Raw genomic sequence first — 122544 nt, forward strand, 5'->3', positions numbered from 1 at the left:
AGCTAGCTCATAGCCATCGGGGTTCATGGAGGCTAGCATATGGATGCGAGTGGTGTTGATGATGGTCTGAATTCTTTGGTTTCCCAGGATATATTCCGAACACAGGTACTGGGCCAAATAGATGAGCAGCTGGCGGCCCAGCACTTCGTTGCCATGCATGTTGCCCACCAACTTGATCTCTGGCTCTACTACAGTTCATGGACAGAAGTGCAAATCATTAAATCTGCATTCTCTTATTTATTTTTTTTAAACTTTTGCCATTTTGAGCAGAACAAGTAATAAACACAAATCAAATTATGTATTTAGGTAGTTGTTCTGATGAATTTAATAACTGTGTTTAAACAACCTAGGAGGGGAGGGGGTCAAAATAACCTTTCAGGTATGTTTGTGTCAATTATCCACTTTTAAAGAAAGCACCTGGCGTGTTAGCTGACACTATATTGAGAATATATATTTAGTGTAGAAAATCTAAAGCTAAAAACAATTTTAAGAGGGCTAATATAAAGCCAAACGAATAAAGATGAGTAAGGGATCTTGCATTTAAGACATCAAGCTAAATAATGGTAAAACCCTGCAGAGCTGATAGGAGGTGCTATTCGCTGATAAGATCACAAATAGCAATGCTGTATGTAAAATATCTGACCATTTGTTTTCCCCAAGTCTTAGAGAGGTAAAACATTTTTTTTAAATAACATCATAAATTTGCATTAACCTTCCTTACTCACATAGCTCATGGTGTCCTGGGTTGTTGGTGAACTCAATCACCAGTAGATCCCTGCCCTCAGTGCTCCGTCCGATGCTGTAGACGTGGGATATATGAGAGCACTTGGCTGCTGTTCTCTTCAGGATGCTGTACATCTGTGCATTGGAGGTGTAGGTGAACTGAATGATAGTACTGGGCTCCTGAGGAGAGAGACTGGACAGTGCTTGCTCCTGTCTGGCTGGAGGAGGGACACCAAGATTTAGGGGAAGCCAAGAAGAGGGCTTCAAAAGAGCGTCAGACTTACTCAGGCAGTATACAGAGCATTAACATGACCTTTACCTTTCAGCCCTGCCAGCGGATCAAAGCAGCCTTCTTGGTCACTGGCAAAGAAGCGGTCACAATCCAGGAAATAAGGCCAGGCCATCTCAATGGCCTCAAAGGCATGTATGCAGTCCTTACTCAGTGCCTCACATGTGCTCCGGCAGGGTTTGACCATCTTGTCATCTCGGCAGGGTGAGGCCAGTACTGAGCAACCTACAAGACGAATCTCAGGGGAGCACTCCCCATTCAAAAGGCCATGGATGACACTTAGGAGGAGGTACTCTGCCCCTGACTCTGCCTCCAAACGAGTCCGATGACCAAGGATATTAGGGAATATGGTTCTGGATATAATGTATACATGATTTTTAACAGCATGATTTACATCAACATGTAAAACAATAAAAAAAAAACAGCACCTTATGAGACCGTTGTGTAGTTACGGTTTTTGTTGGCACAGATTTCTTGGCCAAGCCCTGTAACTTACCTAGAGTATTCCAAATCATTACAATAGCCCAGGTTCAGCTCTGTGCATTTAGCTGTTGGAACAGAGTAGATGTAAAGAAAGATAAGGAGTCAAAAAGAGGACACACATGATTCGATTAAATCATTATTTTTAAGTATTCTTTACATGGTTTTTTTTTGGGTTTTTTTGCTAGTGCTCAAATATAAAGACTATACTGTAAGTCACATATTTACAAGTAGTTTGAAGATAATGCATTATCTCTTTGGATACAGTTCATATGGATTACATGGTTTGAGTTTTTCACATTCCTTCAGAGCTCTGATTTTGTATGATTATGTGCCATTAGCCCTGACTTGTTATGACTTGTTCACTGTCTCTTGGATGAGAATCAATGAGATAAGTTTTTTTGGGGGAAAGCACCATTTGCTACGAGCTTTTATAAGATTTTGTGGGAAAACTGCTAATTTGTCTGATATAGCACCTCATCACAGAATAGACAAGCACAAATCCTCCCACACAGGCTGAGCCTTGGTACTGCTTTTTTTTTTTTCTTTATGTCAGAGATTACAGATCTATCTCATCTATCTGGAGCAGATGCATGCTGCATCTTGTAGGTACAGCTCTTCTGTTTAGCCTGACTCAAAGGTCAGGTCATGGGCTCAAAATTCAACTAAGGGCATGCTCCACAGCTAGGTTTACCCAATCGTGTCAAACGTTATTCAATCCATACAGTTAAAAATTTGTCCAGTAAAAAAAAAAAATGCACATACGTTTTTCTTCATATGCACTGTTGCTGCATCTTCCTGTGAAAATAATAATAATAATAATAATACAAACTCAAAAATTTATAAACATCGCTGATTGAACGCTAGATGGAGACATCGTAACAACAATCCAAAGAAGAAACTCCATTTAAAATCACAGTTTATTCAGAAACAAACAGCAGCTGGCCATGAGTCTGTCACACACATTTATTCTTAAATCTCCCTTACACGTCTCTGCACAGTCTAATTTGGCTATTATGTAATAAAACTGAGAAATATGCAGACTAAAAAGCGCCTATTAGCTGTCTCGAAGCAGAGAATTAAAATTAATAGGTAGGCCTTAAAATTATTTGAATTAGTATCCGGGTAACTTAACATCGGAAGTCGAAAGCAGTCTATCAGCTAAACCGTGTGGACGTTAAGTTCTGTTTTAACTCCCACGGACTCTAAGTCATGCATCACAGGTTTGGGTTTGCACGGTACGCGTATTTGTTTGGACCAGATGACCTTACCTAAATACTCGTCTCCTGGATGGCAATTCTGCTGCGGGACGCACAACGAAGTTTTCGCCCAGAAAAGAAACATTACCAAAAGTCCTAGCTGCATGTTGGAGTGCTTTGCGCTGCCAGAAAACTCGGTGTGTGATGTGGCAGTGTGTGTTTGAAGCTGCCACTTTTCGTTTTCTATGCTGGATGATAATTACCACCCACAGGACGGAAACCTCCTTCCTTTGTTTTATCGGTGCATCCCTGACCTGAAAAAACTGAGGCGAACCAGGAGCGCGGCTGTGCCGATCATATTTCACTGCACAGAGTGCTGTGCGCGTATATGTGTGTATGTGGGGTGTGGGCACGAGGAAGAAACGTGGCTTGTGGGGGTGGGAGTAAGAAAAGTTTGTGTCTCTGCCTATTATTTGACATAATAGCGCTGCAGAGGCTGTTCACACACCAGTGTATGGATAGATATGCACCATTAGGGTGTCTGAGAATCTTCATCGACCTTCGTATTCCCGGCTTTTGTAAGAATAATAAGCCATTACCAAGCTGTGACAGGGATTTAAAGTGCTTAGCAGCAGTTTCCATGGGCTTAAGAGGAAGCAGCAAAAGATTCAAAAATAACTATGATAGCTTCACAAGATTCTAGATCACAGGTTTCTAATTTTTTCTTTTAACCATTCAATATTGGATACTTCTTCATTTTTATGCATGAACAGAGACACGTGGAAATATAAGTTTAAAATATGTTCAGGTCATATTAGTTAATAAAAGATCACGATCATAATATTTGACTCACTAGTCTAGACTGATGCAGTATTGCAGTATACACTCACTTTAAGTACTCAAATAGAAGACTCGATTTTCATCTGTGGCAGTGCAGTTTATTTTTGAAAGTGCTCTGATATAACAATTTCACACATCTTCTTTGTATCTATTTTTGCACTCTATTTCAGTCATTAACACAAACAAAATGTAAGCATAAAACAATAATAAATGAGCAAATGGACAAATCCAGTGTTATCACACTTTATAAATACATTTCCACAGTACTAAACATGTTGCAGTTTTCATGTGGTGCATCCTTGGTTGTGCATCTCCAGGCAAACTAATGAGCCCTATGGAAACAGCAATCTGTAGAGGCTGAAAAGGCTTCGGCACACATCGGAGGTGAGAGGTGCCGTTGAGTATGAATTGTTATGTGTCCTTCACAGTTCTCCCAGTGGAAAATAATGTTCCTTTAACAGTCACATGGCACAGTTCTTTGTTAAAAAGTCCTTGAGCACTTCTTTCAATCTGCTGACCTTTTTGACTTTAAAGACCGTGACCTTTTGCAAAAAAGATCAAAGCATTAAATCATTTAAAAATGACCACATCAAGCTCAAGTAATCCTGGCAAGACAGGTGTCATCTGTGGTGTCAAATGTGCTGCTTGCACTGGTCACAGACAGTAAGTAGTGATCTTTTCCTACAACCCGGCTGATAATACTAACCAGGACCTTCCTGTACTGCTGCCGCAGAAGACAGTAGACGAATGGGTCACTGGAAGCCTTGGCATAGAACAAGCATTTGGTGGCAATGCCCCAGTAACGAGGGATGCGTACAGAGGGCAACAACTCCACCAACCTGTGGGAGTAAGACAGAAAAAGTAAATTCCACTTCCCCGGATGTGTATTTATAGCATGGAAAGTTATGGAAACAACAAAAGGCATCTGTTGCCTTCATGGGGGTTCTTCCTCTGTTATACTGGTTTAGAGGCATTTTTTTACTGTTCAAATAAAGGGTCTAGTGCAATCCACTGCAACATTCATACAATGAATGGAACCTTATTAGGGCTAATTATGATGATGCTGTGTTATAGAAGTAATGACTCAACTTTATGGAAGATGTATACATACTTAATATTATAAAATACAGAAGACATTCACATTTTAAAACAAAGTTCAGTCAAATGCCACAACGGACTTGGTGCCATGCTACCATTCCACTTAACTACACTGGAAGGGTTACCTGGTGATAACATATGGTGAAAAGCAGAGGATGAAGGAGCCAATGAAGACGCAGATCTTTTTAGTGGCGCGCTGCTTTCTCTTCTTCCGTTGCGCTAGGCACCTCTCCTTCACACTGATTAAAAAAAATAACCACATTAATTTCTGACATTAATAATTAATAAACTGATTAACATGTTACCTAATATTACGCAACCGTTTTTTCAGTATGGCGTAACTAGTCGAGATTTTTTTTTTTATCCAATTAAGCTGTATTGAAAACAGAGGCATGTCAAACTTTTTTTTTTTTTTTTTAAAGAAAACACTCTACCTGGGATGGATATCAACCAGCAGAAGCAAAGTCTGCACTGTAATTACATCTATCCTCTTGCAGTGCGACTTAGCGACTCTCAAAACTTTCAGGTAAGCGAAGCACAAGACGAGGAGGCAGAGCGCAAAGCTGCTACCGTGGAACAGCGCTGTGAAGGTGGCGTAGATTCCCAGCTGAGACACCTGCTCTGAGTCCAGGTGAACTGTGCATGAGGCGTAAGTGTAGCTGTAGCCTCCCCAGTCCATCATCAGCTGAGTGAGAGAAAAGATGAGAGAGTGAAGCCAGGAGTAGGCCACGATCAGAAAAGCGTCCCTGTAGCGCATCTTGCTGGAGTATCTCAGAGGAAATACCACCGCTATCCACCTGTCCATGCTCAGCGCCGCCATGCTCAGCATGGCATTACTGGTGATAAAAGTCTCGGCAAAGCTGACGACGTGGCAGAACAAGTCCCCCAAGGGGTTTGCGCCACTGACCACCCCCAGAAAAGTGGCAGGCATGTTGATAATACTGAGGAGGATGTTAGATAAAGAGAGATTTATCATAAAGATTCCTGGTACATGGGCTCTTAAATCGCTGCTCTGAACGAAACATAGCAGTACCGACAAGTTGGTCAGCAGAGAGACAACAGCTATTATCACAATGGACACTTCCAGAAGGAACTCCGGTATGCTCATATCTCGTGGTTCGTGTTAGCAGCAGCTGTGGGGAGGATGTTATGGAGAGTCCGCCATGCTCTCTCCTTTTGCCCCCCACCAGCTATGACGGATAGTCATTGCCACATGCCAGACGCGCACTTGTGAGCCAAGCAGAGAGAAAGCGCTGTCCGGTGCTGAAATGCCTCAACAAAACCTTCCCATCAGCGTTGAGTTATTAACTTAAAAGTTGCTTAAGATTTCTAGGAACTCAAATACTACTGATCGCGCCGATTTCTCCACTAATGACAGTAGTTTAGTCCAAATTGAAGAGCTGAGCAAATGATAACACGAGATTGCCGGGTGGTCTCAGCGCTTACTCTCGATCATGCGCACTACCCGGCGCCTCCTCTCTCACTGGCAATGCCGTGCGCCCTGCACGTGCAGTTGGTGACTGGCTCATGTGACGCTTGAACAATATCCATGCGAGCAAGAGTTAATGTGAGAGATGGGGATGCTGTGTTTGCATCCAGCTTTAAGTTTTTATCCCAAAAGACAAGCTCAGCTGTGCTGTCTGTAACTATGGAAGGAGAGCAGAGCTGTTTGTGTGTGTGTGTGAAAAGCTTGACTCATCCTAACCACAGCTGCTTCATGCCTTACTCTAACCTTTTATTCTAGATATGAAACACATACTCACCTTATAATCGAATGACCTGCCTCAGCAAACAGCCCTTTGTCACCATGATGTAACTGTGAAAGCAGATTTGGGTCCCTATAACATGAGTAATATCGGGACCACACACACACACGCACACACACACACACACACACACACACACACACACACACACACACACACACACACACACACACACACACACACACACACACACACACACACACACATCTCCATAGCAACAGGAGATCTCTGGTGTCTTCATCACTCTTTGAACTTCATCTTACTTAGCACTGATTTGTTTTGATTTGCCCTCAAATACCTTCAAGAAGTCATTTGCCACCACATGTTCATTTAAATACACTTCTTGAAAGCATCAGACGCTGTGTTACGGATCATATGGATTACAAAGGCAGGCTGAAAGGACAGAAGAGCTGGCAAATTAAGAGAAGACGGATGGAACCTGAAAAGCTGAAGGGAAACTGGATTGAGGGGGAGGAGGAACACGTGTGGGAGAAATGAAGAAAAAAAGATGCTGGTTGTTGTTTTACATACACAGTGCAGTTTCATATTGCCTTTACGGGCAGTGTATTTCCATTTGAACTCTTTGATAGATTTTAATCATCAATAAAAACAGAATAATATTACCACTTTAACGAGTTGGTGGAAACAAGCTTGATGTTACATTACTGTGCCTAAAAAAACAATTCAAATCAAGAAGAAAAGTGAAAATAGTACACATTATTTTATTTTAGATTTACATTTTATGTATGCATTTTTTGTTTATCACTGTGATATTAACTTTTCAGTGTTACATATTCCTACTCAGAGGCTGTAACTGGGGCTTAGTTTGTTCTCATTTTGGCAATAATGACATGTCTCCATCTTGACATAGAAAAAAACCCTTTTTTCACTTCAGTGAAAACCAATAACAGTGCTTTAAGTGCAGTATTGACAGGTCTGTTGCACTGAACTGCAGTATTCTGTTTTCTGTGCTAACATTGATTTAAGGTTACATGGATAATTCCTGTCACATGTAAAATCTAATGCCTGCACAGTTAGTTCAAACACAGTTCAAACACGATGTGTTTGAAGCCTAAAAACATGTGCGGGCTTGTGAGTGTGACTGATGGACATCTTTTTCCTCATTATACACACATTATTCAGTTTATGTTATCTTAGGGCATGCGAGTGGGCTGTGTTTTCTTTCCTATTTTCTTCATGTGTTTCATCCTCTGTGTCCCCAAAGGCTACATTTATATTCAATTATTAACAGGTTCCTAGAAGATCATATTTACAGTATGTGCTGCAATAGCCCCAGTGATGTACTTTTTCTTCTTTTGGTGTTTTGTCATGCTGCTTTCCTCAGTGGGATTATTGTTATTGAGTGTGTGTAATCAAATGGCTAAACTGCTGTGAAGAAAAACCAGCAACTCTCAGTTGCTAAAAAGAAGGAAGAAATATCGGGAGAAATAGCAGAAGAGAAAGAAGGAGAAATTACCTTCGGAAACAACCCTCTAAGTCAGGGGTGTCGGACTCCAGGCCTCGAGGGCCGGTGTCCTGCAGGTTTTAGATCTCACCCTGGGTCAACACACCTGAATAAAATGATTAGCTCATTACCAGGCCTCTGCAGAACTTCAAGACATGTTGAGGAGGTCATTTAGCCATTTAAATCAGCTATGTTGGATCAAGGACACATCTAAAACCTGCAGGACACCGGCCCTCGAGGCCTGGAGTTCGACACATGTGCTCTAAGTGATCTCATATTCTCACTGGGCTTCTGTGGATGGCGAAGCTGTTATGCCAGTATCAGAATAGTGATGGGGAAAGCACTTAAGAAGTCCCACTGACAGGCATCCCACTCAACCTTGAGCCCCTGCCTCTGGCTGTTAGACTATATATATATATATATATATATATATATATATATATATATATATATATATATATAAATATATATATATAGGGAGGGAGAGAGAGAGAGAGAGAGAGAGAGAGAGAGAGAGAGAGACAGACAGAGAGAGAGAGAGAGAGAGAGAGAGATAGATGCTGTGAGTATCTGTGCCATTACGTAACATCACAGTTCCCACAGTCAACAACATAATACAGAGCTCTCTCTTCACCTTAACTTCATCTTTATTAATTCCCCATAAAATATGAAAATATTTTTAGTTTCTGTCCATGCATCCATCTGTTAATGTAGCCTTCATTATTACTACTGCACACAAGTCTTTTGTATATATGAGGTATGTATTCCTTTTAATATTTTTTATTCAAGTGTTTGAGAGTTTGTATTTATATTATTTAAGAGTTTTTGCTTTTTTTGTTTGAGTATGAGTAAATTTCATTGTGATGCCTTGACAGTGGTTTAAGGACAGTCTCTTATCTCTTATGTTAGGTTCCATCATTCTGATATATGGATCCTTGTAGGTGTACTTGGCCTATTTTAAAATGAAACCCATTAGTTTTTGTACATGCTTATTCCACTATGTTTGGTGTAGTACTAAAGGCTGCTAGTGATAGAGAGAAGAAGATTGCTCCTTTTTGGCAGCTATGACCCTGATCTGTCTGCTCTATTAAAATCAGTTCTACATTAGAAAGACTTAAGAGGAAGGCGCTCTGTGGTGGTGTTGGTAGCATGCCCCTGCTTTGTGATAACTTTTCAGCAATGATGGTGATGGTCATGAGAGGAGAAAAAGAGATGGGCTGCGAAGAAGACAAAGACTGTAACCAAATGTCAGGGTGAGTGTTTCTGGAGTGTGAGATTCTGGGTGAATGAACAGGTCGTGACCCTTTGAGCTACAGAACAATCACAAACACTAACTCACTCAGACACTCACATGTCCAGATACACACAGGCCATCAGTTTCGCCAAGGTTCTCTGTCAGTCTTCCTGTTCCTTTCTTCTTCTACCTTCCTATTTATTTCACTCTGAGTCACATGTTAACAGTGACTCTATGATACTGTTAAAGGTGTCACCCTTTTTACACTTGTTAATGAAAGGAGGGGACAGGAGTGAAACTACTTCTAATGATGCGTATCCAGGTCAGAGCGTACAAACTCAGGTGAAATCTATGATCTATTTATTCATACATAAGTGTAAAAATGATGCAGATATTTATTTATTTGTTGTTTTTGGATTTCACCCAACAGATAGATAATAGGCAGATAGATACTTTATTGATCCTACAAGGAAAACTGTTGTGTTGTAGCATCATAATAAAGAGCAAGAAATATTAGAGTCTACAATAAACAACAAGTAAGTAACACAGTTAAATAAATGTGCAATCTGGCAACCCATCAGCTAATATAGTGATGTAGCCTCAGGGGGCCAAAGGCAATTTTAAAGGCTTCTGGTGCAGCAAGCATTTATTCAAGCCAAGCATCCCTGTTCAATCCGAAAGCCATTGTTTACAAATAGAGATAAATGAAATAAAACTAATAACAGGCTAAATTTTCATATGACTCTGTATATCATTACAGTAAATAAAAAATAAAGTTGTGAGGTGATTGCAATGCAAGCTTTCAGCTTTAATTCAGAAGGTTTTAAAAAACTATTGAATTGCAGTCCTTCTATATATGGTTCCCCATGTTCAGGGGCTCAAAAGTAATGACAAATGACCAACATGATCAATCATCATTGTATTGTATTGTAAAAAAAAATTAAAGAGATTAAAGATCAATCTGGAGTCGATTTTGAGTGTTGAATTAGCATTTTAGAGCGGTTCACTAGAAATATCAATATGAGGTGCAAAAAGAAGTGAAAGGGGCCATCATGTCACAGTACTGGGTCTGGGACTCAGTGTTTTTTGATTAATTTATATTCTTGGATTTGTTGTTTCTCATGGTTTTGATTCTCACTATTGTTTTCTGCTTATGTTATTTATAATTCAATTCAATTTGATTTGTATAGCGCCAAATAACAACAACAGTCACCTCAAGGCGCTTTATATTGTAAGGTAGTCCCTACAATAATACATACAGAGAAAAACCCGACAATCAAATAACCCCCTATGAGTAAGCACTTTGGCGACAGTGAGAAGGAAAAACTCCCTTTTAACAGGAAGAAACATCCGGCAGAACCAGGCTCAGGGAGGGGCGGCCATCTGCTGCGACCGGTTGCGACTGGTCTTTAGGTTTCTGTCTCTGTGCCTCCCGTGTGTTATTTGTGTCACGTCTAGTCAAGTTATGTTTTCATGTCTGTGCTTCTCCTTGTTTCAGCGTCAAGTCCGTGTCTCTGTGCCTGTCTACTGTTTCCTGTTTTACTTTGACGGTCTCATGTCCTACGTTAGTGTTTTCAGTTTTGCTTCCTACCGGTGTCGTTGTGTGTGATTGCTCCCAGCTGTGCTCTCCTCCTGTGTCTCATTCCCTCATTATCCCTCTGTGTATTTAAGCCCTTTGTCTTCCTCTGTTTGTTGTTGAATCATCTGTGTATCATTCGCTGCATTCCCCACATCTCAGGTTTCTGCTTTCTTTTTACTTGTTTCTAGTTTTTCTCCCAGTTCAGTCATTGCCTTCCTGCATTTTTGTTTATGTTTTGCTCTACCATAATTAAGTTTAAGTCCATTGTATATTCCTTACTGCTGGGGTGAAGGGAGCGCCAAGCATTGCAAAGACCAAAGTCGCTCATATACTGCTTGAATATATTTATGGACTGCCAATTGCGCTGTGTTCCTGCTGCATTGAGCCTATCAATTTTTCCATTTAGCCCCAGGTTGAAGTCACCCCCAAGAACGATTGTGCAATCTAGGTGTTCAGAGAGTGTACTAAAAAATCTGTGAAAGAATGAGGGGTCATCAACATTTGGACCATATATACTTACAATACATAGCTTTTTGTTAAGTATAGATAGTTTAACGATTAGGAATCTGCCCTCTGGATCTATAACTGTCGAGTATTGTGAAATTAATATTTTTTATGTATTAAAATTGCTACTCCTCTTTGTCTAGAATTATAACAGGCTGAAACACATTAGGAAACTCAAGTGTTTTGAGTTCATTCAAACCTGTTACAGGCCTGTGAGTCTCTTGTAATAACACAAAGTCTGCCTGTAGGTTTTTAAGTTGGTTAAGTATTTTTAACCTTTTTTCTCTGGAGCCAGCTCCATGCACATTCCATGTGACAAACCTTAGTGTGCCCATAGTTGTGTGTGTATGGCAAATGATGTACGCTGTGTGTCTCGCTTAGACGGGTGAGGAAACACATCATTTGTTTGTAAATAAAGAAAAGAAAAATGCGTGGCGAGAAGCTCCATAGGTCTGACTATGTGTGTGCATATTATCTAACATGAGCAAGTGTGTGCACGTCTGAGTGTGTGTGTCCTATATCTGTGTGCGCTGTGAGGCTGCTGTAAATGTGTTGCCTTTGAACGCATGTGTGTGCGTGATCGTGCAGAGTGAGCGTGTAGAAATAGAGGGTGTTGTTTGTGAATGGGTAGGGAAACAGGTGATCAATGCAGTGATAGAAAAGAGAAGCAAAGAAACCAAAGAGCAAGGTGAGCAACAAGAGAGAGAGGAAAAAAGGAATAAAAACGGAAACATTCCAATTAAGGCATTGACGGAGAGTGACGGTGATGTTATACTGAATTAGCAAACTGATATTGCTAAGTCAAACAGATGTTAATGCAAGAGAGTGTGAGTGAAGAGAATAGTGTAGCGGATTCTTATCTGGTGTGCGGTCAATACAGCCATGGAGTGGTACCGGGGTCGCGGTAGAGCTGTCCGTCCACGTCCATTGTCCGTGTCTGCATTTGGGTCCACACTACATTCCATGCATCTGCCACAGCTGACATGACGCATCATTAGAACGAAAACCCAAATAAAAGGCCCAGTCAGCAAGATAACTGTCACAGAAAAGGAACGGACTCAGGTGCAGACCAGCTCGTTCAGATTAAAAAAGTCAATCGTTTATTTATACAGAAACACCAGGTGAAGACATATACAGTGCGAGGGGTCGGGAAGTCCAGTGAAGGAAAGGAAAGGAGTACACAAAACACACTCCACTCCCACACTCTCCACACTTCGTTCCGAACTCTTCTTCGGGCACTTACACTCCAATAAACTCCACGCCACACTGCCAGACTCGGGAACAGGACAGGAAACAGGGATAGGTCTGGGAATCTATTCACAAATAGAGCACAATCAGAAACCACTGTAGGGTTGCAGAAACAAAGATTACTGAGGTTACTCAATGATCCAGCTAAGAAGCGCACTGAGCCACTATCTTAAATAGTGGCTCGGCAATCACACAGGTCAGCAGCAGGTTGATTATGCCAGGTGCGTGGGCCAAGGGCCGGAGCCCAACATGAGCTCCACTCAGGCAGACAGAGGAGAGGAAGGAGAGAGAGAGAGAGAAAACAATAACAAAGCAAACATATGGCCCAAAACTAGGTGAGCCAGGAAGACACGGGGACCAGGACAATAACAAAAACTTTAGGAGTGGTCAAAACAACAATATGTTACTTTCTTAAAAAGAAGGAATGCACTGATAAATTCAGTAATACCAAAAGGTCTGAAAGACCACAGAAGACAGCTACAGTAGCTGATTAGTGAATTCTTTCCAGGATTAAGAAAAACAGCTTCACAACATCTTGACAAGTCAAAAACACCCTCAAGGAGAAAAGCATATCGCTGTCACAGTCAAGAACGTGCGCTGCAGATTCACAACACGGTGGATACGTCTGGTTACACTCAAGAAAAGACCAGATTAGTCATTGCTAGAAAACATTTAAAAGAACCTGCCCAGTTCTGGAAAAATCTCTTTCTATTCTGTTCTGTTACTAGCAGAAAGACATACAAATAAGAAGCAATGGAAGGCGGCTGCAGTAAATGCCTGGGTAAGCACCTCAAGAGAGGAAATGCAGCATTTGGTGAAGTCCATGTATTCCAGACTTCAGGCAGTCATTGACTGCAAAGGACTTTCATTCAAGTATTACAATTACTTATGAAAAATTCTTAAAATGTCTGTAATTACTAAATGGTCAATGTGTTAAACCACCCCAATTTAAGCTGGCTGCACTCCAATCACACTTTGCTTATTTCCTTTAAAATCTATTGTGGTGGTTTAGAGAGGCAAAACAAAAGTTGTGCCATTTTTCAAAGCCCTGTGGACCTAATTGTATATATTTTCTGTCTACTGGCACTTTGACTTACTGCCTTTATGTCATTAAAATATTTTCGGGGTATCTTGAGACATCCCAAGTCATATTAGAATTCTATATAATTTTAATGTGTGTACAAAAATTGTTTGTATGCTTATATTTACAGACTTAGTTCCTCAAAAGTGTCATTGAGGAAAGATTTTAATTGCATTCAATCACTGCCATCTGCACAGTGTTTGCATTTCTTGCCAGGCACCAAAAAACTCTGACAGGAAAACTGATAACTTGATGGGTCTTTCGACTTGGCATCACCCTGTAGGTTTAGGTTGTGATAAAGTCAGACAGTGCTGTTTTGGCTTCCAGAAAACTAAACGTGTCAGGCCCATGGCAGAGATAAAGTCAATTTGTGTCATCTTGTTTAGTGTACACTGAGCACATTTTCTGATTTCTCTCTGCTAACCCTCTGCCAAGGGTTAGCTATGAAAACTCTATTTGAATCCCAGACCATTAGAGAGCATATGTTTCTCTTCTTTCCAGTTATGCAAGATTATAGTTCCTGTTTTCCCTGGCTGACTAGTAGTTTGTTTTCACAAAGATACACTCCAGATGTTTCTTATTTGGAAATATTAAAGGGGATTTCTAGATGCTGTATCCAAAAATTTACTTCATTACTGTGCATCTTGTCAACAACATCGATGATGCTTCCCAGATGATAAACACCTATAACAGAATGATCATGCTAAAAGCGAAACATTCAGTTTAGAGGATTTTTTTCAAACAGCAGTAAAATGTTGCCTTAGGTATGTACACCAACTTTACCCACTGAACTCTGCGCCCAAACACAGCAGGCATTACTCTCATTAAGAGATTTAACCAACTATCCAGCTACAGCATGACGCAGGAACACAACGACTGATTACACACATAAAGATACCACATGACATTAACCACCACATACATTGCCAGTGTGAAAGCGCACACTCACACCCACACAGAGGATGCAAGATGTGGAAATGTAGCTGAATTATTCAAAATCCAGAGAAATGCTTGTGCAAGAGGAGACAAGGGAAAAGTCCACCGACTAGATTTACAAAGAAACAAAGAAAGACAGATAAACACACAAAAAGAGAAAGAGAGGGAGAGAGCAGGATGCATGAGTCAGCAGTCTGCCAGAAAACAGGAGTTGAGAGACATAAAAAGAGCTCACAGGATTTAGCTCTCACTGGAGTCCTGACAAAACGCTCACTTTACTGTGGCTGTTTTGTTTATGCGTACTTGTATTGCTTATGTTGTGGGGACCTCAGTGTGCTACACAGTCACATTTTGGAGATCATCCTTCATACAGGAACAAATTTCTTTGATTTTAGGATGAACTTTTGGTTTCAATTAGGGTACAATGAGACAAAGTCAAGTAATAGTATGGTTGGGTTACAAATGAGCTTAACTCGGTGTTTGTGTATGAGGCAGTGTGCTTGTGAGGATATTCTATAAAACCAAAGCAAATATTTCCTTCTATATTTCTTTTTAAATAATTTTTCTTACAAGCATGACGTGCAATTATAACCTTGTAGTAGCGTTAAAGAGACAATTCAATATTGTAGGAAAAACGCATCGTAGTCACAAATATTCAGCCACACCCAGAAAGCGGGTTAGCCTAGCATAGCATGAAAATGAAGCGTAAAAAGCACAACGTGTAGCTTTTAATACATTCATGTGTGGACATATAGATATTTTAAAAGAGGCAGCTTCACAGTAATGGCAACACTAAAGTGTCTATGTTATTTTTCTTTCTTTAAAAAAAAAAAAAAACCCATGGAATTATAAAGTGAAAACAGTGTAACAGTGTAATAAGTGTTGGTTTTAATAATAATTATCACCTAAACCTGAACGCTACATGGAAAAAGGCACTGAGTCACACCTCTTTGTCAGGTGTTTTCAGTCCCATTGTTACATGTTTATAAAATCAAGCAACTACCAACACAGTCTGCTTTTACTGTCGGGAGTAACAGAATACATGTACCGGTGTTATGTATTTAAAATACAAAATATGAGTAACTGTATTCTGTTACAGTTACTGGTTAAATAGGAACACAGTTACTTTGTTGAAATAAATAGATTAGACGGCAGCGTTTTCCTGTTTCATATGTTAGGCTATCCCCTCTCTATCCCCTCTCTAATTTTGGTAATTCCACACTGGTGGAAACCCAAACAAAACACACAATGAGAGGCTCTAATGTTAGTGTCCTGTTAATGTTGGTGGTGTCAGTTACACAATGGACCCGGAGCCAGGACAACAAAGCCAGCAGTGCACGGGCAGGAATGCATTTCCTACTTGGAAATTCCGACACCACTTTATATTTAAAGAAGAAAGGGATGGGCGAAATCTGACAGTGCAATGCAAACTCTGTTTGCCAGCAACCAAGCTGCTCTCAGCATCAAAAGACTCCAACTCCAACAACTGGAAGTAAGTTCTTTTTAAAAAAAAAAAAAAAAAATAATAATAATAATATTAGCCTGCTGCAACTACCTTGTTTTAGTCGTTGTAGCTACCTGGTTTATGTGCCACTTCACACAGTATCTTTGATGTACGATTTGTGATTTATTACTATTACTGAAGGCTACACGGCACTGAGCTAACATTGTTAGCTGGCGTTAGCTGAAGTTAGTTCATATATGTGCAAACTGTTAGACTTGATGGATAGCTTTAACAACCTGCTAGCAAATAATCATGTGCAGTCCTGAAAGCAGACAGAAAGAAACATATTACTGATACAGAAATAGTTTACTATACAAGATCACTGCAAAAAGTGCAGCCTTATGTCCACCCTACTGTTACTCATTTTATATTAAGATTTAAAAATCTAGTTGGTATTGGTATGGCAAGTAGCCTTCAGTAATAGTAATAAATCACACAGCAATAGTACATTCATGTAGTTGTAAAAAGCTTGATAATATATTAAGTAATCCAAAGTATTCAGAATACGTTACTCACATTGAGTAACTTAACAGAATACATTACAAACTACGTTTGGGGGCATGTAATCTGTAGTTGAATACATTTTAAAAGTAACCTTCCCAACACTGAACATGTGTGGGTAACTGATGACAGAGGATAAAGCAAACTAAAAATAGTGGCTGCAGACTGAAAAACCAGAACAATGAGCAGGAAAGACCATAAAATTTTATAGAGCTGATAAGACGCTGCATACTTGGTTCTTTTACTGTCCATATGTAACTCCTTACTACAAGCTAACCTTTCACATACCAGTTTTGGGAGCTGTTGATAACTTGAAATGTTAATAGTGGGAGTTCAAAATACAGACAATATCAGATCCGCTATCACGAGTGTCTGATATTAAAACAATTCTTGCATAGGTTTTAAGCTTAGTGAATATTTATAAATACTGCAATATCAAACAGTAGGATTTAATGCCAAGCACATTCACAACAGAAATATTAAATGAGAGGTCTTCCAGAAAAGGGCACCGTGTCTCCTACACAGTTTCCAAGTGTTTTATAAGCTCTGCAGTTAGTGCCTAAGGGCTAGACATCTGAAAAATAGACACTGGTGACTAATTTTCCTTCTGAAAAACAAACTAGAAGTCAAAGAAAGAAGAGTTAGACAGGGAGGGCATCAGCAGCTCTGGCATATGTGCATATGTTAAATGCATGAAATAATGAAAGTAAATGTGTATTCACTCTTTCCCCTTTAGTATAATCAAAAGCAGTACATCTGTCATTTACTAAACCCATGTGGAACCACTGTGAAAATGGGTTGATAGGACGTATGTGTAGCAAGACAAAGAGAATAACAAGTGAGAACTCATCTCCTGTCACTCTGAAAAAGCCAATTCTGAAGTGACTGTGGACTATTTCCAAAAAAGATTTCAATAAAAACAGGCCATACTTTGAGAGGAATGCTTGGAATTCAAGCTCTCGTTAAATTTTAGAAAACCGACCTCTGGGAAATATAATCTGAAGTGTCCTGAAGTGCATGTCATTCCAAGTAAAGCTTTGCACTTCACTGTGTGATAAACCAACTTATTATGTTTGCAGAAGAGGAAACAAGAAGTCTATTTTCAGCAAACTGCTCAACACAACAGCACATGGGTGTATTTAACTTTTTTCTAACACTAATTGTCCAGTTGTGGAGCATCACTGTGTGAAAAATGTGGTTTATTGCTGTGTTATCATCCATGCTGAGGATGTTTGTGTGCCTGTGTGGGAGGTAGGTTGAAAGACTAACATATTCACCCTGTAAAAGTCTGGTAGCTTTGTCTTTTTGTCTTTTTAGAGTAAATTGCCCACGTTAGTAGTGATCAGTAAGCCATGAGTCATAGAGAGTAGGATTTGAGACAGATGGGTGTAGTTAGGGCCTGTACTTCTGTAACACCACAGTTTAACAGGGTTTCTTTTTTTTAAGCCAGTGCAAGCTGTCTATGCCAAATGCTCCAATCTGTGGTCTTGACCCTTAAACCTCCTCTAAATATAAAAGTTTACTATAAACACAGTCTCTTGCTAGAGGTTGCCAGACACACAGGTCAAACCTAATACTGTCAAGTGTTTACTGTTACGGACATCTCCAGTTCACTTCCTCGATTAGACGAAAAACCACAGATATGCACAAATCCAAAATCAGAAGGGTTTTCTTTTCTTTTTTATTATTAGATCATTAATTAAACAGTTACATTCCCTACAAACAGATAAATTCATCCCTGGATATTCCGAGTGGCACATAAAGGTCCTGTGTGTGTTTTCAAGCATTGAGGAGATGATGTTGCTCAGCTTCCATTAAGTGCTGCTGATGGGACTCAAAATGCCATCAGGTTCTGAGGTCACTGATGACTCACAGTTTGACATTATAAGGGACGTTGTGATTAAACCCTGATATGAATATCTGTTAGCCCTTAACTCACAAAGCATCATAAGCATCATCACTATTTTTCTGTGAACATGTAATTGAGCTGACGGTCCATTCTTCCCCATGGCTGCCTCTCCTGGATGTCTAAGGTCTCTGTCTCTGGGCCTTTACCCTGGAAATTGAACACTGACAGATGGGAGCTAAAGTGTGGGTGGCTTTGAATGAAACCCTGGTGTGGAATGAGCGGAAGGAGAGTAAAAGAGGCAAGGATGAAGATCCCTGAAAAAGTCCTTGAAAATTTAAGAATTTCTCCAAGATGTGAAATATCCCGTGTTAAATGTGCAGCAGTGAGATGGCTGGAAAAAAAAGACTGGTTGTTATTTATTTCACTTCAACACCAAGATATCAGATTAGATTGACAGCACCTTGGTAACATTACATCACAAGTGTCATCAGACTGTGATTCAAATGCTGATGACAGCTGAGTCATAGAAAACAGAAGACCACAGACAAAAGCACAAATATGGAAATCCATCTATCCTTTGTAAATATCAACACTTCACCGAGTTCTTTTGATTCCTCAGAGGCATCCGATGGAAGACAAAACACTGCTCAGTAGACCATTTAACACTTTATTACTTCTAGAAGGGAGATGCGTCCTTCATGACACGTTGCCGCGGATCTCAAAATGGTGGTGTGGCCCTAACAGTTTTATTACAGAAGCTCTCATTCTAGTCTAAACAACAGTGTCTCAGTAACTTTCCACTAGAGATGGTCCCGTCTTATCTAAATTTTCCCAAGCAAGCGTGAGCGAGAGTCTACAGCTTTCTACTCCCCAAGGACACATGGTCTCATGCCTTTATTTTTCAGGGCTGTGTCCACTTAATACTACACTATATAACTTTATAACACTTATTAATAAAAAAGCATAGCATTATTGAAGCACTGTAAATTATTTAATCCCAACACCTTCCATTTTCTTAAATGTGTCACAGGGCGAGAGGTAGCATACAACCTAGAGATATCCAGGTTGTATATTATGAAAACCTTATATATAAAAAAATCAATAAATAAAATAGTTCCATCTGTGTACAATTGATCTTATTAAGAAAGTGGTTGAGAAATTATGTACCAACAAATAAAAGTAAAAAGATACAGCAACAGTACAGATCAATACATGAAAGTCTGAGGTTTAAGATACAAGGCTTTATTAAGAATATCAAAATCTGGAATAATGCAAGAGTGTTGTGTTTAAAAATCTTCAACATCAACTATTTTTTCCACATCTTAAAAGCACAATCTTTGGATTGGATAGAGGAAAAATGGGATGTTTTACGCCTATGTGATGTCTCAGAGTTAATAAAGAATTCTTTTTGTTTATAGAAAATGAGACATTATCCCTATATTGTTTTTAGCACTATGATTAGCACTTGGAATCCATCTATCCTTCCATTTTCTTATTTTCTTATCCCTAGCCTATGCCAAGTGTCACAGGGCGAGAGGTAATATACACCTAGAGATATCCAGGTTGTATATTATGAAAACCTTATATATAAAAAATCAATAAATAAAATAGTTCCATCTGTGTAGTTCCACCTGCACGACTGTCTCTCTGACAGTCTTACATGCTGCTGAAATGTTTAACTGTCTCTTCTGCTTTAAGTGCAAAAGGATGCAATCAGAAACCAGAGCTATATATAGACTTCTATAGTGCAGCAGTCCTTTAAGCTGAGCGTTTGAGCAATTGCCACGTTGGGAGGAAATTTTTTATTCTCAACCTGCCATCTAGTGGACTGTTTGGGAATCATAAATTGTGTTTATTTCAAACTAAACTATATTTGGCCTCTAGATGGCAACACATTGACTGGGTTGCATAGGGAATGCACTAATCTAAAGTACAAACAGTGTACAGAAGAGTATATGTTGTGCTTTAGATGCATGCAGAGATATCTGTAAGACTCTGACTTTACTGTAAAAACAGATGGCCTTTGTTGTTGAGTGAAAGTTTATATTTAGTGTGGGCTTAGATATACTGTTTTAGTGTGGACACAGCTGTGTCCTCTGTCTGCCTTACTGAAGTAGTCTGGCGCTCTGCTATAACAATCTGTCTTGGCAAGACTAGAAAACACCACCCACACTCCAACAACTGCTCCATCAAGTCACACACTGAGTGCAGCACAGAGAACCATATTAAAATCAGTCTGCGAGGACCGGCTGAAATGGTAGTTATTTGTTCACAGCAGGAGTCACTTATTAGCTACATTTCCTCCCTGTTTTTCCCATTTGTGAGCCCAGCAGCCTGTCTTTCCTTTTTGTTCTTCCAGTTTGTCTTTGCTTCCTTGGCCTCTTTGCTTGTTCCAGCCAACGGTAACCGGACAGAGTCTATGTTTAAATAAACAGGAAGGGTTTTCTGTCTGGGCTCAGTTTATGATGTGTGGACTTACAGGGAGTTCAAGTGGGTTACAAGGTCATTTCTGAGGTCATTTCAACATGGAGGAAGGCTTCTAGAATGATAAACCAAAACAACACTATTCAAAAGTATAAGCATATATGTAGTATGTGCAAAATGTCAAGCATTTTTCATTTTTCTGCCATCTTAATTTAATTTGGCTTTTGCATAAGTACTTTCAGGCTACTTCAGGGTATGCGACTTTAAGATTCAGGTTATGTTATGACTGAAGAGTTTCATTTCCAAAACAGGAAAGAATACAACCAGCTCTTCCCTGTAACAGGATTTTACTCATAGTGCCTGTGTTCCGTATGTGGAGGTGTTGACTTAGGTTTGTTTAAATTAGGAGAAAGTCTTTCCAAGAGAGAGGATGGAGGAGGGATGAGAAGACATAAACAAAGGAATGGAACCTGCCTTCTGGAAAGCAGCTGCTGAACAGACTAGACAGAAAAACACACAACTGCACAGATCCTTCTTGGAAGCTTTTATTCTAAAGCGCCTTAAATATACAGTGCAATGGATTCTACTGAGCTGTATTTTGAAGTCTGTGTTAAACTACAGTATTTCAAACTCTACCAAAGTATACATCATCAGGCTAGTTGGGAAAGGAACTGCTCTTTTCCGTTCTCTTGTTTTAATAAGAAATCAGTACTGGACATATTGAGTCCTGCCTGTTCACAACTAAAAGATATCAATTCTCCCAGTTTTCAGTGTACCAAAAGCTGTGGGTGGATATTGAAGAGTAAGTCATCATTCCCTCTGCGAATCTCAAGTAGGAGTGGCTGGTCACTCTGCAACACCTCATGGATGTCTTCAGTGGTCCTGACTGGCTTTGCATTCAACTTCACTATAACGTCACCTTCCCTAATCCCTCCTCTAAGACATGGAAAAGAAGAGAAACTCGAGTCAACCGTTTACTACAAGCGTGCCAGAACGAGAAAAAGAAGATTCAGTAACGACTTATAATGACATCATTGTCCATAAATCTGTAATCACTTTCTGGAAGTATGAAACAGGGAGATATCATTTGAAATGTGTGTGTGTGTGTGTGTGTGTACTTTTTGCAGGTGTGTGTGAGCATACTTTTCTGCTGGAGTGTTAGGTATGACCTGCCGCACCAAAACTCCACTACTGATGTCGGGGAAGTCTGGGTTATGAAGTCGCAACTCTTCTACAAGACTGTGGCACACATAGGACACAATATTAATGCTAATAACACATTTTTACACATTATCATTTCAATTATGTAAAAAAGGAAGTGCACCACATAAAAATAATTCCCTTATTGGTCATACTCAGACATGCAAACATTTGATTTTCTTTGAAACAGCTCCTGCTGACAAATCAAAGGTAAAGTTGTATGGCTACAGAAAACGTAGACAAGCAGCAATACCGACTCCTGAAGCCAACTTATGTTTCCCATAGAATAACACAGAATTTGTCAGTTTGTTTGTTAAATGATTTATTCACAAAACAAATGTTCCTTTTAGTATTATTTGGGTATGCCACCTTTATCTGTAGTAGGAAGTGTATTAAAGAACATTAGTGCAAAATTTATTTTCTCCTTAGAGTCTAATATGTGTGTGAATGTGTAACAACTTACGCTTTGGTGATGGTGACCATCCAGATGCCTAAAAAATATCTCTTAACTTGGGACGCGTCTGAAAACACAACAATATAACCATAATTTAAACACGGCCTCATGCAAAGGTTAAGTTGGGCTGATGGGGAAAGATGAGCTGAGGAGACAGTTAATAACTATTTTATTAAACACATTTTAAAGTATAAATGTAACCATTAAAATTATAGTCCAAATCCTGAGGATTTCATTTGTTATTAAAGATCTATTCACTTTGAGTCTACACTCTTAACTGCATGTTTTGCCATATTTTGATATATATGAAAATAGTTATAATATTTGCATCACAAAAACTCCTTGTCTCTCACCTGCATCAGACTGTGGTTTGTCCATTTTTCTTTTCTGCTGTCTCTTTTCTGTCACAACAAAAGCCAGGCAGAGTAGTAGGTAATGAAAATTAGAGACATATACTGGGGGAAAATAGTCATTTAAAGATATTAGATATTTTAGATAATAAGATGATAAACTTCACAAAAAAAGTCACCATCTTTCTTGTGTTTAATCTGTGACTCTGAGAGAAAGCGGCTGATGCGGTCTGCCGGTATAGCGAAAGAAATTCCTGCTGTCACTTTAAGAGTGTTGATTCCAATCACCTCGCCATCCTGAAGCAAACACAAACACATGTAGAAAGACAAACACAACATGATGGCTGCCAAAAAGGACTTGATGCTGACATGAATATCAGCCAGTAAGAACTGAGAAAAATACGTCAAGATTTCCAGAAAAAAAACTGCATCAGCTGGTATGTAGAGCCGAGCATATGGCACGACTACAGTTGCTATGATATATTGATAAAAACACAATGCATGTGCCTTTTTAAATGTGCACTCATTTATGGCGTTATAAATGTGTCATTACACAGAACACTTTAAAGCATGTGACACATGATGTGTCACGATTGTGTCCCAGTGTTACTGCAGTCAATAAAAATAAACTGCACGTTTATACTTTGAGATTTTTTATAATTAATATTAGTAGAACTCCAGAATTGGAGTAACAGCTATAGCTGCTATAGCTAGAAAAAGCAGAAATAGTGGTACTGATCAGTGTATTATTTGGTGACTGTAATATTTTAATCACTGGCCACAAGAAAATATGCTTGAATAAATCTGTAAATCAATTTTGAGCCATTTTGAGTTCATAGTTCATGGGACACAAGAGGGTTTATAAAACAAGCAAAGACTGTATCATATCGCAGGTTTTTGTGCTTTGTTTCTGCATTCTGGTTTCTTAGTATTTTTGAGTCTTAGTCATGTTTTATTTTTCTAATGTTTGAAGTTTAGATTTTTTTTTCAACCATATATATTTAATATGTGTAATATACTGCTTTATATTTATGATTGGAGCCATTTCTATTTCTTTTGCTATATTTTTCAGCCTTGCAATACACTGTATTATTTCATTTAGTTAAGTTTAGATAGTTACTATTTTTGTTATTTTGGAGCAACTGTGACCACATAATTTTCTTAGGGATTAATAAAGTATTTTGATTCTGATTTTGTGTTTGTTGAACATCTGGATTTCCTGTTTTCATTTCTTGTTCTCGTAGAGCGTGAGTTTTATTTTTTTATGATATCTTGTGTTTTGATATTAGCAAGAGTTTCCATGTGTGTTCGTTTGTTAATTGTTAGTGTTTTACTTTGAAGGTTTGCTTTCTTTCGTGTCTTGCGTCAGTTTTGCTTCCTGTGCTCCTCTCCCTACTGTTTTCATCAATAATAATTTTTCCGAGTAATTATAATCCTGTCGTCCCTTTTTACTGTTGATCTTTGGAATTTCCTGTGTGTGCTCCTCCACTTCCCTTTCATGCTGTCCAGTTTATTTTCTTTGGAATTAACCTGGTTCTTTGTTCTTCTTTCTAGATTCTCTGGGTTTTCGTGACTCTTAACTTTGTACTTCTTGGAGTACTGTTCAGCTGGTAAAGCTCATATTTTGTTTGCATTCTGTGCCTTGTTATGCACACATCTACAAAGCTATTTGTGACAGTTAGTAGTTTCTTTAAATGTGCTACAATACATACAACAAAATCAGGTATAATGTCTGTAGTGTATATCACACTTAAGCTCCCTCTGTGCTTTGGGGAATAATATGTTTGTGATATTTCAGGCTCATATGACAATTTGGTGCCTCATAACTGTTTATGCTGCGTTAGTGAAAACTCCATTCTTTGTTTGAGGCCAAACTGAAAACACTCCAAAATCAAATGGATCATCTACTGTACCTTAAAGAACACCACTTACCAAGTTAACAAGAGGTCCTCCCGAATTGCCGTACTTGACACAAGTATGGAAGATATAAAATAAAAACAAGCACAACAGTAATTCTTACACATATGGGAATATTAAAAGACAATTATGTAGTTCAATAATGCAATCAATGTGTATAGATGCAGATATTTAAAAATGTTTCACATTAATAATAGCATCAGTTTGGATGTAGTCCATGTCTGAGTCCTTTATGCCCAGCTCTTTGCCATCTCTTTGTGCTGTGCTGACAATGCCGGTGGTGACGGTGTTCTGCAGGGCAAAAGGGCTGCCAATGGCAACCACAAACTCTCCTGGCCTCAGATCAGCCGAACTGCCCAGAGACAGCACGCGAAGTTTCTTCTGCTACAACAAGCACAAAAAAAAACCACTCAAAAAATACCAGCACACAGGCGAAAACACGAGTATGTCAGAGCAATACAGATGAAAAGAAGAAAAGACATTTAGAGGAAGAGGAATAGTTGAAAGCTTACAAAACTCTCCAGGTATTTCAGACAGGGGTGTGAGATTACACACATCAGCGCTCTGTCTGTGACTCACGGAGCTAGTGTTTATGAAAGTCTTATGGATGTCTAGCAGAAAACTGTCGGATGTTGACAAAGAAATGTGTCAGGATGTGGGCTGTGTGGTTTATGTGGGCTCATTTAAGATTTATGGATGTAAGAAAAATCTAAAGATTCATGTGTTTATATTTGAAAAGGAGAAGAGGGTAGAGAAGCTTATGATGATAGCATGTCAGGGCTTGTGCCCTTACCTGTGGATTGACCTTGATTGTAGCAATGTCTGCCTTCCTGTCTATGTCTTTCACCACAGCTTCATATGCATCTCCGTCGTGGAGCTGAACACGCAGCTGTGGCCTGCCTGTCACCAAGGCAGCTGTGGTCACCACATGAGCGTTGGTCACAATCACACCTGAGTGGGACACGATGAACCCAGAGCCACTGGAGAGTCGCATGTGGCGACCTAACAGAGGATGCCTGGAAACAGAGGGCAAATGAAAAATTATTAAAGTGAACATGATTAATAATAACAATAATAATTAAAATGTGCTTTTCTTGCATATATTTCACATTCTGGTTGCCCTATATAGAAGTAATTTTGGCAGCTTGGAGTGTTTTATGCCTTAATGTGATGTGCTTTGGACTAAATTGTATGCTTAATTTTATGCATGATTTGAATTTTATTTTAATTTTAAGCTTAAATTTGAATGTAATTTTATGCTACTTATAATAGCAGGCAAACAGCACTTGATTTGGCCCAATATCACTAAAACAAGAAACAGGTTGCACTCGTTTTTTCTTACTTGAGATCAAAGCAGACAAATCAAGCCATTATGCTATAAAACAATATAAATAAGCAATTTTTGTATAGCTTTTTATGTTAAATTTTAATATACACATACACAATCCAAACCTTAAGAACAGCTCAATGTGGACGACAGCAGGGGCTATTTTCTCCACGACATCAGCAATGAAGTTGAACTTGTATCGAGGGCTGCTGAGACGAATCAGGGTACGACCTATACTGACAAGAAAACCCCACCAAAACATTAATACAGACAGCAATCAATCTATCTATAGCTACAGTTAGGTCCATAAATATTTGGACAGAGACAACTTTTGAAACAACTCAGACTTTCAGCTTTAATTTAGTGGGTTGAACAAAAGAGATGCATAAAAATGTGAGAAACTAAAGCATTTTTGTAACACAATCCCTTCATCCCAGGGGACTCAAAAGTAATTGGACAAATTAAATTACTGAAAATAAAATGTTAATTTCCCATACTTGGTTGAAAATCCTTTGCTAGCAATGACAGCCTGAAGTCTTGAACTCATGGACATTACCAGATGCTGGGTTTCCTCCTTTTTAATGCTCTGCCAGGCCTTTACTGCAGCAGCTTTCAGTTACTGTTGTGGACCTTTCTGTCCAAAGTTTAATCTTGAACAAGTGAAATGCATGCTCAGTTGGGTTAAGATCAGGTGACTGATTTGGCAGCACAAGGATACTGCACTTCTTTGCTTTAATAAACTCCTGGTTTGCTTTGGCTGTATGTTTTGGTTCATTGTTTATTTTTATTATGAAACACAGGTCAATCAATATGACTCCGTTTAGCTGGATTTGAGCAGATACATCTTCAATAAACATTAGTGTCCCAGTCCGCCACTGGCAGCCATGCATGCTCAAGCCATCACACTGCCTCCGCCATGTTTTACAGATAATGTGGTTTGCTTCGCCATACTTTTTTCTTGCCATCTTTCTGGTAGAGGTTGATCTTGGTTTGAAAGAATGTTCTTCCAGACCTTTGCTTGCTTTTTTAGATTTTTTTTTGTTTGGCTTGTCCAATCTAACCTTTCTATTCTTGAGGTTTATGATTACGACTACCTCCTGGAGAGTCTTGCTCACTCAGCTGGCTGTTGTGAAGGGGTTTCTCTTCACCATGAAAATGATTCTGCGACCATCCACCACTGCTGTCTTCTCTGGACATCCAGGTCTTTTTGCATTGCTGAGTTCAGCAGTGCTTTCTTTCCAAACTGTAGGTTTTGCCACTTTTAATATTGTAGCAATTTCTCTGATGTTTTTTTTCTGTTTTCACAGCTTACAGATGGCTTGTCTCACCTGCATGGAGCGCTCCTTTGATCGCATGTTGTCTGTTCAAAGCAAAATCTTCCCAATGCAAGCACCACACCTCAAATCAATTCCAGGACTTTTATCTGCTTAACTGATAATGAGATAATGAAGGAATTGCCCACACCTTCCTTTGAGTCAATTTTCCAATTATTTTTGTCCCGTTAAAAAGAGGGTGGCACATGTTAAGGAGCCGAAACTCCTAAACCCCTCATCCAACCTGAATGTGATATCCTCAAACGAAAGCTGAGAGTCTACACATTATGTCCATTATATAACTATAATTGGAATATGTTTCAGTAAACAAAAATTAAAAAAGCAACCTTGCCTCAGTGCCACTAATCTATTTTATACACACACACACACACACACACACACACACACACATATATATATTTGGCACAAGTTTCATCCTCAACATCGCCAGTGGTGTGTTTACAGTAATCGTTTTTAGTGTGACTTTGTATAGTAATCTTGCGTTACCCAAATCCCAAAACAATTTAGTCCACCCTGTACATTCTAGGTTTCTGGCGACCTCAAAGCAACCCTACCTGCTCCTAAAGGCGAACAGGGTCCTTTGTGCGCTTGGCTGACCGCGGGTCTCCCCTTGAGTAGAGTTTTCCGACTGGCTGCTCTCATCTTACACACATTTCCATACGTTTTCCCGTCGCTCCCACACACTTCATGGTCCATCTTACACCGACAGACCCCTTTGGAGCCTCGCCGCTTCCCCGCAGCGAATAACTTGCACTCCAATCCATCCCCGCAGGGCAGGTCGTCTTTGCGGCCGCAGGGGTCTCCTTCACGCGGGGAACACACCAGGCAGCAGTTACATCTGTCCGGAACGTAGCCACCGGGACAGCTGGGGCTCGGGCACGAGCTCACATCGCACCGGGAGGTGCACTTGTCAGAGGGAACGGCTTCGGTGATTTCGGGCGCAAAGAGAAACGCAGCCACAAATATAAAGAGCTGCATCATATCAATAGTGCCAGAAAGCTTAAATAAATATGATATATATATATGCCCTCAGAAAATCATATTAAATTACTACATTGAAAACATTGTGGTTGCTTCTTTAAGAACTAAAAATTAATCTAAGTACAGTCTCCCGTGGCTCTTCTGGCTAAAAAGGACTACAAGCCAAGCCGTCTGTGTCTGCATATTTTTACAGCCTTGTGACTTTACATCACTTACTTTTGTGAACGAATAAACTCATCGCCTTGAAGTGCACTTCCGACGGCAGGCAACTAAAATAAAACAGATACTGCGCGCCATCTAGTGGAAACAAAAGCTCATAACAGACATAACTGCAGGGAAGCTTGTACAGGTCAGAAATTTACATACACTCATCATGGGCATGAATGTCCTGGTAGTTTGGGCTTCTGATTCCTTTGAAACGGTCTTTAGCTTTAAAAAACCAAGAACTGAGTGCACTTTTTTTTTAATTTTGCATTTTCTCCAGTTCTTACAAAGTCACAAAGTGTAGATACAGCCTCAGATATAGACGTACATTTATTTAAATATTTTAATAAGCAGTGCTGAAGGTTCTACATTGTGTTTTTAATTGACAAATGCAAGTCCTGTTAAATTTTCATTAGTGTTCATGATTGATTACTTGGTAGTTTTTCCTTTGCCAGTACTCACTGGATTGAGTAATACTTAAACGGGAAAGCCCAAGAAATTCAGTGACGATTTAAGAAGCGGAATTGTAGATTTACACAACTTAGGAAGGTCTTTCAGGGCCATTACGAAAAGACTGCAGATTACAAAACGATTAGTTCAAGTTACTGTATCTATGTATGAGTTATTGAGATGTGTCACCGCATTGCCAGGATTTGGAAGAAGATCCAAACTGTCACCCTCAGATGAGAATAAACTGGTTAGGATGTTCTGGAACAGCCCAGGAACCGTCAAGGCTAAAGCGTGAACTGGAAACTGTTGAAACTCCAACATCACTGTCCACAGTAAAGCAAGTTTTACATCCCCATGGACTGAGAGACTGCCAACCCAGAAAAAAAGCCCCTGCTTCAAAATCGACACGTCATCACTGAAATTTTCACTTTCTCATCACAGGCATGAGCTTAATGCCTTCTAGAGGAAAGTTTTATGTTCAGATGAAACAAAGATTGGGCTGTTTGGTCACTATGACAAGAGACATGTTTGTAGGGGTAAAGGTGGGGCTTACAAACCTAAGACACTGTACCAACCCTCAAACATGATGGTGGCAGCATCGTGCTCTGGGGGAATTCTTCAAATTCTTCAGCTTCACCTCAAATCAACAGTTAGAGAAATGGAACTTGGACAGAGTTGAGTGTTCCAGCAGAAAAATAACCCTGAACAGACATCAAACTAGTTTTAGAATGGATAAAACAGGCAAACATCAAGCTTCTGGGATGGCCCTCCCAAAGCTTCAACTTAAACCCAATTGAAAATGTATGGATTATGCTTAAACACCAAGTCTATTCCAGGAAACCGACCAAATATCCAGCCAAAATTATGTCAGAAGCTTGTTGATGGCAACCAAGAGCGACTTGCTAAGGAACATTTAACCAAATATTAGTGGGTTGTGTGTATATATTTGACCCAGTATGGATCAGAGAAAATAAAAAATAAACTCAAACTTGACTTTTGAAGTCAGTAAAGGTGTATGCTGTACAATCATTCCACCGTGGATAAAGAGCAGTTTAAAAAAAGCCCCAAATTACCAGGACATTCATGCCCATGAAGAGTGTATGTAAACCTTTGACCACAGCTATATATATACACAAGCAGAGTACAGAATCATACGTTTGGTTATTATAGTGTTTTAAAAGGCCTGGTACTCTATTTTAGAAGACTGCCTATTTTTTTTGTGGTGACTTGAACCCATTAACCTGAGGTTATAAAGAAAACTTTCCACATGAGGGCACTGTTGTGCAAGGCTCCGTGTCACACTACTGCTAAGATGACGAGACATTCTGGTAGTATTGCAACATCTCTTTTCACATTTTACTTCCTCTCCAGATGTGTGTCGCTTCTTAGCGAGAATGTGTGGTGACCCTATTCAGCTGTGCTTCACATCTACCACCACCTTGGTGTATATTGGTTTAAAAACCTCTGCTATACAAAGAACACACGCCACAATTTCAAGGCACACCTGTAGGAAATATTCTGTTTCTCGTCTTGAATGACATCACTGACATTCTCGAATGGTCAGATGAACCTGGGCACCTTTTTGCTTTTTTGCTTTACAAAAGGCCCCATTAGCTTGTAATCTTAAACCGCTCCCTTTGTCACTTTCACACTATTAAACATTTTCTATGGCTCTGGTTTAGATCTTGCACCTTTGCAATCGGCAAAGTTCCTCTCAGAAAATCTTTAATTGCTGATAACCTTTTTAATAATTTCTCAAGCTAAAAGTTCACTGATTTCAATATTTCGCGTGTGAAGATCTGTTGTTTTTGTTTTCATCATTATTACCTGGATATCTTTGGGCTTTAGCAGGTTGGGTGGGAATTACTGTTGACATCTTTAATCTTAAAGTCAATAGGCATTAATCAGGTGCATGAGAACTGTCATCCTGCAGATAGAGCTCTGCTGAACATACCTTTGTCACTGCTGAACTCCAGCTTGGTGCACTTCATTCTTTATGCCTTCAAATTAGCCTTTTCCTATAAACTAGAACATGTACTAGTGACAACTACAAAATACTTGATTTTGCCAAATTTTATTGTTTTTTTAATCTGTTAAATATACAACTTATCCCATATAGTCACTGAGTTGGAATAAAAACTTCAAGATGCATACATAAGAAAACAGAATGGCATCAAGCAAGTCTCCTCAATTTAGTTTTTCCTCTTCACAGAGTACAATATAAAAAGCAAGGAGAGTTGCGACCCCCCCATGCCACAAGATTCAAGAGAAAGCTGCTTACCAGCAATTAAATACAAGTCAAACAACAAATACATTCATAGTAATGAGAAGTCTATTTCTTACAGAATTCTCTTGTACTGAAATGTTTAGGAGCAAAATTCTGTGTATAAACGGTAAACAGATTACATTCAAGCAAAGTGTTTATTTGCAGTCCTCCACTTCCTCCAAATTCAAGTTTCAACAATTTTCTTGTCTTGAAGCTCTTCAATATTCCTTCAACAAAGATTTTGGCAGCACTGAGAATTGAAGACACTGTCGTTGTTTAACACGTGGTTTTGAAGCTGGGTTAAGTGTGTTTTGGCCCAGCTGGGTGGAACTGGTCAAACACTTCCAGCAGTGTAAGTGCACATCTATATTTCACTAAGTAATCCTATAAGGCAAAGCAAATGTTTTGTACTTTATCCCAGATGAGGAACAATGTCGACCAAGAGAAACTTCTTTAAGATTCCCAAACACTACCAGGACCACTGTGCTGTTAGTTTGTGGTATTTAGGTGCTTGCTCTTTGGCCATCAACGCACTACATTATTGAGAGACCTTCAGTAGGTAGCTTGGTTTGAAAAACAAAACAAAAAAAAAAACAACTTTCAGCTTCCTAACAATAAACAAAGCCCACCTCTGTGAAAAAGCTGATTATCTAATCAAGTTGCCATAGTAACCACAAACAGCCCTAAGGTCTCTCTAGGAGACGGTGGTATGCTAATCTCTCCAGCTCCCACGGTTCCCTGCACTCTCCTCAAATGAGGAATTGGCCTCAAGTCAATTTCCTCACAAAATATTTCTCATCTTATTTTCCATCATTACCGTATCCTTCTTCATTTCCTTCCTGCCGAGGACAAATATGAACAGTTTCCAGTTTAAGTTTCTCTCACTTTCTTTACTTCAGGAGCGATGTGTGGACAAAAAGCAGACGCTTCTCCTCTGCTCCCCTCGTCATCCTTCTCCGACTACCAGGAGGAAAAGAATGGCCGCTTGCAGTGGAAGGTTTGTGTAAACGCATTCCCCAAAGTGACCACACGACCTTGGCCACCTGAGCGGCTGCGCTCCACTACCACCCGAGGCATCTGCACCAGTTGGAGGGGGCTCTTCCCGTCCTTCAACGCCTGGGTCAGGTTCAACACCTGGGAAAAGACGGTGCATTACAGTTGTGCAAAAGCAACTCGAAGTTTTTAGAGAATATGCAAACAACTTATTGGAAATATGAAACCGTCTGTGCTTACATATTATGCATGTGACATGGCTTTGATAAAGGACAGTAATACATAAAAACTGCAGTTATTATTAGCTACTTTCTCCACAGCCAGGTCATTTTAATATCTGACAAAGTTAAATAATTAACTAAAAGTTAAAAAAATAAAATAAATTACAAAACAACCACACTACAGGACAAAGTCTTGAGCCATCCCTCATTTTGTTATATTTTGCTTGGAAAATGGGAAATAAGTGCAGTGATCAGTGAAACGTGCAAACATGTGTGGAAATAGCACATGAAGCAAACACAGAAATGGTGAAATTCTGACAAGCTTGCAAATTTAGTACGAGCACCTTTATTCTTCAAAACAGGTTCTATTTTAGTAGTTTTCAGGAATAATTCTCCAGGCTTCTTAACATTGAAGCTCTAATCTGGATGTTACCTGATTTTGATCCATTTGTTCCCTGCCTCTGTCTCACACTACTTCAATAATATTGAGGTCCAGGCTCTGAGGATACCAATCCATAACTGATAGCATTCTATTATGCGTTTTCTACCCAGGTGTGCTTTCACTGCACTGGCAGTGTGTTTGAGATCAATGTCATGCTGCAAATAAGCTACTGCCAATCAAGACGCTTTCCAGATGGTACTGCACGGAGAATCAAAATCTGGCAGTACTTTTCTGCGTTTATAATTCCATCAATTTTGACAAGATCCCCCACACCACTGACTGAAATTCAGCACCAAACTATGACAGAGCCTCTACCACATTTAACAGATGCTGCTCACATTCACTGTTGTACCTCTCTACTGATGTCCTCCATAACACGCCAATGACACTGACTAGAACTTAAAATTTCAAATTTAGATTCAAAATTCACAAGATCTGTTGTTCACAACAGGTTGTTGCACAAAAGTCCAGTTCTTGTGTAACTTGGCATAACTCTGCCTTTTCACCTTCTTTCCCTTCTTTAAGAAAGAAAGAAAGTGTACTTTATTGATCCCCATGGGGAAATTCCTCTCTGCATTTAACCCATTCACTCAGTGAAGCAGTGGGCAGCCATTGGGCGCCCGGGGAGCAGTGTGCAGGGACGGTACCTTGCTCAGGGGTACCTCAGGGTAGCTGTTCAGGGGAATTGAACCCCTGACCTTCCGATCATGGGGCCACCACTCTACCTACTGAGCTATCCCTGCCCCTTAAGATGCCCCTTAAGAAGGGCATCTTTACAACAGTAGATGGATCAACTGAAGGGTCGGATGTTTTTCTCAGGTCCTTGGGTCCTGTGTTATGCCTTTGTTGGATTTATTCCTTTTTCATAAGAACAAAAATACAAAGAATTGAGAATGACTCAAATCCTGCACAGTATTGTTCACTAATGTAACATGTTTTTATTATTAAACTGCTTGCTGAGAGAAGAATAGAAAGACTGAAAGGTGAGACGGGACAGTGGCTGCAGATGCAAAATTAGGGTAAAATGTGTGGTGATGACGTTACAGAGCATACAAAGTGACAGAAAGTAGGCCATGAGAGGAGAAAGGAGAACGAGGTAGGATATAAAAGGAACAGGCAGGAAAAAATAAATAGAGGACAGAACAGTACAAAGTTAAAAAAAATGACTAGAGGAACATTAAAGTACTCATTAAAAAAAAAAAAATTACAAAAGCTCACCTGTCCTCTCATGACGGACATCTGTCTCTCAAACATGGCTTTGTCAAAGCCTTTATCTGTCTGAAAACAGAAAACGACTGATATTAGCTGATATCCTGCAATTAAGAATTCAACCCTGTTTAAAAATCTAGAAACAGATTAAAAAGGAAAGCTTATGAGAACATCTCATACCTTGAACATCTCATAGAGGTCCTCACAGAGATCCTGAACAAAGTTCATGTCAGAGAGGCGGGACAGCACAAGGTCTCTGGTCTCCTGGGAGAAGGGTACCTTGGCCTGAGGAAGCCATGCCCAGTGGAATGGATCTGTTAGGAGGACAACACAAATGTTTGCGTCTGTATAGCCTTTCACTGTCATTGTCATATAACTATCATTGTATTTGATAATAAGGCCACATGTAGGATTGTTTAGTGGCCTAATTTTTCTTTACAGTTTATTTTTTTTATTGTAAAAAATTCTTTAATTCTTGCCAGAACACAGATGACAAGATTCTACCATAAGAAGAAAAGGACTGAAATCATCCAATAGCAATGAGATTATCAGAAAATTAAAGGAACTGTCGGTGGCAGTGTCCAAAGGTAAAAATCATATCATCACATCTACAACTTACTAATTGCAACACTTTATCAAGTTCAGGTTAGTACAATTTTACAAGCTCTTACATCAGTTTTACATCTGGAAAAAGCCAAGCTAGTAATTTCCTCCTATTCACAACCTTGGTACTAAGATAAGCTAATTGTATTGTCTAATCTGGACAGCGGGTCTAAAAGTAGTATACACCTCAACAAGTATGCAAATAAATCCCCTTTCAGACATGCAATCTCCTCCAGTAATTTCATGGTATCTCAATGTTTTGTCTTCAGGTACGATGAAACTTGTGGTGCAACATAAATGCATTCGTGCATCACTCAGGACACAGCACAAGTCTAAACTGCATGCAGTCGCAGAGACTGGTTCTGATTTGTAATGAGAGTAAGACTTTTAGCTGTGACACATTTTGCAAGAGAGATCTCCTAAAGCCCATGTGAACAAAGAGCCGGGTCAACCATCAATCACTGTGGCACAGAAAAAGACTTTAAACACTAAAATAAAAGTGCCTTTTCACTTTGTGTTTTTCGGAAGGTGATGTTGACAGTACCCTTTCCTACAAGTGCAATGAGTCTTTTTAAGCATCACACAAATCACACATGTAAAGGGGCCCTCTCATTACTGTCACTGACAGAGATGGTAAGCAAAAGTGAAATAAGTGATAAACATACAGGCTCTCCATTCATCCGGGTGTTTAAAGGGGAAGGCCAGGCCGTTGTCAATTGCTGCGATCTTGATGCAGGAGTCCTGAATGTTCTCTGTCCATTCTGCATCCTGCAGCATAAAGGAGAAGATTAAAGACCTCGAATTCATTAAGTGAGTAAATTATTAATGACTGATGACCAAGTTAGTTATTGATTGAGGGGTGATTACTGCCACACATAAATGACAACTTTTGTCATTTATCAGCACATCGAAAATAATGATTGATGATAGGTAACAAAGATGTACATCATGTTTGTTCCACACGTGTTTTTATCTATGCATTTGTGAGTCTAGTTTGCACATACACAGAAGCAAAAACAACATAAGGTGTGCTCTGGTTTAAAAATATATCAGTGTTCATGTGTTTCAACAGAGTTAAGCGAGGTGAATGCGTGCTTGGTGAACAGTCTGAACACACCTCTGTCATGTGCTAAATTACCTCACCTTTTGTTCTTCTCCCTCTCCTTCTCCTGGTGTCTCGTACTTGATCAACCAGTTGTCATTCCCTCGATCTAACAAGGAAAACAAACAGAAACAAGTTTTGATACGCAGAAATGAGAGGGAAGACAGAACGATGTCAAAGATAGCAAACAGCTGTTGTGCGCAAGCATAAACTAACTTAAAATAAATATGAAGATCAAAGGAATTTTTATCATAACCAGTGTATAACTAAATCAAAATAAAGCTGCCAACACTGTAATGAGACTACAATGACTAATAACTTCAATTTAAACGATTTATCGAAATGTTAACACATGCACGCCTACCTGTGTTTCTGATAACATAGTCTAGCACCACCAGCCGCTCAAACTGCGACTGCAGCTGCTTCCTGATATTCTCTGGCAGTGGTTCTGCCTCAAAGCGTCGCAGCCAGTAGTCGGCTTCACGATAACCCTCCACAAACAGCTGAAATGAGCCCACCTGGAAACACACAGAGGCGCATATGGCATGAATGCAACTAACATATCCATTAAAACAAAACACTGTATAGCAATGTTCACTGCTCTGAGAACAGTATGTAGGCAGTTTAAACGGAAATTATGTGGTGTGCAGTGATAATACACGTGAAGCTGTAATGTCGAAAGGCTGAAATGTCAGCTGTGCCTGACAGTTGAAAATATGCAGTCAGTTTCCTCATATTTACTTCCTCGAAGACACTTCAGCTATGTTTTCACATCATCTTAACATCCACATATCTTTAGATCACCCACAAGGCTGTCTCACGTAATAAACAGCCAGGAATACAATACCCTGTTATACATGTTTTTGATTAAAAGACAAAACTGATATACGATTACAGTTCACGATACAAGAGATAAATATATCCAGTAAGTATTTACAGCTCCTGAAAAAGAACATGGCTTAAAGCAGAAATAACATTTATGGTTCTGCTGGCCTTTTATCTAAACACATTTTTCTTCTTCAACACAAAAATAGTGTGGCATGATTCCTTTTACCGTTCTCTACCATCAGTGGCTATTCTCAGCCCTCCACTCACTGATGCAACAACTCTTGTATTTTATAGAGAAGCAGTCAGCGTACATATGAATAGAACAAATTTGACAAAGAACCTCTTAACAAATGTTGAAACAAGAAGATTAGAATTTGTTTTAACCAGTATCAGTATAGGTTTTCCTGCATGTGGCTGCTAAGTGTTTTTGCACAAATACAAAGAGAAAGCAAGGAAGCAAAAGGACGACACGACACAGGAATGAACAAGAGAAAGGTCAAGATTCCAAGCTCCTCATGAATTGCTTATAGTAAACAAATGGTGACGTTAGACTGTGAAGGTTTAAAAGTGTTTGGTACCTTGGGTGGGAGGCCCACTCTGTGGAAGCGTCGCCCCACTTTGGGGACTTTCTCTAGGGCGTACTTCTTCCCCCTGGACTTTGCTCTGTCTATGGCGTTGTAGTGGAATGTCTCACTGGCCAAATACACCACCTGATAAAATTTAGATAACACTGGTTAACTTTGAAACTGTGACCACTGCTGAACAGTAGGAAGAGTACAGAGACCCTAATCAAATCCAGATTAATTCAAGTGTTTACTTATACTGGGTTTTGGAGATTACATGTTATTAATTCAAAAACTCTACAGAGAAAAAAAACAAACAAACAAACAAAAAAAAAACCCCACACACCTTGGTTTTTGGCACCACACCAAGACCGAGTTTGGTGTCAACCAGTGAAGCAGCAGCCTCTGACAGATAACCCTGGTTAGGTAACAAGCACCCTCGGCCAAAACAACATGGACAGCAAAGCTAACAACAGAGACAGACATGGGGAAAGTTTTGGAGATGAGGTGTTAATTTTACCCTACTTTTTTATTATCTTACTCACTGTGTGCAGCCATTAAAGTTAAATGAATGACAATATATATCTTAATAACTTTTCAGATGTTTAAAAAAAAAGGTGATACATGTGACAGAAAGTACCTTGTGAAAGTATTTGGTCCATTTTGGATTCAGATGACCATAAGGTTCCTCTGACTTTGGTTTAAAAACACCAATGATTTTCTGTAAATAAAAAACAAATAAATAAAAAACAAAAAAACAAAACAGAGTGATACATTTGTTTTTTTTTTCTAAACTTGCAATCTGACATACAGCCCAGGTCAGGAAACAGAAAGAGTGAGAACTAATTAACTAACGCATATTAGTGTTGCTTCAAGTTCCTTACAAAAACACAATTAAAAAGCCAAAGACTAATAGTGTATAACTATAAGCAACAAATGTAAAGCGTGAGGAATGCGGCTGACATCTTGGGCTCACCATCTTCCCAGTAATTACCTGTAGATGCTAGTGATCTGCTGTTATCAGCTAAACCATTGCTTTTTGAATAATTAAACAAGAATTATAATCCTGTGCATTTCCATATTCCTTCTTCCTAATTTACAAACTATTATGATTAAAGCGATTAATGTTTTGAAAAAAGAAAAGATAAATGTTTGGAAATGTTGCTAAGCTACTGATTTATATTCTTCCTCTAAGTTTAGCCCATGAACCTTCCTTCGCTTGTCATGAATCGGTGTCATTTGTACCAAACTTACCCCTTTTGGGTCTTTGACAAAGTAACTCCCACTTGAGCCCTGGGAAATCCTCTCTGGAAAGACGCCACTCTCAATGGCTTGCTCTGCCCTTTGGATAATATCTGCAAACTCGGGGTCATCAGGGAAATGGTTGAAATCTCCACTGTTGGTACCTAGAAGGGGAATAACTCAAGATTACTTGGATTTATTTTTACATCGTATACAACCAGAACTTGCTACAATTAAACAAATGTATTTTCTTAAGAACTAGAACAATAAGATTGCATTTACAATTATATGTCCATTACAAAATATGGCATTAAGTAAACATCAAGAGGTTTCTCTGCATTGGTGTTATGTTTTGGTATTTAGGACCATCAGATACCTTTGAAATGATCATGAATGAGTTATTTACATTATACATGCTGAAAAATCAGTGGTAAAAAAATAATAATAGCAATCTCCCTTACAGAGACTACTGTAAACTGTCCATTACCTCACCCATCTCACCTCTTGATTATTGTGTTCTAGGCAGTGGGAAACTGGAAGTGTTCCCATTACACACTGTGCAAAGGGTGGGATAAAACAGGTGGCCAAGTCTATCACAGGAATCACCCACAAAGGAATACACAAACACACATTTAAGAGGAATTCCAAATCACATGCCCGTATTTTGACTGTGTGTACACTATCACAGAGAATTTACCAACTAAACTAAAAAAAAAATTGGTCTAAACGACTGATTCCGCCACTTGTTAAAATCTGGCATTTTCTACTGCCTTGTAGATCAAACGTCATTCTCTTGAAATCACTGCTCTCTGGTGAATAGTGCCAATTATTATTTTGATAAAGGTCCAAACACATGACATGGCAGATTATAAGTTCTCCTCCTTGCACAGGGCAGACTGATCAGCTGACAGAGACACATGCTCTGTATCAGTCACACTAAAGTCACAGTGGGATGCAAGGAGAGATAAAGTCACAGACATGTGGTAGGTGCTATAAAAACAGGGACAGGACAGTCAACATGCCAAGGGTGACCGATAAGGAGTAACAAAGATAGCTTCAAAGCTAGTTTAACTGCAGGGCCCAAGAGAAGCTAATTAACACGAGGAAGAAAAGAAAGAGTGATAAGCAAACGTTACATAATTAATCTGGATTATTTAAAACAGTGGATACTTGTCAAACCTAGTCTGACCTAGTATGGCCCAATTACTCCTGAACAAATACATGAAAAGTACCCAGAATCATATGTTAAAAGTCAAACTCAATTTAACTTAACGGGGAGGTTCAGAAAGTAAAGTGACTAACCAAGACCTCCTCATTACAGCACAGTACTCTCACCCTGCAGCCAATTATCTGTTAATGTCCCGGTAGCATACTATGCATTACTTTGATGCGTCAAAGGTATTTTGGTGATACAGTGGGGAGCTATACAACATTAAGATGAAGACAATGTTGGATAATTCCTCCCACCCACTCCATGACATGCTGGTCAGTCACAGGAGCACGTTCAGTGAGAGAGTGAGATTACCAAAAAGCATTACCAATAAAGTATTCTGATTCTGATTAGGTAGGTGTTTATTATGTTGTAGCTGTGAGATAACTCAATAATAAGAAGAATTTAGACAGACTGATCTTTTCCTTGTATCTTCTCAATAAATGCTGCAAAGTTTCACTCTGCGTTTATATACCACTCTGCGGGTCATCGGATTCTTGAGGTTTCCTCCGCATTACTGTAGTCTTTACCTTGCAAAATAAAACAACTTGAGACAACTGTTGTTGTGATTTGGTGCTATATAACTAAAACTGAATTATTTGAAACAGAGGTTTAAGCTAGGCTGCACCTGTGTTTCATGCTCCATTTGGTACCTGCAAAGCAAACATCCTACTTTAAAAAGAATTTAAACTGTGCTACAAATATTAAGCAATTTTATTGGGTAGATACTCCCATAAATTTCTGATCATGCTGTACGTGCACAATCTCTGAAGGCTAAACTCTGAGTGGTTTTTGTGGATGTGGACCACACTGGGACAAGATGTCTGGCCATAAAGGTAACTCTGATCTCCATTTTGACTTTAGTATGAAAATCTTAACATAGTTTTAGATTGTGCTCTAAAACAGTAAATCTCTGATTTACTGTAAGGAGTTTGCAATCCAGTTCTGTGTGATGCAATATTTTATCTTCATTTAATTCCCAACAACAGGTCAAAGTGTGCTCAATCTATCATCTTGTATGATGACAGATCTACGCTTCCTGTGCACAACCCTGGTGCTTATAGTCTGTGATAAGATCACTGTGGTGTATTGCTGCAGATGGCAGTAATGGGCCTTGTATGTCTTCCACCTCCCATTAGCTTCAACCTGTAGAAAGCCAAAGTAATAGTATATGCGCATATAGTACTTCCTTTCTCTCAATTTCCCTCTTTATCATCTTCAAACACTGTACTGGACTACAAAGTGTGTCTGCTAGCACAGGGGCATTATGCATATTTAATATCAGCCTCTCAGATGTCCTGGTCAGCTAATGGGGCACACACAGCAGGAGTGTACCTCACTTATAACTTCAGAGACCTCCAATAGACCTGCAGAGCACAAAGTGTGTGACATGCCACAACACTGGACTGTGAAAAGTGTTCTATAACTATATATTTAGGTCACAGCAAGCGCATAAAATTGATACAATTTGTCTTAAACGCTAAAACTGTTTCCCTCGTGTTTTGACAGTTACATGATAAAATGCTTCAACTTACTCAAGCTTATGAAAATGAACTTTACATAAAGACTATAACTATAAATAAACCCTGCGTGCCGTTTCTAGGCTCTTTGGACTGGTGACAAAGAAGGCAGCAAAAGATGGCATAAGTGATGAAAAACAGAATGCATCTATGGACGCATGCAAATTTTTACCAATTACTTTGTTAAAAAACAAAAAAGCACTATTGCTATTTGGTGCTATTTGGTTAATATTTCCCATGACACGTAAAGCAGAATTTAAGAGCCACAATTCACAATTAATTTACATGATATTTTTAAATGGCACAAAGTGCAAGAGAAACGGCTCTTAGTCAGTATTCTAATAATAATCTGTAAAACAGTTTTGTAATTTTAGAGGAGAAGGTTATTGTTCTACAAAGGCCACAAGTAATGGGATGCCAACACTTGCCATTTAAGGCTCAGACTCTCTACCTGTGGCCTAGATTTCTGGCCATAATAGAACATGGATCTGAACAATAGATCTCTGTTGGGAGAGGCTGAATAACAGAAATGAATACAAATGCTCAAAATTTGTTTTGCAGGGGGAAAAAAAGGAAAAAACAAAGGGTGGGCGGTATGAGGGGGAGTGTTGTTAAATCCAGTGAGCATTTAAGTGAGATTATGCCGCTTCCATGGCCACTAGGTCACCTTTTCTTGGTCTTTCCCTGCATTCCCCCCTCCCCCCTCCTCATCATCCAAAACAAATCTGACAGAAACTTTAGTTGTTCCTGCTGGAAAATCTAGTTCGTAGCATAGCCTCAAATCATTTTATCACAACAAACATCTTACAACAGACCAGAATGTTCAAAAACCTCCTAGCTTGAGGAACAAAGATAATTTAGATGAAGGATGCAATGATGTCAACCAGGTGGCAAGAGTTCAATGGATGAGGCAGTCTTATTTATTATCCTGGAAGTATTAAAAACTGTTTGTTTGTTTTTGGGTTTTTTGTTTTTTTTACTTTTTTGTCATCATATTTGTAGCCTTGATTCTGTCTTGATTGTCAGATAGACTAAAATATGGGTGATGACAAATTGAGCAGAAAATACAGACACAATACAGAATGCACACCAAGCCTTCAGTACACCAAGTGCTGTGGAGAAACCGGGTACTTTTTTATGTAATGTGACACCGAGTTTGTGCTTTTTTAAAATTCTAATAATAACCAAAGTGTTGGTTCTCCAACAGCCTCAACAGACCTTAAGAGAGACCCAAACATTAAAAAGCCAGCGTGAAATGCTCACTTCAGAGAGCTTACATAACATATCTATTTGACCACGTTGCATTACCTGTTATCACAACCGTAATCAGCCTGAGTAGGCAGAATTTTCCCAGAGCCATATGCATCAAATAACAAAATGTCAGAAAAGACATACCCCCTATGAGTGTCTGAGTGTGGCTGTCTATTTATTAGTTTTATATACAACCATTTCAAAGGCCGTGATTTGAAACACTTACCCGGGGAGGCTAATGCATCTTTATCCGAAGACGAGCTGTGCCTGTACCGCCTGCTCCGCTTTTCTTTTACACCTCTCGGAGACGACGAGCTTCCTGCTAAGCACGGTAACAGCAGCGCCTCTTCGCCGGAGCCCTCTGTCTCTAGTTCGGTCAACACGCTTTCACAAGAGTCCGAAATACGTATGGCGCCACCGGGGTTCGCCCCAGTTGTCAGACCTATCCGGTTCCTGTCAAATAACACCTTTGGAGGGTCTATGGAGTGAAAGTTAGACTCCAGCACTGGCACCGCTGTTTCCCCCGTGTCCAGCACTGGCTCGCCGGTCTCTGTCTCTGTCAGGTCGCATTCTGACATCATTCTGACTCAGGCCCTAATACATACAGTTAAATATATATCGTATTAACTCAACTTCGTTTCGAGCTGTCAGCTTTTCATTGTAAGAACACGGCATGTATCCAAATCAATCAGCTACTGCTTTCGCTCAACGATATGTCCACATAATCCGTGGAGACCGTCTCCTCTGCTTCCTAGTTAGCTAGATGCGCATGCTCCACACAAAACGACGCTGTTGGCTATGAGTTGCCTTCAAGTACAGCTTGGAAAAGCCGAAGAAATTCAAAGACGTGAGCGAGCCCCGGTGTTTCAAATTCCCGGTTGACAAGTACACTCAAGAGCTTTACATCATTACTTCTGTTATTACCTTGTGACTAACGTAGTTGTCAGTTTGCAAAGTCAGAAACAGGAACAAAAAATACAAATTAGGCTGTAGAACATGTCGGTCTCTAATGCAGTCTATAAACACGTACCTTCCTACGCTATTTATTAGAGATTAGCTATGTTAAGTAGGCCTGCTATCAAGATATCCGTTTCTGACCTGGAATTTATTTATTTATTTATTTATTTGCAAAACAAATATAGTCATAGTTTTGTCTTTTCTGTCTTCTTCTCCGGTGCTTGAAGAATTTCAAGTTCATGAACTGAGTAAGAATTATTGGCACATGATAGGGCTACGTTAGTATTTCTTTTGTTTTATTAAAATGCATTTTCTAAGCTATTAATACAAAAATACTGTGGTGGTTACTGTACAGGCTTTTCAACTGACTCGACCGACGCAGTCCAGCAGTTTTATTCACGGCCACTAGATGTCAACAATATTACATAAATGAAAATGGTTGCAACGCATCGCCTCACAAGCAAAAATTGTCTAGTCTTTATACATTTTTTAAAATTTGCTGTAAAATACTTAAATACTATTTTCAAGTTGTCGGTTCGTCGTCAAGTGCCATTGTTTGAAGTGTGGCAAGCATAGTTACTGGTTTAGAATGCCTCTGAAGTTAATATTGGATCCACACATGGGCCTTTCCCGCTGCCACCTCATGGTAAGATAATGACATTTTTTATTTAGCTCAATTTTCCAGTTTCGACCCAAGGTGAATTAATGCAAATTGAATAACCTCTGCATTAACTTAGCAAGGCTTAATATGGTAATTTTTCATCCCTCTGTTTTACTTTCCCCTCTCTCTTCCTGTCTCGCCTATAAATTCAAGCTCCCTCTCTTTACTTTCAGTTCTGTCAGTGCCCCTCAATCACCCAGTGGTCTGCACAGCACCCACTCATCCCTCAGCCCCCCTTCCACCTATAATTCTGCCCTTCCACCACCACCCGTCTCTCTAATAAGGGAGTGTAGCTGAAACACTTGCAAATGAACAGTCAGCCAGCTGGTAACACAGCAGTCATGTGATCTATCAAGGTAGGGGGTTAGAGGGTGAAGGAGACATGGAAGGTGAGAGAGACTTGGTGTGGTTGGGATAGGATATGGATATGGAAAAAGGAGAAGGACAGTTTTAAAGACACACTGAAGGCTAGACAGGTATATCTCTGCTTACTCTTTGCTAGATGTCATAATAAACCTTCTCTCCCTTTGTCCATCTCCTCTCTCGATACTATTTCTTTTTCAGCCTCTTCACCCTTTATTTCAATATCCATCTCACCTTCAAGAGCAAACACCTGAAATGTCACTGGAGTGACACATGACACTCAACAGGAAAACGCATCAAGCACATCTCTGTTTTTTTTTTTTTTCATATGCGTGCCGGTGTGTGTTTGAAAAAAAGAGAGCGAGAGCGTGTGCATCGTAACTGTGCACTTCACCCACCACTGGGTGACAAGCTCCTGCAGCAGTGAAGGCACACTGCAGACACACTGCTTGCACGTGCACGTGTGCGCGCGCGTGTGTGTGTGTGTTTGACAGAGAGAGCCCCATGTTTGCCTCACTGTAGCACCCATTCCAGTAGATTCTGCTGGCAGAAGATCTAGTTTACCCTGCCAACAGCAACCACTCTTATCCATTCCTGCTCCTTTCCCCTGGCGGCTTGATGGGGGAGAGAGGGAGAACCCTCTAGCCCAACTAATTTTTTACATGCATCTGTATTGTTGGTGATTAGAGTTTTTATTAGTTTGTGAGGGAACACAATCATGCCGCATGCCCAGAAATCTAAAAGTGTAAGCCCCTGATTGCAAAGTCTTAAAAACTTAGACATCTACCAGAATTTGATGCTGCAACATTCAAAAAATGTATTTATTTGCACTGACTCACACTTTTCTACATCCAAATTAATTTACATTACAAAAGTGAACAGTCACATATACATAGCATTGCCTAGTTCTACCACATTTATAAATATTTTAATTCGTCAAAAGGGAACAAAGAGAGCTCACTCTGTCCTATAAGGTTTACAGTATATTCCGGTCCTTCATTATTATTTATTCACTCCTTTATCTTTTGCCTTATATAAACCGGATCTTTTAAATGTCAGCATTTGTTCATTTTGCCTCATCCTGGCTTTTGTTGAGGGGATATACTGTGCCACACCGACGTCAGTTACCTGTTACCTGTTGAGAAAGATTTACACAGAGAAAAGGCATTCAGAAATAGCGTGTGGTTGGTCAGTGTGCGTGTTTGTGTTTTCATATTGAGATGGCAGTATACCTCTCGGTCCAAACATCTTCAAATAGCAGTGTGTACAGTATGGCTTCTCATCATACTGAAACACAATGAGTAGCACATATTTATAGCATCATCCTACTCATTCAGTAAACTGCATTCATATTACTTTCCTTGAATACTTAATTGACTCAGTTGTTGTCCTTATATACCTCAGCATGTTGTCCAGGGGTGAGCTGTCTGTTACACTTCTGACACTTCAGACACAGAGGATGGTAGTCTCTCCCTAAGGACCTCTTCTTCTCACCTGCACCAAAGGAAGAGATGGACTAGCTTAATGAGAGGCAGGATCGGATATTTTTTTATTAATATTTAATTAAAAAGTCAAAAGGATTTTGCATCTCATACAATTTCTGATAACACAATGTCTGGATTTCATGTGTCTGGTTCAGAAGTTACAGACTATTAGCCTCATCAGTGCAAGTAGGCCAGAGACTGTGATGTTGAACTAAAAGTAGGGCAGGTCACATCAGAGAATTTGAACTTAGCTGGTGCATGAACAGGCGAGAAAAACTAACAGCAAAAATAACAACCAAACAGGAATCTAACTGGTGGTTTGAGTCCTTTTGTGGATCTAATGGCTAGGCCTGAATGTGGAAAAGGACTTGTTTAAAAGAGAGAGGAGGTAGGGAGGAAACCCAAAGAGCAGTGCATGCTCGTTTGGCTAGACCCACATCCTGTTGTTATCATGGATACGAGTGTGTGCATTTGTGTGCATGTGTGGTTCAAATAAAGCCAAAAGCCTTAAAAAGAAAGAGTGAAATGTCTTTTTTTTGTCCTCTAAAAAGAAAATAGATAACAATTTTGCATTTAAGGAACATATTGATATCATTGCACTTTGTCTAATGTAGATAATAAGACTTTGCAGAAAGAAAACAAAACACAAGGTGAACCTCAATCTTATGTTAACTCCAACAAATGCCCTTTATTAATTTTATTACACCTGGTTTCACCTGTTCATTATTTGTGCTTTATTCCAGATTTCAAGTTTTATGACAATGCCAAACTGATCTGCCACAGAGATGATAGACAGATAAAGAGCGTGTAAAGCAAGTGCCAGACAGAAAGAGGAAGACAATTGCATCGAGTTTAAAAATTAAACAGGTCAGACTTACCAAAGTAGACAGGCTTCCCGCAAATTGGACAGTAGCCTACCATGATAGTATCTAATTATTTATCAGTATATGCGTTTATGTGTGCACCTTTTTAGTCCACAGTGTCCTATGAGCGAAATCGCGTGAATACGGGTGTGAACTGAAAAGTGACAGGAAAACCGTTAAACCGTAGACATCTCAGCATCTTGTGCAGTCAAAACCAGGATGTGGTGAGACATCACAGGAAGAGAGTAAACTTTGAGATTTGAGCAGTAAATGGTGTCATCAGTGGAAAAACTAGAGAGAGGTAGTTTCTCTCTCTGTCTCTTTCATATATGTGTGTGTGTGTGTATAATTTTATCATTTTACATAATTTAAATCACATTATTTTACAGTGAACTTTTCATATCTTTTCATAATGTTTTGCGCACTCATCTATAACACTGTAAAGAGAGAAAGAAAGAAGGAACAAAAAACATCTGTCACCAGCTCAAATTCCCAGCTACCTTCTCCCTTTTCGTGCTCTTTTCACCCTCTTTTCTAGATTAAAAACAAGGAGTTGAGCTCCTGAACTGAAAAGGGAAACTTGACACTTGTGCCTTTCTTTTCTTCTTTCTGTCTGTCTTCTTTCTCTCTCTCTCGCTCCCTCTGTGTGTGTGTCAAATACTCACACACACCTCCTGCTCACTGACTCACACAGGCACCATACACCCATTTACACACACACATGCACTCACCAAAAAGGCCATCCTTCTGCTCAGTGACATCACATAAAGAGGCTGCAGCCAAAGAGCGGAGGGAGAGTCAGGGTGAGGCTGGCCTAGTGGAGGGACAGATGGGGCTGGGCAGCAGAGGCAGTTATCCCCTAGGGATAGGTGATGGAAGCAGACCTCGGGAGGGACAGGGGTGAGGAGAGATGAGCGAGACAAGGTTGGAGACAGTAGCCAACTACAGCTCAGCGGGGACAAAGACGATGAACTGTGATGAACTTTGATGAGTGCAGAACAAGGCCACTGAAGTCACTGTGGAAGACAGGCAAATGTCTGTGTGGTTCGATTGCTATCACTGTCTGGGCTTATACATGACTGAAATAGATGTTTAACAGCATCAAGGACCAAAGACCAGACACTGCAAGAGCTTCTTCCCCCAAGCAGTCACTACCACCAAAGGACTGATATACACATACACCTCTACAAACACCTTACAATACTCACCAAAAGACTCAAAAACAACAAAAACTTCCGCAAATCCACTACAAACTGGACCTGGGAACAATATGCTTATTTTCACACTCAGTCTCATAGTTACTGAACACACATCTAAATTATATTATATTTGCACATTTTGCATCTTGCACATGTCTTCGTCCTGTCTCATCTACAATATCCTGACAATAACTTGAACCTAGTATTCAATACCTACTGTACAATCCACTTTGTATTGTTTCTGTCCTGTCTTTGTTTATTGTACAGTTAGTATTGTATAGTTATCATTATAGTATTGTATAGTTAGTAATTAGTACCTTTTTATCCCTTAATTTTACCAAAATTTAGCATGTTATTTATTTGTAATTCCTAGTTATGTATCTTTTATATACTTATAAATGCACCATGAGAGGCTTGGGGTGAAACAGCATTTCGGTACACTGTATACTGTGTATACTGTTGTATTGACAATAAAGCTCTTGAATCTTGAATCTTGAATTGAATCAAGGAGTATCCAGGAAACTATGGTGATGGAAGATTTATTCAGATGGTTTAGTTAATTAAGAGTATTTCAGGGCAAAATAACTCCAGCATGTACTTTTTACTTAAGTAAAAGTTAATTAGGAGTAAGTAAAAGCTAAATGTTTCAGACACAGGGAGCATTATGCCATAAAACTGACTAGTTGTTTCTAATCCTTAAGTGGAATTCCACCAGCAGCGCACTCCTACTCCCTGTTCAATAATACATACATGTGCAGCTGCTAAAAGGGCCAAATATCACATTCAACTTAACAGTCAACAACTGTTGACTGTTAAGTTGCATTGTAAGATATGTTTGCGGTTGTTCTTCTGCAATATTTCTGACAAAAACACATCGTTTCTACCCTACATTTACAATTTAGATGATAGAAAAATGTTGTGGATTTAAAAAGTCCTATATTTGTTTAAGGAATATAATGCAAGAGTAAATAGTATATAGACACATGCATTCATCATGTATTTTCAACATAGTCAGTGTTTTACAGTTAGTGTTTCTTTTTCAGCCTTTAGATGTGCCGAAAACATCTGCAAATCATTACTGCAGCTGATGAACTTCTGAAAACCATGGAATATATGAAATATTTCATCATTTGCATATTTACCGGCATCCCTCTCCTGTGTGTCATGCTTTGCAGAGGGATGGAATACCAAGTAGGTATTTCATCTGACCAGCTTTCCCTACAGGATAACCTATCATGTCTCTCCATCAGCATTCATTGTGTGTGGACAGCGCTAGGAGAGCTACATCCTGAATTAGAGGCCTATATGCATGCAGTGTTTTTTGATGCAAATGATGATGCGTGTTTAATAGAGAGCAGATTTTGAATATGCAGAAAGAAAGAGAGACCGGTGTCATTAAAGCAAGAAGAAGCAAAAGATTTCCACAGGTTGAAATTGCAGAAAATTGAATACTGAAGGAAAGGGGATAGAATTAGGAAGAAAACAGAAGTGGAGCACAGAGAAACAGAAGTAATGTAATTGTGAACTAAGGAAAAGAAAGGAAATAAGTGGAAAGAAGAGAGGAGGCGTTAAAACCACATTTCCCAGTGGATCTCTTGGTGAGGCTATGCTGAGAAAACTGCCAAAACTCTTAACAGACACATTCCCGTACTGGCAATCACATATGCATGGTTCACTTCTGCCAAGTCATATGAGATACACCAACACACTGGATGGAGAGATGTGGGAATATGGTGTGTATGAAGTGAAGGATTTACAGTAACATTTAGTGAGTGGTGGAAAGAGACAGCGCTTGGGAAGACAGAGAGAGAGGTAGAGAAACACTGGCTTCTCTCCTCTGTGTCCTCTGGTGGGTTGGATCTTGTATAGGCCAAACCCTCCGACGCCAGCTTTGAGAATTGTATGCAGAGGGGTGGAGGGGACACAGGAAGAGGCTCAGGAAAGAAAACGGCTGGAAGGATTCCTTCTTCCCACACATAAATGCACTCTTGATCACATGTGCGTACACATGAACGTACAGTCACACATACACACAGCCAAAAAGAGCCTTTGGAAGGATTCCTTTTCCCCCACTCACACACCCACTAGTCATCACGTTTCAGCTCTTGGCATCCTCCTTTCTCCTCCAAGCCCAGAATATGACATGGCTTTAGGGTTGCATCTCAACTGCATACACATAGTCAGCCTCACAGTACAAGACATATGGCAAAGAAAATCATACAGCATTTCAAACATTTGACAAATGAAGATAACCAAAGGACCACATGGTGATTTACTTGGTGGTAACTCTTTGAGGTGCAGAGAATGCCTTTTTGTTTTTGAACTTGCCTCTTTTCATTGTTGATGTATAAATATCAGTTTTCAAGATGAATTTTCTTTGCCTCTTTGATAATCACTAGATTGTTAAAGAAAGGGAAACAGCTCACGCCTTTGTAACCAAGCCAAAACTAAGTCTCTCACCCTTTGCTGTTACAAGCCTTTCTGGTGTGCATTTGGAACAGTCAGATGGATATTTTGGTTGCTTGCACTGTGGTGTGGTAAGCCATTCCTGGGATGTGTTTTTCACAAATATCCCCCTCTGTGACAGTCTTCATGGAGTCAAACAATCTAAAGGCTATAATCCTCTACTAAGGGTATCAGTGGATGGAAAAGTCCGAAAAATAAGTCCTTGTTTTTCACTCATAATCTGGCAAAGCCCATAAGTCCCTTCATGCCTCTATGCAGTGATATGATTATGGAATGGCAACTATTACTACATGATTAGTAGATGTGAGTGGCTGGGTCAGTCAGTTTGCATTAAGGGACATTCTGTTGTTTTTCTTTTTTGTATATGAGTCTTTGTGTGTGTGTACATCAGCTACTGATTCATATTATGGTACCATAATGGGTGCATGTTTAAAATCTCCATAGTGTAGTTTTAAGGTGAGTATAAAGTGAGTTGAGGATAGGAAAGTAGTAGTTGTGGTTAAGGTTAAAGAAAGTCATTATAATGTCCTCTGAATTCATGGGTTCATGACACACACACTGTGTGTGTGTGTGTGTGTGTGTGTGTGTGTGTGTGTGTGTGTGTGTGTGTGTGTGTGTGTGTGTGTGTGTGTGTGTGTGTGTGTGTGTGTGAACAGTAAATTAAACAGATGCCAGTATTGCTTAGGCTTTCAATTCTCCATAGGGTTTATAAACAATACCAGTCCCCCAAATGTCTAATGTCGCTTCCAAAATGCCATCCCCGCATATGCAACAGACTGGCTACTAACACACACACACTCATCAAAAACTGAACATGATGCACAAGACAGCAAAAACTGTTGTGATAGCAAACTTCAAGAGCTGTTTAACAAACTAGAGTGAACAGATTTTTATGATGTTCTTCTTTGTAAGCGACAAGTTGGTCAGTCAGTTGATTGATCCTCCTCGTTTTGTTTAAATAAACCTAAGATATCCCAATAAATGTTGAATGGTTTATGATTTTGTTTGTGATTACATGTACAACTACAATTTTGTTGTACACATACAATGACAATAAAGGGCTATTCTATTCTATTTTTCTTTACATATCTTTGCTGACTTTTTCTGTAGTCCCATCATAGTCTAGCTAAAATGATACAACTGGTGGATGGATTTAGACAAATTTTGGTGCAGATACTAAATACCCCCCCCCCCCCCCCCCCCCCCCACTCTGTGTTTAGAATGTTTTCCACTAACATAAAACATGACATTTACCCAGCAAACATACCCATGTCGGCCCACAGTGAGTAGCTGTGGGTGAACTGTAGGGCTTTGTGGACAGGGCAAACCCACACTTATCCCACACAGGCCCAAACTGAGTGTGCCCACATGGGGCCCGTGGCAGTTTTGCCCTTTGGGACATCAGTATTGGTTTTCTATGGGCAAGCCTACTGTGGACTTCCACAATAAAGACCGGTGTGGGGCCACAGAAGTTTTTACCTTTTAGGTCCCCATAAAGGTTTTCTGTGGGTAACCTACTGTAGGCTTGCTCACAAAAATTCCTCACTGGCCCCTCCATGCCAATGAGCCACATACAGGCACCCACTGTGGGCCATTTAGGTCTGCCCTCAGGGGCCCACACAGGCCTGGAGGGAGCATGTTTGCTGGGTAGTGTCAGCTTAACAGAACTTTTAGCATGCCTAAACTCCTAGTCTTGTATTGTTACAACAACATGACAGTTTGATGAATCATCCAGCATTTGAAACTTTTGTAGTAGCGGTAGTAAAAAAACAAAACAAAAAAACCCACTGTGTCCAACTTCTGAGCCAGCACTGTGAAACCAAGCTTTGTTCACGATTACAGAATTCAGTTTAAATTATAGTAGAAACTGGACGCTTTTCAAAGTTACAAAATAGGCCAGATTTCATTTAGGAAAATGTCTTCTACAATGATGCAGAAGATATTTTAGATATTTCTGGTCGATTTAATGTTGGAACCATGACAAACATGTCCATCTTTGCTTTAAACATTTCACTTAAAAATATCACCTGGCTGACAAATAAAGACTGTGGATACAGTCAGAGCAGGTGGCCTAAGATGACTGGCTACCTATTAGCACACAAAAGAGGAAAACTGTTAGAAATAGATAGAATAGAGTACCTATATACCCCAAAGGGAAAAGCTGCCATGAGCTCTCAGTCACTAAGTAGGGTTCTGACTGCACAGTGCTTGGTTCTCAAGGCTGGTCCCACCTATTGTTTAGATCTGCTTTAGGAAACAGTAAGGCAGGCAGAAGGAAAGAACCTAATGTGTTGCTTCTTGCCTGTGCATTCTTGGCATAGCTTGTTGCCCTTTTCATTTTTTGACTGTGATTTTTTTCCCTCTTGCTTTAATAGTGAAGCCAAGGGTCCACAGCCAGCCAAGTCCCACCGCTCCAGTCTGGCTAAGCCACAGAAAGCCTGCCCTCCTCTACTCTGCTCTCTCTGTCTCCCATTCTCATCATATGTACTACAATATGTACCCCTCTCTCTTTCTATTTGTATGTCAATATACCTCCTCTCTTACGTCTCTTTCCTTCATGTTTGTCTATACTGGTCAGTCTGTCTTTTTGTCTCATTTTCTCCCCTCTTTCTTGTCTTGTTCTCTTCGAACACACGCACACAGACGTGCGCGCGCACACACACACACACACCACCCTCTCTCCCTGCCTGACAGTCTGTCACAGCCAGCGGACTGGTTTAGCAGGCGGGGTTCAGCTGGGCTCCACAAACACATGGCACTCAATCTGCCTTCTTGTGTGTGCTGGAATGGTATTTCTTTCTCCGTGCTGTTGAAAGCTTTCTGTTTAATCTTCTTTTCATTTTATGGACATGTTTAAAAACAGTCAAGTATCTTTATGTTACACTGTAGACGGGCAAATGCGTACTTTTGTAGTGAAGTTTATGTTTAAGGTTAGGGAGTTTCTCATACACAGGTCGTTTTAAATATCGTCGTTGTCACGTCTAACCTTCAAAAGCTGATTGCATAATGCTTAGGTAACACTGATATAATAAATGCAATGACGCGTCATCTAAAATTTAGTTGCTCTACAGAAGACATTTGGTCTTTTTTCAACATGACTACAAGAGAGTTTGGATGTATCCAAAAGAGGCAGTGTAGGCAATTTGCTCCTCTCTGCGTCTCAATTATAGATCAAGAGCCCCTTGTGTGTACAAAAAACAGAATTCGCCAACTCAAATAAAGCCTGCTTCCTCTTCTGCTCTGCTCTGTTCCTATATGATCAGCACCATTCATTCCGCCACTCAGACAGGAATCTAATTAGACCAGAATATCAACATTAAAACCTATCTGCCCCCCTCCATCCTTCTCTCGCTCTCTCTCTTTGTTTTCTCTGCTCTTCCCTACAGCTGGTGAGAGTATGGTTTGTGGCTGCCCCTCCCCCAGGTTTTGAACAAGCCAATAAGAGAGCACGTCAGCAAAATACCCCCCCCCCCCCCCCCCCCCCATACACACACAGACACACACACCATCCCTCGGTTTCCCTTACCACCCTATCCATTTCCAATCCCATCCCCCAGAGCCCTCTCTACACCCCATCCCCCTTTCATACCACCCCTAACCCACTTACTCATCCTGCCTCCACCCTCCCACACACCCATGAGACTTCCCCACCCTCTCCACTTTCTCACCCGTTCTCACCCTCCGTAGTACCTCCATGGTCCTCGTCTTCTCCATTCCTTTCACTTTTCTTCTCACTCACCCTTATTCCTGGACACCCTTCCTTTCTTCTATACTCCCTCCCCTTCATTACACCCACTCGCCATTTTCGTTATCCCCATCTCTGCTGTTTCCCTTCTTTCCCCCACCTTTCTCCCTCCCTCTCCCTCTCTTTCTCTTCTCTATCTACTGTGGCCTTATCTTATGAATATCGGTAGCACACTGGGTGAAAAATTGATCCTCCCCGCCTGTCTGTGGACGCTGCCACAGCGCATTAGCCTGCGTGTGATGTGTGTGTGTGTGTGTGTGGAAGCTTGCTGCTTGTGGGAGACACAGAGGGAGGAAGGGAGGAGTGAGAGGAAGGAGGGTAGGAGGGATATTTGCATATCATCAAAGTAGGAAAAGGGAGTGTAATGAGGAGAGAATATGTGTGTGTCTGTTGGGCGTATGTGTGTATTAGGCCTGTTGTTGATGGGTTGGGCTTCAGTATGTGTGAAATGAGAGAACAAGACCAAGGGAATAGGGTATAGGAGGCAAGATCGACTCAGATGGCGTTAGATGTGTGTGTGTATGTGTGTCTGAGAAAGAGAGGACAATCAGAAACCACGTTCAGTTTTCCTCTCACATGCCATTCTTCTTGCTCCCATACCCCCCCCCCCCCCCCCCCCCCCCCCCCCCCCAACACACACACACACAGTAACAGTAGTTTTCATAAATATTTCAAACAGGGCATGTTCTTGACCTTTGACACGGCACCATTGAACGTTTTCCAAAAAAAGGTATAATGGTCTCAAGCTTCTGCAGCTGTTTCTTTGTTTGTTTGTTTGTTTTAACATTCAATCACATTTTTCTCCAGCTTATGAGAAAACATGCAAAACCCCTTTTTAAACGTGAAAACTTTGGCCGAGATCTGATAAACACAGGCACTTCATTTATCCTAGTGGCCTAATTTATTTTAGATTACGGCTGAATAATCTGCCCTCCTCCCCCATTTTTCTATGTTTGTCACTATTTAATAACGTTCTAGTTATTTTTTTTCTCGCTACTGTAATTTTGTAGCTCAAGTAACTTCTGCAAACACAGCAAATACTTATTTTTAAAGCGAACTTTCGACTCCAAAGGAAACAGCTGCAATGGGTAGGCTTGGTATTTGTAAATAAATAATTTAAAGCCCCTTTTAGTCTGCCTCTCTGCTATCCACGGCTTCTGATTTAACAGCCCTACTAATAGATTGCCGAGCTTAAACCGGTTCGTTTCACCGGTAAAGTCCGGATTTTAAAATTGTATTTATAAAAACAAACTAACATTAACAGTTTTAGTCATTTGTCTGTGTTTTTTTGCCATCGGTGACTTAACCAGCATTGTGTCTGGGGGAAGCAACTACAAATGCACTCTGTTTTCTGTCGTCGATTGATCCGGTCTGGTGAAATCCGACTTGAGCGTTGACGGTCTGTCACATTTCACGCTGACACCGAGCGAACACTGGGCTCACACACTCGCGTTCATACACTCTCACAGACAGGGCTCGCAATATTATCGACAGATCCGAGTTGGGAGTACAGTCGGGGAGAGCGCGTTGAAGGTAAGTTGTTAAAAAAATACTCAGAGCAGGGGAAATAGACCCGGTTTCAGCGTTAGACACAGAGGCGGGGTCATTCCTTAAGATCCTGTTAATTTTAGCCGTGGTTCTTTCTTTGTAATTTTAGACCGGCCACTTTTAATCTTTCTCTCTGCGCTTTGCTGTTTGCTTCCATACAACCGGGAAAGCCCTACCGGCTCATCCCAGCGCACCGAAATCACCCGAATAAGTTTATACACAACACCGTTTTGTTTTCTTACTATTAACCAAATATTTTAAAGCGCTTCGAGGCGTGGGTGGCTAGCTATGGGATTTTTCTCTGTGTTGGTCGGTAGAGGAGGAGGGGTTGGTATGGCTTGCCAAGCTAGCGAACGACATTACGCAGACTGGCTAAACAAGTTTAAATGGGGGTTAAAGTGGCGAAAGTTGTTTTAAAGTCGGTTCGAGGATAATTGGGATTCCGAGAAAGCGAGCTGGTGTGGTAACACTGTAGTTATATAGTTAGAAGAAGCATCATAACGCCTTTACCACAGCGTGCTATGCGCACTAATGTTAGCATCGCCCCCAAACGCTAGCTTCCCGTCAGCTAGCGAGCCGTGGTCGTTGCTGTTGTGAAGTTAAAGCTGCTGGTGAGCCGGGAGAGGAATCGTATCCCTGTCACGTTCATGTAGATTAATTTTTTTAAATTCCCAAACAGTCTAATTGAGTGAAAACGTAAATATTCACAATGTAAGCTGATGAACCAGTTTATGAAATAGCAAAGTTTTAGTACCAAACTACCAGTTAACTCAAAATTACAACACACGTGCATGTCAAAAGAAACTGATGGCTTTGACTTGTTTGTGTAGGTAGTCCAGCTTGGTGAATGTTGTGATGTACAGTGTTAACAGAGTACCTCACAACTCGGTTTAACTCTTCGTAACTCATTTAATTTGTCATTTTAACAGTGTGTAAAAGCTGCCTCGGTGAGGGGAACGAGAGGAAAACGCAGGGAACAAAAAAGGAAAAGAAACGAAGGAAATTCCCCGAAAGGAAATGCCAATCGCAGCCGCTGGACAGCCAACGACTCAGGAGCCTCGAGTTTGCCCCCGGCTGCCCTCCACCCCGGAGCCTGTCCCTAAAGGGGCTGATTTATTCGACGAGGCGGGGGCGACAGAGTCTGCGGAGCGAATAGAGTACGGGGGCGCGGAGGGGGGCAGAGGACTCGGGGGCTATAGTTACAGCCAGAGCGGCGCGAGGGGCTTTGTACAGCCCGGATCTACCAACGGCTCTCCGCCGCAGTCCCCAGAAGCGTCCTCCTCTTTTCTTTTCCACCCCCACCAAATGACCATGGAACCTCCAAGGACTCGATCTCGCTCACGGTCTGGATATTATCAGTCGTGCGGTGTTGGAAATGGCAATGGAATGACCGGCAGCGCAGTTATGGTATCTAACCACCACCACCATCTCCACCACCACCACCATCAGCAGCAGCAGCAGCAACTACATCCACAGCAGCAGAACGGTGCCGCTTGCGCACCACTTGGAACTCACAGTATCCACTCGGAGAACCAGCAGCGAGCCCCAGGAAGTAACGCCTCTCCCGGCATTCAGAGGCTGTCTTCTGTTCCCGGAACGCACCGCATCCCAGCAGCAGGTAAACGTCTCCACTTGTCATCGTCACTGGACGTGTATGTGGTTGTGTAGGTTTAGAACAAGAAGGAAAGGCGAGTCACACCTCCACTCAGAGTTTTAATTTCACACTGTATGCGAGTTGAAGGGACATAAGCGGAGGTGTTCTAATACCTTTCTTTAGAAGCTAACAGAGAGAGGGAGGGGACTGCCCTGGGGTTGGCATGACTGTAGTGTCTGTGCATGTGTGAACACATTTGATGTATTTTAATTAGATGGGGTGTTTTATGTTCTTGCCACTTAGCTATAGTGTGGATGTGATACACAGTTAGCACACACAGTAGGCAAATGAAAAACAGCAGCCTGTGCTGTGGACTGGGGTAGCCTCAAGCCAGTTGAACTGCTGTGCATAGTTAGTTAACCAGACTGCATTTCTTTAGGCACTGTGGCATGTCTACTTTTAGTCAATTACACAAATATTGATGTAACTAGGTAACAAGCCTTATAATGTGTACAGGCAAAATCTTTGACTAAACTAGGTATGGTCTGTTCTTTTTCAAAGCTTCTTGGAGCGAAAATTGTAGCTAGATAACCCAACTTGTTGGACTGTAGTGTGAAGTTGTGAACAAGAGTTAAAATATCCTCATATATTACTGTATTGGTTCTCATTCATTTCATGTATGATATTGAATAGATCAACATTTAGTCAGCATTTACTGTTATGAATGCACATACACATACAAAAAAAAGTGCTTATGACAGAGAATCAGCTGACCAAAGTGGTAAACAATCTTAGCCATGGCCTCTGTTTTAACAGATATTTGGTTTCCGTCTGAGGTTGTATTCTGTTTCAAATGTTCTTTTCTTTTTAATTTTTTTTCTATTCACAGCTACCTGGGTAACCTCTGCTGTGACGTTTTTGCTCCATTGCAAAGCAAACTTGGTTAGAGTATGTGTGGACTGGTGTTGGGTGTTAAATACATGTGAGGGCACTCTCACACAACACAGTGAGTGCAGTGTTGTGAACTTCATAACATAGAAGCAGCACAGCTAGAGTTTCACATTCATTGAGGCTATGGGAAAGTTTTCCTTTCACTAAAGCTGATAGCACACCTAACTGGCTTCACAGGTTTGAAAATGCTTCTGCAGTTGGTAGCATCCACGGGTGTTGTGGAAACATTTTACTAGTTATTATTATTAATTTTTTTTTTTTTGTAAAGAAACATTGTAACATTCTAAAACAAAATCCCCTTTTTATACAGTGACATTATGTAGTGGAACTTTTGTTTTATAAATTTTTTATTTTGCAAATTAATTTGAGTCATTGACATTAAAATGTAAGGACTCTGGGAAAAGCAGGGTTTAGGTTTGGTCTCATTACAGCAGACAAATTACTCATACCGATTCTACCTCTTGGGATATGTCTAAGACCGCAGTCATTTCTCTCACTAAGCAACTCATATATGACAGACGGCCTAGTTTTTTTTTTTGTTTTTTTTTCTGTGGAGGTACTTACTTCTGCTCACCTCTTCGAAATATGTCCTCACTTGGGTACACCATCAAGATACACAGTGAAATGAAACAAGTCCATGGCTTGAGTTGCATATATAGGAGTAATAATGATAAAGATGATGATGATTTAAAAAAAACAAAACAAAAAACTGTCACATTTTAAACAGTAGGTGTTTGCATATCTGTGTACACAAAAAACTGAGCAGCTCTTTAGAGAGACTGGATTTACCTGTTTGGAAGACTGAGAGCAAGAACACAGCTGAACCCACATAAACAAAGAGAGGCCTCTTTTGAACACTCAGTCATTAGGTTGTCGAAGCAATGTGTGTGTGTTACTTGTATACCTTTGTGTTGTGTTCCAAGGAAATAAAGTTGTCTCTGTATGTTGTTCTTAGGAAGGAACGAAGAACCAAGACAAATAAATAGGAATAAGAATAAAAATATAGACTAGTTTGCCAAGTCACAGTGTCTCACCAAACTGCTTCTAGTTATCTTCAGAGTTTATCGACCCACTGAGACTTGCTGCCTGTACTCTATCATAGTAGCTCCGCTGTGAAATGGATAGCTCAAATCAATGGATGGAATGACTTTATTGTATTTCCATCCAAATTGATTTTGATTTAGAGGAGGAGGACCTGGGTAGAAATTCTATAAATTTACCAACTTGTTGTTCAGACAAATTTCAACACAACCTGACACCCACAAAAGAACAGATACTCAGAAAGGCTACAGGTGGATGTACACATTTGTGTTTGTACTTTACTCTCTCCTGCATTTGTGTAGGTAGATGATGAGTCTAACAGTAGAAAAAATGCACACATATAAAAGTTTCTTTCATTTAGTAGATATTGTAGTTTAAATACAATGTAAGTTATTGTTTTATTTCTATGTATTTTTAATTGAGTGCTGTTTACATTGTTAACTGCAGGAAGCAGGGGGTGGGGTGGGGGTGTACTTTTATAGTTAAACGTACTCCTACAAGAGTAAAGCAGCTGGCTAGCTGGACCTTTCCCACCACTACACACCTCTTATTAAACCCTCTTTCCATTCTCAGAATGGGATTTGCTTGCTGGGAGAGAGGAGGGATACTTAATCTATTCTTCCACTGCTAGTCACCTGCGTTGGACATGAAAGATAATGATATCCTGTACTCTTCAGTCCCCTCCCTACTCTCCTCTCCTTTCCCCTCTTCTCCACTCATCTCCTCTACTCTCCTAGTCCCCCGTTGTAATTATTTTGCTCCCATTTTCCTCTTTGTGCGTTGTTCTTTCATACTTGTTTCATATTGTACATAGTGCAAAGGGTATTTTCCTCTTTTTTTATCTGTCATAAAGTTCACATGACTTTTTAGGAAATCATTATGTTTTCAGACTTAAGAGAGCTGATGTCTGCAAAACTAAGACTTGAGGTTGCAAAAGAGAAGCACAGAAAAGCTCTCAAAATGCTTAAGACTGCTGCCAATTGGTCCGAGTTGATAAAAACATCCTTTGTAGCAGCTGATATCTTACCCTGATTGCGACCCACCTCTGTCACAGTCTGTCCTGTTACTCACATTCACTTCTCCCTCCCGTCTGAATCAGTCAACCCTTTCTGTACCCCTCCGGTCCATTTTCTTTGGCTTCCTCCTTCACATTTGTCTAATGGAGGGATCGTTTTAATGGATTGCCCAAAGCAGCAGAGAGGCGGACAATCCTGCCACTCTACCTCTACCCCTCCACTCCACTCCTGTCCTCTCCATCCTTCTGTCTGTAACAGAAGTGGAAACATGCACTCTGTTTTTTTGCTTTCCTTTGTCTTGTCGCCCAGGCAACCCCCTCTAGTTTGAAGAGAAACTCTTTCACTTGGATTGACCAAGTAGCAGGGGTTCCCTGCTACTCTGTCCAAATAAACAACAAAGCAGTAACTTTGGTCAGCAAGAGAGGATCCTTGGAGTAGGGGAAAGTGACCTTAAATTAGCTCAGAATCTAAGGGAAAGGGCTCTGATCTGGTTTGGAAAAAAGGTGCTTCTGAGACTAAGTGTAAGAGAGAATGCCAAAGGGTCACTTAACTCCTGAAGAAAGGTCAGTATGAGGAGAGAAGAAGGAAGCCAATGAGTGAGCAAAAACTGCAATAGCTGGTTAAAAAACAAGTCAGTAATGGGAATTTGTAGTCATAGGACTGCATTAAGCAAGTACAGTGAACGAGTTTTAGGAAGGTCAGGTGCAGGCAGGGGATGAGGAACGGGAAGATGATTAGGCTGAGACCAGGCAGTGATAACAAAAGGAAGATGTGAACAAATATAAGGAAGAGGGCTGTTGAAGAAACGTAGCATGTCACGGGTGCGGCCATAAGCAAAGCATAGACAGGAAGCATGTCTTTCTTGCACAAAGCAGTTGAGTGTGCAACCTGAGAGGAGGTGTGGATACTGAAAAAGTGTTGGAGGCATGAAGAGGCCAGAACAGTTGACTGAAGTCAAGACAAGCACTAACTTTGGGAATGTGGGTAAAGGTATGTGTCAGAAAGGAATGAATGGTGAGTGAATTAAGGAGGAGGATGGGAGGGAGGCATACTTTGCTCCTGGTGTTTGCATGTTGGCCTTCTGTTACTTTCAGTTTAATTGCATATGTCCACTGGATGTACCTTTTTGTTATATCATGGCTGCAAGCCTGTGTTTCCCCTTTTGTTGCGAGAAATATCCTCTTTTGTAAAATTCTTTTCTTGCTCATGTAACCCTTTCTCAGTAAGCTGTTGGGAAATGGCATATTATGTCAAGTTGTACTTTTTAAGTACTATGATAGGGCCACCATTAACCCTTAGCACAAGTATAAACCCAACCAACTTCATACAGAATAGAATAGAATAATCCTTTAATTGTCCCACAAGGGGAAATTTGGGTGTAATACAACTTCATGTATACAACTTCATGATTTATATTTTCTTATTCTCGCCTTTGGAAATTTCTTTTTAATCTCAAATAGCTTCTGTTGCAATTCTGTGCCTCAACAGTTGAGTATCCTTATCTTTGTTGATCATTTCAACACTACCCCTCAATGTGTCCTTCTCCTTTTCCACCTCTGTCTTTGTTTTCACTGCTTTAACCAAGACTGCTCATTTACATGAACTGAATATTTTAATCTGCATAGTTGTAGATTGAAGTAGTAAGTTTGTTTTGGATGTTTTGTAAAGTGTAACTGTAAGAAAACCCTTCCCACCCCCAAACCTCATGTGCAGGATAATCCACTTCTCTGCTGTCCACACATTTGCTGAGTGTTTTCCAAACATTCATCATTTTGCCAACATATGGCTAAAAGGCTACATCCATTGAAAATTCAGTGCTTCATGGAGCTGTATTTTGGCAAACAGGAACTGTTTAAACATACTGTGCATACAGATGGGCAGCAGAGAGGTGGAACACGCTGTAGGGATGGTAGAGAAGAGTCATTAAGATATTTCAGTGAACTATAAGCTTCTGTCTGTGTTTGTTTTGATACCCTTTCCTGCCACCTCTCAAGCTCTCAGGGGTGAAAAAAAAACCCCCCAAAAAAACCTGGGAAATTGGGTTTTGTTTTGGATATATATATATATATATATATATATATATATATATATATATATATATATATATATATATATATATATATATATATATATATATATATATATAATTTTTTTTTTTTTTTTTTTTTTAATTGCACTTAGGGTGTTTTATTGGTCAGAATGCGAAGATAATTTCATTTACTTATTTATTTACTCAATAACTAGTTGGAGGTTTTTTGGGGGCTGTGAGATTTATACCTTCCAGCTTATGAAATAATATTACACTTTTTTCTTTTCATTTGAGATAAAAGATGTCCAGGAGGCTTAGTTTCACTTAAGTTAGGGATTGGAGCAGATCCCAGCTCTAATAGGTAGAGAGCCAGGGTACACTCTTGATCCTGGCTTATAAATGATGTGTTAGTTGCCCCAAAGACAGAGAGCAAGCGCATTTTATTAGTAGCTATTTCCAATGGGCTCCTCAGAATGTAGTTCAAATAGTTGAGAGCTCACTTTGTGGCACTAGTGTCAAAATTTATGATGGAAAGTAGAGAATTAAGACAGTTATCACTCTCCTTTTCTGCCCATTACTTTCCCTGTCCTAATGCTGTTGCTCAGATGGCTTCTGTCTTTCACTGAGGGGAATGTGGAGAGGAAGACTGAAGACAGAAAGTAGAGTGAGAAAAGAAAACGAGTGTGAAAGAGCGGTTCGCTGTGTGCATTCTGTATTTTTATGAACTTGACTGACTTGGTGCGTCAGTGCACACGCCTTATTTACTTGCTGCCTGGGTGGGCTGGGAGCAGGAATGGGACTGTTAGAAACATGTGCATACAGACAGGATGACGTCACAATCGAGCTAGAGACCAGCTTCATATCAGCCGCAACGCTATTGAGTTCTTAGACCACTATTTCTAACAGATGCGCTTTCTTAAATCAATTATGAAATAAAACTCCTCTGCAAATATTTTAATTTTGAATTTTTTTTTTTGTCACAAATACATAATAGAAGAGCAGCATACTGGAGCGGTGTGACCAGGTTAATTTCCAGTGAGTCTCGTACCCTGCGAATGGACTCTCAACTCCACTGGATTGGACCTGCTGGTGGTAGTACTGTCCTCTGTTCTGTAGATTCGGTTATATCGACATTATGGCTCCTGAACCAGTACTGAGTCGTGTGGGCTCTGTTTAGAAGAACAAGGGACACGGGGCCAGCTGGTATGAGTACAGGGAGTATTGGGGCTAGTTGGTTAGCAGCATAAACTTTACAAGCAAAGCAAGGCAAAAGAAAATTAATGGATGTAATAGTTCAGGGAGACGGATTTAACAAAAAAAAGAAAGAAAGAAAAAAAGAAGTGTAGTAGTGGAGCACCACTTTAGCTCAGTAGGTGAGCAGGCGACCACATGCTGCATGGAGTACAGTGGCTCGGGTTTGAGTCTGACCTGTATTGTAGTATAATGAAATGAAAGTCAGTTGCAAAGTATACTTCGGTGGGTGTTAAGATACCCAAATGGCATAGCACAGTAAAGTTTCTGTGTGTCTGCAGATCCACATTTTGCCATTATGATGTTGAAAGATGCAAAAGGTCAAAACAATACCAGCCTCGTCATAAAGAATGTACTTTATACATTTACACATCCAGTTTTAAACATTTTGTCATGTCAGAAGAAGCCATAGGCCATTTCTTGGACTGTGCTCATGTTTAAACTTAGCCTGTATTTGAGCTCACGTAGACAGTACTGGGACAGGCATACTCACAAAAATACCAGACTTGCCTTTGACAGGAACTATGTTTACTAGCAATGTACTGGTTTAGAAAGTAGCTGCCATGAAATCAGTCACTTATTATTTAAGGTGAGCATGGAGAAACTTTCCCTTTAATTAAACAATGCAAAAAAAATCTCTGTGTTAACCTGTACATCTGTATGTAATAAATATGAATAAACAATGTTGATTTTTGAATGGATTACATTAATATTTGAGCTCAGTGACTCTTAATTTGAAAGAAACATGCTTCTAAACTTTTCTGTTTTTTTGGCTACTTGGGACTTTTGGTAAAACAAATATACACACACACACACACACACACAAAGACATGCAAACTTCACCATGGCAAAAGTTTAAATCCAAAAACATTGAAAGATGCTTCAGCAAACACTATTTATTATACATACACGACATAATATTCTGATGTAGGCATGCAGAGATGAGGTTTCAGAAAAGAACATAGACGTGTGACTTACTCACTGTTGCCCATATTCACAACAACTTCGCACTCAAGTATGTTCTGTGCAACCACCTGCACACGCTTGCAGACTGTGGGATGTAAATTTTCAGGCTTGAGAAGAAATGCAGGATGGAGGAGCAACCTCAAGGACTGCAGCAGAACACACAAAAAAAGATAATGAGAAAGATAATGAGGAAGGAAATGTAGGAGGACAATGAAGTGGGAGAACGGTAGAATCAGTCCCATTTCTATACATGCACACACTCTTTTGCCATGAAGCGCGTGTGAAGCAGGTAATGGTTGGGCAAGCGTTACATGCCCGCCTATTTTAAGCTTGGATATCAGCTTGTTACTTGACTGCTTTGCGCTAGGGTGTGAAGTGTGCTCTGACATGTGTTCAGGAGGCGGGGTGATGTGAGAGGTGTGTATATGCGTGTGTGTGTGTGTGTGTGATATACATATTTTCAGTTTTGCTTACTTTCTGTGAATGCTATGTAAATGGATACAAGTTCAGCAGCAGACAACAAGCCTTCTGTGGCTGGTTGTTACTGTTGAGCTGGTGATTTGTTAAGTAAACCTTTTGCTTATCTATCATCTATCCTTTCATCTATCATTTCTGTTCACCCACTCTCTCCTGTGTTTTTCCATTTGGACATGAAACGGGAAGATGTAGTTGAATAAAGATAGACGGTAAGAGAGAGGCTGATGGAGATCATGGATAGAGATGGTGCGATAGGGCAAGAAAAGGAAATGTGGGTGCCGTGCGATAAAGCTTCAGGAATATATGGGAGGGAGACAGGCCGGCAGATAGGGAAATAGATCGGTGGCTGGGAGGGATGGTGATGAAGTGATGGAGAGTGTGAGGAGGAGGAGGATGTGTAAGGAGGGTGTCTGAGCTGAGTGCAGGGGGGAGGGAGGGATGAGAAGGGGAGGGAGAGGTGAAGGAAATGGATAGAAATAGCTGATGCACTCTGAGGCTTACAGAAAATCAATAGCAGTCAAGAGGGGAAGCCACAACCCCCACCCTGTTCCCTCTCTCTGGCTCTTCTCTCTTTCTCTCTCTCCCTCCACTCGTTTTTCTTCCACTCCGTGTCTGTTCCTGTCTCCCTTTCCTCCTCAGTGGTCTCACCTTTTCATGCATGTTTCCAGCCCTGTCCTCTTCTTCTGCACCTCCCTTTTGCCCTCTTCTTGTCACCCACACTTCTCTCTCTCTCTCGTTCTCTCTCCTCCTTCACCCTCTCCTGCCAACATTGTTGTGCTGGTTTTGTGAAACAAACAACTAAAGTCGATGGCAATTTTCTGCAGCCACGGGGAAGGTGGGGCCTGCAAACTATTCATTCTCCACATAGTTACTTAAGCTGGCATTGCTTGCAATCATTTTTCCTTCATTTAGATAAGACCTTTTTAAATTTCACACAGCAGGAAATGGTTACTGCACACTCAATTCATTTTTTAAAAGTTTTTTCAAAAGTTTGTTTTGTGACTTTCAAAGAGAGAAGAGATGAATTGTGGTGCTCTAAAGCTACTTTGTGTCTTTAGTATTATAAGTCATAGTTTTTCATATCATCTGCTTCACACGGCAGACATTTAATTGTCAAAAAAACCATCCTCCATCATGATGCAGTCTGTTGACCTTATTATTCTAGCAACAAAATATCTTACTGTGTTCGACTTCCTCTTGTTCAGATAGCTATGCAAAATTCAGTTTTAAACACAAAATCACCTGAAAGTTAAGTTTAGAAAACTTTGCAGCCTATTGCTGTTTTCCCACATGTATGTAAATTTTACTTCACAAATACTGGTTCATTATGCTTTTAACCAGGTTAGCTGTTTTTCCAGCTAACCCTAGCCCTTCCCATCTTGTATTTGTACACTGACTGCTTCACTGGCCAGACTGCTTTTGTTTTAGTCCATGATATTATTATTCTCCAAAGATGCTCATTGTCACCAACTGACTACCAACTCTGCTATCTTGGACTGGTGCTGTTTTACCCTGGAAAATTGCTGTGAGCTGGGAGGGCCACTCAAACCAGGTGAAGAACTGGTTCATGTGCTGCTGCAACAATCTCATTGAAGTCTCCACAGCAGAATAAGACTAACCATCACCAACTGTAGTCCAAAACAGTAAAATTGGACTTTATCTGTCTTTATTTATAATGGGAAACTTACTTGAGTAGCAGCTGATTATATTACTCATTTCTTTGTCATAGACTTTTTACTTGGTGGGATAAAGACAGTTTAACGTTCGACCCCACTGCTTCCTCACATGTCAAGAAAAGTTGAGGACTGCATTGGATTTGCAAAAATGACTGAAGACACGGAAAAGGTGATTCAAGAAGGTCACATCATTTGCAGAGTCCGTGGCTTGCCAATGAAGGTTCATGTGACAAAGCCCTTCGTACAGTAGTTCAGTGTCCATGAAATCCATTTTGTACTGTCTAAAACTTCCTAGATATTGTCGAAGAATTTGCCATTTCCTCGCACATTGTAATTCATACTGCAAATCCCACCATTCGGCTTTTCTCGGTGCCCTAACAGCAGAACCAAGATTGTGCACAGTCTGTTAGTCCAACAGTGAACACGATGTTACTGCAACATTTTAAACCTGCTCTGTAGCTTCTGTGTTGTGCTCTATAGAGTGACTCTAACTGAATGACTCGTTTCTGAGTCAATTTACAGGATTCTGACAATGTGCAAGTGAGACCACATTCAGGGAGGGAGCTGGATTTTTGCCTATTGTGATCAGTGAATGAGTGTTGCAGAGACGAGCCGCTATGCAGCCGGCGAGCTCCCTGAATACTTCACCAGTATTCCGTCCCAAATCATCTCAGTGGAAATAGCCTTTTAGCCTGGTTTTCACTACACTAATATAAGCTTTACTTACTTCAACCTTTTCAATCCATTTATTTGTCCTGCTCTAGGGATTGAAGTATGAAAGGAAATGCTTTTTTAAGGACTGAGGAATTCAGTTGTGAAAACCTCACTCTGCCTCTTTCTGTCTCTTCCCCCCCTTTGTTGTCAGTCATAGCTTCTCTTCAAAGAGGCCGGCTGTAAGCAGGAAAAATCCCACAAACAAACAGCCGATAGGTGAAAAATTCTCTTTTTAAACACCTTTTTAAAAAATGTTTTATTTATTTTTTATTTTTTTGTGCATCTATTTCTTTTTACTTTTGATTCGTTCATTTTTATTGAAAAGGTAGTCTTGTCTGGAGTGCCCTTGGGAGTGCTTACCCTTGGTGTGTATACCACTGCCACCATCTGTGGTGAGGACGTCTCAGAACGAGAGACGTCCCCATGACAAAGGAAAAATAAAAGCCAGAATAAATAGGAAAGACAATAAAAAGATGAAAGGATTGTTGAAAAACAAAAGAGTAAAAGTCTTAGCTGTGATGGAAGCGGCGGTATCATCAGAAAGCTTCTCTAATCCAGGATTACTGTGTTTATTTTGTGTGTGTGTGTTTTTGCATGTGTGCCTACATCTACTGCCTCTGATGTGAGACAAGAGTATGCCATATGTGTTTCAGTCACTTTTTTGCCGTACACACGGTCAGCAAGTGTTCTCACAAACAAACATGTTGTCATTGTTTTTGCTGCTGTGTATAAAGTCTTAAGTTGGGTTAGAATAATAACAACAAAGGGATTAAATGGAGATAATACAGAGGTCTCCAAACAATGATGGCTATAATGTCAATAACGCCAAAAGGTATTCCTTTTATGTTGTAGTTTATATTGTAAAATGATACACAGTACACTGCAGAAAAAAAATAACTTTCATGGCCGTGTACATAAGAAAAACTGATGCCTATTTGCGTTGTATTTTTAGGGAAATGAGCTGCTTCTGTATTTTTGGATGAGAAATACATAGAGAAACTTTTTAGCCTGGCATGATAATGGTTGTCCAAATACAATTTTGTTTAGTTAAACTTATCAAGCGCAGATGATGGCGATTTCTGGGCAATTTAAGACTTTTTGCTGTAGTTTTTTTGCATCCAAGAGGGTCTGAGTGGGGAAAAAGAGTCGTAGGAGTGTAGAGATGGCTTAGTAAGGATGTCTGAGTGCCCTCCATTTGTTGTGACCATGCAGGGGCATCAATTGTGACCTTCAAATGGACTTGAAAGTGGTATAATAAGGAAAAACTACTCATTTCGAAAGGTTTGTAGCAAGCCTTACATGTTCTTTCCTTCTTTGTACAGGAGCCTCTGGCGGGTCCTACCACTGCCACCCAGACCATGCGTATGGAGAGGAGAGCGATAAGGTAAGAAAGACATTTATTAAAGTTTTCACAGAATTTCTGCAAAATGGAAAAACTTTTAAAATGTATTGGTTTAATGACCCCTCTCCCAGAGATGAAGCTTTAGCTCTGAGAAGTGCTTGATGGTGTTTAGTATTCAGCAGCAGGCAATGAGGCTTCTTGTGTAGACATTTGCCTCCAATTGCCTCCTTGAGAAACTCAAACAGCAGTGCCTCTGCTTTACATTTCATAAATGCCAAAGTATGTTAAGAGGTGGTACATAACTGTATGCACATTATACATCTGTGAGAGAGGACTGCAGATTGTTGTTTAAGTTTATGCTTTACAAATAGTTAGGCTGTCATTGTTTCATGTATTTGTTGTTTACTTTTGTGTAATGAAGCATACCATACCATGCTTTTGAATAAACAGCTGATGGCCAGTTGTTTACAGCAGATTAATCTGATTACTGGATATTGCATTTAGCCGCATTCCGTTATTTGCAGTGTTTTCACTAAAAACAGTTTCCCTTTTCTGTTAAGGGTGCGTATCCTTTTTGTTTCAGAAACTATATGTTTGCGTCACCAGTTTAAAAAACAAAACAAAAACCTTGTGTGTTTGTGTGTGTGCTACTGATAATATTTCAGTATACAAGTGTACTTCAGTAAATGATAGTCATCATCACAAGTGAAGTTGTGTGTTAAAAGCTAACAGATGAAGTGGAAAACGGGTAAAAAAAAGGAGGAGAGGCGAGACAGGATGCTGAGGAAGGTGTTGCAGAAAGCTTGGAGGAAAAGAGGGGAGGGAGAGAGGCGAGGCCAAAAACAGGGAGGGGGTATTGCTAATGATTTCACCTCCAGCTGTGGAACTTGGTTGGAGTGAGAGAAGCGAAAGGAGGGGAAGGAAGGGAGGAACAGTGGCAGAGGAAACAAAATGGGCTTTGAAATCTTGTTGATGGAAAGAAAATAAGTGGGGGAGGGAGAAGTGTTTGAGTGCTAGTGGGAGCATGTCTGCAAAATATTAATGAATCTGTAAAAGCAAATGACCATATTTGCTCAGTGTGCAAATTCGTGAACAGATTCTCATGCCAGGAAAGAGAAACCCGGTCTCTATTGTATTTTTTTTAGGTTTGTATTTTCATGCAGTCTCTGGGCCTCTCTTTTATTTTGGTTCTCAGCAAAGACAGTGAAGCCATAACAGCTGTTGGCCAGAGTTGCTATGTGTATGTGGGTGAGAGTGGATACATGCATACCCCAAATGTAGACATGGTGAAAGAGAATGTGGAAGGGTGTGTCTGCACTTCTGCTTCAGGATGTCTGTCCACTCTGGTCTGTGAACATGCTGTGGATGCTGTGAGAAGGAATAGGAGGATGTGTGAGCCATAGATGGATTCACAGTTTTTCCAGACATGCTGTAGTCAGTGTGTCAGTTCGTTTGTTTGTGTCAGAATGTTTTCTTCTCATATTTTCTAGCTTTTGTTTTTGGACCAGATGTGTGTGTCTGTGTATAAGTTCACAAGTTCGGGCACTCAATTAGAACATGAGGGCACATTATAACACATTGCTTTAGGACACACACACACACACACACACACACACACACACACACACACACACACACACACACACACACACTCCTTTGTCTGGCAGTGCTCCCCTCCCTCTAACGTGGGTAGACAGGCCCATCAAACTTTCATAGTAATGGGCAATAGTCTGCATTTGTTAAGATGTGTTTGTCCTGTCTAAGAACCTTTTTTGGCCTCATATTTTAAGCAAGGGTCTTGGACAGGGCAGGCAGACAGGGAAAAAGCAGGGGGCACATGAAGAGGCGATCATAGATGGGTTTAGATTATCTGATGGAAGGAAAGGGGGGATGGTAGGAGGTTATTCAGAAGGGTGGGGAGAGTGAGTAGAGGAGACTGGCTTAGATATGAAAATGGGCACAGTAGATGTCCCTAGGGTTTTGGGGTTGGGGCGAGGCTGGTAGAGAGGTTGTGGGGTGTTGGGTTGGAAGAGAGAAGCTTAGTGTCTCAGAGTGGGGTGGGGGTGGACCACTAGTGCCCTCCATCCAATGCCGTAATGGGCGTATTGTAGTATCTTCTGCTGGTTTTGATAAAATGAAATGGAGAAAAGCTTATTTTTTATTTCTTATATAACAAATAACCTATTTTCACTGTTTCACTCCGATTCCAACTTGAACTTCAACATATGTTGTGTTGTGTTCAAGTCTCCCGAAAGAATCAGTGTTTCAAAAGCAAAGCAGTGGGAATAAGTTTAATTTGTTGATGTGTACTTCATATATGCCAAGTGTCCATCCTAAAAAAGAAAAAAGAATTTAAAAACACAGATTTTAGTTTCAAAAACAGTCTGGGATTATGTTTTAGTCTGGACAGCAGGCAGAAAAGACTTAAGTTTCTGTTTGAGCCATGTTTGCTAACTAAATTGGGTCAAAACATTATAGCTAGGCATTTCATCCTTCTTGTGTGGGCATTTTTTCCCCCATTGCCATTTCTTCCTGTAGCGATTGATGATGCTTATGGTACTGCTTTAATAGATTGTCATATTTGCTTTGCAACTCCTCATCTTTGGTCCAGGTCCTTTCTTTTTGTACCTTTGCTTTTCGTTCATTGTAGTTTTTTCTATAAGCCAAAATCCCTTTTGTCTTGTTTACAGTGTCACAAGCATGCCCAGCATGCATGTGTGTCGTCATTTTAATATGCCTTCATAGCCATGTTAGTACAGAATAGAGATTATTTGTAAAACTCTAAAACACTGCTAGTATGTACAGAGATTTGTTTTAAAATGAAAACATATTTGTGTGACTGAAGTCTTAGTCCTCTCTTCATGTCAAGGCTCATATTTTTATTTGTTTAGTTTGTTTCGAGTTCGCCTGTTTGACGAAAGAAAATTTCATACTTTGAAGATAAACTGAATTCATTACAGCACCGAATACGAGATGTGTTCTAGAAAACGGCTTACAGAGTAGTAAGAATACAAAAACAAGAAGATGCATTCACACACACATTTGTGCAGCACCTTAAGTGTCTAAACTGTCACACACACACACACTCAAACATAATGGATACATGGAGGAGAGCGATGGCGTGTTCAATATCTTGTGAAAGCACACTTTGACATGCAGACTAGGGCTGCCACAACGATTATTTTAATAGTCGGCTAGTCACCGATTGTTTTTGCGATTAGTCGACTAATCAGATCATGCGTCCATTGGACGTAAAACGTACAGCTTATTGCACCAGCATGCATCTGCTCTTATATAACTATCATTAGCTTACAGCTTTAAGTGTTTCAGGTATGTGCTAACTAAAAATAAAGACAAGATGATAGTTTATTAAATTTTAATGAAATTTGCAGATTGTTTCGGTGGAGTTTAATAAACTCAGCCTTCTGCTTCTTGCTATCTAAAATATAGCAGGACACCGGAGTACATTCTCGAGCATCTCACACTAATCAGTTGTCTGCTTGACGTTTATTCAGCTGTGTAAAAACTATAACTTTAATCTCAGCCAAACCGATTTACTCAGGAACAAATACAATACTGAAAAAAGCCAAACAATAACATTTTTAAGTTATCTAAGTGACTTATATATCATGTTTAACCTGAGTAGCAAAAGACGGCGGTGGGTTTGAAAACGATTTGCCGGGAGTCCGGTGTTCTCACCGGCTCTAGTGAGCCTTGAACCCCGGCTAGCTATCGTAACAGACGTCTCCGAAAACGTCGGAGCGCTTTTGAAAATATGCAGTGTCTTGATAAACTGAGCAGATATTTGAGGTTTACACAGCTACATTCTCGCCTGAAAATATGTTAAATGTTTATTTTGTGACCCAGAAAGTATAATAAGAGTAATATTAAAACTAACTAGCTGCCGCCATTGTTGGAAACTGAGCTGGGCCGCTCTATGAATTCTGGGATAGGTTGGGCCACGAAGTATACACCGGGACCCATCCTTCAAATCTGGGGAAATGAAGGGCTCATTTGTCGGAGTCTTCAAATTTGGACAGTCTTCGTCGTGTCGCTGTAACGTAATTGACCTACAAATGCGGGCACAAGAGGATGCGGTTCCTGAATTTGGACACAGCTACGATACCGGACACTGCTTCTTCTTCTTCGGGGTTTAACGGCAGCTGGCATCCTTGTACATGCAGTGCTGCCATCTTCTGTTTCAGTCCGTTATTACACTCTAAAATCCTACTACTTATTCCTGCGTCTTTTGGGATCTTACAAAGCTTCAAACAACGCGTCGACTATTAAATTAGTCGTCGACGATTTTGATAGTCGACATAATCGTGACTAGTCTACTAATCGTGGCAGGCCTAATGCAGACTAGGAATCGAATCACCAGCATTCTGATTAATGAAAGGGAGCTGCCCAATAAACTGTTGTTTTTTTAAAGGTATTTCATATCAAATCAAATCAAATCACTTTTATTGTCACATCACATGTGCAGGTACACTGGTACAGTACATGTGAGTGAAATTCTTGTATGCGAGCTTCACAAGCAACAGAGTTGTGCAAAATACAATAATGTAAAACAAGCAAAATATAAAAATGGCTAATCTAAAAAGTAATAAATATATGTACAATATGTAAAGGTATATACATTACTGAATGTGTATACTAAATATGTTTTTCTACGTGTGTGTGTTTGAGTGTGTATATACTATATATATACATGTTTTACAAATGAAATAAAGTAAACAATAAAATAAGATATATAAAATATACAGAGGTTGGTATGTGCAAAACAGTGGTATTTATATACAGTATGGAGTGCATAATGTTGAAGTTCCAGTAGTGAGGGTGAGGTGTCTATGAAGTGTTCAGCAGTCTGATGGCCTGGTGGAAAAAGCTGTCTCTCAGTCTGCTGGTACGGGACCGGATGCTGCAGAACCTCCTTCCTGATGGTAGTAGTCTGAACAGTTTATGGCTGGGGTGACTGGAGTCCTTGATGATCCTCCCCGCTTTCCTCAGGCACCGCTTCCTGTAGATGTCTTGGAGGGAGGGAAGCTCACCTCCAATTATCCGTTCAGCACACCGCACTACTCTCTGGAGAGCTTTGCGGTTGTGAGCGGTGCTGTTGCCGTACCAGGTGGTGATGCATCCAGTGAGGATGCTCTCAATGGCACAGCGATAGAAGGTCCTGAGGATGCGGGGGCTCATGCCGAATCTTTTCAGTCTCCTGAGAAAGAAGAGGCGCTGCTGCGCCTTCTTCACTGTTTTGTTTATGTGTACTGACCACGTAAGATCCTCAGCCAGATGTACACCAAGGAAGCGGAAGCTGCTCACTCTCTCCACAGCGGCGCCGTTGACGGTGATGGGGGTGTGTACTCCTCTGCACCTCCGGAAGTCCACTATCAACTCCTTTGTCTTTGCGACGTTGAGGGTGAGATGGTTGTCTTGACACCAGTGGGTCAGGGCGCTGACCTCCTCCCTGTAGGCCGTCTCATCACCGTTGGTAATAAGACCCACCACTGTAGTGTCGTCCGCAAACTTCACAATGATGTTGGAGTTTCTAGTGGCCGTGCAGTCGTAGGTGTAGAGTGAGTACAGGAGAGGGCTCAGTACACACCCCTGTGGAGCACCAGTGTTCAGTGTGATGGGGGATGAGGTGGTGCTGCCCAGTCTGACCACTTGGCGTCTGTCAGACAGGAAGTTAAGGATCCAGCTGCCGAGGGAGCTGCTCAGTCCTAGATCCTGCAGTTTGCTGTCCAGCTTCGAGGGAACGATGGTGTTGAATGCTGAGCTGTAATCTACAAACAGCATTCTCACATACGTGTCTCTCTTCTCCAGGTGTGACAGGGCAGCATGGAGTGTCAGGGCTATGGCATCATCAGTGGACCTGTTGTGGCGGTATGCGAACTGTAGAGGGTCCAGTGAGTCGGGTAGTGCAGAGCAGATGAAGTCCCTGACCAGCTTCTCGAAGCATTTGCTCACGATGGGGGTCAGGGCTACGGGTCGCCAGTCGTTCAATGAGGAGATGGTGGAGGATTTGGGTACAGGGACGATGGTGGCCATTTTGAAGCAGGCTGGGACTACAGACAGAGAGAGGGAAAGGTTGAAGATGTGTGTAAACACTCCAGCCAGCTGAGCCGCGCATGACTTGAGGACGCGGCCGGGAATCCCGTCCGGACCAGTAGCTTTGCGTGCGTTCACCCTCCTGAAGCACTTCCGCACATCCTCCTCAGACACAGTGTGCGCACTGACGTCATCCGCGGTGCGCACACTGTCCGGTCTCGTGGTGTTCGCTGTGTCGAATCTAGCGTAGAATACGTTTAGATCCTCACACAGAGAGGCCGTGGTCGACCTCTCTGTATTTGTATTTATGGTCAAACTATTTAAGTTCAAAACTGCAGCCTGCATCACCATTTCTGTTAAACATATGGAGATGTATGGAGATGACTTTTTTGTTATCCTTGTTGCCTGGTAGTAGTTATTGTTTGCCTTTCCCATAAACTTGTCAAGCCCGGGTCACATTCAATATTATGGGCAAGCCATTAGTGTATACTCTGTTTGGGCCTGCAGTCAGAATACATTTTGTACATTTTTTTTCTTTCTCGAACAGCAGAGTTTGCCTCTAAAGAACTTCAGAAGCTATTGTTCTTTATAGGCTGTAGAACTCAAACGGTGGCAGCTGCCCATGTGTGAATGTGAATTTGCGCATGTCTGCAGGCGTTTCCATAACTGTGTGTGTGTGTGAGTTTCTGCAGTCTGCTCTCCAGCTGTTTCCTGTTAGCTATCACACTGCTCTCAAGGTTGCTGAGCTGTGTATGTGTGTGTCTGTGTGTATGTGTGCTAAAAAGTCACAGCCGCTGAGTCATTTTTATCACACTTTAACAACGTGTCTCTCCCACGAAGAGGGGAGCTGGAAGAAGGGATCAAATAAGTAGAAAGGGGGGGGGGGGGAGCATTGAGAGGGTAACTGTGGGGAAGTGTGTGTGTGTGTGTGTGTGTGTGTGTGTGTGTGTGTGTGTGTGTGTGTGTGTGTGTGTGTGTGTGTGGTGTTTCTTAAAGAATCCATGTGTTCTTGAGAGCACAGCAAAGGTCCTCATAAAAGAGTGACTAAGAACTGACACATGGATATGTGTGTGTTCTTGCCTCACCAAGTGCTAAGCGTGCGAGTCACTGTTTGACAGTAAGTGAAGTGACTCACGGATGAGTTGGTAGGATCGAAGCGGTGTATAACTTATTAGTCAGTCTAAACCTGGATGACTAATAAACTGAGCTATGTCTCTGTTTTTGTGTATGTATCGTTGACTTTTTTTGACTTCACAAGAAAGAATTTGTCAAGCTATCCAATTTAGGGAGTGTTCTCGTAATTCGCACATGGGCTTGTGAGTGCTTGTTTTGTTTGCATTTCCTCGCGCCAAGAGGAAGTGACTTTCAACCCTCAGGGCCTTCGAGAGCTGGTGGTGTAATATGCTTTCTTTCACAGATGCACGCATGCAAAGTATGTAAACTCGCATGGAATATACAGGAAGTACCGTTAGTCACAAAGGAACATAATGTCTAATGTGATGGTATGGATTGTAGGCTAGAGGGACTGAAAAGCATGGTGAAATTGATTTATTTGATATGAGTTCTATGGGTCACTGACCACAATATCCATTCCCTCTCTCCTCTTCTCCCCTTTCCTCCTCCGTGTTTCACCCCTCCCTCTACAGAGTGAGGAAAGCCCCAGTCCAAAGCGCCAGAGGCTGTCCAGTCAGTCCGTCTTGGAACAGCTAACCTCATCTGCACCCCCACCATCCACCCCTTCTCCTCCCATCCGCCCCTGGGAATCAGGACCCCAAAGTCGGAGACAGTCTCATCCTCACTCACACTACCACCAGGAGAGATGCCTCACTCCTGCCCGGCACAGACGCAGGTAAGGTGGCAGTTTCCAGATTTTTATTTATTTATTTTTTTACAGTTCCACTATTACAACTTGCCTCAGGTTCTGTGATATAAAACTGTTATTCTTCCCTTTTTTAGTCCACCAGCAAGGCGTCAGCGTGGCCGTCTCTCCAGACCCTCTCGCCACCTGCCTCCTCATCACCACCACCCCACCCAAGGCCCCATATCTCGTCTGTCACCATCCGAGCTCCAGGATGAAAACTACCACCACAACCCCCATCCATCCACTCCGCAGACATACCCAACACACACTCCCAGCGCCTACGGTCAGCCTCCCACGTCTGGGGGTGGAGGGGTAGGTTCAGAGGAACCCCGAGCTTTCCATCCCCCCAGCCTATCATCGCGACTACTGCACCCGGCCACTCACCACCATCACCACCACCATCATCAGCAACAGCATCATGCAACGCAACAGCAACAAGGAGCCATGGTTATGGATTTGCATGAACAGGTCAGTCTGTAAATATTTTATTTTCTGTGGAAAATGATAGAAATCTGTGTGTGTGTGTGTGTGAGTGAGAGAGAGAGAGAGAGAGAGGGAGAGAGAGAGAGAGAGAGAGAAAGGCTGTACTTCAACTTTGGTGTGATTTCTCATCAGCTGCAGCAGGGCACTGTACCTGTCTCCTACACGGTGACCCCAGTCCCTACTCACGGTCTCACAGCACCTTTGTGTAGCAGTCAGCATCTTCCACCTACCTGCTCCTCACAACAACAGGTCCCTGCCTGCAGCGTGGTCTTCAGCACTGGACAACACTACCACCCGGTGAGAGGCATAAAACAGTGTAAAAGTTAGTAGGAGTGTGTGGGTTTCTTTGTTGATTTGAAAAATAAAACACTTTGTACTGTGCAGTTTCTTTAAAAGAAAACTAAAGTGAACAACAAAAGTGTGCCAAAACCTTTCCTGTTTGAGGAAACTAGTTAGTTTTCTCAGTTGTGGCTGCCACCTTGTGGTGAGACTACATATTACAGTGACCCTCATTTTATTTCTCTCTTCTCTTCCACTCTCTTCCAGATGATACAGGCATGTTCAGTGCAACATTTGCCGGTGCCCTATGCCTTTCCCTCACTGCTATCCAGTGATCCTCAGTTCCTGCTTCACCCTCCACCTCACATGTCTCACCACCCGCCCCACCTCCCCACACCCGGACAGTTCCTGCCTTTCCAGACACAACAGCCGCGTTCGGTACGTGATCAGCTTTACTGGCAATGACCTATATCGCTGTGTGCAATAAATGCAGTGACTTATATCCGGTTTCATAAAGACTTTAAACAGTGTCAGTGCTAGTCAAACACAGGTGTGTTATTTGCCCAAAGTTGCTGTTGCTGATTGTTATACTAAAGGTAGAATACAAGAAATGTTGCTAAAAGTAGACTAGTATATTTGTTTAATTTGTCCAAGTGTTTTATTTAGCTACAGATGAGAAGTTATAGAGTAAATTGGTGTTCTTTTCTGTTTGTTATTCCACATTACAAGACGTGTACATTTTATTTTTTTTCTTCAAGTTACAAATATTAAGATTTTACTTGTTACATGTCTTAATGTGTCTCTTTAAGAGTAGTTGCATTATTGGAGTTACAACTTTTAATATTAATTAAACTGTCAAGCCATCAGTTATAAATTGTGTTATTAAAATATGCTGTTTTGTGATTTTGCTGAAATCTCCAAAGAGAGAGGAAACAAATAGGACAGCAAACATGTCTAACCCACCATAACGCCTGGCATGCTTTCATCATTTAATCACAGCCCTTACAGAGGATTGAAAATGAGGTTGAGCTTCTGGGAGAGCAGCTTTCAGTGGGTGGAGGTTTCAGCTATGCCCACCATCACCATCACCACCATCACCACCAGCCGCCCTCTGCTCTGGCGCCTTCAACACCGCTCCAGTTCCTTTCACACCACGACCCCCTGTCACAGGAGCTTTTTACAGTGGTGAGTAGATTTGTCAAATCAAATGTTCATTTACGTTACAATGTAGGATTTTTGTAACATGAAATTTTTAACCATAGTGTAATACATTTTTTCCATCTCTTTTGCTGTGTCTTAGCCCTATCCTCACTTTATGCCTCGGCGATTCACAAGCCGGCGTTACCGTTCTCAACAGGCAGTACCCCCGTCTCCCTACCACCCCAGCTTCCTGCCTTACTTCTTGTAAGTTCCTTCTTTAAAAAAATTCTGTTGGAACTACGTGGCTGAATTTGCGAGAGATCTGAGTGTACCTCAGGATGGTGATAAATGCAGTGTATTAAACTTCTTCATGCTCTTCATCCACCACAGGTCCGTGCTTCCTATGCCTCCAAATGTGGCCCCTGCTATCAGTCTAGAACTGGATGTGGATGATGGAGAGGTGGAGAACTATGAGGTAGAACAAACTGCTGTCGAGCTGTCACATTTTTCATTTTGTTTGAAAATACTGCATCCTAGAATCAAGCGACAGTTAATATGATGACTGTTTTTGTTGGTTTTTTTGTAAACATGTCCTTTATCTTCGAAATCTTCAGGCCCTGTTGAACCTCGCAGAGCGTCTGGGAGAGGCCAAGCCCAGAGGTCTAACTAAAGCAGATATAGAACAGCTTCCATCATACAGGTTCAACCCCAACAACCATCAATCTGAGCAAACACTGTGAGTACCTTTTTGCGTGGATTTTCTTTTGTTTTGTGAGCAGTTGCAGGTGTTTGCGCAATTTAAAATGTTAGCCCAAGACCATGTGTAAAAAAGCTCCTAACATTTGTCTTTCAGGTGTGTGGTGTGCATGTGTGACTTCGAGTCACGCCAGCTTCTGAGAGTATTACCCTGTAATCATGAGTTCCACACCAAGTGTGTAGACAAGTGGCTTAAGGTGAGTGAAGACATTCTTTTATTAGGATAACGGTAATAAATTCCACTGCGGTTGTGAAGCTCAGGCAGAGCAGTCATGGCACAGCACATAACTGTGACAACTGAACTTCCAAAAAGATATTGCCTCACTCATGTTTCTATCTAGCAGCCTGCATTCTCCTGACTTGTAAATCACTTCAGTAAACAGAAAATTTACACACTTGCTGTGCTGTTTGTATTTGGTACATTAATAATTTAGGTTCTTTATTTATTTTTTTCCCAGGCTAACAGGACCTGTCCTATCTGTCGAGCCGATGCCTCTGAGGTACAACGGGACTCTGAGTGACCTCCTATAAATATCCACAATCCCTGACTCCCTTTTGGATGCACCAACCAATCAGTGAACTTCCTTACCCCTTTACCACAAGCCTTTGCTTACACATAACTGGGACCAGTGCTCTTTAATCCTTCACTCTATCCCACCAGACACTGAATGGTAATTCTCACCTGGAATCAGCATTTATAGAAGTGTGGAGACTTTTTGCTGACTTGTGCTTACTTTATCACTGGACTTCATAGGCCTTCCATTTTTGGACTATTAGACCCTGCTACCCTGCCTTCTTCTGATGGTTAACGCTCACTATAAATGGCCTTTAAAAACACACCCACGACACAGTGTCATGTGCAGGTGGACATATATGTACGTATTTTTTTTTTTTTTTTTTTTAAAGGCATTATGAACCCTTCTGAATTGTGAACTGTTAAGTTCTGGTGAAGGAGAGAAGAAAAGGCTTATTTGAAAACCACATGTATAGTTGTACTAACAAACACTGAGGGGGAAAATTGGCAGTCCAAAGATTATATTTTCGTTATTGTTCTTCTGGTTATAATTAAGCAGTCCCATTTTTGGTGTGCAGAGACTGACCTTTTTAACTAGACTCATTATAATTGTGCAGCAGAATGAGCCAGTTTAATTTCTCTGTGTGTATTCTTGCATTCCTTGGTGTCAAAGCAGTCTGTATAGGGTGAAACAAAGATACTGTACACTGTGTGACAAAGAGTGAGCTACTTTGAAACAGTGAAAAAATACACTTTATTTTCTCTATCCAAGTGTCTGTGCGCGAGTGTTTTTTTTTCAGCAGTGTGAGCCTTTTCACTTGTGGGGATGTGAGTGTTACACCTGTAGAATTTATGCAGTCCATGTGGTACAGTGCATTTACTTCCTAAATTGTTTCCACTCTACTTCAGATTGATTTAGACCCAGTGAAGGTCAAGAGTAACTTCAGATCTTCACAACCAAGGTTCTTGGGAAGCTGACAGTGCTTCTGTGTCATATTTCATCTTTCTTTTTTAAACCACACATTAGACCTTTGAATCCGGATCGGTTCCTTCTTCTCTAAAACAAGAATAGATTCAGTTTTTTCCCCTTAAAAAAAAACAGATAATATGTTTATCAATCAACATGCTCACTAAGCTCTCCTCCAAGACATATTTGATGAATATGGTTGAATTTATTAAAACTCAACATTTTCATCAATCCTCAGTATATTATAATTTTAATGGGAATATGGTATTTAAAATGTGACTATTTTTGGTACCTTTCTATAATTTTGGCAGGTATTGATTCCAGTGTTTTCCCCATCACTCACAGGGAACAAGTTTAAAGAGTCTTATAAGGTCATCGTTAAATCTACTTTGGTTCACTGGTAGATTTTTCACTTCAGCACTTTAATATGTAGATTTATGACCTATACACACTCTTTTTATTCTAAGAAAAAAACAGCATTAATGCATAAAAAAAATACAGATGTTCTTCACAACATCATATTCCAGTATTTACAACACCCCCAATATATCAGTTCTTTCAAATTCCCACTGTTTATTTCCAAAGGCATTTATTCTCTGTATCTTAATAATCATCATCAGTCATGATATAACTCGTAAACCTCAAGCACAAATCAGGCTTTCAAATGTAAGTCCCAAATGGTCAATATTTTTAAGATGACAAGCTAACATAGGCCATAAAAAGTAAAGAGGAAGTTCAGTGCGGCACCTGCAGTGTCTTCCATCTGAAATGCCTTTTTATCCAATCTGATTTTCTTCTGGTAGAACTCGTATTTCTTCACTGTTGCCACATCAGATAGAAACATTAATTCAAAGTGGATTTCTGTTTTCCAGAATCTGGGAAGAACATTGGTTTATACAAAACACTTCTTCAGTTTTATTGGATGTTTATAAAAAGACAACAACTCTTATTTAAACAATGGGAATCAATGTTTTTCTTCTTCATTTCTGTATGCATCCCTTTTGTGTCTTAGGATCATTTTGTGTTGGACAGTTTTTTGTTGCTTGGTACACTAGCAATTACCTCAGTCCCACTATTTATGTCTTTTCAGAAGATGGCACAACCAGTATGGTTAGTGTGCATCTGTTCATTTTCCATGCAATTTGCTGGGTTGTTTGATATATATTCCTTTAAACGCTATGAATTAAAGTGGTGTCATAGTAGTTTCATTATGTATTATATCTGTAACCAAAATCATTTGAAGGTCTGTTGATGATGATGATAATGAAATTTTTAACAAACGTTTGTACATTTTGTATGAGAGTTATTACTAGTAATACTTTATTAAGTAGTGCAATGATTTTTTTTTTAATCCCTTACCCTGTCTTTTGGATTTCAAAAGCTGGTTCAATAATAAATGTATAACATGCTCTTCTAAAACACTGTGGTTTCATTACTCTTTCCTCAGCATTTTGTTTCCTTCATCCTATAAATTATCATCTCCGATGAACTGTCCACATAAGTGAGGTGCTTTTTACAACAATCCTCTTGGTGGCAGTGCAGTTCTGCAATCCAGGTAATCTTCCCAGCGGAGCCACGTGACTTCTCACATTTACCATCATTCATATGTCACAATCCTTCATTTCTAACTTTGCTCATAGGCGGTGCTTTCTTGGCCTTGGAGATGTTAGAGAGTTTCTTTTTTCAGTGTCATTTACAGTACAAGAGTGGGAGCTTTTGTCAAACTAAAAGGGAACATAATTGTACAGAACCCCTTATCGTTCAGTCATATTGTGGAAAACGCTGCTCTTATATGGTCTGTCAGGGGGGTTAATTTCACAGAAGAAATGTTTTAACCCTTTTAAGTCTGACAGGTGTTTTCCTGGGTAAGTGAAAACGGTTATTTAAATACTGCAATTAGTCATATATGAGCAAAGCTAATGCTAGCTGGCTATTAATTTTCCTACAGTATGCTAAATGCCAACGTTCATAATGGGTCTTTGACTTAAGATATAAAGTATCTTGAGGTCACTTTTATACACTGGCTTTATAAAAACAAAAAATAAAGTAAAGCTGAACTGAATTTAAACATTCCGATTGAAGTTATTTTGAGAACACCAACAAAAAAACTCGTAACAGTACATTTAAATATAAGTAATAAAAGCAATTAGCAAATGAGCTAATATAATGCTAACTTTGCTACTTGTTAAAATTTTACTAAAACAAATAATATATAGCCTTAATTAAGCCCCACGCCCCCGGTACCGGGGGCAAAATGGAGGAGATCAATCGGTTATAACACGGGGTGAGAAATATAAGTCCAGACATGTGTGGTATCCACAGAAACCTCTGAATCTCAGCTAAAATGTAATATATAAACCATTTCTACAACCACCAAACACATCGAAAACAAGCCATGATTAAACGAGCAGTTATGTAAATGCGCAGAAGACCGCTAAACAAACAAAACCGAACCAGAAATTCTCCAGACTTCATGTAACCTAAAGACAGGCTGGTTAGCTTCCAGAGCTATTGCTGACTCCAAACACCAAGTTTAACAACGCTCTGACCAAAATTCACTGAAGGAGCTGCAAAAGAAGACCACAAAAACACACAGCGGCGCAAATGCACTAAGACAGAAATTGGCTCACCGTCCCGATTTCCTCCGTTATTTTCGCCGGTAGCCGGTAGCCACGTGATTATCAGTAGTTACCACGCCTACCTAGCCGCATCAGAGCCGTTTTCCGTCAACAACCTCCATTTTAGACCCACCTACAGACACGTGACTGGACAGACTCTACGTGCAGTAAATTTGGGCCCACGTGGGTTTTGGCATTGCAACGTCTGATTGGTTGAAGTGACGTGAACGTGGGATCGTTACTGTGATTCTATTGGCTAAAACGATTAAAAAGAGGTGTCAATCATGCAAATTGACCAAAAGAAACCAAAGTTACAGCCCCTCGGAGTTTAAAGGGCCAGAGACCAATTAAGCGCTCCATGCCACAAGGCCCATTGCCATGTAAATGTATGGTTAATTCTTCAAAAATATATATATATATATATATAAAAGAAGCATTTTTAGGCCTGTTAATAAAATTAATTAATTTCTGCTCTTTAATACCTAAAAAATTCAACTGGCATGGTGTCCAATTGTGTGCCATAATTGGACATTTTTGTACAACGTCTGGATATTCATGTATTGACAGGGCTGTAATTTTTCATTGTTTCACTTTAGAAACATAAATCGTTGCACAGATGATGTTTATATGTTGGTTACTGAATTTCTGGAATCAAATGTGATCTGAGGCATATTTTTAAAAGGGTTATATGCTAAAAATTAAAAAAAAAAAAAAATTAGGCGAGGATAAAATATACTTACTTTTTCTGTGTTCCAGTCTCAGTAACTTTGATACAGTAATATCTGCTTCAATTTACACCTCTGATGAAATCTCACAAGTGTTAGCTTTATTTTGATACCAAGATTGTAAGGACAGAGTTTGTAATTGCAGAGAAATAATCAATTAAATTTGGGCATTGCATTTTCGAGCAGGAAGCTCAGAAACCCCCTTGGGGCTTAAGAGGTTAACAGGAAGAAAACAGGGGGTTAAAAATATTTCAAACAGGCTTTGGGTTTTAATGCACTTTAATTTCTTTTAGAGTGGATCTTGTTTATTCTTAGATTTAAAGTTGATTTTGGAAGTTATGGGTTTTAACTGTTAACTAACAGCGAACTAAGCTAATCAAACCTCAACCCATTAAATGTGGGATGATGAACTTGGTTACCGCGTGGGGTCTTTCTATATACAGTTTGGGACTAATGCTGTGAGAATTTAAGTTTTTAATAAGAATATATAACTTTAAAAAAATTAACACAGGTGACTGTAGATGACAAATGTGGCATTTAGCATGTTAAGGGCTATTTGAGTGCAACAAACACAGCTGCTTTGTTGTAAATACTATAATAAGAGTATAAAACAAAGTTAGAATTTGTTCTTGTGCATTTATGCATTCACCTTTTCTCTCTATCTAACTTTTGAATATGGTAATAGCTGTTATTTCACCTGGTGTTATATCTTGCAATCATGGGTTCATTAAGGAGGCTTACATAAATGAAAACATTTCGTAATCAGCCTCTTCAGAAATGGTTTAAGTTGAATGGTGGTTGTAAACAACCCATTATTACGGGAAGTAATGTGGGACAAAAAGTTCGTATATGACAAATTACACAAGTACTGAATAGAAAATTAGTGACAACAGGTCATATGGTGGTATGCATCAAAATGTGAAGGTTTTGGCTCAAATTATTGACAGTATGTATAATAGACGCCAGGAGAGAGGTACAACAGTGAGTGTCTACCTGCTAGCTTTAAAGTACAGTGGAGGTTCAGACATCAAAATTGATGAAATCGTGGACTGTGTCAGATTTTTATCCATCACATGATACCAAAGAATGAAAAAGTCTGATTTGTAACACCTACACTTTTCAACATGACTTGTAACCACTGGAACCGTTGTGTTTTAAATAATAAGAACTGTATTTTCGTGTATGCTTGTACTAGATTCGAGAAATTGCTGCACTTATCTCCCACTTTCCTACCAAAACACAAAGAAATGAAGGATGGCCCAAGAATTTGGACATTTCTGTTCATTTCCCCATAGTTAAGTTAGTTCTGTGCAAAACAAACGGTGACATGATTGAAATGCAGACTTTGAGCTTTTACAAAAGCTTTACCTATTTAGGAATTACAGGCAATTTTAAAGAAAAGCTCCTATTCTCAGAGCATAAGAGGTAAAATAAAAAGTAAAAAAAACTAACATCACTCCATTCTCTCCCACTTATCCTTACCAGGGTCACAGGGGTTGGAGCCTATCCCAGCTACCATAGGGCAAAAGGCAGGGTACACCCTGGACAGGCTGCCAATCTGATGCAAGGCTAACACAGAGAGACAGACAACAATTTACACTTAGATCCACACCTATGGGCAATTTAGAATCACCACTTAACCTAACCACTAACAGCATGTCTTTTGGAAGAAACTGGGGTACCTGGAGAGGACCCACGCAAACATAGGGAGAGCATGCAAACTCCATATAGATACTGGCATCAAACTCAGGATCTTTGTGCTATAAGGCAACAGTGCTAACCACCACAACACCATGCTGTCCACAAATGAACATAACTGCAAATATAAAGACACTTTTTAATACTTGGATGATAAAACTTTGCAGCCAATGTCTCTCTGAAGTCTAGAGCTCATGGACATCATCAAAGTCTGTGTTTCCTCCCTTGAGATGCTCTGCCAGGCCTTTACTGCAGGCCCTTCAGTTGCTGCGTGTTTGTGGATCTCTCTCTCTTCAGTTTTGCCTTCAGTAATTGAATTGGTGGAGATTGGCTGACTGACTTTGCCATTGAAAAATGTCCAGTTTCTTTATCTCAAGAAACACTAGAGTTGCTCTTGATGAAGTTAATGTTCGTGAGCTCTTTCTCTCCTTCTCCACACTTTTCTCTCCATCATTTTGGTACAGGTTAATCTTGGTTGCATCTGTCCCTAGACCTCATTTCCATAACTGAAAGGTTGAGTTGCCCAGTGCATTCCTTGTGTTTTGTTGATTATGGTTTGGGCCACTTTCTAAAGTTTTTTGCTACCTATTTAATTTCATTTGGGTTATAAACCTAGTGATGACCTCCTTCACTTGTATCGGCATCTCTTTGGACCTTGTATTGAGAGTTCAAGTGAAAAAATACCAAATATAAAATAACCACTTGGAATCAACTCCAGATCTTTTATATGTTTAATTTGTCATGGGATAATGAGGGAACAGGCCTTCCTGACCATGAAACTGCTTTTCAGTCAAATATTTAATTATTTTTGAGCCTCTGAAAATGGGGGGCTATGTATAAAACTTTAAAATATAAAATTCCTAGTTAATGAATTAAAAAAAAACTTTCTAAAACCTATCAATTTAAATCCGAAACGCTAAATTTTAGTAGTTTGATTTAAAGTACAGTGTTGTGTTATACAAAGGGAAAATTACAAAAATTGTCCAATTACTTATGGATCCAACTGTATTGCTGTATCTCAAAGGTGTAGGTATGGGTGCAATTTTGAAGACCTACGCCAAGCTGACAAAGTTTCAAAGAATCTATATCGGCTTACCAGGAGAAATACTGATGCGGATGCTTCAGTTGGTCACCGTTCCTCTCATTGTGTTAAGTGTGATAATGGGTAAGCCACGAGCACTTTTCTTACCAACTATTACATTAACTTCCACATTTTCTACACCTTGATTTTAAATGACCAAAGTGATTGTTTCTCAAATGTCTAATAATAATCAATAATAAATATATCTAAGAATAATTCTCATTGCAGTTTTAAATAACTCACTTAATTTGACAATGAAAACTGACATAATGACAATCCTTTATTACATTTTTAATAAAGCTAGATTTTGACAGTTGTCTGAGATACATCACTCCACAGCTCGCTGATCAAACAAACTACAGTGGTATAAATATGGACTCAGCACAGAAAGATTTATGATCAGGAAAATGTAATATTTGTCTTATTTTAGGCATTATATGGTCTGGACAGTGTATTTTCTTTAGGTGTACTATAAAGTAATTTTACAGATTTTTTTCTTTGTACCATTTTTTATACCATGTCTTTAACAGGAGTTTGTGGCGTAAGTGTTGGCATATCCAGAAGAATCACTGCACGAGCAGTAATATACTTTGTCACAACCACTGTTCTGTCTGTAGGTGTAGGTAAGAGAAATTTTGTACATCATTTGGTTTTGATTCTGTTTTCTACATAACAAATAATTAAATGACAGCTTCAAGAATCTTTGCTTATCTTTTAAGACCGTATTTTGTTAAACATTAGACTTCCCACATTTCCAAAAATATTGTCTATATACCTAAAGTGCCTTTCATAATGTTTGGGACAGTCACACATTTTTTTTGCCTCTGTTCACCACCACAGTGGATTATAAATCAAACAATCAGTATGCGATGGAAGTGCAGACTTTTTTTACAAAGTGTAACAAGTTGTATCTGTTTTTATACATGATCCTTTATTTTCAGATGCTTAAAATTAATGGGATAAATCAATACATGTAAATATAGAATATGTTTAATACTACGATGAAATAGTATTAAAAAGAGCCTGCATGAAGTCTAGAATCTATGGACAACACTAAATGTTGTGCCCTTGAGTTGCTCCACTAGACCTTTACTCCAGCTACCTTCATTTGCTGCTTGTGTGAGTCTTTCTGCATTCAGTTTTGTACATGATATAGGAAGAGCATGGTCTTTTGGGTTGAGATAAGGCAGTTGATCACCATATTGATTATTTGATTTACAATCCACTATGATCGTCTACAGAGGCAAAACTAACAAAATTGTGTCCCAAACATTATGGAGACCTGTTTAAGCAGAGTGTGTTGTTTTTGTTGCTACAGAATATTCATTTCTCTGTTTAACATCTGATTATGTGTTGTAGGAATATTGTTGGTAGTGGTGATCAAGCCTGGGATTAGTCATGACACTGTTTTTGATGATGACGATGATAAAGCCTTCTCAACGGTTGATGTCTTATTGGATCTAATAAGGTAAGAAGAAAGTGTGTTTTCTCAGAATCCTTCCTAACTCGTACTTTTCTTCCATTTACTTAGGTTTCATTTTCCAGTTTAGCAAGATTTGAATTAACTAAGGTTGTAAATGCAGCTCGTTGTACAACCTGTTCTTTGGATCCTCTACCAGCCTGGGCTATAAAGGAACTGTGGTCAGTATTAGGACTTTACATTCTGTTTCTTTTAAATACTTCATTGACGACTGGAGTCTTCCCTGAATGTTTTAAATCAGCTGTGGTAGTGCCAATCTTGAAAAACCTGGACTGGATGTTGACATAGTTGCAAATTGTAGACCCATCTCACATCTGTCTTTCTTATCTAAGGTCTTTGAAAAAGTGGTTGTTAAGCAGCTCACTGAGCATCTGTCAACTAACAATCTGTTTGAACCATTTCAGTCTGCTTTTAGACCAAATCACTCCACAGAAACAGCCTTAATCAAAGTGGCAAACGATCTGTTGGTAAATGCAGACAATCATTGCACTTCAGTTTTAGTACTACTAGACCTAAGTGCTCCGTTTGACACTGTGGATCACTGTATTTTATTGGATAGGCTTGAACATTTTATTGGAGTTACAGGAAATGTTTTATCATGGCTGAGATCCTACCTGTCTGGGAGATCTCAGACTGTTAGTTTTAAAAATGATCTGAGACCTGTGTAGTGGGGCATGGGGTCCCTCGGGGCTCTGTACTTAGCCCATTGCTGTTTTTGCTGTATCTGCTGCCTCTTGGTCTTCTTCTTTTAATCTAACCTTTCATTGTTATGCTGATGACCTGCAGCTTTATGTTCCTTTAACCATTGGCAATTGTGCTGAAGGGTCTAAATTAGAATCGTGTCTATGTGCAATTAGGGGCTGGTTATCAGATAACTTCCTGCTTCTTAATACTGTCCCAAAATTTCATCTTGAAAACTGATGACTATATCATAAATTGCAGGGACAAGGTAAAAAACTTGGGCATGTGGTTCGACATGGTGCTGTCCTTCGAGTCTCATGTAAAAGAGACAACAAAGACTGCCTCTTAAGGAACATAGCCAAAATCAGGCAAGTTTTATCAAGCAACACTGCAGATGTTCTTCTCCATGCATTTGTGTCTTCATGTATCGATTATTGTAACACTCTCCTTTCTGGGCTACCAAAGAAAAGTTTTAGAGGGTTGCAGATGGTGCAAAATGCAGCTGCTCACATTTTAACCAAAACCGGGAAATTTGAGCACATTACCCCTGTACTGAAATCCCTTCATTGGCTACCTTGTCAGGTTCGAGCAGATTTTAAGGTCCCGCTTTAAATGGTTTGGCACCTTTATGCCTCTCTGATCTTTTGCACCCTTATGTTCCATCCTGTGCTCTCCGATCCCAGGATTCTGGCCTTTTAAAAGTTCCTAGAGCCAAAAGACTATTGGGGAGCGTGCTTTTTCTTTTCGTACCCCGTTTTTGTGGAACAACCTCCCTCAAGATATTAGGCAGGCATGCGCGGTGGAGGTTTTTAAAGCTAAGTTGAAGACCCACTCGTTCACCCTATCCTACATGTCTTAATTCTATGCCATTTAGTTTTTTAAATTTGTATCGTTTTTAACTTGTTATTATGTTTTAACTTGTATTGCTATGTATTGCTTTTATTTATTCTTCTCTTTATTTTCAAAAAGCTGTACAGCACTTTGTTTGAAAGCGTTTTATAAATAAAGTTATTATTATTATTATTATTAATAGTTATAGCTTTTATCTTCTATGATAGTTGTTTTCTTGAGTCTTTTTCAGAAATATGGTACCTAAAAACTTGGTTCTGGCAAGCTTTAAACAGGTATGTTTTATTACTTGCATCAAGCAGACAATCTGATATTTATGGTAATTTATTAATTATGTTAATTATTCTTATTTATATATTTTTTCTCTTTAGTATAAGACCCAGAAGGTGTTGGTGAACATTGAATTAGACAATAACAATTCTACCTCTGACACGGTAAATGATTTGTGAAATTACAGTGATATCTGCCGTTGGAAAGTTGTCCTCAATGAATTTCTCATTTTTCATTTCAGGAAGAGACGCAAGTACGTCTAGTGGGCAAATACAGTGATGGACTTAATACACTGGGGGTGATTAGAATGCCTTTTATTTTTGGCCTGGCCCTCCGTCACATGGGCGAAACAGGGAAACTCCTCGTGGATATCGTCAACGCCATTAACGAGGCCACCAAGGAAGTGGTTAAGATGATAATCGGGTACACTGAAATAGTCCCTACAAGGAGGCCATTCAACACCTAAAAGATAGAGTACAAAGATTTAAATGATAAAAGTCAAGACTGATTTCTTGATTGTCATACACCGTCAAAAACAAATCATTTTTTTCAGGATGTAATAGTACTCAAATAAACCCAATAATTTAATTCTATTGTTTCCTTTTCAGCTTTTTGCCTATAGGAGTAATGTTCATGACTGCAAGTTACGTCGTTGAAGTTGGGGAAAGGTGGGAGGCTGTCCTCAAACTGGGAAAGTTCATGGCAGTGGTTATTACTGGGTATGTTTAATGTAAATGCATACTTTACTAGCACCTTCTTGTTAAGTAAGTACTATTGGAATAACTCGTATTCATATTGTATTTGTATGAATACAAGTTATTGTATTTGTTTGTGAGACAAAACCCCTTTCCCCATCATAAAAGGCGTTTGTCCGGCCTTGCTGAGGACCTTGCTCATCTCACGCAGGTTAGAATTTTTGTCTTTGTATAAAAACTCTGTATAATGCAGAATCACAGAGATGACTTAAATTGATATATAGAAAACATATAGATGCTTACAGATGTTAAAGAACAAACCATACACTGTGTCTCCAAGCCATGCAGTCTCACTGACTTATACATGCTGTGAAGAAATAATCAAGGTTGACAAAAGAATCACTCGCTTCATGCTGCCTATTGGGATCAATGCCAATATGGATGGAACAGCCCTTTATGAAGTAGCTGCGGCAGTTTTCATTGCCCAGCTTAATAGCGTGAGATTAAATTGGAGCCTTACTTACTTACTCCTTACTGGAGTTTTTTACCATTGGGTAAGTGACAATAATACTCCTTTTTCCATTCTCTTTGTCTCATCTGATTAAACAGAAATGTTTCTTGTGTGTTTCAACATTGATTAGACCTTATTTAAAACAAAAATCTTTAAAAAAAAAATCTTTTTTCTGTAGCATGATTGTACCAGACATGTAGAAATCTTACATGTTTTAGCTGGATTCCTTTCAAACATATTTTTGTCCCAAATATTGGTGGATTGGGATAGTTAGAATAGTCTTGTATAATATTGGTTTTGACTAGATCGTGTGAAATGGTAGATTTATGTATAATGGCTCGGCTTTTATTTGTTTAATTAACTGTTTGGGCAACTATTTGCCTTTGAAAGACTCCAGCCAATTGCTAATAATAGATCTGTAGACCAGAAGTTATTTTTTCAAAGCCATATCAAATATGTAAGCCTAATGGAATTGCTTTGTGTACATTTTTTAAAAATGTGAATGAATTTAAAAGCCTCCATGAATCTCAGATTAAACCGCATATATACCCTACCACCTACTATCCTGCCTATTGTACCATTTTTTCATATGAAAAAAATCATATTTCCTGTGAGGGATGCTTCCCTTTTGCTGGTTATAGAATGGTTGTTGTAAGTTGAAGACATGTTTTTGATGTTATTGCTACTCTTGCATCGCCTGAGCCCTCACGTAATGAAGCAGTATGTAAAGGTGCTGATAAACCATGCTTTCTGAGCTCTCTGTACTTTGTATCTTTTAGAGATCGCTGCAATGCTACTGTTAATGTTCTGGGAGAAAAATTTTTTTTTCCATCTGGAACAACAAATGTGTGAAATTTCATACGTCAATAAATGAATATAATAATGATGAATCGGATAATAAAACATACAGGTTGTGTGTTTTTGAAACAAAATTGCAATAATTTTAAATGACTGACTAATCAAAATGATTACTTACCTGCACAAAGGCATCTAGAGACCACCTGCAAAATTATTTTTTGTCAGCCTTTAAAAAAAAAGATTGCTTACCTAGCACATCTAATCTACTGGCCCCTTAAAGTCCAGTCCATGTATGATCTCTTGTGGCATACCTGTAGAAGAAGTTGCTATCTTTCCTGTACCACAGCATAGAAAACTGGGCTGCACAGTAAAGCAGGTTAATCTTACCATGAGCCTCCATATAAATTAGTAGAGTTCTTATAAGTAGCGTTGCTGTTGTTTTGGGAACTCAGAAAGAAATGTTTATTATTTATTTATTGACTCATTCCTCACTTGATAAACATGACATGATTTCCCTTTAGACCGCAGGATTTCCATGTTACCTGTTTTTTGTAGACTCTATTGAGTCTCTATTGCCATCTAGTGGTGGCAAAAATTACAAGCGTCCAAACAGGACACTTGATCCACACTTATAAAATATTGTGTGACGTTCACTGGTTTAGATTGTGTGGCAATGCATATTAATTTATTTCAAAGAAAACAGAAGTATTGTTTTTAAGAAAAAGTTCCACATATGATGACAGGTATACAAGGCACAGGTAAAGTGGGTAAAGTCCCTGCTTTATGAAATACAGAGTTAAGTGACAAGTTTGAATCAAATTGTTTTCTGATTTCAGTGGATCAACATAGTGGAAAGTGTTGTTTACACCAAGCGCAAGCTAATCAGCATAAAGTAAACAGACAGCTTCCAGAGTGCTCAGACATGTAATCATCTTCTCTTCCAGGCCAGTAAAGAAAATAAATACATTTTAAGAATGTTCCTTTAAATTTCATCAAATACAGATGAGCTGATTACATTTTGTGGGATCAGGTTTAAGTTAAGAAGATCTTTAAAAAGGACACAAAACAAAACCAAAAGCATCTGATGTCCGTCTTTACACAAAAGCTGTGTGATATTTGTTACATATCAAGTCTGTCACTCTTGTATTTATTGTGTTCATGGGTGTGCTTGCCCATAATTTATGCCATCATATCTAAGCATGCTGTGCATTATTAGAATATTAATGCATGTATAATGCCTCTTTGGATTTTTAAAATGTTCACATAAGAAAAGAGCATTTCTCTGTTCTTATTTTATTGCTTTTTAAAAAATATTGATTCAAATTTCATGAATCTGGACACCAAGAATGCAGAAATTTAGAGACAACAGGCCAATAACAATAATATCTTCCTCACACTTATAATTGGAACAGAACTCTAAAACTACCAGTCCAGTAATATCCAGACCCAATGCTTGTGTTGGTAGACATAAAAATTACAAAACCATCAAGAAACTAATAAATCAATGGTTTTGTCTGGACAACCACACCTCAGACCTCAGTTCCAGACTGCTTTTCACTTTCGTTCGACTATTGTTATTTCAGCATGTCGCGTCTCTCAAATCTACTTTTCTCTCCCATCCAAGGCTCTCAGACGCACTTTTAAGAAAATGGATTCTTTCCTGAACACAACATTCACAGTACTACAAAATGTTCCCACAGCCACTTTATTTTAGGATCTTGAGCTACTTTTCACAAATTAGCTGATGCAGATTGTTTGGACTCAAAGTTCAGTATTGCTAATTCACGCTGTTTCCTACTTTAATCAGTTTTTCATTTAGGCTCTCCAACACCTCACAACTCCTCTTTTACTCTTTCCTTCTCAGTGTTATATACTTGGAAACACCTCTTGAGGTATTTACAGTCCCCTTTCTACTTGTTCTCTTGTTATCATAACCACAATGTAGGCTCCCTTTCATTACTGGTCCAGTTTAGAGCTTTATATGTTCTGAGTCTCCAAGGGATATTTAACGTGGGTCAGAAGGTGTCATAACATGAAAAAGGCATATTGGTTAATAAATAGTTATAAACCTATTAATCAGTGGTGAAAACTGATGGTCTGACTAGTTTCTTCACTGGCTAACTTCGCCGCCACTCAGATGTCTGTTTACAAATATGAAGATCCTTTCCCAGTGCACTCGTACAGTAACCCAGAATAAAAATGTAAAAGTAATAGTGTAACTCATTCTTTGTGTAATATTTATTTTTGCCTCTAATAAACATTGTGCTTTTACTGTAAATACATCGTTTTTTTCCCAGATATCTTATTCGCACTTTTATGAACCTAAAATCTGCCTGTGTAAGACAGAAGCAGTGATGGAGCAGCAGAGCATGTGAGGGAGGGTGTTATGAATTGCTGTAAAACGTGGCACTCTTGTGCCAGTTAACTTGACTGAAGCAGACAGTCACCTCCATTATAGCAGATTGAAATCTCCACTGGGCCGTGTAAGGGAGTAATGTGTTAGTTATATGGCCTGTGCTGTGATGGATTTATGCACATGCTAACTGCATCAATGATAGACCTTGGATAAATCTCTAAATCCGTTTTTATTTTTAACGTGAATATTCTGTCTTGTGGGAAGGACTATGCACTCAGAAAATCATATGCTTTGCATCAAACTTATGAAAAGATACAAAAAGGAAAAAAACTACCTGAATCTCCAAGACAAGTCCATGACAAGTCAATGATTAACAATCATAACATTGTTAATCACTGAATCTGCAGTGGTTTATTTATGAGACCCAAGCATACATTTCTAAAGGAGGAGCAGAATGTTAATGACTTCTTCATATGATTGTTTTCCCACCCCGGGCTTTCTTTGTTTTAAATATTGCTGCAAAGTGATTCTTCTTTTACTGTGATAGCCACATGAACAATCCATGAACAATAAAAATACATTCACGTGTACTAAACTAACATGTGAGTATTATCTGAGGTCAGACATTAAGGTGAACAACAGACATCGGCTCCCATTTGAGCAAGCACTTGTGGGAAGGAAAAACTCCCTTTTAACAGGAAGATAAGAAACCTCTGGCAAAACCTGAGTATGAGAGTACCAGAAATACCAGTCTTTATTCTTCTGATGCAGAAGTCTAAACTCAAAATGTCAGTCCAAAAGTCAACTTAAATTATAGCTGGCACATGGGGACAAAACAACAAAACTATCAACAGTAAAACAAGCAAGCAAACAAAGGAAAAAAATCAATTTGCCTGAATTGTTGATAGAATTAAATACAATTGTATTTATCTAGCAGCTTTCAATCGTAATATCACAAAGTGCTTCATAACCATAATGTTAGAATATCACTTTTTTAAAAAGAGTGGGAGGGTTCCAGAGTCTGAGAACTGCTGTTGAAAAAGGTCTGTCTCCTTTAGTTCTCAGCCTTGTATTATGCCCAGCAGATCCTGACCTCATAACCTCAGGACCTGCTGGGGACGTATCAGTGTAAAAGCTTGCTGATGTATGCTGGTGCTTGTCCATGCAGAGTGCGAAAAGTCAAATCCAGATTCTTAAAAGTAGAGCCTTAAGTTAATAGGGAGCCAGTGCAACTAAATTAGCAACAGTGTGACATGTGAGTACTTAGAAGACTTTTAAAAGCCTTGCAGGATCGTTATGAATATCTTGCAGACGCTCCAAAGAGGCTTTGTCAAGAAAAGTAAATGATGAAGCAAAAGCATGACTAATAATGTTTCTTATAAAAGCAAGATCAAATCACAAGTCTAACGTGATCATCCAACGTGAGAGCTGAGTCAAAAGTTATCTCAAGGTTCCCGACATAAGATTTAGCAAATGTGGCAAGGGGACCTAGAGTTTCCATCATCCTACCTGTCAAAACTGTCAGAGGGAACATGCTTGTTTACTCCACGTGTTTCTTTTGATCTATCATCTGAATATCACAGCAGAAATTAAGATGTGGTGTGGTCACACTGGTGTGCTGTCAGCTGGCATGGCTTATCTCCTCTTTGAGTTACAAAATCAGCTTGAATCATCAGGTTATATTACTCTTCTCATTATATCCCATATTATTTTTAAAAAATTTCACATTCATCCATCAAACAAATGATTATGGTCTGTTTAACACCAGAACATTGTAACTCACGGTAATCCCTTTTGGACAGTCAAAATTAAAGTAAAATAATGTTAACTTGGATTTATGAGTCGATAAGAAAGTCTTCACACAGCCATATGTCAAAGCTGCAGTGAGAAATAATTTGCAGCACTAATGTGTTTCTGCTGCAGACTGTACTGACACATTTTAGTAACACATTATCACGGTTATAAAACCCTAACATGTATATTATCTTAGATTAAAAGGACCTGGATCTCCATGTCTAGACTATTATATACATTACACACCACCTAAAGAGGAAGCCTAAGTGCTGGATTATCTGCAACACTAGGTTCGTTACATGTAGACTGTCTTCTTCCATCAGTCTGACCTATATCAGGTTGTGAGTTTAGTCTAAACTCTGATTGTGTGCCAGTACAAAACAATGACAGAGCTCATCTGACTTGAATCGCTGATCCTACACCATTTTTCTCATTTAAATTAACATCTTTGATTCTTTAATATGGGTCGCCAGTTTGCGGTGATTTATGGTTTTAAACGCACTCTTTAAGTTTAGTTAGTCACAGTGTTGTGAAAAGTAGGCTGTGGAAGCGCCACTGGCTGAAAAAGAGCCCATCTAGATGAGACTGGCAGTTGCACATCAGTCCACGCCGTGACGTGCGTATCTGCTCCGGTCCGAGGCGCTAGGAGCACACAGGCAGAGAGACACGCACCTCCCTCTCCGAGCCCCGACCTCCTGCTTTTTCATCGTAGCTTCTCCTCGAAGTTTGATGGAAAAAACGCTCTTGGTTTCTTTGTGGACTTTGACTGCGTGGTTTAACCCCGGGGAGCCAATGTAGCGCAAGCGTCCCGCCTGCATGCGCGCTAGTCTCATCAGCTGCGCCAATTTCAAGTTATCGGCGCTTCATCAAAAGAAACTTAAGGCAAATATTGGTGATTAAGTTAAAAAAGAAAACAAGTTTAATGTGGATTTTTTTGGACACCATCGTGGACTAGTCTACTGGATTTGGATCGAGAGTTGCTTGCTGAGGCGGCTGCGCAAAATGGGCTGCCCAACTCCCGCAGGATGCTGTGAAGTAAAGGACCATCATGTTGCCTTTGGCAAATAGACAGTTTTTACACGTGATATTTTTTTTCAACCATAACAGCCAAAGTTTCTGCGTGTTTTCCAGCAAAAGAGAAAACACCTGGAGCACCTGTGTGGAAAAAAGTAATAGGAAAAGCCGTGAGGTTGGGCTAAATCGTCACTTTTGACATTCAAGACATTTCTGGTCTTTTTTATTTGATTTAAAAATTTTTAGAGGACAGTCATTAGAAAGAAGCAACTTAGCGTAGTGAATCGGAAAGGAGATGACTGCCAGCACTGCTCTTGTGCTCCTCATTCTCTCTCTAACAAGTAAGTTATTATCTTTTAAATATCCCAAACTGGTATGAATATGAAAACATTTTCTGTGAGAAGTTTACTGCTAAGAACAGATGTCGCACGCACGCACGCACGCACACGCACGCACACACACACACACACACACACACACACACACACACACACACACACACACACACACACACACACACACACACAGTATACCCTCTTAGGTAGTGATTATGGCCTGAAAATAGGCGCAATACTCTTCCAAAGAAGTCGATTTAATCACGTTTCATTGAACTGCAGAGGAGATAACTGACCTGATTAAAGCCTCAGGTGTCCTGTAGCAAAGGGTAACATTAATGGTGCCACAAGAGAATCTTATATTAACTGTAAATCAAAACTCAGGGGTACAATCCAAATGATTGTGCTTCAAAGTGTGGAAAATCTTTTGAAAGACAAATCAAAGGAAGAGATGCCTTTCTAGTGGATACTTCTCTATTTATAATCATGTAATTAGTGCAATACCACTACTCACCTATAATAAATGTAACATTTTGGTAGTTGTGAGAGTTATCTACATTTTTTTCTTTTTATTCAGAGGGATTCATAAAAGAAAATCCTGAAGAACTAAACTTCATATTTCTGTTTTTCACATCAGCTTAATTAAATACATGTTATTATTTCACTTTATAGTAATGTATTCAAAGCTTTTAGACTTTTATATATTACCAAAGTCAGTATTTGGAAGTCCGCAGTCTTTGCAAATATTAAAATAATATTTCAAACCATTCTTCACATGACAGAATCATTTCTCTAATTTGTATGTATTTGTATGATTTAAACTCTTCCTCAAACTGCTACCCCCACCTCCCCACTCTTAAAGGTAGACTATTAATGACTTGAACAAGTGCACTGAGTAGTAGCTGCAACCCAAAGTATAGGGTTTTCTACTTATATTGTCCATATACTGTATCTATAATCAACAGATCATCTTCCCTGGAAAGGCACAGTTACAATTATCTTACATTATCTGTCTTTTCTGTATTTGGATTCTATAAAACTGGACTCATGCTGTTTACAGGACCTCTGTTTTTCACAAGAAGAGGTGTATTTGATGTGTATTTGTGTTTCTGAGTACAGGAATTTAAAGCAACCACAACAGCACTCTGCAAGAACTTCCTGAGAAAGTGTGGGTGGTGTTCATACTCTTAAAATACCCATAAGTAAAAGCAGATGCGCCCTTGAATAATTAAATAAGAGCCCTGTTTTATCTACCACCAAGAAAGCACCATCTCCTGTTTTTTTAGGCAAAATGTGGATGTCGCACTGCCCTAAAAGAAAAACTTCCTCTTACTTACCTGACCTTGATTTTAGCTTTTATTTCAGAGAGTGGTGCATTGTATACATGTAAAACTGGTTAAGGTTGTAGGTTACGCTTTAGTGTTTAAGCTAGACCTAAAATACAATAATTTTTCCAAAAAGAATGAAGACAACCAAAAGGCTGAGCCATCAATCTATAGATTTTCTCTTACAAACTCTGACAAAGATCAGCTGTGGCATGTAACATAGTCAAGGATTAGTCTGCAGCATCCATCAAGAGAAGGCAGGAGACCCTGGAATTGAGCTTTAAATGATTTAAAGGCTGTAAAACATCGAGAAGCGGCATAGCACTTCTCTGTGTCTTCCATCATGTTGTTGTGAGTGGTTGCATTTCTCTGAAGGCCTAAAGATTTGACTTGGTCTTGTACTATGCAATGATATGTGGCACCAGGCTTCCATCACAGCGTCAGTGTTTTAATCTTAATGAGTGTCATCACTGCAGATTACTGGAGGCTAAGCTGTTCTTAATATAAAAGGTATCAACAAAGGGGGGGGGGGGGGGGGGGGCTTACTCTTGAGTGATGAAATTTAAGTCACTGCTACCCCCTTGAAGTAAACCCTTCCATACTTGTGAATGTGAAAACTCTAATGCTGCCATAATCGCAAGTCTAATTTCATGAGTCAGTCCCACTTGTAACACACTAGATGTTTGAAATATTTTTTATAAAAGGAAATTGAGAAGAGTTTATTGCTCCATAATAGGTTTGAGGCTTTAGTCACTTACGTCTAGTGTCACCCTGTTGATCTGCCATGTTTTGACAGGAAAGTAAAGCATCTTGAAACAAAGAATATCTCTGTTGCTTCAGTTTGAATAGCAATGTTGCACAAGTACAGTATCACAGTAAATACTAGTGAATGCAGCAGCTATTATCTCACTCTTATTACCCCAACAATTGATTATGCATGCATAAAAAAATGCATGTTGCCCACTAAATCCTGTCAGAGACTCCAGGAAGTTAATGATCCTGGTGAGACCCCATCCATGGAGAGCCTTTTCTGTTCCTACTTATGTCATTATGCTGAAATTGGCTGCAATTTGGCCAGAGAGTGCTTGTGAGTTCCTCAACTAATTGGATTCAGTGGATCTAAATTACTAAAAATGATTAGCACCTGTTTCGAAACAAATGCTCATATTCTGTTACAGTTTTAGCAGACATACGTTTTCTTTTAGGAAAACCCATTTTGCCCATACAACACTAGCATTCCGCTAATGTGTGCTGAATTGTCAGTTTAGGATTTACAATAAGTCATCCTACCTCAATGGTTCCCGTTCCCAAATGATAGTAACTACAGCAGATGTTGGGAACATGGTTAAATCAAGACAGAAGCATCTGTAACAAATTCCAGCTGGTTTCGGTGGTCGATTATGAATGCTATCAGTTTGCCACGGCAAGAAATTCTCTGCTTCTTGTTAGATGCATGAAATCAAAATGCCAGCACCATAAAGTGGATCATGATGCATAACATCTCCAGTACTTACAGAGAGGTATTCCATTGCAATCCTGAAAAAAAAATCTGAAAATTGAGCTATATCGCTTGCCAGAGGTTCAAAGAGTAGGAGTTTTCCATTTTTGAAATATCTGTAAAACAGTCAGGGAATACCCTGTAAAACAGATTAAACAAAATGAGCTTCAGGGGTGCTGCTGCATTTTGGTATCTTTTGATTGACGTTTTCCTTTGTTTTCCCTTTTCTTTATGCAAACATGAGCAAAGTGACATTTTGTTAAAGCTCCATATTTATTGTTGAGATTTACATGTGGTAACTTTTGACAACAAGTTGTTAAATAATACCAGAGCAGCACTGCAATATTAATACATTTACTGCTTTTTTCCTATTAAACTTCTATTCAAATCTTCTGTTAAAATAAAAAATTTGGTGTCCACTTGATTTATATTTACATATAGTATTTGTTCTCATATAGCTACTTTAATGACAGCCTAATTTGCTGGGCGTAATCTAAACATTTCTATGCATGTTCATACATTTAACACATAGTATTGAACTCTGCTGGGGCCACTTCAGAAGAAATATAAATGTGATTAAGCGGTTTAGCTTTCATTTTAACAAATAGCTTTCCTCTTACATAAAGAGATACTTGAGGTTCTTACTTGATGGCAGACCATTTATCCTCTGAAGTTAAAATAAACTGAGAGCTAAAGATTTCTCATTTAGTTCTAAGAGACTCACTTGCCTCTCTTCAGCTGAAACCACTGATGTTCACTCTGACATGAAAACTTGAAGCAGCAGGGTGCTGCTAAAAAAAAGAACATCCATGCTCACACAGCCTGCACTGCATGCAATCTTGCAAAAACAGACAACTCATGTGCTACAGGGAGGGAAGCGGTCCAGATAACCAATCCTCACTGCGCTGTTGTCAGTTTGTTTGACAATGTGGATATAATGGCAACTGGAGCATTCTGCTTCTGCTTTATTCATACGATTACTTTTATATAACCAATAATTTAGGGCTCAGGAAATATAAAGCTTCAGGGGCTGTCTCACCGGGATGCTTGACTGGAGCCTTGTGTGTTTCTGTGCTCTAAAACCCTGCAGTGAAGTGTCAGACTGCAAGATGTACACATGCTCACACTTAACCGAGAACACGTGATTCAGCTGTAATGCCCTCTGGTAAATTTACTTTGTTAACAGACATTGTTTTCAGAAACAGACACTCGCACAAGCAGGATACAAAGATACACTACACACCTACCAGTGGCTGTGAATCGCCACAGGGCAAACACATGGCCTTTATGAATGACATTAGTTATTGACTCTGCTTTTTCAGGCAGTGGAGTTCCATGTAATAATGTCTATAATATTACATATTTTAAACAGATTCATTTTATGTTTAAAGCACTTTGATTAATTGGATTTCTTTCAATATTCTGTATTTTCTCTGCAGGCAGCTGGGCAGAGAATGCAGAGGAGCGCCTGGTAAACTACCTTTTAGGTCCAGAGCACTACAATAAACTAATCAGACCTGCTGTCAATAAGAGCCAGCAGGTCACCGTCTCCATACAGGTGTCTTTGTCTCAGCTCATCAGTGTGGTGAGTACACACAAACTGCATCCAGATTATCATGCATCAGAGTCTACTGGGCTCAAACACCATTACCTGAAATAAATGAAAAATTGGACTTGTGATGATTTAATTTGACGCAATCAAAACCCATTACAGGCAGCTCGTATTTGATGTGATTCAAGTGAAGTGTTAACATGGGGATTGACTCACTCTGGATTATTTGAATTGTGGAGTTTGCATTTCACCATTGCCTTTATATCCCTGCTGCGGAGGTGGCAGCTTGATTACGGCATGATCTTTATTAGTTTGTAGAGGTTTGTGACATCTTATGTTCCCACGTATTGCTTCAGTAGGGCTTTTCACAGGGGATAATTTACACAGGTGTTTGCTAAAGACATAAAGGCTAATAAAGCATCTGTTCTATTTATATGTCTCAAGAAGCCATGAATATGAGTCTGTATGTACACAGTACCAGGACCCTGAACCCAAAATCAGCCGTCATGCATCCCTTTATATACGTGTGTCACAAAAAAGGATTATTCTAAACTATTTATGTCTTGAAATCAGCTAGAGCACCTGTATGGATGTGCAGTCCTTTGTTTCTCTCCTCTTTTCTCTTTTAGGAGTGTTCAGCTTTTTGTTTAAACACCGAACTGTGCCTTTAATTGCATTACAGAAGTTTTTATAATTATTACGTGGTGACTATGTAACCATTAAGTAGTGCTTTAATGGTCCGTTAGTCTCCTTTAAGAAGGAAAATAGCAACATAAATATTAAAGAAAAGAGCAGAATTAATTTTACATTATAATGTAATAATAATAACTTAATAATAATTCATGACACTGTCGCAGTTCAGAGGCTTCTAGGTTGTAGAATAGAAGTGGCAACTTTAAATTGCCTGTAATTGTGAAGGTCTGAATCAATTTATCTGTCTCTTTGAGTTAGCCCTGTGCTCGACAAGTGATATTTTGTGCTTCTCTTCTCCAAACTATTTGTTTTACCATTTGGATATATTTCTTTATGGTTGGATTGTAAAATGTACTATGTTAATAAGTGGCCTGAATAATTCATCTCTGGATTATTTAGGTTTTTAGAATTTTTGATGACCTGTTGTGCTGTTTCACAGAACTATTATTATAAGTCACTGCAACTAAGCTTTACTTAAGGTCTTCACCTCGTGACATGGGCTTCTAAAAGCTTCTTATTCACATTACTTAATGCACTACTTTCTGCTCCTCGGCTTGAACACCACCTAAGCCACTGAAGTGTTGCAGAATATGGTTTTAAAGCCATTATTTTCATCATATTCACTAATAATCATGTTAGCCTCCATGGCTGCGTGAGCCTCACCAGAGGTTTTAAAACACCATTCGTCTCAGACAACTTTGATTCTAACCTTTCCATTCATCTCAAGACAAGACAGTAAACAGGCTGACCTTAGTATCAGAGTAAGTCCTTCCTTTCAGGCATTTGTAAAACAGGCTTTAAAAATACATTTTTTTGCTCCAAAATGTTAGTGTTATTTCATGCACTCATTAAATGTGTGTATTGATTTATTGCTTTGACCTTTACTCAAAATAAAAATAGCATTATGGAAAGTATTATGTAGTTTTAACAGCTGACTGATCTTTGCTTTCAGAATGAGAGAGAACAGATAATGACGACCAACCTGTGGCTGTTTCAGGTACCTACAGTCTTTTCTCTGCTGCCCAGTTCTTATACAGTACCTTGTATGGTCAGTATTTTGGTCTTTTGGTCATAGTTATGGTTACAATAACAAAGGCTCCTCTGCAGGAATGGAACGACTACAGGTTGAGATGGGATCCTGAGAAATATGAAGGCATCAAGAAATTGCGAATACCCTCCAAACTTATCTGGCTTCCTGATATAGTGCTCTATAACAAGTAAGTATGCAAATTTGATCCCAACTGAGAGAGACTTGGCTGCTTTTCTGAGTTAGATTTATGTGATTTGGACTTTTTTTTTATTTTTTACTATTAAAAATCAATTTAAAGCAGGAAAACTAATTCCTGTGGAGGCCTTGTATGACTGGATTAAACCATTATTTTATTAAACCGTTCTCAATATTATGAGGTTTTCGATCATTACCACTCATGTTTTACACGTTGTTACTAAAATGCAAAGTATTTCAGTGGGAGCTGTGTAATTAACAATTTCCACAAATCCAGTTTCTCTTTATTATTAGTATTTTATGTTAACATTCCCATATGGTCTAGTGGCTAGGATTCCTGGTTTCAAGTATCAGCAAACAATATTCATTTATTAGGAAATTAATGAAAATGAAACAAATAAAGAATAAATGGAAGAAACATCCCAGGAACCATATTACAAGAGTTGACATTTTATAGTTATTTGGCACTCCTAAATAACTACACATAACAAATGCTAGAAAATACAAATAAATGTTGTCCCATTTATTGGATTTTTAAATATTAGTATTAGTATTGGTTTAAAAAAATCCTGTATTGGTCAGACTCTAATTTTTCTTTCTTCTGCATTTGATGTGCTTAACGCTCTTTAATCCTTTATTTCCAAACCTCCTATAGTGCTGACGGTGTGTACGAGGTTTCCTTCTATTGCAACGCTGTGGTCTCAAACACAGGGGACATCTTCTGGCTCCCTCCAGCAATCTACAAGTCAGCCTGTGCCATCGAGGTGCAGAACTTCCCCTTCGACCAGCAGAACTGCACTCTCAAGTTCCGCTCTTGGACCTACGACCACACAGAAGTAGATCTTATCCTCACCAGTGATTTCGCCAGCCGTGACGACTTTACCCCAAGTGGAGAGTGGGACATTGTCTCGCTCCCAGCACGCAAAAACGAGGACCCCAACGACATAACCTATCTGGACATCACCTATGATTTTGTCATCAAGAGGAAGCCTCTTTTCTATACCATCAATCTGATTATCCCCTGTGTGCTGATCACATCATTAGCTATCCTGGTGTTCTACCTGCCGTCAGACTGTGGGGAGAAAATGACGCTTTGCATCTCAGTGCTGCTGGCACTCACTGTGTTCCTGCTGCTCATATCAAAGATAGTGCCACCTACCTCTCTAGCAGTGCCACTCATAGGTTAGTCATATCCATATTTGTCTATTTGCAACAGTTTATAGCCTAGGGCAATGAATATTCGGGTTTTTACTATGTGTACAGACACTTTATATAAATATAATAGTTTAGTGATGTGTGTAAGAAAACATAAAACAAGAAAAAAGTAGTTTTTCAATTATGGATTAAGGCCATTTATTTACAACCGAAAGAGCTACCCTGTATTTGAAATAGGCTTATATAAATGATGGGTCTTCACATTTCATTTTTCATATATGATTTGTAAATGTGTTTTATGACAGGTCAGTCCTTTTTCTGCTTGCCCTCCACCTAATTTTTTATTATGCTGTTTACAACCTCAGCACAAAGTCAACACATGGAAATTTAAAAAAAAAGGTGTAAAATATTATGGCTGCCTGAAGAGGCAGCTGCTCAGATTATGGACAGTTTCACTCTGGTGAGCACAAAGACTCACCGGATAATAAATGTTTAAGTTCAAACCATTAAAGTACTAGTGTTATACGTGTACCTACACTTGACATTAATATACTGCTTTTGGAGATTCCAGTAGGAACACTAATGGAACAGTATAAGGGAAACCAAACAGCTGAAAGTAATGAAATATACTTCATTCTAGCAGAGTACTGCGCCACTCAAAAAAAAATGAAGGAAACACTTAATTATAATAGTATAACACGGTTTGAGAAGCACACCCCAGTGTCATACAAAAGTATTTCACCTGCTTTGGTGCAAATGAAAGTGAAAGCTATCACCACTCTTTGTTTTAAATAATATCTACTTTTATAACCATTTTAAAATTTTTGTTTTTTACTTGGCATTACATTATTTTATTTTATTTATTTTTAACGATTGGACTGATCAAACCTTACTATTTTTAAATTGGTTTTATTATTCTATTTTTTCTTTTTCTGAAATTATATTTGATGTACTTTTATTCTAGCTATAAACCATTTTAATTTCTAATATATTTCTTTCATCATTTTTAATTTAAAATTGCTTAGTATTGCATATTAACACCTTCCAGTTAGCCTTTTAACACAGTCTTTATTAAAAACGTGTTAGAGATGCTGCTGGTTGTTATTTGAGACCAAGCTATTATTTGATTATTGAATAACACATGACTGAAGACTGAATGCACTATGATTAAAGGCAGAAGTAGTGTTGGTAAAAGACAACATCTGATCATTTCTCTGTATCTCATTCTGTTAAAGGTAAATACTTAATGTTCACCATGGTGCTGGTCACATTCTCGATTGTAAGCACCGTCTGCGTCCTCAACGTGCACCATCGCTCACCGTCCACTCACTACATGCCTGACTGGGTCAAACGGCTCTTCTTAGTCCGTCTACCTACCTTCCTACTCATGAGGCGTCCAGGCTCTTCCAGTGTTCGTGATAAACTGCGCCGGAAGTACACCAGTCGGAGTATTGTCTGTAAAAATAACGCCCAAAGCAGCACAAACAAAAAGCAGTACTCAAACATCAGACTCGGTGGGATCAGAACCGACGCCGACTCTTTCTACGTGAATGAGGATTTAGTGCAGCGGTGTTGCTGGACGGCTGGTGACATCCCGGATGGTGGCGGTGGCTTTTCAGACTTCCAGAGGCCTTTGGCCAATCAGTTAGATGCAGATCTGGAGGAGGCAGTGGATGGAGTGAGATACATAGCTGAACACATGAAGACAGAAGACGACGATGAAGGGGTAAGAAAAAAATAGATAAGTGATGATGAATAGGGGAGATAGGGGGACACCAAAACATTGAAAGGAATAGAAGATAAAATATATTCTTGCAGAGACAGAAAGAGGAAAGGAAAGCCATACAAAAACAGATTATGGAGATGCATGATGTCAGACAAGCGACAAGGTGGAAAGGGAAGATTACCAGGGCAAAATCAAATATGAGACGAGCCATATCTCAGTGTTCAGTGTTTGCTTTTGTTCTCTTGTCATACAATTGGAATCTGTCAGCTATCTATTTTACTATAGACATTTCTAATGTCATCAGAAAGCTCTCCACATACTTTTGTGTAAAACACACGCTGACTGAAAGCACAAATCATAAACCTCAGCTCTCAGATTTAATAAATATTACAAACATGCTTTGCTTTCTGTAATTGTACTCTTTCTGAATGACATGCAGTTGACTGTCTGCTAACCCATAACACCAGGGGTGTCAAACATAAGGCCCGGGGGCCAGAATCGGCCAGTCAAAGACTCCAATCCAGCCCACTAGATGTCTAGTGATGTGAAGGAGAGCATAGATTTTATTTCCATACATTTTACAGTCCTACTGATAAAAACCACCCCACAGCCATTCATACTACACCAAAGTAATGAAGTAATAGACAAATAAATGACAGAAAAGTTATTTTTTTCCCCAACTAGCTACTATAGAAAGGCTTGTTTTTTACATTGTGTCAATGGTAAAATAATGAAATAAAATAGGGAATTAACAAAAACATTCTGCTGTATAATTACAGGACAGTCTGTGTCATGAGCTACCAGAACGTCTTCTGTCATTTTACATTTATTTTTTATAATTTAAGCACAAAGAGTTGTGGTGAAAGATTTCTTTCATGAAAGAGAACAGCATTTCTTTATTGTGTAGTTGAAATTGCACTTCTTTTTCCTGCATTGAGATATTGCAGGGATTAAAAGTTTACACTGACAGAAAAGGGAGTTTCACGGGCCTTTAGTGGTCTGTATGAGGCCTAAATATAAATTGAGTTTGACTTTCCTGTCTTACAATGTTTAGGTGTTACAAACACTGAATTGCAAATAGGTAGATTTAACGAGCTAATTTTCATTTGACCCAAACATACAAACCTTAACCACAATGGTCTGGATCTGATAATGTGGTTCTAGATCATAGAAGACTGGAAGTACGTAGCAATGGTGATAGACCGTCTGTTCCTGTGGATCTTCATCTTGGTGTGTGTGGTGGGAACTCTGGGACTCTTCATGCAGCCACTGTTCCAGAGCTATAACACGCCCACTGCTGATGAGACAGAGTGAGTCATACACACTGTGAAATACACATTAACATACAGAGCAACTTTTCTTTACATATCAGAAATGTCCCATCCCTTTTTTCTAAAAATAATTTGTGTGACATGCCTTTTTCTATCACACACACACATACACACACACACACACACACACACACACACACACACACACACACACACACACACACACACACACACACACACACACATCTGGTTTCCTATTCTCATGGGGACATCCCATTGACATAAAAATTTCCCTAGCTGCTTACCCTAACCCTAACCATCAAAAATGAATGACTAACCCTAAACCTAACCATAACCCAACTGTAACCGTGACACTAAAACCACATTTTGAATGTGAAAAATGCCTTCAACCCCGTGGGGACCAAAATCCAGGTGCCCACGGGGTTGAAGGCATTTTTCACACTCAAAATGTGGTTTTAGTGTCACGGTTACAGTTGGGTGTGAAAAATGCCTTCAACCCCGTGGGCACCTGGATTTTGCTCCCCACGAGGGCTGTTGGTCCCCACCAGTATAGTAAATTTCAGATTTTGGTCTCCACCAAGATAGTAAGAACCCATACGCACATACACACGTACACACACACACGTACACACACACACACACACACAAAGGATAGTTCACGCACAGCACAGCATTCACGCACCGGGTGATTTGTAGGATTCAGGTATATCTTTATTTACACTTGCTTTACTTTGTGTGTTTTTCTCCCTGTAGATATGGAGATTTCTAGGTTTTCTGTGACTGCAACTTTGAGAAGCATTACAATGTCTGGCTGTGATCTACTCCTAATGATTAAATCTGACACATAACCAACCGGTGATGAACTTCAAATGAACATGGAATCAAACCAATTGCTTAATGTTTGCCTGCGTGTTTTCCCACCTTCATCGAAGAAACTTTACCCCTCAAAGTCGAGCAGTTTCTGTCAAGATGATGAAGACAGTGCCTGTGGACAGTTGTTCCAGAAAATTGTACAATGTTAAAAACACAAAGGTGATGTAAATTATAGATGATTTGCAGTCCCTGTTTCATTTTGGACTGACTGCACTGCTGATGAAAGTGTCTAAGGTTTTAACTGTGACTGTTTTTCTCCCATGTTGCTGCTCCAATGAGGCCTGCTCTCCTCTCCAGCATCGCTGATATGAAAATTGTATGAACATTTATAACAGTGGTACAAAAGCGGAACATAATTTCTTTTTTCTCTACATCAGCCTTTACTGTAATAGGAAGAGGATTTTGTTCTCGCCACCTTTTGTCTTTGTGGAAGTATTAACGCATCATTTCTAGTTCTGTCTTTTTCGTGTTCCACTTCAGAGCACTGTGTTTCATTTCCACAATCCACCTCCCAAGTAACATTGTAACTCTAAGGCAGTGTCTTATTTTGAAAAATGTGTGTTCTGCTCTTGGTTTCTCTCATTGTATTTTTTCTCACATGCTTGTGTATTCTCTTCTTGTCTGTCTTTCTATTCCACAATCACAAGGCCTGTCAGAGGAAAAGGAATAGTTTGAGAAATATTGATAGAAGTCTTGAAAATATGGATGAAATTTCAAATAGATGTGACAGATGGAGCGAGTGCTGTATATGTCATGCATTTTATTGCATATGAAAAGACAACATTAATTCCAGTTGTGTGTACTGTTTCCCTGTCCAAAAGCTCATTTCCACCCTTCACTTTTCAACTGCCTTAAACTTTTGTTGTACACCAGAAGATTAAAAACCTGTAACTGCACCATGTTATATGTTAATGATCTGACACTGACTGTATTCTAATTCAATATGTTGAATAAAAAAAGGCTGTCAGCTTTAGTTTGACCTGTGCTGTTTCCTCATCCATTTGGTAGAAGGTCACTTCTTCGATTGGCTTTTCTAATTGAAAACATTTCGAAATTTGATGGTTAGAAGTCAAAATACATTGGCTGCAAATACAGTAAGTATGGCTTTCATTTTTGGTTGTTTCAGCTTATTTGGTTTATTTTTTGTAAGTCCCTCTCACATGAAAACAATATTTACACTTAATTGGGATAAGTTTTCCACTCTCACTTCATCAGATATTTACTGTAGTTTGGTTAACTTTACTGATACAAACTGTAATTTGGTTTAGGAGATTTCAGATTTCATTCTTTCCTTGTGATGCTGACAGGGAAGGAAATGACAGAGAATAAAAAATAAACAAATAAAAATCTGTATGGACTTGGTTTGGTGATAAAGCCAGTAGTCTATTGTATGCTGTTAGAAATATCATCAGACTTAAACTAAAACCACACCGCCTTCACATTGTGATTAACCAGGTCTGGGAATTTTGAGCTGCATTTGAACCGTGGACTTCCATGTTCACAACAGAGTACAACAATATACAAACCCTTCCAGGAGACACTCTGTGCCTGCTGACTTTTCACCCCCACTTGCACAATGGCCTATCAAATCAGGTGTAACACCATGTTTGCCTGCTGAATTAGTTGGGCAACACAAAACACAAAGTACCTTTTTTCTATTATGACCCCACCTGCAGTTTAAATAATGTAAAATGCCTCCATGCCTGACAGTAACTCATTTAAACAAATATTATTTACACTCATGTACATTAGTATGTCATATGTTACCTTGCAGGTAAAGGTATAATATAACCACAAGCTGTGAAAATATGTCCAAACATCATTTTACACTGAGTCTTTCATACCCTTCATATCATAACCAAGGCTTTACTTTACAGAACAGGATTCAGCTGCCTGTCCAGACTTCTTCTGAGCTGAAAACTGACAGCAGGAGCTTTGCACTTCAGGGTAAAAGTAATAGAAGCACTCTCAAAGTAAGAGAGCGGAGGTGAAAAACAGTAGGGTTTTCTTAGCTTTTGTAGATGGGATGGCTGACATTCTCAAGCAGAGCCCTGACAGTATAACATAAAAGGAGGTGTTCTGTACTCAGAAAGGGGGCAGACAAGGTTGACAGAAAGTGGCCCAAGTATTTTTATACATTTCAAAAGTTGCTACAGTGACACTAATGTGCCGTTTGTGATGTTTTCTTTTCTTGGTGAACATTTTCTTAAACTTGTTTTCTTCATGTTTTGATCAAACAGTGCCAGAGGACAGCAGTCATCTGTGTCTCTGTGAAAAATACATATTCAGACCAATTTTCTGTTCAAGACTTGATTATTTTTTATTCTGTATCACTGCTGATATAAAGCAAACCACTGTGACATTTTTTGTGCATATCCACACATAAATACACAATTACTTGAGTTAAAACCCTTTTTAAAACTTAGCTCAAACCATAAGTGAATCCACATGCAGGATCACATCCTGTTAATGGACATTCTGGTTGTTGTGTATTAGAGTGCACCTCCTTCCTCAGCCTGAAAAAAGAGAAAATCTGCTTTGCTAATGCTCTAATGTGCTTTTGTTCTGCTGAGGGTGTGCGTGTATGTGTGTGTGTGTGTTGCTGACAGCATATGCCTAAATTTGTGAACAACATCTGGCAACAAAAAGGTAATATCAGGTAAAAATAACATAACCAGCTAACAATCAGGAGCCTCTGAAGACAGCGTGCGCAGTCACTTTTAGTGCGCTACAACATGAATGAACACACACACTGACACACACACATAATAGACAATGATAAGATTTAACTGGCCCAAATTCTTTATCTCAGCAAAAGTGAAGCACTGAAGTCCTGAAGTCAGCACATCAGCAATGCTGTGAGTCTGCTCTGGTGGACAGTTATCGACAAAACACATATTTACTCTGCCTCTCTGGTTTGTGTGTTTTTGTGCGTGCGCCTATGTGTGTTTAAGCAATACCTATATGTGGTTGACTGGAGCATGACGGTGACAGATGTGTGTTGGTGTGATAAACAAAAACAAGGACGGAGCAGGCCAGCAGTCATTCTATAGAATTCAATTGTGTAACGTAATGATGCTCAGTGCAATTTAATAAATGTGCCGTAAATGGAAATGTAATGAAGTGGTCATGTTTTAGGATTTTATTAGTGAATATGAAAACTTTTACTCTTTGTGTGTTGTTGCCCAGCGTGGAACTCAGTCAGAGTAGAGTTTCTACTCCTCAATAACAAAAGGCCCTTGAGGCCTGGAGTTGCATACCCATGCACTAGAGCAGGGGTGTGCAACTCCAGACCTCGAGGGCCGGTGTCCTGCAGGTTTTAGATGTGTCTTTGATCCAGCACAGCTGATTTAAATGGTTAAATTACCTCCTCAACATGTCTTGAAGTTCTCCAAAGGCCTGGTTATGAACTAATCATTTAATTCAGGTGTGCTGACCCAAGGTGAGATCTAAAACCTGCAGGACACTGGCCCTCGAGACCTGGAGTTCGACACCCCTGCACTAGAGGTAATTTTGGAACATAACTAGGATGCCTCTTGGATGCCTCCTCGGTTAGGTCTTCTGGGCATGTCCAACTGGGAATATACTCTGGGGTAGGCTCAGGACACACTTGAGAGATTATGTCTCTTGGCTGGCTTGGGAATGCCTTACTGTCCCTCAGAGGAGTGGCTGGGGACAAGGAGGTCACAGTATCACTGCTTAGACCAGGGGTAGGCAACGTCAGGCCTCGAATGTCAGTGTCCTGCAGGTTTTTGATCTTACCCTGGGTCAATACACCTGAATCAAATGATTAGTTCATTACCAGGCCTCTGGAGAACTTCAAGACATGTTGAGGAGGTAATTTAGCCATTTAAATCATCTGTCTTGGATCAAGGACACATCTAAAACCTGCAGGACACTGGCCCTCGAGGCCTGGAGTTGCCTACCCCTGGCTTAGACTGTTGCCCCTGCAACCTGGATCTGGATAAGTGGTTAAAAAAAAACTACCAAAAAAATAGATAAATTCAGTGTAATTTTGTATTCTTACTTAATATTTAACTTTGGGTGTCTGTTTCACTGGTGTTTTACACTTTAGATGTTTTTCTTTGTGGAGCCTTTGAATCCCTGTTTTTTATTTTTATTCCAGTGTATTGGTATTGTGAGTTTATGTGATTGTGATTGCCATTCCTGAAACCTGTCTTCTCCTCTTGTTTATTGCAGCATCTCTTATCCTCTCTGGTACAGTTCCTTTGTGTAGCCCTGTGGCTTTTGTGCTTAGCGTTTTGACTTTGTTTTGGATTTTGTGTTTTTGATCCTTCAGCCTAAATGAAATGGCTTGCCTTTCAAAAGATTTTATCATTTACACAGTCTGCAAAACCATTACAGCAAGAGTAAAAAGCATGTTAGGCTACATATTTCATAAGAAAGCAGACAAGTCTTGCCTACACAAATCTGAGGGCTGTAAGTGCCATTTAAAAGTTCATTGTGGATTTTGAGGTTGCAGAGATGCTCTTTTTAGCTCCACATTAACTGACTGCATGACATTTGCATCCAGATTTAGTGGAATCCAGTCTACTCTCTATCCCCGTAGATGTTCCTGTGCCACTGGCAATAACACAACACCACATGCAAACATTTTTTCAACACACTTCTTTTTTTAAAAAAAAGAAGAAGATTTTATTACCTTTTTCCTAAATATGTCTTAATGCTTACATAAATTTGTCCACACCTATTTCTTTTTCAGAACAGCTGTGGCTTATCCAGATGCTTGGCATGAAATGCAGTAACTGTGTAAACTGTGCCTGGGAGACTGGTGCTGTTTCATTTTTATAGTTTTTCTGGAGTTTTAGTGTTTGGTCGGCTGTGCTTCCTTGTTTGTCTCTGTTTTTGGTTCCTTTTTATGACTTTTTTTCACATTTCTTGAGGGCTAAACTACGATGCAAGATTTGTGGTTTAGTGAGCTATGTCAAACTTAAAGTCAGAGTCTTCAGTATCATGAAAGCGTCTCTCATTTCTGACTAAATAACCGTGGTAGCCTATGCTGATGCTGGAAGGGTCACATTTTTACTGATTCTTTTATTTCCAGCATGTTTTAAGCAATATAAATTCTCTGTCAGGGGAATGAGTTTTATATGTGCAACTTGTTAGACTGTACCTCGCTAACATCACAAATGATGCCCAGCTGTATAGTTACAGCACTGCTAACTGTGAATTTTCACTAAAATGTGAATGTATTAATTTACCAGGTCTTTTTTAGACTGCTGGAACTGCAGCTTCTAAAGCACAGAACACACACCAAGAACACCGCTTCAGTCAGTAAAACTATTATCATGTTGGTTTGGCAACAGAGCAAAACTAATCTGAAATAAAGACAGGACTCTGAGCATGTGATGTAACATCTGGATCCAGGCAAAAATAGGATAGGGCTAAGATAGTTATGAATACTTATTTGAAAACAATACAGAATGCTAGAGATTTCCATTGCGTTATACACCAGCATATCTTCAGCTGTTATGGCGCCTGATTTTCGTGTTTCCCTTAATATAAATAAACATTTCTTCCATGAAATGATGCAGAAGAGAAACAAACTGATGCACAAAGAGTCACCAGAATGCAGGAAATGAAGGGTCTGATGCTCAAAATTTCCCTGGGGGAGGAACCGTAGACGTCATTTATACAAAAACATCTATTTGTAGAAATTTAAATATGAAAACAGTTCAGATGAATGAATTTCATTTGATGTAACTACTCTGGAGCTTAATAAGGCCAACAAGGCAATGCTGATATACATATTTTATGTATTTTATGTATTAGAAAAGACATTATACACAATGAGACATTTTTAACTGTAATCATGAATTATTATACATACATGACATGGATGACATGAGCTGAATTCTTCCTTGAACTTCACTTCCTGCTATTGCTCTGACTTCTCAACAGTATCACTATTTTTAACAGACCAGCACTTTCCCAGGACAGTGCCTTTTATCCGAACTGATTCCATGTCTTTCGTTTCATGCCATTCTCCATCAGCCACTGCTCACCCTATCCCATCTTCGCTGGCAGAGCTGGCCTGAGCTGTCCTGAGCTAGCCCACAGCAGATTTAAGTGAAGCCAGCTTTTCAGATCAGCAGTTTTTTTGTCCAGCACACACACCCATACACACCAAGCCTTTTGTCCATTTTTTTTATTTGGTAAGATGCATTTCTCACAACAGCAACAGCTGTCCCTCAACATAAAATTGCAACAATATTTTCAGTATTTAAACATGCAAGGAATTTACTTTATGGTATCTTATACAAATCACACCTGTGGCCAGTGTTGGGGAGTAACGGAATACATGTACCGCCGTTACGTATTTAGAATAGAAAATATGAGTAACTGTATTCCGTTACAGTTACCGTTTAAAAAGGTGGTATTCAGAATACAGTTACTTTGGTGAAATAAAGGGATTACACGGCGGTACTTTCCTGTTTCATATTGTGGCGGGTCAGGATTGTTTGGTTTTGTTTGACAGCTACGCTCTGTTGTTCCAGGCGGCAGCGTTACGGTTGCCATGGTTACAGGGTGACGCTCTCTCTCTGTGTGTGTTTCCTGGGTGAGAGAGCGCTTTTTTGTTGTTGTTGTTGTGCTAAGCTAAAAGGCAGAATGCTACAGGCATGGCCCTAAAGAATGTAGCCTCATGGGCAGTGTAGTCCGTGCTGCAGCGAGAATGGACTACCATACACGTTATGTGTCTGTGAGCGCGAGGAGGGAGAGAAAGGAAAAGTCCGAGCTGTCACGGAGCAAAAACGGGAGCTGGAAGCATGTAAATATAATAATAACCACTGCAGCCAAGAAGAGTGCCTGACGAGCCCATTTGTAAGTAAGCTATTAAGACTTGACTGTACACTGTGTTCGTGTTTTCCTCCGGAAAAAATAAGTTCCGTTGGAGCAGCCTTTCAACGCCTCTCTCTGTCTCTGGCAAACAAAGTTGACCCAGACAACAAAGTAAAGCTAGTTTTCGGCTACCAGCCCGACACGGAACCCGACGTATTAGCCAGAGGTCCCTTTACTGCGGTTCGGAGCCGCGGACCTTCAGTATCAGTAATAAATCACAGCAATAGTACATTCACGTAGTTGTAAACAACATGATAATATATTAAGTAATCCAAAGTATTCAGAATACGTTACTCTCTTTGAGTAACGTAACGGAATACGTTACAGAATACATTTTGGGGCATGTATTCAGTATTCTGTAATGGAATACATTTTAAAAGTAACCTTCCCAACACTGCCTGTGGCTACCTGAAGGATCTGTTGACTGTTACTGGCAGCTTATTATTACTACTTACTTAGTACCTATTACTTAACACAAACTTTAAGCAATGCTGTTATTCTATAGTTAAAATTTAAATTAATATTTTTTTGTATATTTTCTCTTTCCGCCTTTCTTATCCAGGACATGTCTTGAAAAAAATCTCCAGCATTTACTTTTACCTGCTTCATCATCTCATCTATGATGAGGTGTCTCAAAGCATGCAGCGACCAGCATATTTCCACTTCTATGCCGTGTGATGTTTGGCAGTATTAGCTGAGGTCTACATCATGGTGGAAAATCTGTCTCCCTCTGTTGCTAAAGTTTCCTCGGGTTGCTCTCCTAAATAAGCACGGTTTGTCAGGCCCCCTTGTAGTCATGCAGAGGGCTCGTTCTGCTCTGTCTACCTGCACTAGTGCCTGTAGGCGGAAACGCCGCTGCTCTTTTACACACACTCCACCAAACTTGGACACATGCCAGACTCCATCTTTGTGGCCCATTCCTTCTCTCTGTTTTCTCCCTGTCTCTTCTACTTCCATTTATTAACCTCCATTCCTCTTCTTCCCCTCCTCCTTATCCTCCCTCTCTCTCTATTTCTGCTCTGAGCCCTCCTCCACCCTTTTTCATTCTTTTGTAAATTGCGTGTGGAGAAATAGGAACTAAAAATACACCGGTGATAAACCCAATTATCTGTCCTTTTTCACGCTACACGCCCAAATCGCTAAGAACATGGGACAAACTGTGTGCCAGAAACCAGCCTTCAGCGTGAATTCTTGTGTTTGCACGCTTGCACCTGTATGTTGTGCTGTTCAGCAAACTAATTTAACAATTTCGATTTACTGATGTGGAGCTGCAAATCAACTGGTCACACTTAAGAAAATGAAACAGTCAGTACTGCTAGAATTATTAATTTTGCAGTATACAAGTGCAGCATATTCTACAATTTAGTGCAAATGTTAGCTGGAGAACAGCCAGCACAATCAACTTGTGCCAGTGCAACAATGGGTCACTCCCAGATGACCCTGCAGTATAATATTTTTAGTGTTTTCTCTGTGTCTTTGTGACTCCACTAGATATCGCATCCTAAGCTTGATGGCTTAAGTCAGCTTGTCACACCGGATAACCCGCTTCCAGCAGCGCACAATATTTGATCGGCCTATGTGTCAGCTTGCATGCTTGTGGTTGTGCGTGTGAGTATGGTTTGTGCTGGCTGGAGATGACCAAAAGGACACAAGCACAGAAAACACTGCACTGAGCAGTAAATTCATGGTGAAAACTGGACACTCAGTTGTTCTGTGTTAGAACAAATGCCAGAGCATAATCTGAATATTTAAGACATATCCATCGTGATACTTCACAGTCTGCATCTCTGTACTTGGCAGCCAAGTTTTAATTTTAGCTTTCCGGTTCATTTAGGATAACCAGCACATATGAAAACATCCCCAGTGTTGACAGTACATTTGAGCTCTAATTATACTCCTATCCCCTTTTGCAGCCACAGCGATGAATAAAAGATACCCAGCTCTGCAGACAGTAATGAGTGCCGTGCTCTTAGACAGCACTTATGATGTACTAACAGAGGTTTGAGCTTGTTTAAGCATTCCTCTTGCCTGTGGCTTGAGTACAAGTGAGTGTCAGATACTTCTTTCTTCGCAATCACAAGCTGTAACATTCAAACTGTTGGCCAACTGGTGAGCTGCCACACTTATTTCAAACTTGTTCCAATCAGTTTACATTCTCTGAACTGTTATCCCATCACACAAAGACGTGTGTGTGTGTGTGTGTGTGTTTACGCGTGCCCACTTGAAGAGTATCACACTGTGGAAACACTATCACTTTTAAATTGGAGAGCTCAGTTTTTACATGGATAAACTGGGGCAAAAATGACTGCCCTTAATTTGATTCACTGCAATTACGCTCAGTATACGCAACCCCTTTTTTTGACATAATGTACCAGACCACATGACATTTTACTGTCCTTGGGGAAATTATTTTTGCAAAAACAGCACAAAACCACGGGAGTATGAACATGTTTCTGTCCAGCAAACTTTTGGCTCCAGCATACAGTATGACCTCTGCAGATGGCATGAAGTCTCCCTATGCAGGTCTATTACACACCACACAGCTACACAACAGCACACTCACCATGTAAAGCTCTACATCTGTGTATGTCAATCAAATGACTGAAGACAAATGAACAGATGTTCGTTTGTGGGTATGTGTAGGTGTATGCATTAAGCCTTTAATCTTTTATTCGAATATGAGATTGCTTTCATTGGCACAGGTAGTGAAATTTGATTAAGATACAGCCAGTTGTTTTGATAGATTACAGGTAAACATCTTCTTAAAACCGCTTGATGTAGTTGAACATTTGTATATTTATTTTATATGTTTCAGATAAAACAGGATGCAAAAGATTGCATGAATAAAATTTTTTTTAATCGGTTAGAAATAATTAAGGATAACAACCATGAACAAGTTTGTGCATGCGGCATTTTTTGGTTTTATTTCATTTACACAGCAGCAGTGTGGAAGTCTGTTTCAGCAGTAGGAAATGTTCTGTTTGCACACAAGAAGTAACTTAATTCAGCTTTAACACAATTTTATGGGAAACCGCTAAATAATGGGTCTTTTTAAAAATTGCACAGAATGATATTTCGGCACTGTGATTTCAGTCTCAACAAAATCTGCTTTAGTCTACATTCTGTATCTTTCTATATTCTGATTCTGATTATATAAAGAGATAATTAAGGAATGCAGAAAAATTGCTGAACATAATATAAAAAAAGGGTTCACTTTCAAGAAATTCTTATTTAATTCTTATTTAATTTTTCTACATACATTTACTGACACTTTATTTGGTACACCTTACAAGTACCAGGTTGGACCCCCTGCCTTTGCCTTCAGAACTGCCTTTAATTTGAAAAGGTACTGAAATTGTTCCTCAGAGATTTTGTTCGATGTTGACATGATACTATCACACAGTTGCTGCTGATTTGTTTTCTCCACATATAGCTCCACCATATCCCTGAAGTGCTCAATTCGATGGAGGTCTGGTAAATCTGGAGGCTATTTAAGTGCACTGTCATGTTCAAGAAACCAGTTTGAGATCATTTGAACTTTATGACCACAGTGTGCCCATCTTCTGATGGCTATTTCCAGCAGGATAATGTGCCATGTCACAAAATGTACCCATCTTCTGAGTATTGGTCAACAATAATACTGAAGCGGGCTGTGGTATTTAAATGACATTAATATGACATTAAGGGAGACAAAGTGTGTCAAGAAAATATCCCCCACACCATTAACATCACTGGCCGCTTGAACCATTGGTACAATGTAGGATAGAGTCAAAATTTCATGTTATTTAGGGCAAATTCTTACCACACCGTCTGAACGTCTCAGCAGAAACTGAGACTCATCAGACCAAACAATGTTTTTCCAGTCTTCTACCATCCAATTTTGGTGAGGCCATGTAAAAACCCTCAATTTCCTTCTCTTAGCTAACATGAGTGGCACATGGCTATATCAAGTGGTTATTTGAGCGAGTGTTTCTATAAGGTTGAAGCAGTCTTGCGATTCTCCTCTGATCTCTGACATCAATAAGTAATTTTTGCTCAATAAACTCCACTCACTGGATATTTGTTTTTGTTGGACCATCCTGTGTAAACCCTAAAGATGGTTGAGCAAGAAAAGCCCAGTCGATCAGGAGTTTCTGACATACTACCTCCAGCCCATCAGACAACAACACACAAGCCTCATTTAGAGTCACTTACATCACCTTTCTTTCTCATTCTGATGTTTGTTTTGAACTGCAGTAGGTTGTCATGACTATACCTACATACTTAAATGCTTTGAGTTGCTGTGACTGGCTGACTAGTTATTTCCCTTAACAAGTATTCGGACAGGTATACCTAACAAAGTGTCCAATGAGTCAGTAAATCTATGGATAGGCCACAGTTCTTATCTTCCTATATATTGTTAGATGCAAATATTTGATCGGAACTTCTTGTACTTTTGTGATACAAGTGTACCTAACAAACTGGCAAATAGATTTAAAACAGCACAATTACAGGACTGTTGATGTGGAAAGAAAAAAAGCCATATTGCTATAATAGTTCAGACACATGACACTTATAGAAGAGTAAAGTTCACGTAGTGCATATAAAAGATTTTGGATAGTCCAAAATGTAAACAATTTTCCACTTTTAGTCATTTTTTAACTGACTCGCTGCATCTATTACATTACAACATCACAATGTACATGTGTTATGCATTATTTTAGCATGCAGGCCATTGCAGGAAAGGCTATTGTTGTTTCTTTGCTAAAGCAGAACTGAACTTCTTAGAAACTGTACTCTCTGCAGCCCTGACCTCTTTACTGTACCACACTATACTGTTCTTTCTTCCTCACAATATAGGGAAGACATGATATCCACCTCCCTGCCTCCGGGCAGCTTCCAGAAACCCTGATCATCTCTGCTCCATTAAACCCACCTCTGCAAGACGACCACGCCAGAGAGAGTAGAAAAGGGCAATCCAGATTTCATTACTTAGGGTTGAAAATAAAAGCACTTTTCTCAGGTTGAAGGGATTTGGTGCAGATATGTGGATGTGAATAATTCAACATGGTCTAAAAGTTGTAGCGAGGGAGATAGATATTTTTGTGTTATGTTTCACTGGAGGAAGAGAGATGGCACCAGTGTACATTATATGAATGAGAGCAAGTGCAGAGGAAAAAAGCACGAGGTGAAAGGAGATGGGTGAATGAGAGAAGTAAAGAAAATCAAGCATGGTAAGAGGACCGAGGGAGAAGAAAAGCATGAAGGGAAGGCCAGAGAATGACTGATTGAAAGTTGGGGAATTGAGATGGTGACTGAAAGAGAGGAAGTGAAAATGGACGGATGACGCTGAGCGGACACAAGAGGATGACACTAATGGCTTGTGGACGTCTGCATCCAGCTTTTAGGAAACACATGAATTAAACATTGCCTCGGGCAGAACACTGGAACAAGCTGTGGTGCGTCACGCTAAACAATCCTGGCAGAAACACCGACTCGCACCTAGTTCCTCCTCCAAACTGCTTCACTAATAAGACTGGCGAAGACAAGCGTGTCATGACGCCACACTGTGAGCTCAGCAGTTGTCAGATGGTGACACCAGCAACAGCAAAAGCACATTATCCCCGTTGTGCTTATTCTCTTTTTCTTCATCTGTCCTTTTTTATGTGGAGCTTGTCTGGAGGGATTAGACTCAGTAAACTCCTTCCAACTGCAGAAGAAAGCAAAAGAAGGAGAATTGCACAGTGTTTTGACGACTTTGCTTGTGTTGAAATGAAGGGATACTGACTGCTGTGACAGCTCCCAAATAGGAAAGTCATTGTTTTGAATTTTAACACTATTAATGATATGATATGGCCTCGGGGTGAGAGGCTGGTCCTGACAAATTGTGTTTATGTGTTTGCGTAAGCAATAACTTAGGCATGCACCTGTGATTTATGGACTTGCAGAACATTTAGATGACATGGGTGGAGTTTGACTAAAAGGGAGGACACAATTTTAAACAGTGCAACATGTTACACATGGGTCATCTCTAGTTTTGCTTTAGAAGGTAACTGTGTCTTGCAAACTCACCTCTCTGTAATTTTGGGTTAAATAAAGTAATATTGATAAAATTTTTGATCTATACATTGGCTCAATAGTTTTTTGTTAATAAAGACTTTTGGTTTGGTACTCACTAGCCTACAGCCACCTATCAATACAAAAACCTTCACCGAAAGATCTTGCTTTTAAAATGTCAGAAGGTCAAAGGGCATTAAAAGTTTACATATTATAACACACCACGTGTAGTCTGTTTTGAAATCATATTAAACTACAAGCACTAAGCATGCTCTGATACTAAAACAGAACTGCTGCTTTAAGGGCCCTTAAAGCAACAAAAGACTCTCCAGATCTTTTTAATATTACTCATCATCCTTTAAAGGGTAACTTATTTCTTATCACAAACAACCAAACAAACAAAAAGGTAAGTTTTTTAGTTATTTCTTTAAAAGAAGGTTGAAAAGACTGTCCTGACAGCCAGTGACGGTGTCCTCTGAGCAAACGGCACATCTTAGCAGGATATACTTTCAGTATATTTGGGGTTGATGTGGAAATAATGCTCTACTTTAAGTCAAGCTATATTTCATTCTGTCTATATATTGACTGAAGGAAGCATCTGTTCGCCATTGTGTGTTTG

General features: G+C 39.7%; 7 protein-coding genes and 1 pseudogene across 9 annotated transcripts in view; 3 read left to right on the forward strand and 5 right to left on the reverse strand.

The window, feature by feature from the left end:
- cpz (carboxypeptidase Z) overlaps nucleotides 1-3052 on the reverse strand; it is a 7481-nt gene extending 4429 nt beyond the window's left edge. For both annotated transcript variants that reach the window (XM_063476864.2, XM_063476863.1), the window contains exons 1-6: nucleotides 2764-3052; nucleotides 2258-2290; nucleotides 1509-1560; nucleotides 1043-1365; nucleotides 726-941; nucleotides 1-188 (exon numbers count right to left, since the gene is read on the reverse strand). The exon at nucleotides 1-188 is cut by the window's left edge. In XM_063476864.2, the coding sequence (XP_063332934.1) occupies nucleotides 1-188; nucleotides 726-941; nucleotides 1043-1365; nucleotides 1509-1560; nucleotides 2258-2290; nucleotides 2764-2857 (906 nt within the window). In that variant the 5' untranslated portion in view covers nucleotides 2858-3052. The remainder of the gene's footprint in view (nucleotides 189-725; nucleotides 942-1042; nucleotides 1366-1508; nucleotides 1561-2257; nucleotides 2291-2763) is intronic.
- A 598-nt stretch (nucleotides 3053-3650) lies between these two features.
- LOC134628740 (G-protein coupled receptor 26-like) lies at nucleotides 3651-6093 on the reverse strand. Its single transcript, XM_063475494.1, has 3 exons — nucleotides 5064-6093; nucleotides 4755-4868; nucleotides 3651-4370 (listed from the first exon to the last, which is right to left on the reverse strand). Exons 1-3 carry the CDS (start codon nucleotides 5735-5737, stop codon nucleotides 4127-4129), a joined length of 1032 nt encoding a protein of 343 aa, XP_063331564.1. The 5' UTR covers nucleotides 5738-6093; the 3' UTR covers nucleotides 3651-4126.
- Nucleotides 6094-21268: 15175 nt separating this feature from the next.
- Nucleotides 21269-28465, reverse strand: htra3a (HtrA serine peptidase 3a). 2 transcript variants are annotated; one of them, XM_063475497.1, is made up of 10 exons: nucleotides 27857-28465; nucleotides 26094-26199; nucleotides 25435-25657; nucleotides 24828-25022; nucleotides 24657-24689; nucleotides 22904-23021; nucleotides 22728-22775; nucleotides 22384-22441; nucleotides 21864-21959; nucleotides 21269-21656 (listed from the first exon to the last, which is right to left on the reverse strand). In XM_063475497.1, the coding sequence occupies exons 1-10, from the start codon at nucleotides 28281-28283 to the stop codon at nucleotides 21488-21490; spliced, it is 1473 nt and encodes a 490-aa protein (XP_063331567.1). In that variant the 5' UTR covers nucleotides 28284-28465; the 3' UTR covers nucleotides 21269-21487. The 2 variants fall into 2 exon arrangements, with proteins under 2 accessions (XP_063331567.1, XP_063331566.1); XM_063475496.1 differs by having other exon boundaries at nucleotides 24828-25025.
- A 2541-nt stretch (nucleotides 28466-31006) lies between these two features.
- Nucleotides 31007-43123, reverse strand: pi4k2b (phosphatidylinositol 4-kinase type 2 beta). Its single transcript, XM_063475498.1, has 11 exons — nucleotides 42614-43123; nucleotides 38419-38570; nucleotides 37805-37885; nucleotides 37511-37630; nucleotides 37180-37311; nucleotides 36138-36291; nucleotides 35815-35882; nucleotides 35337-35439; nucleotides 34249-34382; nucleotides 34078-34137; nucleotides 31007-32337 (listed from the first exon to the last, which is right to left on the reverse strand). The coding sequence occupies exons 1-11, from the start codon at nucleotides 42966-42968 to the stop codon at nucleotides 32164-32166; spliced, it is 1533 nt and encodes a 510-aa protein (XP_063331568.1). The 5' UTR covers nucleotides 42969-43123; the 3' UTR covers nucleotides 31007-32163.
- Nucleotides 43124-45208: 2085 nt separating this feature from the next.
- On the reverse strand, nucleotides 45209-46834 carry zgc:195282 (uncharacterized protein LOC100192223 homolog). The gene is made up of 4 exons (XM_063475499.1): nucleotides 46731-46834; nucleotides 45768-45862; nucleotides 45601-45655; nucleotides 45209-45503 (listed from the first exon to the last, which is right to left on the reverse strand). Exons 1-4 carry the CDS (start codon nucleotides 46771-46773, stop codon nucleotides 45493-45495), a joined length of 204 nt encoding a protein of 67 aa, XP_063331569.1. The 5' UTR covers nucleotides 46774-46834; the 3' UTR covers nucleotides 45209-45492.
- An 8705-nt stretch (nucleotides 46835-55539) lies between these two features.
- On the forward strand, nucleotides 55540-82164 carry rnf38 (ring finger protein 38). Its single transcript, XM_063476865.1, has 13 exons — nucleotides 55540-55658; nucleotides 56603-57291; nucleotides 68711-68772; nucleotides 76431-76633; nucleotides 76741-77113; nucleotides 77261-77425; nucleotides 77675-77845; nucleotides 78407-78592; nucleotides 78708-78811; nucleotides 78938-79022; nucleotides 79162-79283; nucleotides 79401-79500; nucleotides 79762-82164. The coding sequence occupies exons 2-13, from the start codon at nucleotides 56691-56693 to the stop codon at nucleotides 79822-79824; spliced, it is 2235 nt and encodes a 744-aa protein (XP_063332935.1). The 5' UTR covers nucleotides 55540-55658; nucleotides 56603-56690; the 3' UTR covers nucleotides 79825-82164.
- A 439-nt stretch (nucleotides 82165-82603) lies between these two features.
- Nucleotides 82604-92244, forward strand: LOC134629813 (excitatory amino acid transporter 3-like; annotated as a pseudogene).
- Nucleotides 92245-96986: 4742 nt separating this feature from the next.
- On the forward strand, nucleotides 96987-109950 carry LOC134629497 (neuronal acetylcholine receptor subunit beta-2-like). The gene is made up of 8 exons (XM_063476868.1): nucleotides 96987-97695; nucleotides 101952-102097; nucleotides 103710-103754; nucleotides 103865-103974; nucleotides 104638-105164; nucleotides 106373-106863; nucleotides 108028-108173; nucleotides 108909-109950. The coding sequence occupies exons 1-8, from the start codon at nucleotides 97650-97652 to the stop codon at nucleotides 108922-108924; spliced, it is 1527 nt and encodes a 508-aa protein (XP_063332938.1). The 5' UTR covers nucleotides 96987-97649; the 3' UTR covers nucleotides 108925-109950.
- Nucleotides 109951-122544: the final 12594 nt, after the last annotated feature.

Source organism: Pelmatolapia mariae, linkage group LG6 (genome assembly GCF_036321145.2).
Source record: "Pelmatolapia mariae isolate MD_Pm_ZW linkage group LG6, Pm_UMD_F_2, whole genome shotgun sequence".
NCBI lineage: Eukaryota > Metazoa > Chordata > Actinopteri > Cichliformes > Cichlidae > Pelmatolapia > Pelmatolapia mariae.

Excerpts from the sequence above, each read along its gene's own strand:
- LOC134628740 (XM_063475494.1), bottom strand. The coding sequence starts at position 5,737 with ATGAGCATACCGGAGTTCCTTCTGGAAGTGTCCATTGTGATAATAGCT. Across the intron at positions 4,869-5,063 it reads CTGGTTGATATCCATCCCAG|TGTGAAGGAGAGGTGCCTAG; the intron begins GTAGAGTGTTTT and ends TTTTTTAATCAG. Across the intron at positions 4,371-4,754 it reads TCACCATATGTTATCACCAG|GTTGGTGGAGTTGTTGCCCT; the intron begins GTAACCCTTCCA and ends TTACTCCCACAG.
- htra3a (XM_063475496.1), bottom strand. The coding sequence starts at position 28,283 with ATGATGCAGCTCTTTATATTTGTGGCTGCGTTTCTCTTTGCGCCCGAA. Across the intron at positions 26,200-27,856 it reads CTGTTCGCCTTTAGGAGCAG|GTCGTACCCTGATTCGTCTC; the intron begins GTAGGGTTGCTT and ends TTGTCAGTATAG. Across the intron at positions 21,657-21,863 it reads CCTAACACTCCAGCAGAAAA|AGGAGGGATTAGGGAAGGTG; the intron begins GTATGCTCACAC and ends TCCATGTCTTAG.
- pi4k2b (XM_063475498.1), bottom strand. The coding sequence starts at position 42,968 with ATGATGTCAGAATGCGACCTGACAGAGACAGAGACCGGCGAGCCAGTG. Across the intron at positions 37,886-38,418 it reads TTGTCAAAGACCCAAAAGGG|AAAATCATTGGTGTTTTTAA; the intron begins GTAAGTTTGGTA and ends TTTTATTTACAG. Across the intron at positions 35,883-36,137 it reads CTATGTTATCAGAAACACAG|ATCGAGGGAATGACAACTGG; the intron begins GTAGGCGTGCAT and ends TTTCCTTGTTAG.
- zgc:195282 (XM_063475499.1), bottom strand. The coding sequence starts at position 46,773 with ATGGTAGGCTACTGTCCAATTTGCGGGAAGCCTGTCTACTTTG. Across the intron at positions 45,863-46,730 it reads CGGGAAGCCTGTCTACTTTG|GTGAGAAGAAGAGGTCCTTA; the intron begins GTAAGTCTGACC and ends CCTTTGGTGCAG. Across the intron at positions 45,656-45,767 it reads CCCCTGGACAACATGCTGAG|TATGATGAGAAGCCATACTG; the intron begins GTATATAAGGAC and ends ATTGTGTTTCAG.
- rnf38 (XM_063476865.1), top strand. The coding sequence starts at position 56,691 with ATGCCAATCGCAGCCGCTGGACAGCCAACGACTCAGGAGCCTCGAGTT. Across the intron at positions 77,846-78,406 it reads AGACACAACAGCCGCGTTCG|CCCTTACAGAGGATTGAAAA; the intron begins GTACGTGATCAG and ends ATTTAATCACAG. Across the intron at positions 79,501-79,761 it reads GTGTAGACAAGTGGCTTAAG|GCTAACAGGACCTGTCCTAT; the intron begins GTGAGTGAAGAC and ends TTTTTTTCCCAG.
- LOC134629497 (XM_063476868.1), top strand. The coding sequence starts at position 97,650 with ATGACTGCCAGCACTGCTCTTGTGCTCCTCATTCTCTCTCTAACAA. Across the intron at positions 102,098-103,709 it reads TGTCTCAGCTCATCAGTGTG|AATGAGAGAGAACAGATAAT; the intron begins GTGAGTACACAC and ends CTTTGCTTTCAG. Across the intron at positions 105,165-106,372 it reads TCTAGCAGTGCCACTCATAG|GTAAATACTTAATGTTCACC; the intron begins GTTAGTCATATC and ends ATTCTGTTAAAG.